This window comes from Dama dama, chromosome 20, assembly GCF_033118175.1.
Source record: "Dama dama isolate Ldn47 chromosome 20, ASM3311817v1, whole genome shotgun sequence".
Classification (NCBI taxonomy): Eukaryota; Metazoa; Chordata; class Mammalia; order Artiodactyla; family Cervidae; genus Dama; species Dama dama.
The window spans coordinates 23,068,261-23,207,875 of record NC_083700.1 but is presented as its reverse complement, the minus strand read 5'-3'; the positions used below and the strand labels follow the sequence as shown (position 1 = coordinate 23,207,875).

At 42.9% G+C, this 139,615-nt stretch overlaps 2 protein-coding genes across 8 annotated transcripts; both read left to right on the top strand.

Moving 5' to 3' along the window:
* The first annotated feature begins 30,033 nt into the window (after positions 1-30,033).
* Positions 30,034-109,600, top strand: LOC133040822 (uncharacterized). 4 transcript variants are annotated; one of them, XM_061121004.1, is made up of 4 exons: positions 30,034-30,214; positions 102,814-102,933; positions 104,820-104,911; positions 109,289-109,600. In XM_061121004.1, exon 4 carries the CDS (start codon positions 109,301-109,303, stop codon positions 109,505-109,507), a length of 207 nt encoding a protein of 68 aa, XP_060976987.1. In that variant the 5' UTR covers positions 30,034-30,214; positions 102,814-102,933; positions 104,820-104,911; positions 109,289-109,300; the 3' UTR covers positions 109,508-109,600. The 4 variants fall into 4 exon arrangements, with proteins under 4 accessions (XP_060976987.1, XP_060976991.1, XP_060976988.1 ...); XM_061121005.1 differs by lacking the exon at positions 30,034-30,214 and adding an exon at positions 98,931-99,061; XM_061121006.1 differs by lacking the exon at positions 30,034-30,214 and adding an exon at positions 102,384-102,404.
* On the top strand, positions 109,471-125,093 carry BCL9 (BCL9 transcription coactivator). Of its 4 annotated transcripts, none has more exons than XM_061121001.1 (7): positions 109,471-109,601; positions 110,557-110,870; positions 112,304-112,493; positions 113,440-113,539; positions 117,394-119,635; positions 120,865-121,125; positions 122,726-125,093. In XM_061121001.1, exons 1-7 carry the CDS (start codon positions 109,549-109,551, stop codon positions 123,841-123,843), a joined length of 4,278 nt encoding a protein of 1,425 aa, XP_060976984.1. In that variant the 5' UTR covers positions 109,471-109,548; the 3' UTR covers positions 123,844-125,093. The 4 variants fall into 4 exon arrangements, with proteins under 4 accessions (XP_060976984.1, XP_060976986.1, XP_060976985.1 ...); XM_061121003.1 differs by having other exon boundaries at positions 109,474-109,601; positions 110,554-110,648; XM_061121002.1 differs by having other exon boundaries at positions 109,474-109,601; positions 110,554-110,870; positions 122,762-125,093.
* The last annotated feature ends 14,522 nt before the right edge of the window (positions 125,094-139,615 follow it).

The window sequence follows — 139,615 nt, the reverse complement described above, 5'->3', positions numbered from 1 at the left end:
AACCATTTTATACACATTAGATCTTGAATCTGCCTGCAAAGCAGGAGAGCCAGGTTTGATTCCTGAGTTGGGAAGATACCCTGGAGAAGGAAATGGCAACCCACTCCAGTGTTCTCGCATGAAGAATCTCATGGACAGAGGAGCCTGGCAGGCTACAGTCTATGGGGTCGCAAATGACTTAGTGACTAAACCACCATCATGAGAAATATGAACGAGCCTGTGAAATCTAAACATCAAGTAATATGTCCATTCATTTGGCATGAAATGAAGTAAATGAAAGGTATGGACCTGAGGTATAAAAACTTCACCATTCAAGGATTTGACATAACTAGTCATGACTATTCATGAGCAGCCCTTAAAGTGGAGGACATGGATTGATTTGTAATTTATTCAGACACCAGAATGACTTATGCTGGGCAATGATTCTTTTAGCTTTTGAGAGAAAATTGTTTACTGCCCACTGTCTACATCTCAGTACAACTTGGTTGTTCTAACATGTTTCATTGAGTTTGTCATCATTCTTTTGGAACAATGCTTAACTGCATTTTATGGGGGATAGTATCAACTATTATTTTAACTGAGAGCTTGAAGACTTGCAAGGATCTTAAGAAGTATACTTCACAAAGGCAAAACAGTTTCTGATTTTTGAAGAGATGAGGAAATACCCCACTGATATAGGTAAATTCTCCAATGTCTTTTCATAATATTATCTAGTTTTAGGTTAGGATAGTGGTGGAGACAGAAGGGCATGTATCTGCAGTTATTTTAGAGATGCTGCTTCAGCAGCCCTGCGCCTCTTCAGTCTCCTGGGGAGTAACATCACAGGATTATTCAGAGTTTGGAATGGAGAATTATAAAATGTATCTTGAATGGGTCAATTTTTCTTTCAAAGGACAACTAGCTTCATCCTCCCATTCCCGGCTGTGCTGAGGGAAGCAGCCCTGGCTGGGCCTTGAATGAGGGTGGCCATGTTCCCTAACACTAGAACCTTCTCTCTGCCCTTGGATCAAATGCATAGTTGACTCCTGATATAAAGGCAGGCGATCTGAATTTTGTCAAGTAACCCCAATAGTACACAAAGTTTTGCAGCAACAAGAGTGATGATTCAATAGGGCAATAAAGTTCTTTCAGGAATTTGGACTGAGAAACTCACAAAAAATATCTGTACTATGAGATGCAGCAGATGAACACGGAATGAACACAGAAGAACGGCTGGAGAGAACAGACTGGTCGTGCTTGTGATGAACAGTACTGAGATGAAGGACCACCTCTGAGGTTAGTCCTCCCACTACCCATATGGCATTTCACTTACTGTGAGGCCACTGTTCCAGATGGTATGACGTGTCTCTCTTCGTATTGCCACAGGTATGCCTCAGTAATCTCCCACTGACTGAGGTAAGCTAAGGGAGTACTGGTTCCTGGGGTGGGGGGCGGAATTCCAAGACTGTCAGAGGCGGTTAGGGATCATCTAGTCAGTGCTACTCAAAGTGTGGTCCAAGGACCAGTGGAATCCACCACCATTCCAGTGTGTGGGAACTAGGAATGGAAACTGGGTAAGCATTTGAGAATTTTAACAGGAATTTGACCTTGCCCCAACATCCAATTTTATGTCTGTTGAATCTAATAATAAAAAATTTGAGCTTGCATTTTGTAAATTTGTGGGGATTTTTTTTTCCAGTTCATTTTTCTAGTAATTTATTTTTATTATTTTACAAAATTATGAGGAACAGTTGACCTTTGAACAACATGAGTTCGAATTGTATAGATCCACTTTCAGGCTAATTTTTTTTTCAGTAAATATGACCACAGTTCTACATGATCTGGTTAGTTGAATCCTCAGATGCAGAACCACAGATATTAAGTTATACCTGAATTTCAACTGCAGTGAGTTGGCACCTTTAATCTGAACATTGTTCAAGGGTCAGTTGTACATGAAGAATTGGAAATTGTGAAAAAAAAAAAAATTCAAAATGGGTCTTTCTCAAGAGATAGTTTGAGGACCACTGATCTAATCCCCGGCTTTCAAACTGTGAATCCTTGATCCATGAGTGGGTTCAGTTCAGTTCAGTTCAGCTGCTCAGTTGTGTCTGACTCTTTACGACCCGATGAATCGCCGCACACCAGGCCTCCCTGTCCATCACCAACTCCCAGAGTCCACCCAAACCCATGTCCATCGAGTCAGTGATGCCATCCAACCATCTCATCCTCTGTCGTGCCCTTCTCCTCCTGCCCTCAATCTTTCCCAGCATCAAGGTCTTTTCAAATGAGTCAGTTCTTCGCATCAGGTGGCCAAAGTATTGGAGTTTCAGCTTCAACATCAGCCCTTCCAATGAACATCCAGGACTGATCTCCTTTAGGATGGACTGGTTGGATCTCCTTGCAGTCCAAGGGACTCTCAAGAGTCTTCTCCAACACCCATTGATCGGTCATGAAATTAATATGTGTAGGTACCAGCATTAAGATGAGAATAGAAAGTATCAGGGTGCATTGCATGTGATAAGGCTAAGTACTGTTTCATAAAACTTTTATTTTTAAAAGTGTATGCACACAGGTGCATGTATTTGTATATATGCCAACAAAGAAAGGAACCCAGAAATCCCATGTTTGTTTGTCAGATATCTCTGCTTTCCTTGTAGGTGTAGGAAAAAATTTTCTCATCACTGGAAAACTATGTGTTGTCTATAGCATACCATTTTGCATTATCTGATTTTGATTCGATGGGAGCTGTACATTATACAACTCTGTACGTTAGAGATAACTGATATCATTGCAAAAACACTTCTTGTCTATAGACATGTGAATTTCCATCCCTTCTGGTAGAGGCTCGATTGACTCTCATGTCCCTTAAGAAAGAAGCCAGTTTTTCAGCTTTTTGCACATTTATATCAACATTCCTAATCTAGAAATGGGTCTGTTTTCTTTTGAATTCTTGTTTGAATCAGTTGTGGCATCTACCTTGTTCCCTCACTGACTGAATTAAAACCTCTAATGAGTGTTCATTCTAAATCTGTGAGAGTCATGATTTTACCTTTTCTTGAGAACAATCTTTTCACCGAGGTCACAGTAGACCTTTGTTACACCATCAGGTTGTGGTGTTTGTTCAAACTTAGACCATTTCTAATGAAATGGGATCCCTTAACAGGAAGTAATGCCTGGGTCCCCAGCAAGACTGACAGGCTTGCTCCTGAGTTAAGTTTCTACTACTGTCCTGATAGGAATCTCAGCTGTGAAAGGTCTTTTCTTGTGAAAGACCATGTGCCATCAATGATCTTGATTGCTATTCCATAAAATTATCCCTCCCATGCCTTATACCTGCGATATTTTAAAGTATACATCTCTTTTCCTACAGTTCAGAAAAATTTGAAAATACAGTAGAATGTGGACTGGGCACATTAGAAGTTCAGTTCAGTTGCTCAGTCGTGTCCAGTTCTTTGCGACCCCATGAACTGCAGCACGCCAGGCCTCCCTGTCCATCACCAACTCCCAGAGTCCATTGAGTCAGTGATGCCATCCAACCATCTCATCCTCTGTCGTCCCCTTCTCCTCCTGCCCTCAATCTTTCCCAGCATTAGGGTTTTTAAAATGAGTCAGGTCTTCACATCAGGTGGCCAAAGTATTGGAGTTACAAGGTCTCAGATACAGCAAGAAACAACACTAGCTTGAGAGCCAAAAATCTAGATTCTAGGCCCAGCTTGACCCCTAATTAGCTGTATACCTGAGTGAGTGCATGCGTGCTAAGTCTTCAGTTGTGTCTGAGTCTGTGTGACCTATGGACTCTATAGTCTGCCAGGCTCCTCTGTCCATGGGATCCTTCAAGGCAAAAATACTGGAGTAGGTTGCCGTGCCCTCCTCCAGGGGACCTTCCCAACCTAGGGCTGGAACCCCATGCCTCTTACATCTCCTGCACAGCCAAACAGGCTCTTTATCACTAGTACCACCTGGGAAGCCCAGTTAGCTGTATAATCTTAAACAAACTGCTTAACCTCTATGGTCAGATTCTTAATCTGTCCATTGACCCAAGTCAATAGCTTTATGCTTTTATGTTTGTTTAGTACAACAGCTCTTTTCCACAAAAAGCTTGCACACAGCCCCCAAATCCCAATTTCCAAAACAACAACAGACACTCTGATGAACAGTGGGCGTCTGTTTGGTTTCAGCTTCCCACTCTGTGGTGGTCTCGCTTACAGGGGCCACTCAGAACTCTGAGGATTCCACTGTAGCACAGCCCAAGAGGCACAGAACTTAAGAGCACTAAAGCTCTTCCTGATACTATGATGATGTTACAGTCCATTATTTTGTCCCAGAGTTAGCATATTAAAAAAAAAAAAAAATACTTTCTAAGCTGTTCCACCCTTCCTTCCTTGACCCACCCCCACCCCACTCCTTTAACTGCCTCCAATTTTAGTTCTGACCTTTGGAGTCCTCAACCCATCCTCAGTTCCTTCAACCCCTGGGATCCGCCCCCCATAGCTTCAGTTCAAAAACATATCCATTGTATTGTAGTAATGTTTAATTATCTGCTTCCCCCACCAGACTGTGAGTTCCCTGAGCTGCAAGGCATGTCTTCTCACCTTTGTTCCCCGGTTCAGTACAGTGCCTGACCCTCTCCTCTGTCCTCAGCACACACTCCACCCACTGCGTCTCCTGTTCAGAGTTCTCTCCTGAACTCCAGGTCACAGAGACAACAACTTGCCAGACATTTCCACTTTTGTGTGTTCCCTAAGCTCTTCAAAAGCAGCATGCTCAGAAATGGCCATAGCTTCCATTCAGAATCCTCACCTCCTCCTGAAAAGTCCCATCTCTATGAGGGGTACTGCAGTCTACCTGCTGCCCAAACCAGAAATCTTCAACACCTCTCTTAACTTCATTTCCACATCCAACCAGTTACACGTCCCTTCAGTTCCTCCTCCCCCAATTCTTAACTCCATCTGCTTCTCTCAATTCTCACTGCTACTGCTCTAGTTCAGACCACATGGATAATAATTGATAGTTTTGATGGTATTTTCATGGTACTAAAGTGGTATAAAAAATTAATAATAAAATCCTCTTCATACATTAGATCTTCCAGTGTTTATGCCTACTCTGAGAGTTTTAGTGCTGTTAATAGTCCCATTTTACAGTCAAGGCAATTGAAGCTCAGAGAGAATAAATTTGGGTGGGTTTGTTATTGGAACTTAAATCCCTGTCTCTCTAATGCTGATGCTCTAGCCCATAACCATTGCATTAAAACTGAAATATTGACTGCTGTTGTTTCCTACCATTAACCTTGCCCTTTTAAGTCCTTTCACCATTCTACTACCCAGGAATTCTTTTTAGAAGAGAAGCCTTATCATGTATCCTCTGCTTAAAACCCCTCATTGTTTTTCCTTTGCCTGGACACAGTACAAGCTTGCTAATAGGTCACTAGGCCCTTCATAATCTGGACCATCTTAACCTCTCTGGTCTCTTTCCTTGCCATTGTTACCTGCGGCTTCAGTCTTACTGAACCCTTCACAGTCTTGAGGATGTATCTTGCTGTGTCTCCCATTCTTATCTCTGTGCCTTTTTCTTCTGCCTGGCAAACTTTTGCCCCCACCTTCTTACCCAGCCAACTCTGAGTCACATTCCAATTCTCGGCTCAGAAATTTTCAACTCTAAGAACCTCTCTATGAGCACCTGTGTTCCCAGAGCACCGTGTATTTTCTGACAATATCACCATGACTCTACACTGGAAGTACCTGTTTATGTGTCAGTATCTTCGACCAAAAACGAGCTTCTGGATGGTGGAGACTGCTGTGATGTTGCTCTTTGCTGTAAGTTGGGTTCCTTAGACGCACAGCCTAAGATGAAAGTTCTTATCATGTGATTCATTGAGAGCATACTTTCAGGTGAGACCTGTGGAATGAGGGAAACAGAATAAGGTAAGATGAGATCAGCTGTGGGCTCAGCCTAAGTCTGAGGCTGGGGGAGGAGCTCTAGTTCTTGAATGACAACACAGAGTTGTTCCACCTTGAGGCTAGGGGTTGAGTTTTCACCACCCCCCCAAATATCAGTCATCTCATTTTCTGCAGGCTGGCCCCTGAGTATGTGTGTATGGGTGGGGATAAGAGGGGCACAACTTCCCAGGTATCCCTGTGGGGAGTGATATCCGCCTACAAGCTCCGGTAAAGGTTTCAGCTGAGAGTCCTCAGGGGCTGAGATGGGTATGCCCTCCAGGTAATGAGGATCTACCACCTCCCCTAGGGGCTAGACCTTTCCTGCCACCATCACACTCAATAAATGTCAAAGGAGTAAATGACATGACTTTTTTCATTCATCTTCAATTTTTTCATTTATTCCTGGCTGGTGATTTTTCTAATGAATTAAATCCCCTAACCTCCCCAATCTTGATTTGTTTTAAAGGTCTCCAGTATTTTTGGTCAACTTTTTCTGAACTCTAATTCCAGGGTTCCCAAACTTGGGTAACTAGTTTCCCACTCAGTATGTTTTGTTCCATAATAGCCAAACATGTTCATGAGGGCGTATTTCTACAACTTAATTAGTTGTGAAAGATCTGACTGGTCCCTAGTCAGAATGTACACATCTTCTCAAATCAAGTAGGATTTGTGGGGAGAAGGTTTCTCTCATACCAGTAAATTTGATTTTTAAGCCATTTCCCTAGAATGACTTGCTCTGGAATATCTATACATATCCTAAGTGGTGTGCGTGCTAAGTTGCTTCAGTCATGTCTGCCTCTTTTCGATCCTATGGACCACCAGGCCCCTCTGTCAATGGGATTCTCCAGGCAAGAATACTGGAGTGGGTTGCCATTTCCTTCTCCAGGGGGCCTTCCCAACCCAGGGATCAAACCCAGGTCTCTTATGTCTCCCACGTTGGCAGGCAGGTTCTTTATCACCAGTGCCACCTTGGAAGTCCTGTCTAATTTGGGGGCCTACCCAAATGTATCTGTCAGTTCTGCATAATTTACATATGCATTATCCAGGCATGGGGGCTCTCGCCTAGTGGTGACCTAACATGGCTAGGAAGCTAGAGAGACCCCGATAGAGGGAAGAATTATTCCCAAAAGAAAGTTTGCTTCTGCTCAAATGGGCTGGGGCCTGACTTTGTTCCTCAAGGACATTTTTCTCTCTGGGAGAAATTTAGCCCCACCAGACTCAGCCAAAAATGTAAGAGCCCTAAAGGTAGAGACTGGGTCTTGTTCATCTTTACATAAATACAAATAATACTTCAGACTCAACTGTTTAAAAGTACTTTCACACATATCTCATCTGATTCTTGCAAAAATCCCAATAAGCAAAAAATTAGTGTTTCCATTCTACCCATGAGGACCCTAAGATATTTGGAGGTCAAAGGACTCACCTAAGGGCACATAGATATTAAGTGGTAGAACTGCCATTCAAACCTAGGATTTCTAATACCAAATATGGTGGTCTTTCCAGAGCAGCTTCCTATATAACACAGACCTGGCAGGCCATACGGCCTCACTAGCTGTTTGTTGAATTACCTGTGGTTTCTGTTATTCATGTCCAGGGCTCCCCTCCTTTAATATAGATAGTGCATCATGGGCTAGCCTGTGTCAGCTAAAGCATTGTGCCAATAAGGTCAAGGTCATTGGTTCAATTCTCAAAAGACCAGTAGTTACATTTTCATCAAGACAATAACAATCTTAGTTCCAGTGATACAGACCACTCCCCTAATCACCCATTTTGCCATGTGTGCCATGGTCAACAGCAAGGGATAGACAAAAGAATATGAACAGAGCAGAGCAAATCCTTCACTAATTCTAACTCTAGAGAACATGGGGAAGAAAATCTGATTATTTTTATTTTTTTTCCCAGGAGAAAGGACAGAAACCTGGAGTTATCCTTAGAAGTTTCTAGGTCAACATTCAGTGACTTGAGTGGATCTAGCCCCAAAAGGCTTTACAAAGGAGAGGGTGAGGCAGGCTGAAGTGACAGCAAGGGCACAGGAAGAAATGACCAGCTGGGTCATTCAGTCCAACACATGTCATGTTTTCAAAGAGAAGGTCACAGGGTACATTTTCTGCTAGAGATAGCTTAAAGACTTTGTAGGAAAGCATAATGGTTCCAGTGGCTAAATTTATCATCTAGAGCCCTAAACAAAACCTTCACCCACATTCACCTCTTCCATCTCTATAGCTTAGTCTATGATGCCAACAAAAAGCAAACGCTTTCAAACAGATGCTTGAAAACTGCAGAGCTCTTATTGCTAATAATGTTTATACCATTCAATTACATGAACACTGATTGACAGGCCTGTTTTACATCTACAACTCTGAAGGCCCTAGGAGTGCGGTGAATTAAGTCTCTGCCTTCAAGTCATCATCCAAAGAGTGAGACCATTATAATATATAACATAAATCAAGCAAAAAATAAATGCTAATTAAGTGACTGTCCTCTAGGAGTTGAGAAAAGTTGACTATGACCAGATTCCTTTGGAAAAACCTCATGGGAGAGGACTGAACTGAACTTGGAAGGATCTGGTGAATCTGAATCAGAAGACAGGTTGTGGAAAGAGCATTCCTCCTCTGAATTCAGTACACCACCTCCATTTCTGGGCCCACCTTACCATTTCAGCCATGGAGGCAGCAATGAGCTATAAGCCAGAGAAATCTGACAATGTTGTAACTTCAGGTGCCCTGAGCAGCAATGGCTTTCTCTTTCTGTCTTCTCTGCCCTCCCTGCCTGCAGACTTCTACAGCCATTCCAATACACATGCAAACCTGGAAGTGTATGGATGTTAACACCCAAGGAACCACACTTGATCAATGGGGAGCAGAAGCTGGCAGACTAATACTTCCCTCATCCATCCTTTGGGCTCCTAACACTGAGGCATTGTACAAGGGCTCTTCAGAGGGTCCTAGGTAGGACTGAGTTCTGGTTTCCCGCAATGATAATCGGATAACAAAAGTCATCATGGATTGGCTTCTCTTTCTTCCCTGATTTAGTCTTCACAGGCACTCCCCCTCCATCTGCGCCGCCCCCCCCCCCCACTATATTATTCCTTGCATCACTTCCCCCAGTTAATCACCTGCACACAAGCCCTTGTCTTGGAGAATCTGGACTAAGAGTAAACTTGTTTTTTCTATACATCCCTGAAAAATAGCTGTTCCAGACACAGGAGTAAGTCACACAGTATGACACAGTGAGGGAGTGTAAATTCTCTCCACCACCCCTCTCACGCCTCTGACCATCTCGCTCTTGGGTTTGTCCTATGGGGCTTAAGAGTCATAAGAGGTCTTCAGAGAGCTCCCGGAGGCCTGAGTGATGGGGAATCCCACATCTGTGGGGCACAGGACACTTCACTGAGGGCAAAGCAGTCAGGCACTGTGCCCTCCCCTCTCCCCAGATGGCTGTGAAAGCTAAAAGGTTCTTGTGTTCCCAGGGTTGCGGGAAGGAGTAAAGCCCAACCTCAGCCTGCCTGCAGCACCCTTGTTGGCACTCCTGTCCATCGTTCCCTCACTCTCCAAGTCCCTAAATTTCAGCACTCAGGAAGGAAGACTGGGATCATCCCAGGATCCCCAGCCCATCCTCAGATCAGCACTTGCTTGCGTTACACAGCCAGGCTCCCCACACTACTCAGCCATATATATCATCCTCACCAGAAAGTGTGCTCAGGGAAGGGCCAGCAGTCTGATTTCCTCTGCTCTCAGCAATAGACCTGATTCTTCCGGAATGTACACCACGTTGTCTTTTGTGCCTCACAAGTGAAGCATGATAATAATAACTGGGGGAGGATGTCATAGGGATATGAGTTTGAGAAACAGACCTAGGCTGAATGCTGAGTGAAAAGGAAAGACGTACAAGGACACCAATGTCCCAATGACTCAGACAGACTGACTCAGACTGGAGGAATGGGACAGCATATGAGAGACTGAGTTCAGATGGAACTTCTTCCTTGTAAGGGCCGTGAAGTTCTTGAAATTTGGTGGGGAGGTGGCAGGGGGGTCGGGGGAAGATTGTCATCAGGGAGACTGAAGAGAGGAGGATTATTAAATAGTGTTTCTGTTAGTGATCATGTTAATAGAAGAAACAGGACCAGAGATGAGTCATTTGTTGTTCAGGTGCTAAATCATGTCCCACTCTTTTGCAACCCCATGGACTGTAGCCTCCCAGGCTTCTCTGTCCATGGAATTCTCCAGGCAAGAAAACTGGAGTGGGTTGCCATTTCCTTCTCCAGGGCATCTTCCTGACCCAGGGACTGAACCTAGGTCTCTTACATCTCCTGCACTGGCAGGCAGATTCTTTACCTCTGAGCCACCAGGGAGTGAAGCAATGCCCAAGGCAGCAGTGTGGCCGGGCTTCTCAGCAATCTCTCTGGCTCTGAGTGCCTCCATCAGAGTGAATTCTGCCTTTGTGGTAGCTGCAGGGACATCTCAGTGTCACCATCCCTTGACACCTCCAGTAATCCTTAACAGGTCCTCCAGGGTCTTTGATACAGAATTTGTTCAGAAAAGTCATATGGCCTAAGGTTAGGATCATTGGCCTTAAAGTCAGACCCAAAAGTCCCAGCGCTATTGTATTCAGCCTGAACAGCAGTACTCAATTACTTCCCAGCCTCAGTTTCCCCATCTAGATTGGAAGCCCCATGAAGACAGGGACTTGGCCTTATTCACTATAATATCCCTAGAGGCTCCTTGGACACCTGGCAATACGTATTTGTTGAATGAATAAATAAACTTATAAAGTGAGAGTAACATTAGCACTACTCCATAGGCAATAAAATGGGCTTCTCAGGTGGCGTTAGTTGTAAAGAACCCACCTGCCAATAAATTCCATCCTGGGGTTAGGAAGATCCCCTGGAGGAGGGCATGACAATCCACTCCAGTATTTTTGCCTGGAGAATCCCATGGATAGAGGAGCCTGGCAGGCTTTAGTTCATAGGGTCACAAAAGAGTCAGACACAACTGAAGCGACTTAGCATGCACACATAGGCAATAAAACATAGTAATATAGACAGTAGAACCAGACTTCCTTAATCTGAATTCAAACTCAGCCACTTCCACCACTGTAACTTCAGCAAGCTAGTAAATCTCTCTATGCCTCTCTGTCCCCAATTTCCTCATCTGTGAAGTGGTGATAAGAACAAGAAGTCTACCTCAACAGATTATGGTGCAACTTAAAATAAGTTAATATATGTGAAGTGTACAAAACAGTGCCTATTTATTAGTTAGCTATCATTATTGTTCAGAGAATTAATTAATAAAATCCAGGAAAAAATGCTCAGCATTTGAGTTTTTAATTTAAAAATTTTTTAATTGAAGTAAAGTTGACTTGCTGCTGCTGCTGCTAAGTCGCTTCAGTCGTGTCCAACTCTGTGTGATCCTGTAGACAGCAGCCCACCAGGGCTCCCCCGTCCCTGGGATTCTCCAGGCAAGAACACTGGAGTGGGTTGCCATTTCCTTCTCCAAAAGTTGACTTACAATGTTGTTTTAGTTTTTGGTGTACAGCAAAGTGATTCTGTAATACATATAAATATATATATACATACCCTTTTTCAGATTTTTTTTTCCATTATAGTTTATTACAAGATATTGAATACAGTTCCTTGTGCAGTAGGACCTTGTTGTTTAGCATTTGATGTTTTATTCCATATACTTCTAAACTATGTAACTCTTATGATGAAATATAATCAGATATTATTACTAATATTTTTAAATATAAAAATATTTTAAGCAGTTAGCTCATCACCTGCCATATCACAAGCTCTCACTAAGTGGTAGCTATTCTTATTGTTGTTGCTGCTGTTTTTGTTATAAGAAAATCATTCTGATCTCACCAGGCCTGCAGGCTGACAATAAGTCCACAGGTTCATCTTCAGGGTTGACTTTGAATAGGAACAGGCAATGGCAGGCATTAACTGAGGAAGGATCCCCAGGAAAACTGCTATTGGCATTGAATACAGTGAGAGTAGTGAGAACTGAGCTGGTTGTAACGTTTAGCCGCAGGCTAGAGAAACAAACTTGAACAAGAGTGGAAAAGGAGAAAAACAGTGACTGAAGAAGTGCAACGCTGGGTAGAACGTGTTGTAATACACCAGACCGATTTCTCCTTCTGTACAGTCTGTTACTTCCATTACTAGTCAGAGGCTGAGTCGATTCCTCAAGAAGTACTTACAAAACCTGCACCATTTTTTCCAGCATTGTGATCAGGGTTATGGGAAATAGAAAAGCAGTATGAGTCTTGAGCTTACAATCTCTTGCAGTGAGAACATACAGACAAAAAACCAAGATCATACATGAATATATCCCCAAGTGTGTCAAAACAGGTAACTGCTACAGAAAGTTAAGACAGGGAGACTTAATTCATTTGTTCCTTCTTCCATACATTCTTTTACTCACTCATTATTTAAGAGACACTGAACACCCTCTGTATTGAAGGCCATGAAGGAGAAGGAGCTCAGGAAAGCTAAATGCTGCCCTCAGAGAACTTATACTTTAATAAGGAACTGGTGCTGATTGGAGAAGGAAACGGCAACCCACTCCAGTATTCTTGCCTGGAGAATTCCTTGGACAGAGGAGTCCAGTGGGCTACAGTCCATGGGGTCACAAAGAGTCGGACATGACTGAGTGACTAGCACTGGTGCTGGTCTGTGTGGGCATGGCTCCAGGATAGGGCAGAACATGGTCATGTCCAAGAGGCCTGCTTGATATTATCCAAGGTGTCCAGTTGGGGCTTCCCAGGTGGCGCTAGTGGTAAAGAATCCAGCTGCCAATGCAGCAGATGCAAGAGACATGGGTTAGATCCCTGGGTGGGGAAAATCCTCTGCAGTAGGAAATGGTACCCCACTCCAGTATTCTTGCCTGGAAAATTCCATGGGCAGAGGAGCCTGGCAGGCTACAGTCCATAGGGTTGCAAAGAGTCAGACACGACTGAGCACACATACACACACACAAGGGGTCCATCTGAGTTGTCTCATTATGAGGATGGTGGGCCTTGATTTGATGTGAAGGTTTGGTATCATCTAAACAAATGAGGGTACAGAGTGGCATGCCAAGTAGGAAGTCACTGGGGGGTAACTCCCAGAAGCAGGGATGAACATAGTTTTTATTGATTGATTCATTAATGCACTGAATGAAATTTTTTGGAAATATCTATTATAGGCCTGAAAGATGAGTAGGACATCATTCCTTCCCTCAAGCAGTTTGTAGTCTAATGGGGGAGGTAGACACATAAAGAAAAACGTATATTAGAGTGTGATGAGTATAACAACAGAGGCCTGTGTAAAGTAGCATGCAGAAAGTGTCATCTTCCTGGGGAATGAGGAGGGGCTCAGTGGGTTACAAGGGAGCCAAGGCTCTGCAGTCACAAGGGACAGCATGCCAAGGCTCTTTAGGAAGGACACAGGAGGCCAGTGTAGAGGGCAGATGATGATTGATGGGAAATAAGGCAGTTAGATGGTCTAGAGATCAGATCTCAAAGGCATTTAAAGGACATTCTATGGAATCTGGACTCTATTCAGAGGATGAGGCAATCAGAAAAGATTTCAGGGGAGATGACATACCACATTTGCATTTTGGAAAGATAAGCATAACAGTGTCTCACATTATTTAGGGCCAACCGCAGTTTGTAAACCTTAACCTCACAATCTTTATCAGTTCCAGAGAGAGGTACAAACTTGCCCAAGATGATGCCAACAGAAGGAGCAGGAAGAGGATTTTTGGGTTTCAAGACCAGACTCTTCACCCCTACATTCTGTTACCTCTTTGACTGGAGAGTTGGAAGGCTGGGGAGGGGAGGGAAGTGGTGGCGGACAGAAGGCGTCAGAGTCATGGTCAGAATAAAAGATAATGAGGCCAGAACTGAAGTGGTGGGACTGAGAACGGATAGAAAGAGATGGGGTTCAAAACCATTTAGGAAATAGGCCCTACTGGGTGTTGTGATTGATCTGATGTGTAGATTAAAGGGGAGGGAGGACCAGCAGGACTCCAGAGCTCTACTCCCATAGCGCAGTTCTTTCTTGCGGGGCCGTCAGCAGTGAGAACCACAGGAAGTAAAGGGTGTGTTTGTGAGATAATGCACTGAGGACCCTCCCTACTGGGTGGTGGGTTAGACCCAGCCAGAGCTCAGGACCAGGTCTGGGCTGGAAGAAGAGACTGGGGAATCTGACAGACTGGCTAGGATGAGTGGAGGGCTGATTAGACAGTAGAGAGCTTAGGTGACAGGATGACATATGGACTTGAGTGTGAAGAGTAAGAAGTCACTGACGCCCTTTGATTAGGGAAACAACACAGTCAGCAACAGCTTTTTAAATGTCAAGCATCAAACTAAAATAGTCAAGAACCAAAACAGAACTTGATTTCCAGCCCCCATTCCACCCTGTGGTGAAAACCACACCTCAGCAAGGGTGGGCCAGCCCTGCCATGCTCAGCGTGGAGACCAGGTTCCATGAGGCTTAGCAAGCCCTGGGGACGGGAGTTGTCATGCTCCATGCTGAGGTCCCTGAGATGTCTCTGCTCCTGAGGTGTGCAGGCTCACTCCACCAGGGGCCCAGCCCCTTGTCAAGGCTGCGATGTGTCTCCCAGTTTGGAAGTGGTGAAAGGTTGGAGGAGCTCCAGCCTGTCGCTCTTTTTCTTGTTCCTCATACGACTTTAGTGACTGAAAGATAAAAGATGAAAAGAATTGTTGGGAGATGAGATGGAATGGGAGAGGATAATATCCTGCAGTATTATCCTGCCACATAATAAAAATCATATTTGGGGAAAGCCAGTTCACAACATGGGACAGGATCTAATGGAGTGTGGAGAGGGTGGAGGAACACAGGAACTGATTCAAAGGCCATCCCAGAAGTGGAGCCGGCCGGGGTCGTTTCTGATGGACACTTACCTCTCATTTGATCTGCACAGCAGCTCTGTCAGGTTGTGTTCATTATCCCTGTTTTACAAATAAGGCAACCAAGAGAAGATAAACAAATTAGACCAAATCACCTGGTGGTTCAGATGGTAAGGAATCTGCCTGCAATGCCAGAGACCTGAGTTTGATCCTGGGTCAGGAAGATCCCCTGGAGAAGGAAATGGCAACCCACTCCAGTGTTCTCTCCTGTGGAATTCCATGGATGGAGAGGGATGGCGGGCTACCGTCCATGGGGTCACAAAGAGTTGAACAAGACTGAGCAGATAAGACTGAGTGACTAACACTTTCCCTTTCTCCTGGCTAGCAAACAGAAGAGCTCAAGCTTAAAAACCTCAGTCTTCTGAGAATTCCCTGATGGTCCACTGGTAAGGACTCTGCACTTTCCCTGCGGAGGGCAGGTGTGTTCAAAAACAACAACAACCAAAAAAGCAAAGCAAACAAAAAACTTCGGCCCTATCATGAAAACTTTTAAGAGGGAATCCGTTGTGCTTTCATCACCCACTGCTGCACATCCTGCAACATCAAGTTGCCTCTCCAGGTGCTCTAAACAGTAGAGCAGCCTAAAGGTGCCTTTGGAGGCTCTATCTTGAGAGAAGGTCCCTCTAGGAAACAAGGTCACCCAGCATTCCTCCGCGCTTGGAAACGGACTTTCAACCGAGAGCTGCTTCCAACCGCAGCGCGCATCAGCCTTCCGCGAGGGTCCCCAGTGGAACTGCGAGGCGCAGTGAAAAGCCGGCTCTGACAACCGACCTCTGATTCACGCTGAATGAGTCCCTGGTACACACTGTCAGAATCTAAGAGGCAGGTGTAGCTCCCCTGACGCTTTCAATAGGAACTTGTTCATATCATGTAGCCTCTCTAGGAACATTTATTTCAAAGGAGTGGTTTATAATTTCTCATCTGTAGCAGGAGCGAGGGGGTGGATGAGGAGGAGGAAGGAGGAAGTACTGATGGGGGAGGCAGGGAAAAAGACACGATTCTCAATCAGAGCAGCGAAGATCAAAGGAGAGGGGTGATCCTCGCTTCTGGAGATGAGAGGCTGCGAGAGAATGCCAGCCAAGGTAAAGGAGAGTAAGAAATGAGATGTGGGAGATGGAGCCTTTGCTATGGAGAGAACCTGAAGAGGTTTCTATTTCCCCAAAGGATAGCTGTGTTTAAGGCTCACTGTCTCCTCCCTCCTCCTCTGCAGGGACCTCGCCTTCCTCCAGGGTAGGGCTCCGGGTCCCCACCTTCCTCATCCACCATACCCTCTCCCGCCAGCCTTTCTGTTGTTTGTGTATTCCAACCCCAAAACATTCACTCACCAGGTTCATCCTTCCCGGATCGCCCTCTACCCTTCGCTCTGTCTCATTGAATCAAATTTAAGTGCCGAATACCCTGTAAGTCTGACCAAACCCTCCAGCCCCACTGGTCCCACTTGCCCACACCCCTGTTCTGTAGACTCTGAATCAGGATCACCTGGAGGGCATTTTATTTATTATTTATTTGTTTATGTTTTTCTTTCTGTAGCCTGTTGCTAACAGAACCAACTTTGGCTTACGCTCATGTCCAACTTACTATCAGATAAAATTCAAGCTATCCCACCCCAATCCTTGTGTGCCTGTGTCACACACTAGTTTATAAATATTGTTATTAGTAACGATCAAGTTTCCAATTCACTTCAGATCCTTCCTGTTCTTCAACCAGCAGAGAAGTACAATTATATTTGGAAATGATCTGAAAATGTCTATTGTTTTACTCAAGGGTGGGCTTCCCTTGTGGCTCAGATGGTAAAGAATCGGCCTGCAATGCGGGAGACCTGGCTTCCATCCCTGGGTTGGGAAGATCCCCTGGAGGAGGGCATGACAGCCCACTACAGTATTCTTGCCTGGAGAATCCCTGTGGACAGAGGAGCCTAGAGGGCTACAGTCCATGGGGTCGCAGAGTTGGACACAACTGAGTGACTAAGCACAGCACAGTACATGCTAGCCTTGCTTACTCAAGGGCATTTTAAAACACACACAGGTTTCTGGGACCCCTCAGTCTCTGATCCAGTAGGGTTGAGGTGAAGTGAAGTGAAGTCGCTCAGTCATGTCCGATTCTTTGCGACCCCATGGACTGTAGCCTGCCAGGATCCTCAGTCCATGGGATTTTCCAGGCAAGAATACTGGAATGGGTTGCCCTTTCCTTCTCCAGGGGATCTTCCCAACCCAGGGATCGAACCCAGGTCTCCCACATTGTAGGCAGACGCTTTACCGTCTGAGCTACCAGGGAAGCAGGGAATTTACACTGCTAACAAATTCCAAAGTGATGCTGATGCTATGTTCTGAGGACCACGAAATCTGTATCATTCATTTAGCCTTAATCATGCACTGCCTGTATTGATATCTTCATTGAGTGTGTGTATTCTGCCCCCCAGATGAAACTGTGAAGAAGTCAAAGGCAGTGATGTGGTAGGTCCTAGACTGTATCCCCCACAGTACCTTGGTGGCATACTCAGAGAGGGTACCCAAACCAATATAAATTATTAGTTGGTGTGAAGGGTTAGTATTGATTTTAGGTAAAAGTATGGAATAGGTAGTTTGGCCATAGGAACCTCCCACTTCCTCAGCCTTTTTCTGTGCCACTTACTTGTCTCCCTCTAGACTGTATCAGGCCCCCAAAACGTATGCCTATCCTAAAAACCTGGAGTTCTCTGGCCTCCCCTTAGAGTTTATAGGCAATTCTCATAAGAAGTTTGGCTGAGAAGGAAAGAAATGAGGCAAGGCAGTAGCTCAAGAGGGGTATGAGACCCAAGAGGCTTTTTATTTCATTTTATTTTTTTTTAAATGAGGGAGACTTGAGCTTATTTAAATACTGATGGAAAGAAGCCAGCAGAGCAGGGGAGGTGGTGGTATGGAAAAGGGAGGTATAATGGATAAAGGGAGGTCTCTGAGAAGGAGGGTGGGTGGGATCCAGAGTATGGGGAGAAGGATTAGCTTAGACAGGAGCTGGGATATCTCTCCCATTGTGGATGGAAATAGGAAAGAATGGGTCAAGTGGTAGAAACAACGAGGCTTTAGACTCTAGCTTGTTCCTAGCTCTAACATCTTACAATTCCATGAAATTAAATCGCTATGGTGTCAGTGGCTTAATGTGCCACCTCTCCTTGGCAAAGCTTTAACCCAAAGAAATAAATCTTTCATGAGAGACTCTCAGACTATGGGAGGCCTGCCAGTAGGGCAGCAGGGCCTTCCTAGCATCCTCGAACACCTAACATCCTGCTATACAAGGGGGAATTGGAAAAATGGGGCAAATATGCCCAACTGTGACAATGTAAGACCTTGCATAAGATCACAGAGCTGAAAAATAAATAATGGAATCAGACTAGAATCATTGGACGCAGCAGCTTAATGGGAATGGCCACTTAATGGGAATGAATAAGAATAGACATGGAAGTAGAAGTATTAAGAACAGCTTCTCCTTAATCCTTGGAATGAAGGCTTGTGAGGTCATACTCCATCCCAGATCCACCCATCCCTAGCCCGTCTCTGGAGCTCTGAGGAACATCTGATGGTTATAGGAATAACAAGTTACCAAATACCTCCTCTATTAAATTAGCAAAGTGCCTGCTACGTTATACTAGAACCTGGATCACAGGAAGAGGTCAATAAATGTAAGTTGTCATCGTCATCTTTCTCCTTCTTATCATCATTATCAACAACAATCACTATGTGCCAGGGCACCATGCTATGTGCTAACATATTTATTTGTTTTTTAAGATGTTTCTTTATTTGTCTGCACCAGGTCTTAGTTACCACACATGGAATCTTCTATCTTCCTTGTGGCATGTAGAATCTTCCTTGTTGTTGTGGCATGCAACTCTTAGTTGCAGCATGTGGGATCTAGTTCCCTGACCTGGCTTGGGAACACGGAGTCTTACCATTGGACTGCCAGGGAAGTCCCTACATATTTACCTATAAAGTATGTGTTTTTCCTAATTATAAAAGTAAAAGGTTGTCAGTGTTAAAAAGCTCTAACAAGAAATACATAAGAATTGAAAGAGTGGTGTGCTGCAAAGCAGGAAAGTACTGAATTCAGACCGCCTGCGTTTACGTTCTGACTTTACTGATACTAGCTAGGTGATCTGGGATGTCTTACTTTTCTGTGCCTCTGTTTCTTTATTTGTTTAGGGCAATAATACTTCTCATATCATAGGATTCCTGAGAAATTTAAATAAGATGTTATAAAGCACTGAGCACAGTGCCTGGCATACAGTGAACAGTCACTATAACTTGGTTATTATTGATATTATTAAGGTTGCTGTTTTTAAATAAGTTCAGTTCAGTCACTCAGTCATGTCTGACTCATTGCATCTCCATGGACTGCAGAACGCCAGGCTTCCCTGTCCATCACCAACTCCCAGAGCTAACTCAAACTCATGTCCATTGAGTAGGTGATGCCATACAACCATCTCATTCTCTGCCATCCCCTTCTCCTCCCACCTTCAATCACTCCCAGCATCAGGGTCTTTTCCAATGAGTCAGTTCTTTGCATCAGGTGGCCAAAGTATTGGAGCTTCAGCTTCAGCATCAGTCCTTCCAATGAATATTCAAGACTGATTTCCTTTAGGATGGACTGGTTAGATCTCCTTGCTGTCCAAGTTTTTAAATAAAGTTCTCCATAATTCACATCTCAGAAGTAACTACTACCTATAGCTCTTTGCATATTTCTTCAGATTTTTTCTACCTATATCAATGTCTTTATATCTGTGTCTGTATATAATATGGGGTCCAAAATATGTAAATAATTCCACGTCTCTTTGTTTGACAAATATTATAGATGATTTTCAAAACAACCCTACAAATTACATATTGATACATCATTGTGTCTATAAATGGATATCTGATGTAACCTCTCTGAAGGTTGCAACTTCATATTCCAAATGTTCAAAGGAAACTGTTGGAGGCTGAAGTATAGGGCATGGGTCCACAGCCTTTTTCTGCAAAGTGTTGGATACAAATAGTTTAGACATTTTAGGCCATGTAGTTTCTGTTGCAACTAGTTAACTCCAAGGTTGCAGTGTGAAAGCAACTGTACACAATATGTGGAGGAAAAAGGGTGGCTGTGATCCAATAAAACTTTATTAATAAAGAACAGAATTTGAATTTCATGTTATTTTCACATGTCATGAACGATTACTCTTCTTTTGATTTTTTCCCAGACCAGACATTATTTTAAAATGTAAAAGTTATCCTTAGATTGCAGGCTGTACTGCACAAAAACGCAATGGTTTGGATGTGGCCTATGGATCACAGGGAACAAACCAGCTTGTCATTCTGAAGCCTGGTTGAAAATTAGAGAGGCAGTGAAGTGTAGAAGTAATATCTTAATATAACCTTCCTACCTTCTCAGTAGGAAGTACCCTTTCCTCTGCTTGAAATGCATTATCCCACCAAATCCACTAAAATCCCACTCAAGGTTTAGATCGCATGCCGCCTCCTTGGTGAAATCTTCCCAAAATTCCCCTGAAGAAATCAATGCTGTTCCCCTCTCAGATTCTTAAAGCACTTCCTTTATAGTATGATGCACTGTACGTTTTCCCCCTACCAGAATCCCTACTAGGCCTCAAAGTCCTGTGAGTTCAGTTTATTTGATGAACATCTGGAACTAGTACAGTGCTTGGCAACTGAGAAGGATTGAACCAAATTACTGAGCTTCACACTCCCTCTATTCGGTGCAAGAAAAAGGAACTCATTAACACTAGTTTAGGAGGAGGGAGAGGGCCTTCCCTGTGACTCGCAGTAAAGAATCTGCCTGGAATGCAAGGGACACAGGAGACTGGGTTCCATCCCTGGGTCAGGAAGATCTCCTGGAGGAGGGCATGACAACCCACTGCAGTATTCTTACCTGGAGAATCCCATGTCCCACAGACAGAGGAGTCTAGCAGGCTACAGTCCCTATGATCTTGAAGAGTTGGACGTGACTGAGCACGCATGCAGTGGGAGGGAGGGGAGTGATTTAGAATCAGGAACATTTAAAGAACTTAAACTGAGGAAGCCACCATCAGAGCTAAAACCACGGTTTCCTAAGCTGACAACCAGGGATCTTCTCTCTCTCTCTCAGGCCACATGGACTCCCATCTCTACCTCTTTGACTAGGCTGATTTCATTACTTTTCTTTTTGGGGCAGTCCTCTCAATTCAATAGCTCACAGATCAGCTAGCTTCTGAGAGTTCTAATTTTAAATTTCTGGGACAGAGAATCTTATTGGCTGGGAGCACTGGATGCATGTTATAAACAAAGTGCCGAAGATTTGCGTGGGTAGTCTAGGAGTCACTGGCCAAGAATGGAGGGAATGTGTTGGGCAGACACCTCAAAATGCCTGTGATACTTGCTGGCTTCATTTGTCTCATGATGGCTTGTGTTGTGGTTACTTGTATGCATGTCTGTCTTTTCCACTATCTAGACAGCGTGCTCCTTTAGAACAGGGACAGAGCCTCACTCATTTTCGTGTCCCCCATTTCAATACAATGTTTTGCACCCAGCATGTATTAGCAACTGCTTATTGAATTGAAAACATCACCTTCTAGTCAATCTTAAAGCATCTTTCACCTTTATGAAAGATACACATTCCATTGCTAGGTAAAAGACATGTGGCATAAAAGATAAATTTTCTTTTCCTGGCTTCTTTTTTTTTTTAATTTTGTTAAATTGTCTTTAGCTCAGATAATTGCATTATTTCCATTCCAGGTTTTCAGAGGTCAAACAACCTCAGGTCCAGATGTACTATGAATGCAACTATAATAGCTTCAGAGCAATTATCTCCTTCCAGCTCCACAGGGAGAAGCAACTCGAACTCTGGAGCCAGACTAGCAAAAATCCTTTCATAGAGTCAGCCCAAAGTGAAGTCTAGGCCAGTGTGAGCAGAGAATTACTTAGCTGTGGCTAGTGGCCTAGGTATGTGCTGTGCTTACCAGGCAAAGTCAGTTGTGTCTGACTCTTTGTGACCCCGTGGACTGTAGCCCACCAGGCTCCTCTGTCTATGGGGATTCTCCAGTCAAGAGTACTGGGGTGGTTGCCATGTCCTCCTCCAGGGGATCTTCCCAACCCAGGGATCGAACCCAGGTCTCCAGCATTTGCAGACAGATTCTCTACTGTCTGAGCTACCAGGGAAGCCCTAGGTATAACTGCTGCCTATGCTGGCTTCTACACAGGTCCAAGAGCAGCTGAGTGCCCCAAATCATACCTGAATCCTTCTGCCCTTTTATCAAGGCCAGGAAAGCTCAGCCTCTGCATCTGCCAAGGTCAGTCAGGAGAGGCGGCCCTTTCCTGGCTGTCTTGTAACTGCTGGAGAGTTTCTCTCCATCGTTTATTATTTCTCCTCTGATCTGCTCTCTTGAGGGAGAAATTGCCTCATTGTTTACCAAAACCAGTTGCTCCCACCGGTAGCTCTGCTGCCTCTCTCTGCTCTGATGAGCTGCAAGCTTCAGGCAGAAGTAGATCTCAGGGAAGAGGCGTTTCAGACAGTGCACGGCAGATGTACCCTGTGCTGGCTTCTGCCGTTCTTGGCTCAGCTGACATCGATTCCTAAGGCCCTTGTCAGGGTCTTCTGTGCTCCCTTCTATATCCTGGTTAGAAGGGAGAAGACTCAAGACAAAATGGCCCATCCATCCCACTAAAATACCAGTTTTATTATTACATACATACTCTGTTCATACCAGACACTCTAAGACTTTCATTGTTGGGGTGCTTAATGTAGTTCAAGGCTGATCTTTCTCCCAAGAGGATGGTATGTGGGTGTGCACATACATGGTGTCACATCTCATGAAATGCATAGAACTCCAATTTATTATTTAACCCCACTTAAATAACAATTATAAAAATCAAATACTTTGAACTCAAGCAAATCTCTGACTAGCCTTGATCACCTAATCAGACTCCTTTAAAAGCACCCACAGGTCTTTGGCAAGAATTAGAGGTTTTTCGGAAGTTTGCCTGGAGAAAGAAAAAAAATAAAATAATTGAGCTTTAAAAAGTAGTGTTAAGATCTTCAGTTCAGTCATTCAGTCATGTCCGACTTTTTGCATCTCCATGGACTGTAACACACCAGGCTTCCCTGTCCATCACCAACTCCCAGAGCTTGCTGAAACTTATGTCCATCAAGTCGGTGATGCCATCCAACCATCTAATCCTCTGTCATCCCCTTCTCCTGCCTTCAATCTTTCCCAGCATCAGGGTCTTTTCCAATGAATCAGTTCTTCCAATCAAGTGGCCAAAGTATTGGAGCTTCAGTTTCAGGATCAGTCCTTCCAATGAATATTCAGGACTGATTTCCTTTAGGATTAACTGATTTTATTTTTTTGATTTCCTTTAGAATTGGGGGCATTTAATCTGTTGGCCACTTCCAAAATGGTTATCCTCTCAGCCTACCCACCTGTAAGTCCATTCTCCTAATTTATTGCGGTTTCAAAAGAATGAAGAAGCTGTATTCATTTGTTCTGAAGGAGCAAGGAATTTCTATTTCTCACTACAATAATGGTGTATTTTTGCCTGCCGTCTCTCACCAGAGTTAAGTAATGTGAATCTCTTGTTAATACATGTATTTTAACTTTGTTGTTTAAACTAAGTTCTTTAAACATTTTTTTGGCCTGTAAAAACTGTAGTTCGCAATTTTCTGCTGCTGCTAAGTCACTTCAGTCATGTCCAACTCTGTGTGACCCCACAGACAGCAGCCCACCAGGCTCCTCTGTCCCTGGGATTCTCCAGGCAAGAATACTAGAGTGGGTTGCCATTTCCTTCTCCAATGCATGCATGCATGCTAAGTCGCTTCAGTTGTGTCTGACTCTGTGCGACCCCATGGACAGCAGCCCACCAGCCTCCTCCGTCCACAGGATTCTCTAGGCAAGAGTACTGGAGTGGGTTGCCATTTCCTTCTTCATCACAATTTTCTACCCATCTCTTAAAGCTTGAGGGGAAGCATCTTATAGTTTGTGGGTTACCTGGATGCCTTATTCTTCTTTCTTCTAATCTGTAGCTTTTGACCACTGAGTGCTCTATATTGACCTGAAGCTTAACTACGAAAAGAAGATGAGGGAATTCCCTGGCGGTCCAGTAGTTAGGACTCCGTACGTCAATGCCAAGAGACTGGGTTCAATCTCTGATCAGGGAACAAAGATTCCACAAGGTGTGCAGCATGGCAAAAAAAAAAAAAGAGAGAGAGAGAGAGAGATGAAATTTAAACTAATAATTTTTCATTTCTAAAACAAGAGTTTGTCACAGTGCTTTTCTGAGATGCTTGAACTATGTTGAGGGATCTTTTCAAATAGTATTTTTAAGTAATAGTATTACTTTCTAAGATGCTCTGTATGGAAATATTTTCCCTGAGTGCTTATGCTTGCAGACTAATAGTTCAAGTGGGAAGCTAATAAAGGTAAAACAAATGATGATGCAGTTACTATGTCCTTTCAATTATCTGTGGTTCAGGAAAATCAGTGGCAAGATAGACAATATAAAAGAACAGTAAAGAGCAAGAGCTTTGGATCAAACAGAACCGGGTTTTGGGCCCCTTATGTTTATAAGCTGTATGACCTTGGGCAAAACATTTAATCTCAGCAGTCTGTAAAATGAGAACTAATATAACATCTAACATTTGTTGATTACTTTTTATGTGCTGGGCACTGGGCTAATTATGTCACGTGCATTCATTATCTTATTTCCTCCTCAAAATAATCCTATGAGGAAGATGCTATTAATATGCTCATTTACAAATGAAGAAACTGAAACTCAGAAAGGTTGAGTAATTTTTACAGAATCACAGAGTGGCAGGGTTTGTAACTCAATGCCATGTCTGGCTCTAGAGGCCAAGTACATAAACCATACTATGTTGTGTCCCTGTAGTACAACTCTTCTCATAAGGTGAGTTATGAGGATTAAATGAGGTAATGCATGAGAAGAGCATGCCTGGTCATAGTTAGTACTCTTATATTCATATTACATATTACTGCATATTAGCAACTAAAATTTGTATTTGTTTTTGTTGTTTAGCTGCTAAGTTGTGTCCGACACTTTGGCGACCCCATGGATTGTAGCCCACCAGGCTCCTCTGTCCATGGGATTTTCCAGGCAAGAACACTGGAGTGGGCTGCCATTTCCTTCTCCAGGGGATCTTCCCAACCCAGGGATTTAACACTATCTCCTACATTGGCAAGCATATTCTTTACCATTGAGTCACCCCTCTTTATTAAGCTCACTGATATTGTAGCTCATTACTTCATGATGCCAAGTGAAGGATCATAAAACTGTGGCTCAGAAAGGTTAAAAGACTTGGCCAAGTTCATTTAGCTTATAAGCACACTGAAACACGAACTCAGATCTTTTCATTCCAGAACACAGAAACCTCACTGTCTTTTAATCATGGAGGGGGGTATATTTTTATATAATTAATTTAAATTATTATTAGAAGAGGTGGCTATTTCCAGATTGAGTTCTAAGCTTTCCTGCCTCTAAATTGCTGCTTTATCTTGGTAAATCTTGAAAATTCCTCTGTTTCTTACACTTTATGCCATCTTTTGTTGTTGTTCAGTTGCTAAACTGTGTCCGACTCTTTGCAACCCCATGGACTGAAGCATGCCATGCCTCCCTATCCCTCACCATCTCCCAGAGTTTGCCCAAGTTCATGTCCATTGCCATCTTTTAGTGCCCCTTTATCTTCTCTTGCTCTGAGCGACCTCCAGATCAGGCCTTCCATACATTAAGGAGTCCTCTAAATTCTAAAACTATCTACCTGCTCCCCTCTCATCTTTCCACTTCATCCTCTAATCTAAATGGCTATTGGGAGCTTCCCTGGTGTTCCGTGGTTAAGAATCCACCTTACAATGCAGGGGAGACAGGTTCGATCCCTGGTCCAGGAGGATCCCACATGCCTTGGAGCAACTAAGCCTGAGTGCCACAACAACTGAAGCCCACACACTCTAGAGCCCATGCTTAGCAACAAGAGAAGCCACTCTAATGAGAAGCCCGCATACCGCAATGAAGAGCAGCCACTGCTAGCTGCAACTAGAGAAAGCCTGCATAAAGCAAAAAACACCCAACACAGCCAAACAGTAAAATAAATAAATATTAAGCAAAGACCCAACACAGCCAAACAATAAAAAAAATAAATATTAAGCAGCTATTGGATATGAACTAAGGGTTTGGAGGAAAGCAGATTAATAAAATAATTCACACTGAAGTATAAGAAGTTGACTTCCCTTATCCCTGCTAGAGGTTTGCTTTTTTAAAAGATTATTAGTTTTAGAGTCACAGACATAGAGATCAGACTTGTGGTTGTCAAGGAAGAAGAGGGGAGGGAGATGGATGGACTGGGAATTTGGGGTTGGTAGATGCAAACTATTACATTTAGAATGGATAAACAACAAGGAACTACTGTATAGCACAGGGAACTATAATCTCCTGGGATAAACAGTAATAGAAAAAAGTATATTTAAAAAAGAATGTATACATGTGTAAAACTGAGTCACCTTGCGGAACAACACTGTAAATCAACACTTCAATTTTTTAAAAATATTATTAGTTGTGCATGTACATTCATCTTGCAGTGAAACAAAATAAAGTGAAAATAGCTGCTATGTAGAAGGTAGTTTGGAAGTGATGTGCCATAATACGGAGAGACCAAGCCAACAAGTGTCTTTCTTGCCCAATCCTTTCATGCCACCAACCTCTCCAGTACACATATATACACACGCATCCAGACACACATCATATCAGCTACCTTGGCTGCTAATCTTTTCCTCATCAAATGGACGGTTATTAGAATGATGGCATTTCAGCACTGGAGAGGGGTGTAAAGCTAATGTCATTAGTTCATTATATAATTGAGGAAACCAAGCTCAGATACAAGGGCCTGGTGGGTGGTAGAAGAGGCACTAGGTCTTCTACCCAAAAGTCTAGGGTATTTTCTTCTACAATCCATGCTTAGCATTCAGAAGTCTCGCAAAATAAACTCAGGAACACTCATTGACCTTGTTCACTTATCCACTTGGATTGTCTTTTCTTTCTTTGGACTTGGTAGGTAGAAGTCATCACTGCTGGAGGCAAGATAATCTGACCTGCTCTTCCTGCCAACATGTTCTGACCCAGAGGCTGGAGAGTCTCTGTCCTCTACCAAGAGGGGCTGTGGAGGAATTCGAAAACTGGGGCTGTCTGGGGGTCCTGGTACATGCTTTTTGCTTCTTTAGCTACTCATGGAGATCATAGGATTATTACTGCCTCTCTCCCCTTTCTATCACTGAGCAGTTAGATTTTTCACTCTCATTATTGAAACTACTCTTTTCACTTCTTCAGCAGTATCAGCAGAGTGGGGGAGAGCATGGTCTCTGGGGAGGCAGGCTGCCTGGGGCCATAGCTCAGCTAGCACTTTCTGACTGAGTGAACTCAGCCTGTTACTGAACCTTTGTGCCTCAGCTTCTTCATCTGGAAAACGGGAACAATAATAGTGTATACCTTATGGGGTTGTGTAATATGTACCTGCTCATTACATGTTACCAATTGTCACCGTCAATATTACCATCAACAACTTGTGGATGTTTTCAGTTTGCTTTGTACATTTTTTAAGAAAGGGAAGCCTTTCTGGTCTTAGCTGCCTTTCTCTGTTGCCTGGCAATCAGTAAATCATACAGTCATTAAAGGTCAAGCTGACCCTTTATGCAATTCTTGCCTAGAAGGCCTCATTGTATATAGTGAGTCACCACCGCTTAGACGTGGATGGTGAGTCAGTAGTCTCTTAAGGAGAGGTCAGAAGGTCTCCTGGCTCAAAGTGAGAGGATCCAAACTTAGCTCTGGGGTGCAGAAAGAAACAGGGCACTTTTATGGCTGAGTGGACTTGGGGTACCATGGAGAACATGTGTTACCCAGATCAGAGGATATAAATTGATGGGTAAATGCTGGAGCTTTAAAACCACACAGACCTGAGTCTGATTTCAGCTCCATCTCTATTTTGCTGTGTGACTTCCAGCAAGTTATTTAGCCTCTCTGTGCTTCATTTTTTGTCATCTGTAAATAGAGATGGTCTTAATAGAACTGACTTCATGGTATGAATGCTTGGAAAATGCTGAGAATCAAGTAAATACTCAATCCAAAGGAATTATTTTCATTATCATCATGAATGTGAATCAGAACAGACAGTTAAAAGGATCTGCCATAACGGAGAAAGGGAAAAGGTAGTAGGAACAAGGATGTGTCTGATGTGGTGAGTTTTACGTAGTGACAAGCCATTTAGCTAGTTTTTTAAAAATATATATTTATTTATTTATTGGCTGTGCTGGGACTTCTTTTGCTGGGTGGGCTTTTCTCTACTTGTGGTAAGCAAGGGCTAGTCTCTAGATGTGGTGTGCTGGCTTCTCATTGCGGTGGCTTCCCTTGTTGTGGAGCACCGGCTCTAGGGCTTGCAGGCTTCAGTAGTTTCTGCCTGTGGGCTCCGTAGTTGCGACTCCCCAGCTCTACAACGTAGCTCAATAGTTGTGGTGCACAGTTGCTCCAAGGATCAGAGGTCGAACCCGTGTTTCCTGCATTGGCAGGCGGATTCTTTACCTCTGAGCCACCAGGGAAGCCTTTAGCTAGTTTTAAATGTAAAAAGTCATAACTTAGCCCTTATTGCACCCCAGCAAAGGAATGAGTGATGTGTTTTCACATAATTTGCATGTTGTAGAGGAGGAGTCAGAGGACTAGAGTATAAGCGACCTTTCTGCAAAACCACAGATCTGGCAGCTCCAGTTAGGAGCTGAGCTCCCATTCAGATCCTGCCTGTAGAAGGGTAACCATCCCAGCTCTAGCAAAGAAGACCTTATCAGGTTCATAACTCCACAAGAGGCTAAAAATACGAATGTCACATAATCATCCTGTCCTTCTTGATCTCAACTGGCTCTCCTGATTTCATGCCATCTGCAAATTTGCACATCCTTTGTGCTTCTTTTTGCTCACATTTTATGCCTTCTTTTGCCATCTCATTTACTCGGCATGTTTCAATCTCTGGGTTTCCATTTTTCTTCTTCCTTTCTCATGCACTGTTTTTTTTTTTCTCCCTCCTCTCTTTCTCTTCCCTCCTTTACACCCCCACCTTCCTCCTCCCTCCACACCAATCAAATTCCTGCTTGCTTCTTGCCATATTCATTATTCTACCTCATTCCCCCTTCATTCCTCGAAAACAGCTCACAGAGACTCACCCTTCCCCCCTCCAACTCGCAATGCCCACCCTCCATAAATTCCAGCAGCCTGGCAATCAGTAACTTTCGCATCACACTTCACAGCTCTCAGAGTTTACACTACTTGTTACTATTCTCCTTGCTACTGCTCTCTAGGGTTTCTGCAAAAAAAAAAAAAAAAATCCACTTAAAAATATCTTAGGTACAAGTTGAACCCACAGTTAAGTTTACTCGCACATTTACACATTTCCTGGTTTTATTTTAACTAGTGGTTCAGGTTTAGGCTCCATTATGCAGTGAAGAAAGACTAGCTCCATAGGGAACACTTTTTTTTTTTTCCTACTATGAAGAAGAAAACCATCTAAACATTTCAACAGAAACCCCAGCCCTGGGTCCACCCACTCTTATCTCCCCACTCCCCCAAGCTGCAGCTGATGGGCCGTGGCTTGTTCCTTTGTGGAGTCATTGATTTCACTGTTTCTGGAGCTCAGACTGCCTCCCAGTGTGTGTCTGTGTGCACACGTGTGTGGCCACTGCTGTTTTTGCAGGGGGCTCACCTCTCTTCTGCCATTTTACCAGGACACAGGAGGCGGCTCTCCGTCTCTCTCTCTTTCTCTCCCTGCCCCCAACTCAGCCTAGGCTTTTTCCTGTCTCTTAACTCCACCAGTGCAGCAGCAACTAGCTGAGCTGCTTGCGTGAGAGAGCGAGAGAGACAGAGTGTGTGTGTGTGTGTGTGTGTGTGTGTGTGTGTGTCTGCCTGCGCAGCTAGGCCAAGCCTGCGAGCCTGCCTGTCACTGGAGAGTTTTAGTTTGCATTCAGAAGAAAGGAGGAGGGGAGGCAAGGAGGGGGGAGGAAAAGGTGGAGGGGGGAGGAGTGGGGGGGCACTGAGAAGGGAGGGAGAATGTCTTGTTTGTGGCTTGTCAGCAATTGCTTGAGACAAGCTTCCATGTGTGAAAGCTACTTGGCATGAATGCCTGGGCCGTACCAAGTGTCACCGCAGCAAGAGGGGGAGTCAGAAGAAAAACAGATCAGACCAGAGCAGACAATAGGCCCCTAAAGTGTTCCCCCTAAGTTGCTTTGATGTTGTCCTAGTGTCTTGATACCAGGAGGCCAGGGATTGCAGGAAAAGGGTCTTTTTTGTCTTCATTCACTTTCCCCCCTCAGTTTCTGAAATGATTCTCCAGAATTTCTCCTCATAAAAAAGGTAAGAGCCCTAACAATTCCTTCTTCTGTGGCAGGCTGGTTCGCCCGTGCCTGGAAGTGGGGGTCTCATTCCTGCGCTGCTCAGGAGGAGCGCTGGGAGCCTGCGATTGGAGCTCTAGCCTTGCCCCTGGAAGTCTTTGCAGGCGCTCCGGGCTGGGGATGGCCCCCTCTTTCTAGGGAACCCCAGTAACACGATCTGCGCCTCTGGGTTGATGGGGGAGAAGGGGTGGATGGAGAGGAATGGGAGGAGGGTGTGAGGTTGGAGGGCGTGAGGGGGGAAAAAAGAGAGAGCAGCCTGAAAGAGAGGCAGAGAAGGGCAGAGCCCTCGTTCAGAGCAGCCCCAGCCAGGAGCCCAAGGAGGGCCTCCTTGCAAGCTTGCGCTGTGCATTCTCAGGCTGAGCAGGGGCCGGCGGGGGCTCCGCCGAGTGCCTGCAGAGATTACACGAGCTTTGTGTGTGTGCGACTGTGCCTGTGTGCGTGTGCGTGTGTGTGCACTTCCCACACCCTGCCCTGGCGTGCCTCGTCGTGAAGGGGAGGTACCCCCATCCTTACCACCCCAGCCCAGACTCTCCGGGAGGAAGAGCGGCATGGCAGGCAAGCAGGGAGGCTGAGAGAACTCTGTCGCAAGACGATCCAGAAACTTTTCCCGTCTCAGGGATCTCTCTGGTGGTAGAGACCGTGAAGGAGTTGTGGGCGGCCCCATGCCTCAGTTTCCCCAGCTGTAAAATCCAGAGAGCCGCCTGGGGATGCTGCCCGCCTCTCTGGGATCCGATAAAAACGGAACAGATACCCTTCTGTCTCAAACGCGTTGACAAATCTTCGAGCTAGCAATGCTGTGGCATCACAAAGTAGAAGTGTTATCATTGTTCTCGATCGTCATCATCATGATAATAAAACCATCATTAAGACACCCTGAGACAAATAGACCGGGGAACACAGATCAAGTGTCTGAGCATTTCTAAGGAAACAAAAAGCCTTTTTCCACCTGTTGGCTTCTGTCCTTTTCTCTTGTGTCTTTTCCTTAGATTTATTGGCCGATTTGTACAGAGAATGGGGTGGGAGGGGTTGGGTTTTCCCCTTTTCTCCTCCCTGGTACATATTTTTTTTTTAAAAAGAAGGTCAATGTAAGATGCTTGAGAGAGAAAATGTGTCTCCCGTTATAGGAGTTTTTTCAAGACCTTGTGTTTTCTGGCTCTAGCAGGGCATGCAGACACATCTGTAAACTCTACCTTGGAGGTTTAAGATTTTTATTGTGGCTTCTAGAGATTAAATGAGATTTATTTACAAATGCTGTTTATCAGAGAGTGAATATCTTCCTGTGTGTGTGTGAGGGTAAGAATGTGAAGGTTGTTTGCTCACTGGTGTTTTTGTGGATAAAACCTTTGCTTTTTAAAGTGACATCTTGAGAGATGGGACTAGAGGACTAAAATCAATGCCTAATATTAATTTAAAAATTTTTTAAGGAAAAAATATGTCTGCTTATTTTCTCAAATTATGGGTTTCCTTTCTTCTGTTCTTACACAGTGATTGTTTCAAGGCTCTCAATTGTTGCTCTCTCTGAATTCTCTGGGGGAATTTCTCTTTCTTACCTAATTCTAGGTTTTCTGTGACTCTCCTACTTGTCCATAAAAAAAAAATCTGTAAAAGTCTGAGAGGCTGTGCTTCCTTCCATTCTAACTGCAAATGTTTATCAGACCGACTCCCTGTGATAGCTAGAGATTGAAGCTCTGGTTGAGATTATTTATGTTCTTCCCATTGAGGCCTAGAGAACCTGACTTCTGGGTTTGGAAAAGGATGAAGAGAAGGTATTAACTGGCTTGAATCTGGCAAGAAGTCACCCCCCACCCCAATAACATTTCATTGAACCAGAACTGAACTTCATATTTTAGAAATTGTTTTCAACTTTGTAAGCAGAAGGTCTTACCATGGTTTGTCTCTGGCAAGATTTCAAGGTCCAGAAATCTTCCTAAAAGGTTAGAATTTCAGAACTGCAAGGGAAAAGAATGATTATTCCTCAAGTTTTAAATGAGGACACAAAAGCCCAGAGAAGATCATCAGTGATCTGAAGGGGCTCAATACAAGTGTGGTTGCATCTGAATCATACCCTGGGGTTCAGAGTGCCCTGCAGGTCAGTTGTTATGCCAGCCATCCTTTCCTGGCCTCCACATTTGATTTTGTCTGCCCTAGCATTGAGCCAGCCAAAGATGGGCACCTTTTGGAGTTTTGCCTGCTGTACTGAGTTATGGCAGCACACTCAGCCCTGCTCATGGCACAGACGTGGCAAATATGCGTCACAACATGAATTTGCATGAATTCATATGTGTATTCATTTGTTTATTCAACTAATATTCAGGGGCACTTGCTATGTGCTGAGCATCTTGCTGAAAACTGAGGATGTGGGAAAGAACAAGGCAGATGCACCTACACTTCTCTCAAAAAACTTGCAGTCTTATTGGTGTAATCAACATGAACCACACAAAGTAGTAATTATAATATTGATAATATACATTGAACGGCTTGCAGATGCTCTAATGCAGGGCATAAAGTTGTATAAGTCATTGACCTGAAGTTTGTAATTAAACATAAACTAACTCTCTTTTTGGCTTTGTGGCTAGGTTATTACCCCTGGCCAACTTCCATTCCCTGGTAGCATTTCTACTCACATAGAGTCCAGTGTTTGTAAAGACAGCAGAAAATTCCCTCTTTCTCATTCCCTCCACCCTCCTCCACACAATACAAAAGAGTCACAAATATGTCTGCTAACCCTTTACACATGTACTATTAAATAACTTCATACTTATTGTGAGCCAGCCTATTTAACAGTCATTATCTGGGTGATTCGTATTAGCTATAGCCTCTGTGCGCAGTTAAACCAAATAGGCATTGGAGGGGACATGTGTTTAGGGAGACTCTTGTCTCATTGCACTTGTTCCACAGTTCTTCCAGTTGATAACTAAACACTTAGCTGCAGGACACGCCACCATTATCACTGTCATCTTAGAATTCCAAAGACATTTGTGTACAAAATGACTTTTCCCATTCCTACCAACAAGCATACATATCTAAAAAGAGGGCGGGGGGAGGGGGGATTAAAGCCTCTTCAATGGGTCCACTTTTGGCTGGTTTGTTAAAATCTCACTGGTTTTATGAAGTCAAAGGTAGGAGAATTCCCCCCACCCCCACGTTTATGGTCTTGTTTGGAGAGAATATTTTGTTGAAATGCCAGTCATTTCCTTGGAGGCAGATCTGTTAATGCTTATACCACCATTTTCTACATTGTGTCTTTTTCTGGTACTCACAGGTGTTAAGTCTTCAATGTTGTCAATCCATCCTTTTTTAGATTAATTTAGTAGTTTAAAAGGAAGACAGATATGCCCACCCACACATAAATCATAGGTTTGGTGCCTATCCTCTGGGAACCCACACAGGTTCTATGGTCAAGCCATGTGAATAAGAGGCATTTCTATGTACCCATTGTTGCTAGGCAGTGAGGTAGTCGACACACGTTGTAGTAACTACCCTCTCCAGAGCTTTGGTAGTCGGCTGCATTTGGCACCTGTGGCCATTGCCTTCTGTGAGCTGTATGACTTCATTTGCAAGTCTTTGATCACTTCTGAGACACTCCCCCCCCAACTCCGTGTTACTCACTGGGGAGCTGCCTCTGGGGGAGGCAGGCTGAGTTGCCTCCGAAGAGTAATCCAAAGAGAGGAGTAATCTGAGTGGGGAGTTAACAGTGAATAAAACAAGAATCTGGTTGGGGAAAACATTTAACAGAGCTAGGGAGCCAGACAACAGTGATCCTGGTCATCCTTAACTCTAGAGAAACAAGAATGAAGATTGTGATGATATTTTAAAAAGGTACAGTGGTTGGATACTTGCATAAATAAAAGTGCTAGAGCCTCTAGTCCTGATGAAAGAAAAGAAAGTGAAGTCGTTCAGTCATATCCGACTCTTTGCGACCCCATGGACAGTAGCCTGCACCAGGCTCCTCCATCCATGGGATTTTCTAGGGAAGAGCACTGGAGTGGGGTGCCATTTCCTTCTCCAGGGAATCTTCCTGACCCAGGGATCGAACCCAGGTCTCCCACATTGTAGACAGACGCTTTATCATCTGAGCCACCCGGGAAGACTTGCTGAAGGTAAAACCAATACAACATGCAAGACATTCCTCAAAAGCCTTAGATACAAATACTGCTTTTGCATGTAGTTTTATTGAAGGGAATTTTGTGTCCTCCCAACACCCAAGAGACATACATATAAGATGTAAAATGGAAATTTTCCTCATTTCTTTTAAGTCTTGACATTTTGATGCAGTTTAAAATGATATCTGCTTAGTCCTGTCTTGTAATTTTTTTTTTCTATTTTTGATCACACCATGTGGCATTTGGTATCTTAGTTCCCCACCAGGCGTCGAACCTGTGCCTGCTGCAGTGGAAGCATGGTGTCTTAATCACTAGACCACCAGGGAAGTCCCAGACTTCTCTTTTATTAATAATATTGTTTAGTTAAGTACTCTTGTTGTCCTTATGTTATATTTGAGTAAGGTTATGTAGCTCACCTAAAGACGCACAAGAAAATAAGGGGCAAGATGGCCATCTGATTAAATCTCCCCGTTAGACTAAATCTCTTCAAGAGTTGAGAAGCAAAGAAGTGAGGCAGTCACCATGCTATTCAGGTCAAAGGTACTGTGTTGACCGGATATTAAGATAGCTGCCTTAGTTTTTTAAATATATTTATTTAATTTTTGACTGTGTTGAGTCTTGGTTGTATCATGAGGGCTCTCTTGTTGAGGTACAGGGACTCAGTTTCCCCATGGTAAGTGGGATCTTAGTTCCCCAACCAGGGATTGAATCCACATCCCCTGCATTGAAAGACAGATTTTTAACCACTGGACCAGCAGGAAAGATCCTGATTGCCTTAGTTTTGGCCCCTTTTTAAAAGACTAAGATTTAGAATGTTGATCGAAAGAGAGGAATTCCCCAATTCTAATTTAATAATTGGGCTTCCCTGGTGGCTCAGATGGTAAAGAAACAACCTGCAATGCAGGAGACCTGGGAACGATCCCTGGGTTGGGAAGATCCCTTGGAGGAGGGCATGGCAACCCACTCTAGTACTCTTGCCTGGAGAATCCCCATGGACAGAGGAGCTTGGCAGGCTTCAGTCCACGGGGTCGTAAAGAGTTGGACACAACTGAGCGACTAAGCACACAATTTAATAATTACTTTTTTTTTTTTACAAAGTACATTGGACCAGTTTCTGGTGTTGGTTTTGCCAATCTATTTCTCTGGACCTCTTATAGAATGAAGTTCTGTGCAGTACTAAATCACTTCAGTCATGTCTGACTTTTAGCCACCCCCTGGAAAACCCCTGTAGAATGAAGGGGTTGGACTAAATCCTCTCTAAATTCCCTTTCAGCTCTGTTATTCAGTATTTCTGACTCTGTGAATAGGATCTTCCATGAGTCTGGTTTTTTAGTCACCTTACACAAGGCCCAATTCAAGAATTATGTTTACCAAAAGGGGAAATGTGAATTTTGTGGGTGTATGAGATTTATTCCTGTACATCCAAACTATGTTGACATTTTGAAGTGGAAAGCACAATAAGGAAAAGTAGGGTTTTAACTTATGAATTTCAAGAGAATTTGCCAGTCAGCATGCAGACTCATGTGGAAGGAGACGTAAGAACCATTTTCAAAAGAGATGCATTTTGACTATGTCTTTCTGTATAATAAGTATGAATTTAAAATGGCTGGACACTGGGTACATCTCCTAGCTTCACCATTCTCATGCTTTTTCATAGAAATTGTGCTATTCCTTTCTGCATTATGTTTACATGTTGTTTTGAGGATGCAAGGGACCAATTTAAGCAATTACAGTGTTTATGATACATGCTGTGTGTTTAATGTTATGCTTTGGGGGATGACAGGACTGTTGATGATCTTTATGATATGCAACTCCTGACGGATATTGCTGAAGACTTGCTGATGTGATGACAAATACATAAATAAATGTATGTGTGCATATATATATATATATATATGTATGTATATATATGATATGTTTAGAATGTGAGTAATAAATTGCTTCTAAAGTGAGCCCAAGAGTGGGACAAAAAACGAGAGTAAATGGCATTTTTATTAATCATGTTTTCTATGAGTAATTCCATGCACTGTTCTTTTGAAATTGGTTAAAGGTTTGGAAAGATATAATTGGAAAATTTCACATAACAGCTTTTAATGCAATTTTTAGAACCCCAGAGTAAGTTCTTCTGCCATATTTTAGAAATATCATCTTGGCTTGTTGCAAGAGTGACCAGTTCAAGGCTGCTTTGACAATTAGTAAATCACTGACTCTCTTTGAATTGGTCTTATTTTCTATCTGAAAAAAAAAATAGTGTATAAGATATAATTACTTTATAATTGGAGAAGAGAGTTTTGAAAACAACATATAGTAATTTTTTCACTTATATTGTTCTTTTATTTTTGGTTGCTTAAAATTTCTAATTTGGGGTATTTTGCTTAATCTTACATGTCAACCCTTAGAAGTAGATATATAAGAGAAAGGCATTATTGACTTTAAAGATGGAAAAACAGAAATAGGTTTGTGGAATAGTATAATGGCATGCCTTTTAGAATATAAGAATATACTCTGTAGAAATACGTGAAATGTTTGATTATTGGTAAGTGTTAAACTATTATGGGAAATAATATTCTACATATTATTGTGGTCAACTAATTTTTAATAATATAAATGATTATCAAAAGTATTTTTATGCTATTCACTTGAAGATTCAAAATGCCTCTAATGTAAAGTTTTGGAAAACTTTAGTGATTTCCATGAAATCCAGAATCACTGTTTTTCTTGAAAAATAAATGCACCAATTCAAAATTAACAATAATGTAATGACAGTTGAAAGAAGCCAAGCCATCATTTGCTCAGAAGAGAAACTTGTGAATCTTGAGGTAGCTTTATCTTGCCTAACACTAGATCTATTGGACTGTCTATTATCCTTGGGGCTTGTGTAGTTAGTACATGTTTGAGGAGGAAAACTTTGCAGAGGGTCTGTGGACAAGGGACTTTTTGAATGTAGGTCCAAGACACACTAACCCTAAGGATGCCTGGAGTGGTGAATTATTGTATAGAAATCCATGAAATACTGGGCTGTTTAAGACAACCATACTCTAAAGAATGCAGAATTTTAGTTCTTGTACCAGTTCCCAGGTCTTCTGCCTTGTCTTTTCCAAGCCAACTGCCGCTGCTCCTTCAAGATCATCCTGGCCATTTCTTCTGGAAAGTTCCTTAGTGTCTGAGGAACACAGCACCCTACCTCCTTTCCTGGGCTGGTCATGTACTTATGTGGCCCTCCTCACACTGCACTGGAATGATCTGGCTTCTACTCTGGGCTGTGGTTCCCATCAGGGACTGGGGCAGTCTTTGGTTTTTGTACCCCTAATGCCTAACTTAGGGTGAAACAGCAGATGATCCGTAAATGTTGTTGAATGGATAAACGTTTTTACTGTATACAGAAAGAATGACAGGTAAAAAGCTTAGATTGTATAATCTTATGTCTCAAGTTTAAAATACAGGAAATTTCTTATATTAGAGTATTCACTCTTCTTCTTGTTTGCAAGTAAATTACACATTCATAATGAAGTATTTTTCTACCCTTGAACGTTCCTATTTCTTATGTCCAGTTTTTCTCCCCTAAAGCTTTTTTGTCATGTTTCCGACCCCTGAACCTTGTGCTTACCTTACTTAAGAGTTTATTTTTTATATCAAAGAATGTGTGCTCAGTCACTTCAGTCGTGCGACGCTATGGACTGTAGCCTGACAGTCTCCTCTGTCCTTGGGATTCTCCAGGCAAGAATACTAGAGTGGGATATCCTGCCTTTCTCCAGGGGATCTTCCCAACTCAGGGATCGAACCTGCGTCTCCTGCATTGCAGGTGGATTCTTTACCCACTGAGCCACCTGGGAAGCCCTTATGTCAAAGAATCCCTTATGACAAATGAGTTGGTGAAGTTTGTCTTGATAGTAGTAGCTGAAGAGAAGCTTATTCTGCCTCAGTACACGGAAAATAGAGAGATATTTGGGGAAGTCAGGACAATCAGAGGATAGTGAGGTAAATGACTGTCTTCCAGGAAACTGTAGTTGTGACCCATCTGAAACAAAGAAGGGGAATAGTACAATCTTAACTTTTCTAAAAAGGTTTTTAAGTGCTGAACCCTCTAACAAAGTCATACTGGTTGCAAAGAACTGGACCACTGAAATTTCCTCGAGAAAAGGGATTTTCATTGTGAGGATGCTCACAGGTGGAACCTGGAATTAGAACTGGAAATCCCTGAGCTACTGAAGAAACTCTAGGCACCACCTTCTGTCTTCCATCAGTCCTATCCTCTCAGGGTGTGTTTGCTTTCCTTAAGCTCCGTTTGTTGCCTTCCTTGAGCTCCTTTTGCTGCCTGCTGGTTTGGTCTTCTAACGTTATTCTGAATAATCACTCTCAATCTCATAGCTTTTGTTTACACCCAATTGTTGCTTCTTTAACTTGCCAAGGACCCCCCATGTCGAGAACCCTACACCCTTTCTCCCTTACTTCCTTCATGGCTTCTTCCCCAGGGCTTCTGTCCTTATATTCTTTCATTTGTAGTGTTCCCTGTGAATTGCTTCATTCTCTCAGAATTCCCTAATTTAGATTCCCAAGAAAGAATCCACCTGAGCCTTTCGTTGCCCTGTCTTATAGGACTCTAGCCAGTTTAGGATTGGAGTTGCCCACAGATCAGGAGTGCACCTTTAGTTCAGGATGCTGTGGCAGAGGGTAGTGGGTAGAAACAGGTGGGCTGTCAGTCAGTATAAAACTGGATTGCCTTTTAGTAGGAATTAAGGAATGCTCAAACTACCGCACAATTGCACTCATCTCACACGCTAGTAAAGTAATGCTCAAAATTCTCCAAGCCAGGCTTCAGCAATACGTGAACCGTGAACTTCCAGATGTTCAAGCTGGTTTTAGAAAAGGCAGAGGAACCAGAGATCAAATTGCCAATATCCGCTGGATCATCGAAAAAGCAAGAGAGTTCCAGAAAAACATCTATTTCTGCTTTATTGACTATGCCAAAGCCTTCGACTGTGTGGATCACAATAAACTGTGGAAGATTCTGAAAGAGATGGGAATACCAGACCACCTGACCTGCCTCTTGAGAAACCTGTATGCAGGTCAGGAAGCAACAGTTAGAACTGGACATGGAACAACAGACTGGTTCCAAATAGGAAAAGGAGTACGTCAAGGCTGTATATTGTCACCCTGGTTATTTAACTTCTATGCAGAGTACATCATGAGAAATGCTGGGCTGGATGAAGCACAAGCTGGAATCCCTGTAGAAATATCAATAACCTCAGATATGAGATGACACCACCCTTATGGCAGAAAGTGAAGAGGAACTAAAAAGCCTCTTGATGAAAGTGAAGGAGGAGAGTGAAAAAGTTGGCTTAAAGCTCAACATTCAGAAAACTAAGATCATTGCATCTAGTCCCATCACTTCATGGCAAATAGATGGGGAAACAGTGGAAGCAGTGTCAGACTTTATTGTTTTGGGCTCCAAAATCACTGCAGATGATGATTGCAGCCATGAAATTAAAAGATGCTTACTCCTTGGAAGGAAAGTTATGACCAACCTAGATAGCATATTAAAAAGCAGAGATGTTGCTTTGCCAACAAAAGTCTGTCTAGTCAAGGTTATGGTTTTTCCAGTGGTCATATATGGATGTGAAAGTTAGACTGTGAGGAAAGCTGAGTGCCGAAAAATTGATGCTTTTGTGCTATGGTGTTGGAGAAGACTCTTGAGAGTCCCTTGGACTGCAGGGAGATCCAACCAGTCCATCCTAAAACAGATCAGTCCTGGGTGTTCATTGGAAGGACTGATGCTGAAGCTGAAACTCCAATACTTTGGCCACCTCATGAGAAGAGTTGATTCATTGGAAAACACCCTGATGCTGGGAGGGATTGGGGGCAGGAGGAGAAGGGGACGACAGAGGATGAGATGGCTGGATGGCATCACCGACTCAATGGGCATGAGTTTGAGTAAACTCTGGGAGTTGGTGATGGACAGGGAGGCCTGGCATACTGCGATTCATGGGGTCGCAAAGAGTCGGACACGACTGAGTGACTGAACTGAACTGAACTGAAGGAAGGGCCATCTTCCCTTCCATATAGCTCACAACAAATGTACTTGACATATCTATTATGAGGCCATTAGGGAAGTCTGAGAAATTAAGGATAACCAGATTATTAAAAATTAAAATGTTTCATGGATGACGATTAGTATAACTGAGATAAGAAGATGGTGGGAACAAATAGCAACTTTATAACCAGGAAAGAAATTGGGAGAGTGAAGTGTATTAGAGTTAGTTCTTAGATGAGTGGCACCATTTCATACATTTATTAAAGAATGAATGTAGATAAATAGTGAAAGTGAGACTATATTGACATGAATCCCAGAGGCTAGTTTAAAAAGCAAGCATAAGCCTGGAATTGAGGCCCAGAATGAGAATAAATAGGAATACTAAGCTTTTTAGGGAGTTTCTGCCTATCCTTTCTTCCTGTATTTTATACCTCTTCTTCTCTGTTCTGTACTTGATCCCTCTTAACTTTAGCTTCTGGAACCATCTGTCATGAATTAGTGATGTGACCTTGGGCTGGTTATTTATTGTCTCTCAAACTCAATTTATTCATCTGTAAAATAGGGCTAATGATTATTATTTCAATAGCTTATTATATGAATTAAATTAGATGGCATAATATATTTAAAGTGACTGGTACACATTACTTAGAATGTCATAGGTGCTCAGTCAATTGTAGCAATTATTCTAGCACAAAGGAAGGAAAGAATTGACTAAACAATGTTCTAAGCAAAATTTTGCTTGTCATATCATTTATTCCTTGTAACAATCCCACAGGACTTGTATTATTTCTACTTTTTCTTTTATTGAGGTACAAGTACAGTAGTATATAGTTCATGTGTTATTTCTACTTTATGAGTGAGAATACACTAATAATATTTAATTGGTATTTGCTATGAGAAAAGCACTGAGCTAAACCCTTTCTTGTGTTGTCATATTTGAACCAAGATAGATACTGTTCGTGTCTTCATCTCCTAGATGAGGAAACTGAGGTCTAGATAGTTCAACTTGCCCCAAATCATACGTCTAGGAGGTGATAATCAGAGCTTGGGTGTAAGTCCATCTGAACCTAGGCCAGTCTGACCGAAGTTTTCCAAAGTCACAGAATCGCCGAATGTGAGTATGACTGAGTCAAGACTGAGGTCTTGGTTAGGGCAGTAATTCTGTAGTTCACCACCAGAGCCACACGCTGATGAAGAATAGTGGTCACTGTACACACACTTGTGCTGCCTCTGAATCTGAGTGCCATGACTGGACTGCAAGGGCAAACTTTGGAAAGGGTACAAAGGGAAATTTTTTTTTAATAATTGAAATATGTTAAAATAAGTTCTCTCAGACCTGCTGAAATGATTTAACAAACATGTGTTGGAAATGTCTATTGTGTGTCAGGCAATGAAAAATAGGCTTGGCATTGTGGAAATGCAAGATGAGGAAGGCTGACTCCCTGCTTTCGTTCTGTTGGATGGAGATAGATACTCACCCAGCCGCTGATAAAGCAGAGGACAACAGATGAAAGAACTGTGGAGTTAAGAGAGAACATTAATTTGGTGGTGAAGGGTATGTTGGTGGAAGGAACTTGGGAAGTCTTCATGATGAAGATGGCATTTGCAATGGTTTTTGAGGGGACAAATATGGAAGTACTGTCTTCTATAGTTTTCTTTTTCTTCACACCAAGGATTTCATAAAGGGTGGTATAAAGAAGATAACTACTGTGGTAATATATGGCTAGATAATAGGATTTCAAAGAGTAAATTCTTTGACTAAAAGTAGAGAAATATCTACTCTGATTAATCATAGAGAATAAATAACAAGTTCCTATTGCATAGCACAGGGAACTAGATTCAATGTCCTGTGATAAATCAAAATGGGAAAGAATATAAAAAAGAACATATGGATGTATATGCCTGGATCAGTTTGCTGTGTAGCAGAAATTAACACAACGTTGTAAATCAACTATACTTCAATTAAAAATGATTTTAAAAATTAAAGGAAAAAATCATAGAGGTATATTGGCATTTTTCTGGTCTACAATTATGTATATTTTTATTGAAGGAATCAGAATGTGGAATCCTCTATTCTGTGCATCCTCAGTTGGGGATCTGTAGTTGTCCAGCCATCTAGCAAGAGCCTGCAAATCCCTCCAATGGCCAAATGGTACACTAGTAGCTGTTCTCAGCTATATTGAGTGGTATTAAGTAGGTATGAGCACATAGGTCATTTATCCATCTACACTTCGATTAGAGATTTTTTTCTGTAGCTGGAAATTCCCAGTTTTCCTTACATACATTATCAGGCTTTCTGAAATTTTTTTGGAGACAGTCCTAATTGAAAACGTTCTTGTCTTGTTTTCCATAAATTTACTTGTGATTGGTAGTCTGTTTCCGAATGTTCTTTCAGATTGTTAATTAGATGGAGTTTCCACATCTTAATCCTGTTTACAGAGGCCAAGTAAATGTCTTCCACTTATCCACTTGCAGTGAGAAAGTCCATACTTGTGTTTATGCTGTGAGGTAGAAAGCCAGCTTGGGGAAGGCAATGGCAACCCACTCCAGTACTCTTGCCTGGAAAATCCCATGGACGGAGGAGCCTGGTAGACTGTAGTCCATGGGGTCTTGAAAAGTCGGACATGACTGAGCGACTTCACTTTCACTTTTCACTTTCATGCATTGGAGAAGGAAATGGCAACCCACTCCAGTGTTCTTGCCTGGAGAATCCCAGGGATGGAGAAGCCTGGTGGGCTGCCATCTATAGAGTCACACAGAGTCGGACATGACTGAAGCGACTTAGCAGCAGCAGCAGAAACCCAGCTAAAAAGATCTGTCGTTTTGATTTATTTTGGTTCTTTGCTCAAGTCCCCTTTTCCCAAGCTCTGTCTTAATGCTCATCCTTTTTTTTCAAGGTCTGGCTCAAATGTCACCTTATGACAAAGTCTTTCTCAATTTCTAGAGCCCAGGAAATCTCTCCAACTCTATGGTATCCATGTTATCTTATTCTTTTCTTGGAATGGTCGTAATAGCTATATGTGTTTGCTATCTCAAATTTACTATCACAAATCCCTTAATAGGTAATAAACAAGAGGGCAGGGCCTTGAGTTCTAGTCATCTGTGTGTCCCTCAAAATACCTAACAGGGTCCCTGCTTTACAGTTGGTTGATGCTCAGAGGTGTTTATTGAACTGAACTTAATTGTATTCTTGGTTTTATTGGATTGGTTTTGGGTATGGTAACCTTGATATCTGAGCCCCAGTTCCCTTTTGGAAAAGAAATGTTGCTTTAAAAAAAAAAAGGCATCATCTTACTGATTTTAGGATGAAAGAAACCATGTAATATAAATAGTAATTATAATTACTATTAATAAGCATCATTAACATAGCATGGACTGATAGGATTATTTTCTTTACTTGCTTTTGCTGGCTGAGTGGGCAGACTTGGTAAACTAACTGGTCTTTTCCATCTCTAATATCTATGATTCCTTGAAATTTTATGTAGACAAGTGCAAGCTAATGTATACTGGAAGGAACAATTGAAACAGCTCATACTCACTGATGGGCTCTGAATTACTCTACTTGTAAGTGCTCAGGAAAAAGATCTTGGATTCATTGTGGATTGCTCAATGGGGACATCTGCTTGCTGTGTAGCAGCAGTCAGAAGAATGAATGAGATATAATAGGCTGTATTAACTTTGAGAATGGGATAAAGAATAATGCAGAAGATAATATAGTGCACATAATTTGGCATTGACTACTTCTGTAATTGCAATAAAACATTTTAATGATATACACTGATGTTATGACTTCACCTTAAAATCAGAATTTGGCATTGAGTCCTTTCATTTCCGAGAAAACAAAGCAGAAATATAAAGGATCGAGAGAAAAACAACAGACTGTCTCCAAGACATACAAGGGATTTGCCTGTAATGAGAAACTGAAATGACAAGGACATTTTAATTTGGATAAAGGGGGGAAAATGACATTGTATAAATTTATTTAAAATTAATGAAAGTTTCAGAAAATTGCTAGAGCTAGCTTCTGATTATCCTTGGTAATGGAGGTCAGAGATAGGCAGGATAATTGAAATCCCTGATAATCTCCAACCCTCATTTCAGATATTAGTTGTAGGATCCAGTCCTATGGAAAGTTTTAACAGATGAATAAATACAAGACATAGCAGCCCAGGGTTTGTGAACTAAATGGCTCATGAGAAAGACAGTGTGGGGTGTTGGGAAATGCACAGAATTTGGAATAAGGTGAACAGGGTTCTATTTTGTCATTTCTGTTTATCATCCATACAACCTTGAGTGATATGTTTAACTTCTATGAGATCCAGTTCCCTCATCTGCAAAGTGAAGGGTCTGTAAAATTATAGTTTGTTGGGAAAACTACATAAGTTCATTGGAAGTGGTTGGTGAGTGGTGATGTATGAATTTGAGAGCTGGTTGTCAAGAGCGCTGTCCACTTGATTGGCCAATCTCGAGAGCAGACATGGCTCCCAACACCAGGGAGGCAAGGGGGGCTCACACCACTCTTCCCTTCTCTTCAATCTGCTATCCCTAGTGCTCACAGTAGGGGGTTTTAGAAGAAGTATGCAACATTTCCTTCACCTCCAGAACCATCTGCAGCATGCCTACTCCCTTGCTTCCAGAAAACCTTAAGATAACTTTGCATATGTTTTTTATTAATGTGAGGTTATTTAAAGGTCATCTCCTGTGATTTTCTCAGTAGCCCTGTAAGGCTCATACTGCAATTATCCTCACCTTCCAGACTGCAGATACTGAAGCACAGACACCTTGCTTAGGGACACATAGTAATGGCAGAATACAGAGTCAAACCTATGCTCTCTTGCTTCTGGGTTGATTTTAAAAGTCTAAAAAATTGTCTCATGTGACAATATTGATCCCTTTCCTGGGGAGTGGCTGGGCTGGCGTTTCCTTATTTCCTTGGGAACTCCTACTCTATCCTTTGGCACACAGTTCAGGATTCATCACCAGAAGTCATCTTGTCTGCTTTCACACCCCTGTCTTGTAGCTCTTAACAGGTTATTATGTTAACAACAGTAGAAACCCTTTTACCCTGTTCAGTGAATAGTTGGTGACTTAGCTAAACAAGTTAGTTAAAGCAAGAGTCATACAAAGTGATGGAATCATCCCTTAAGCCTTTATTTCCACTTAAAACATCCCTCAAGTTTTTGATGTAGGGCCAAGGCCTGTCTTTTGAGTTTAGGGCCTCCCAGTAACACTCCTCATCCTATTTCTCATTTAAGCCACACCTCCAAGGCTTTCACAGTCATTTTGTCTCAGTTTCTTTAAAGTGGAGCTGGATCTTAAAGACATTCTGTGAGACAATCAGATTTTTCCAGATTTAATGTTGACTCTTCCCTAGTGGTTCAGTAGTAAAGAACCCGCCTGCCAATGCAGGGAATGAGAATTCAATCCCTGGGTTGGGAAGATCCCTCAGAGAAGGAGATGGCAACCCACTCCATTATTCTTACCTGGAGAATCCCATGGACAGAGGGGCCTGGCAGGCTATGGGGTTGCAAAAAGTCAGACATGCCTCAGCGGCTAAACAGCAAAAACCCCCACAACCTAAGTTGACAATGCATTTTTTAGTAACTCACCTTTAATATGCCTTTCCCAAACTTTCAACTTATTGATAGATATAGAAACAATCTTCTCTTGTGCACTCATATTTCATTATTTTAAGTAACTTTAATTAAATTGTGGAATTATGATAAGAAGAACTAGCATAAATAGTTTTCTCCACTGGTGAGAAAGCAGGCTGCGGGCCTCCTGGAGTAGCCACTCTTGGCTGTGATCAGGCAGCATGCCATGGGCCTGGTCTTTACATTTGCAGGAGGAATGGAGACCACAGATGAGTCTCAGTTAGGTGCTGGCCACTTAAGAGAGCCCTGACTCAGTATGGCTTCTGTTCCATGTCTGGCCTAGAAGACGAATACCTTGAAACTTTAGCTTTTATCTTTTTGGTTAGTCCCCAAACCCACTACAGTGATAGGTGTGTATATGTGCTCAGTCGCGTCCAACTCTTTACAACACCATGGGCTGTACCCCGCCAGGCTCCTATGTCCATGGAATTTTCCAGGCAAGAATACTGGAGTGAATTGCCGTTTCCTACTCCAGGAGATCTTCCCTACCTGGGAATTGAACCCGAATCTTTAGTATTGGCAGGTGGATTCTTTATCCCTGCACCACCTGGGAAGCCCAGTGGGTGCATAGTGGACCCTCAATTAACATTGATAAACTAGCTAACTGATTACACCAACAAAAGCAAAACTCAGCTTTGTTGCTGCACATCTTCTGGTGAGGGTCTTAAGCACCATCCTCTGTGCAGAAGTTGGATTAGAGAGAAAGAATTAGCAAAAGCATTCCCAATATTGCTGTAGGATAAGATGATATATACCATTAGAAGTTGAATGGAAGGCAACTACAAAGAAGTGAATTTTGTATAATATGTAATTAACCTGGATAACTCACTAGCACAAAATAATAGTGAGACAGTACACTTGATAACATCTTTAAAAGGATTAGATAATATTCTTACATGAGGAAAAATCCACACTTAACAACCACAGTATTTGACTATGAAGAGCCTCTCTGATGATTACTTTCAGGACCAGCTGGGTCAAGAAAAAATTTCCCTGACTGACATATCCTTGCAACGTTGAGTTTATGATATGCTTCTTGTGACAAACTAAATCATCTTGAATTGAGCACCAGAAGAGGAAAGAAGTCAGATCTGAAGGATATTAAACTTGATGGCAGATTTGGGAGTTGCAGGTAGAACGTTGGTGAGGGCAGGGATATCCTCTTTCCTAAGATAAAGAAGATCAACCCTCAATATTCATTGGAAGCACTGATGCTGAAGCTCCAATACTTTGGCCACCTGATGCAAAGAGCCGACTCATTGGAAAAGACCTTGATGCTGGGAAGGATTGAAGACAAAAGGAGAAAGGGGCAGCAGAGGATGAGATGGTTAGATGGCATCACCAATTCAATAGATCTGAGTTTGAGCAAACTCCAGGAGATAGTGAAGGCCAGGGGAGTATGGCCTGCTCCAATCCATGGAGTCACAGAGTTGGATATGACTTAGTGACTGGACAACAAGAAGACACAATGGGCAAAAACACTTAGCCTTATGCTCAAAAAATGTTTGAAACAAAATTAACGGAGCAAGCATAGTTGGAAAAGTACAGAAAGTTTCTATGATGAGTAAGTGGGATGAGAAAAAGTGTCAGTTCAGTTCAGAAGCTCATTCATGTCAACTCTTTGCAACCCCATGGACTGCAGCACGCCAGGCTTCCCTGTCCATCACCAACTCCTGGAGCTTGCTCGTATCCATTGTGTTGGTGATGCCATCCAACCATGTCATCCTCTGTCGTCTCCTTCTCTCGCCTTCAATCTTTCCCAGCATCAGGGTCTTTTCCAATGAGTCAGTTCTTTACATCAGGTGGCCAAAGTATTGGAGCTTCAGCATCAGTCCCTCCAATGAATATTCAGGTCTGATTTCTTTTAGGATTGACTGGTTTGATCTTCTTGCAGTCGAAGGGACTCTCAAGAGTCTTCTCCAACACCACAGTTCAAAAGCATCAATTCTTTAGCACTCAGCTTTCTTTATGATCCAACTCTCACATCCATACAAGACTACTGGAAAATACATATATATATGTATATATATATATTTCCATACTATATATATGTATTTACCTATTTGTGTATTTATATACACACACATATATTTGCTTATTATATGTATGTGTATATATATTCACAAATAAGTAAATATATATATAGTGTGTGTGTATGTGTGTATGTATACAGTAGAAATAACACTCCATAGGATCTGGTGTGAATCTTCTCATTAATTTTCCATATTGTGTACCTGTTGGCCAATTCCAATAATTAATTCTTGAGGACCCCCCCTATTCTTCAAGAGGTTATGAAGCAATTATCTAGAAAAGGAAGAATGGAATTAACATTGTATTGAGCACTCATTGTGTGCCAGTTATTAAGCTAAGTATTTAATATAGCTTAGCATATTCCTTTGAATATAAGTTGCAATTGATTTTTTAAGATCAACTTTACTTTATGTGCCACTATGAAAGAAAAAAACAAAAACTCCCAATTAACCATAGCACACCATCAATGTTAAAATACATCTTGATTTCAGAGCTTTTAAGTTGTGAAAAATATGCATCTTAGAGAATCAGTGAGATATAGTATCTCATTTAATCCTCCCAATGACCCTTACATTAAGCATTCGTATTGCCAGATGAAGAAAGTGAGGCTCAGAGAAGTCATTTGCCTAAAGTCAAGTAGCAGGTAACTGTTAGAACTGGAGTTGAACCCAAAGTAATCTGTCTCCAAATCCAGCGCCCTTTCCACAGTTCCTTAGTTCTATGCCATTTTCTTTTTTTTTTTTCCTATGCCCTTTTCATAGTTATAGAGTTCTATGGTGCTGATGGAAACCAGTGCTTGCCCAGGATTCAGAGATTTTAGAAAATAAATAATAAAAACAATGTATTCTACTAAAAGCACTCACCTTTGAACTTGTCTCCCCAAAACCTTTCCTCAGGGGTAAAACAGTGAGTGACGCTAGAGTCAGTAAGAGCCATGGAGTTCTAAGAGTAAAAGGGCAATTTGAGTTCCTCTGGTTCAGTCTATGTCTGGGGTTGAACGCTGATGATAACACTCCCCCAGGGAGCCCTGTGACCTATGAGAAGCACCAGAAGGGCGGGGCCCCTTGAGCAGCTCGGTGCACCTTTTGTGAGCTTTGCTTTCATCTCTTCACTGGTCCCGTTCTGTGTGTGGAGAGTCTAGAGTTGGCCTCACTGTCTTGGCACCACATGGCCCTTCCCATATTTGAGAACAAGTATGAGGGCCCCTCCAAGACTTGTCTTCTCTAAGGTGAATCTTCTGAGTTCCTTACAGGACATGGTATAGAAGTCTCTCTGGTTGCTATTCTGTTGTCTGTATTCCTTTGAAAAAAGAGGCGTTCAGAAGGGTTTCCCAAGTGGCTCAGTGGTAAAAGAACCTGCCTGCCAGCCCAGGAGTCATAGGAGACACTGGTTCAATCCTTGAATCGGGAAGATCCCCTGGAGAAAGGCATGCAACCCACTCCAGTATTCTTGCCTGGAGAATCCCATGGACAGGAGAGACTGGCGGGCTACAGTCCATGGGCTCACAAAGAGTTGGACATGACTGAGCAGGCATACTCAGTCATTTTGTTTCGTATGGGATAGAGATCTGTCACCTCCCGAATCTGCCTGCAATGCGGGAGACCTGGATTAAATTCCCGGGTTGGGAAGATCCCCTGGAGGAGGACATGGCAACCCACTCCAGTATTCTTGCCTGGAGAATCCCCATGGACAGAGGAGCCTGGTAGGCTACAGTCCATGGGGTCGCAAAGAATCTGACACGACAGAGAGACTAAGCGCAGCACAGCACATCTCCTGGCACAAGCTGTGGGTACATTTGATGTGTGCAGAACCTCATCACAGAAGTATAGACTCCTTCCTTCTCTCTCCACCCCTCCCCCCTGCCCTTTTCTTAACACCTACTGCTATGGAGGCCATCTGAACTTTAAAATGTATTTCATTAGAATTGATTAAAGATTTTTTACTTTGGGCATATGCTTGTTTTGTTTTGTTGATTTTTTTTTTTTTTTTGGCATTTGATACTCATCTCCCCCAGTTTTATAACATCCACAAGTGAGATTTTTTTTAAAAAGGTTTTTCAGAGCATTAATAAAAACATTGCGGCAAAAATTGAGCTGGGTAGGGACAAAGACAGAGCTGGCTGGGAGGTCATAGAAAATCTTTTAGTTGTTCAGTTACCAGTCCATTATATTCTTCTGTCCTATCTTTCTATGCCCTGGATTTCCCTATCTTGTTTATAAGAATATCAGGGGCTTTACACATGCCACCTCATTTTACCCAGGCAAAATGTCCGTAACACGATATGACTGTCCCTGTTTTCAGTTCAGTTCAGTTGCTCAGTCGTGTCTGACTCTTTGCGACCCCATGGACTGCAGCATGCCAGGCTTCCCTGTCCATCACCAACTCCCATAGTTTTCTCACACTCATGTCCATTGAGTCAGTGATGCCATCCAACCATGTCATCCTCTGTCGTCTCCTTCTCCCGCCTTCAATCTTTACCAGCATCAGGGTCTTTTCCAATGAGTCAGTTCTTCACATCAGGTGGCCAAAGTATTGGAGCTTCAGCATCAGTCCTTCCAATGAATATTCAGAACTGATTTCCTTTAGGATTGACTGGTTTGATCTTCTTGCAGTCCAAGGGACTCTCAAGAGTCTTCTCCAACACCATAGTTCAAAAGCATCAATTCTTCGGCGATCAGCTTTCTGTATAGTCCAACCCTCACATCCATACATGACTACTAGAAAAACCATAGCCTTGACTAGACGGTTCTTGTTTTACAGTTAGGTAAACTGAGCCTCAGGCAGGTGAAGGAGCTCTCCCAGGAGTGTTTGTTAGAAGCAGAAACAGGATTTGCAACCGTGTTTTCACATTCCTTCTCCTCTACTGTGGACGTACCCATTGCAAATTTTTTTTTTGCTGAAATTCAGAAATGGTATTTCTACCTCATTTTCCTGAACTACTGGAGAGCATTTCTGACCTCAAGGAGCCAGATGTCATAAAAGAAGTGCCCTCTCTTCCTCCTTCCCCAGAGAACCTCAGGCAGGAGACTGGACAGCTCGCTTCTCTCTAAGGATGGGAAGTTCTCGCACCCTTTCCTTTCCGTTGACTTCTCTTAGAAACAGGCACAAAAACAGTGTTTGAACAAGAAGATTCTTTCCTGAACACGAAAGGGCTATTGAGCAGTATTTGGACTTAGAGAAAACAGAAATTTTAAGAAACTGGTAAAAGCCAGTTACCTAAACTCTTGGTAATAAAGTCGCCAGAGTTATAAAGCCTCGCTTTCTCTTCGTCCCTCAGCACATGCCATGATGACTTCATATTTCAAAATAAATTACAGTTGTAAAGTTAAAAACTAAAGAGAAAGAAAACAACATAAATGATTCAGGGAAGATGCAGAGAACCAGCCCTACTGCTCAGTCCAAGGTGGGTGAGCATGGATGAGATACATATGGGGTTGCCAGTCCAGGGGGAGATGAATCGTATGCTGAGGTGTTGACTGCCACGCTGCTCTCTAGCTAAGGGACTGGCCTTTGGTGGATTCCTTAAAACCTTCTGGGAGGAGTCTTTTAAACCATAAAATAGTAATAAAAACAGGGCACTATAGTTCATGGGAGCATCCTTTTTTATATGTAGATGATCTCAAATCCTTTTTGAATAATTTTCTTTATTTTGGCTGTGCTGGGCCTTTGTTGCGTGGGTGTTTCTCTAGCTGTGGCGAGCTGAGACTACTCTCTAGTTGCGGTGCTAGGGCTTCTCATTGCAGTGGCTTCTTTTGTTGGGGAACATGGGCTCTAGGGTGTGCCAGCTTCAGTAGTTTCGGCTTCCAGGTTCTAGAGCACACACTTCAATAGTTGTGATGCACCAGCTTAGTTGCTCCGCAGCATGTGGAATCTTCCTGGACCAGGAATCGAACCCATATCTCCTGTACTGGCAGGTGAATTCTTTACCACCGAGCCACCAGGGAAGCCCCATAGGAGCATCTTGATTCTTAAACACAATTAATAATAGATACAGTGTGTTAGTCGCTCAGTTGTATCTGACTCTGCGACCCCATGGGCTGTAGCCTGCCAGGCTCCTCTGTCCATGGAATTCTCTAGGCAAGAAGACTGGAGCGGGCTGCCATTTCCTCCTCCAGTAATAATAGATGGTTTACAACTAAGCACTATACTAACAATATGTCTAATTTAAATAACACTGGGGACATGCAGTTATCCTCCTTCATAAAGAGAGTCAAGGTCTGTGCATGAAGCAAAAGAAAGGGAATGAGGAAAGGTCACCTTGTTGCTTCCCAAACAAATTTGTGCCCGTTTTCTACGTAAATAGAAGTCTTTGCTCCGTGAGGAGGTTCATTCAGTACCTTTCTTCCAAAGCAAAGTCGCTGAAGATAAATGAACTCACCCACACAATTGATTGAGGTAAACCCCAACACACTAATTCAGTCTTTCTGGAATGCTAATACAGTACAGTGAAGAATTAGGGAATTAGCTGAAACTTTTATCTTTTTTTCTAAAAAGGAGCTACTCAACTCAAAATTAATTGCGAAGGGAAATGGTTCTACATTATTTCCCATAAACCTATCTTGGGGATTGAAGGACTGTGGGTAGTGGGAGCCACAGACATGAAATCTGTGTCCTAAGGCACTGTTAACACAGTGTATGATATTCAGCAACTCCCAAGTGACTTTTTCCTCACATCCATTCCACGTAAAACAATGGAAACCTATTTCCATGCTTATTTGTGTTTCCCAGGAGTCCTTAAGTGCCATGTGAAGATTAAAGGGCTAGGCCCTTCTTATTCCCTCTCATGATTATTCATAATTTTCTAAAATCATCTTATTGAACTGCACGACCTAAAGATGAATTTTAGGTCTAGTGCTCTGTTTGTTCATTTGTTCATTCAACTAATATTTATCAAGGTCCTCATCCCACTCCAGTATTCTTGCCTGGAGAATCCCATGGACAGAGGAGCCTGGCAGGCTTCAGTCCTTGGGGTCGCAGAGAGTCAGACACGACTGAGCAACTGACACTTTCACTTTCCTGTACACTATGTTCTCTGCTTGGGACTAACAAGCATAAAAAAAAAATGAATAAGGTTCAGTCATCATCCTTAAGGAGCTATTAATTTAGTAGAGGAGTAAGACATGTACACAGATAACTGTAATACAGAGAACAAGTTAATAAATGCTTTAAAAAGAGTCAGACCAAATCCCATGGGAGGTTCACATCTAGGTAGAAAGAGCAGAGAAAGCCTCAGGAAGATGGTATCATTTGACTCCAGGGATTGAACAGTAAAAAACATCTTACATATAACTGGAGGAAGCATCAATTCAGACCCAGGAAATGGCACGAATAAAAGCCAGCCATGAGCTGAGAAGAGTAAGTAGACCATTTGACCAAAGCATAGGTCAGATGTAGGTAATCATGGAGAGACAGCAGCTCGGGAGACATGGTGGAGGATCTTAAATTTTGGGTTAGAGAATTGTAATTGAGTTTCTTGGGCAGTGGAGAGCCATTGAAAATCCTTGAACAGAAACAGTGACATAAGCAGATTTTACTTTTGGAAGATTTATCTGGCAATGGTATGTGGCGTGGAAGAGTTTTTCAAGAGTCTGAAAGACCAGTTAGGAAGCTATTAAGACTAGAGTAGTTCCGGTGAGAAGTGGTGAGACCTTGAATTAGGGTGAGGCAATGGGAATGCAACGGAGCAGTAACTTCAGAAACAGAGGGGCCGAGAACTTCAGAGAGGCCAAGTTGATAGGATTTGGCAACAGCTTAAGTGGGGGTGGGGAGAGACTCACCCATGACAGATAACTGGCAAAATGATGATGCTTTTAAGAGAAACTGGATGTGTGCACTTAAGTACTCAACATTTATGTATTTGGGTGAGGGGATAGCAGGATTAGAAATAATCTTTTTAAAAGGCAAAATCAGATCCTATTGTCCCCTGCTTAATAATATCCAAATGACCTTCTACTGCATTTTAGAATGAAATCCAAACTCCTTACCATAAACTTGTGTAAGGTCTCCATGATCTGGCCCTTATGATTTACTCTAACCTCATCTCTTGGTACTCTCTCCAGTGCTTCAGCTTTAGCCACACCGTTTACCTTTCAGTCCCTTAAATGCACCAACTTTATTCCTGCCTCAGGGTCTTCGCATTGCTGTACCCCTGTGCCCAGAACACTCTGCCCTCACATAACTCGCCTTTCTTGTCAGTCAGGCCTCAGCTTCAGTGTTATCTCCTCAGAGAAGACTTTCCTAACTAATTAGTTACCGTACCCATCACCCACAGCCACTCTTTCTCACATCATCCTGCTTTTATTCTTTATAGCTCCTACCATAATCTGATATGATCTTATTTGTTATGTTGTATCTGTTCCCTTCTAACAAAAGTCAGCTCTAAGACCATGTCTATATCATAACTGTATCCCAGTTATTAAAATCAAGTCTAGCACATAAGAGGTGCTTCACAAAAGTTGCTGAATGAATGAATGAATTCTCTTTGGAGAATGTTGGCTTTTTATTCAGGTGTCACATTCATGTGGACTTCCCTGATGGCTCAGATGGTAGAGAATCTGCCTGCAATGAGGAGACCCGGGTTCAATCCCTGGGTCGGGAAGATTCCCTGGAAAAGGGAATGGCAACCCACTACAGTATTGTTGCCTGGAGAATTCCATGGACAGAGGAGCCTGGTGGGCTTACAGTCCATGAGGTCGCAAAGAGTCAGACACAACTGAGTGGCTAACACTTTCATTTTTTCACTTTCATGTTCAGGTAGAGACAGGCAACAAATACTTGGATATATGGGATTAGAGCTCAGGAAAAGGCCAGGTTTGACATCTGTCTTCTAGGAGATGAAAAGTCAGGAAATATATTACAACTCCTGGGCCTTTTTGAGCAAAGGCATCACTTTAGTGTTTCTGCCTCAATAACTAATCTTAAACCTTAAATCTCCAACTTAACCTCTGTTATCCAACTGAGTGTCTTCTGTCCTCCAGAGACTCTCTACTTGGTAAACTTTAGCAAAACGGCTACTGTGTCAGACATAATTTTGGAATCCCTATTTTAGAGTTGCCCACAGAGTCACCAGCACCTTAAAAATAATGCAAAATATTAATAACTTCCTTCACTGAGCTCTTGTGCCAGGTAGTATACCAAATGTTTTCACGTGTTATCTCATTTAATCCACTTTAAAACCTTGTAAGGTAGGCAAAAAGAATCCCCAGTTTTGCAGTGGAGGAAACTGAGACTCAGAAGTATAAATCCCTTGAACCTTGTCAGATCTGAAGTTCACATTTAGTCTGAGTGACTCCAAAGCCTAAGCGTGCTCTGCGGTGAAGTGGGGAGCGGGGCGGTAGAGTTTGTGGGAGGGTGAGAAGGCAGTGAGAATCTTTCTTTTCCTTTGAACGCACATGTGACTTCTAGAAACATACAGGAGCTGTAGAACAGAATCCCAGTTGTGCCACTCAATGAGTAGGTAATCTCAGACTAATAACTTTATCAACAATAAAATGCTGCTGAGAATGCTGTCTCATAGAATTTGTTCTGTCAAGTACCATCTGCAAAACGCTTGGCACACAGTGGGACTTAATTTTTCTATTTTTTTTTTTCTCGAAAGAGACACACTACTAACTCTTGATTCTCTCTGGGTTGGATGATCTTAGTTGGTGGACTGTTGAGTTCCTTGCTTTTTCCTTGCTTTCTTATTATCATATTGTGTTGTATTGTTTAATCTGTAACAACTTCTACAATGAAGTCAGGATTGGAGGTTGTACTGTCTGTTAAAGGAACTAAAGAAATGAAGTCAGAAGTGATTGATTTAAATTACTGCTTCATTTACTGTTTGACCCTGGGCAAGTATCCAGGTCTCAATTTGCTCATCTGTAAAATGAGATAGTATTACCTGTCTTCTACATCACAGGGTTTTGGTGAGGACCAAATTATAGTCATGAAAGAACTTTGGAGAGCATAAAGTCATATATAATTGTGTGTGTGTGAGTGCTAAGCTGCTTCATTTGTGTCAGATTCTTTGTGACCCTACAGACTGTAGCCCATCAGCCTCCTCTATCATGGGATTTTCTAGGCAAGAATACTGGAGTGGGTTGCTATTTCCATTTCCAGGGGATCTTCCAAACCCAGGGATTGAACCTGGTCTCCTGCTTTGGCAGATGATTTCTTTACCACTGAGCCGCCAGGAAAGTCCCATATGATAGAATATCAAAGATCAAAAGAATGTTGGCCATCATCTATTCCAACTTCCTAATTTTATTTGTTTATTTTTATCCATGCCAAGTGGCTTGTGGGATCTTAGTTACCCGACCAGGGATTGAACCTACACTTCCTGCATTGGAAGTTCAGTCTTAACCACTGGATTGCCAGGGAGGTCCCCAAACTTCCTAATTTTATTAACCCCAAGGAACTGAGATCGCTTGCTTGAGCTCATACAACTCTTCAATGGATTTCCGCCGCTCTTTGCACAGTATAATTGTGAACACACAAGTAATAGGGTAGCATTATTTTCCTCCTGCAGGGTGGCTGATATCATCCATCTTAGAAGAAAATATATCTGAGACAGAATTTACAGGTTGCTTGCTATTGCCATTCAGCAGCCTTCTCCTGTCTGGCCTAGTGCTACTGGTGAGCCCTCGCTAAGTCATAGTGAAGACATGGTAAAAGATGGGGGACACACCTCACCCTTCCACCACTGCCTCTGTTGAGTTACAAGGGCCCTAGAAGGCTGGCTTCCTTGAGAACCAGAGTATTCTGTGGTTGAGAATTTGAATAAATTCCCCAGATCAGGTCAAATTCCTTGAGATTGGCCTTACTTCCTCTTTACACTCATCTGAATCATGATATTTTGGATCTTTAAGCAAACTGCTAGGGAATTAAAATGGGGATTGCTGTTCCCAGGGTTATATGTAATATGGATGTAAAATGGTAAACAGCTCTTGATATATGGTAGGTGTCCTATAGACATTTAATTCCCTTCCCTCCAGCTCTATCCACTTCCACTACCATCCTCTTACCAGCTGCCAGCCCTTTCCGAGATAAACAATATAACACTTATAATTCCCAAGTTGCCAGAACCCCAAACTCCTGTTTTTGTTGTTGTTTTTGTTTGGTTTTGCTTTTAATTCTTATCTCTTTGGTCAACCTTTTTTGAGAGTCTACAATCAAGGGCCCTGTGTATGAACAGTTGTAGAGGTATGGGAGCAGGGGAGATAGTTCAAGATTTTTATCATCAAGACAAAGGATCTGATTGGTATAAAAGCATTTCTAGAGACAACAGAAGTAGAAAGTGACCCAGAAATCTGCACTGTGTGGTTGCTCTGTCCCTCCATACCTGTGTGTGAATTAACAGTGGGGTTCGTTCTTCACATGAAATGGCCATTGGAGCCTTATTGGAAAAGGGGTTAGCTGGGTACTTGAGAACAAAATATATGTATAGGCAGAGGTGGGTCCAGGTTTGGGGGAGCTGGAAGTTTATTCAGTTTGTGGGACCCTCCTGAAGAAAAGATTATTCAAAATTAATTAGGTTCAGGACCCTGCAGGTGGTCTGTGAAAGTGAGGTTAAAGCTTCATTGTCTTGTTCATAAGTTTAGGTCTAACTAAGAGGGGTTTCTTCATGTTTACCATGTCCCATGGAGTGGGGTGGGGGTGTAGTAGGATGCTGGGTGAAAGCTAATCAGAGAAGGATTCTGGTTATGAGAGGTTATTTATCAGGCATCTCTTCTTAACTAACCTTGTACTGAAGTTAGAAGATAAAGTTTGAATTGGACCCTGTGGGAAATAGAGTCTGGATGGGTAGGAAGCCAAAGAGTGGGCCAAGAACCTCTTCCAATGAAGGGAAGGGACAAATACTAACATTATCTGTTTGTAGTTGTATTATAGTGTTACAGTACTATATCTGTATCTGTAGTATCTATAGTATTACGATAGAAATATCACCAGTAAGTTTAGGAAGAGAATTCTAGTCTGGCCTACTTTTCACCATCATAGATGACTTATTTCCAAAATATTCTAATTGAGTTGACATTTCACACATACTTGATATATGCCTAAGGGAAATTTAGGAGGGAAAACCAAAATGGAACCCATTCATTTTTTTTTTTTTTCCATTTATTTCTGAGTCCACTAAGAGCAAGAAAAAAAATACTTTATTTTAAAAACCAGATATGTTCAACAGTTAGTAGTACAAAAATCCATCAAACTTGGCTTATAACTGACACTTAGTTATAACTCTGTTAAAGGGAAATATGTGAGGAAATAATGAGAATCTAAGAGGTGAAAGCAAGCAGTGTTCCTGCATAATGAAACCTAAATCTGTTCCTGTCCTAAGACCCCCACCCCCACCCCAGTCTCAGGAACCAATCTCTCCCGCCTCCTAATGCAGAGATCCCCTTATCTACTTTGAGGGTGACATTGCTAGTGACCTAGCAGGTCTGACTGCCTTTCTGCTCAACTGCTGTCTATCTATTTCAAATTTTATCTTTCAGCTCTAATGGTTTTGCACTTTCTTTTCTTTTTTTTTTTTTTTTGGTTTTGCACTTTCAAACTGCATGCATTTAACTCTGAAACTCACTTGCACACACAAACACTAGCAAACCCCATCCAGTTTCCTTAACAAAGCCTGCTGTCTTCTTTCTTTTGGAAGGCCTTGCATCTCACGCTTTAGATATGCTAATAATCTCACTGATCCCTGTAGCCAGTGCCTTATCTTTTCAGAACTCCAAATGACCCACTCATCCCAAGAAAGTTCTAGTCATGTTACTTCTCCCAATAGGGCTCTGTTTGGGGATTTAGGTGCTTGAGGGCAGAACTGTGGTCAAACGATCTCATAAAAGGTGAGTTCCACAGCCTTGAGAGGTTTTATAATCTAACAGCGCAAAGTCTTAACAAATATCCTGTTGATCATTCAAACTAGAATGCTGTACTTCATGGAATCACAAAATTTCAGAGTTGTAGGATCCAACATCTCACTGAATGCTTAAATCCCCTCTCCCATTAAATTTCATACCTGGGCACGTTGATCCAGAAAAGTTGCCGTAAAAAGCTAAAACCAGGTCAGTTTCTTTGTCATTTTACTTGGTTCCAAACAGAACACAAAATAACAGCCTGTGATTTCTAGAAACCTATCTGAATGGAAATCTTTTACTTCTTTTTTTTCAAATAGAGAAACATGGATCAGATGAAATGGGAGGGCAAATTCAAGAGGACTTTGAGCAAACTTCTTTTGCCTACTTCCTTGTTCCCCACAGTCTTTTTTGGTGTGTGTGTCCTATTTCTTCCATCATTTTTGAACATAGATGCAAAAGTCCTCAACAAAATGCTAGCCATTCATATCCAACAATACATTAAAAAGATCATACACCATGATCAAGTGGGATTCATCCCAAGGATGCCACAATTTTTCAACATCCGCAAATTGGTCAATGTGATACACCACATCAACAAACTGAAGAATAAAAACAACGATCATCTCAATAGATGCGGAAAAAGCTTTTGACAAAATTCAGCACCCATTTATGATAAAAGAAATTCAGAAAGTGGGCATAGAGGGTACACACCTCAACATAATAAAGGCCATATACAACAAACCCACAGCTAACGTCATACTCGATGATGAAAAGCTGAAAGCATTCCCTCTAAGATCAGGAACAAGACAAGGATGTCCACTCTTGTCACTTTTATTCAACATAGTTTTGGAAGTCCTAGCTACTGCAATCAGAGAAGAAAAAGAAGTAAAGGGAATCTAAACTGGAAAAGAAGTTAAACTATCACTGTTTGCAGATGACATGATACTATACACAGAAGAACCTAAAGATACTACCAGAAAACTGCTAGAGCTCAGCAATGAATTTGGTAAAGTTGCAGGTTACAAAATTAATACACAGAAGTCTGTTTCATTTCTTTTTCTCCCATCATATTCTTTTTTTTTTAATTCTTTTAAAAAAAAAATTAATGAATATATTTTGCTGTACCAGGTCTTAGTTGTGGCATATGGGATCTTAGTTCCCTGACCAGGGATTGAACCCAGCACCCTGCATTGGGAGCATGGAGTCTTAAGCCAATAGGCCACCAGGGAAGTCCCCTCCCGTCATTTTCATCCATTCATTCATTTATTCAGTCATACCACTGTTCCAGGTGCTAGGGATCCCTAGGAATCATAGATAAATGCCTTCCCTTCAGGGAGCATACTGCATGGGGTAGTGATGAATAAATAGACCAATATTAATACAAAGTGATTAAGATGATATATAGAAGCCTGGACCTGGGAAGGTGACCTCCGGGCAGGTGGGATAAGCATGGGAAGAAGAAAACCCTTAGACTGAGCTTTTCAGGTTTAGAGGAGTCTTCTGGGTGAACAAATAGGGAACCGAGGCAAGTGGAGGAAAAGCGTCCAGTAAGGGGGCAACAGAATGTGCAAAGTCACAGAGCCATTCCAGAACCAAGCCGTCTTAGTAAATAACTATTTTCTTGAAATGGATTATTTTTGGAGAGAGTAGAAGGAAGTGAACAAGAGCCAGGAGAGAAAGGATCTGTCCTACGACAAGGACTTTGAACTTTATCCTGTAAGATCATTTTGACAGTACTTTGGAGCAGGGCAGGAGTCGGACACGACTGAGTGGCTGACCATGCACACAAGACTAGAGTCAGAGAGATTAAATAGCAGGCTGTCAGAGTGAAATAGGAGCGGGTGGAGGGTCATTGGCAGTGAGAACAAGGAGGAAGGGGTGTATTTTAAACATTTTGGAGGTAGAATCTGAAAGGCAATGTGGTAGTGAGACAGTAGAGGCTGCGATGACTCTAAACTCTGGTTATTAAAAGTGTGGTTTTCTTAACACAATGTAACAGTTTTTTATTTATTTTTTTCTTTTTTTTTTTTGATAGGTTAATGGATTTTATTTTATTTATTTATTTATTTATTTTTATAAAATAATGCATTTGCTTTTTTTTTTTTTTCCCCAGTGGGTTTTGTCATACATTGACATGAATCAGCAATAGATTTACACGTATTTCCCCATCCCGATCCCCCCTCCCACCTCCCTCTCCACCCGATTCTAAAAGTGGCATTATAGAAATGCCACATTATAGAAAATTTGGGGAACTGCAATAAAAGGAAAAGCAGGGAAAAAAATGAAAAAAAAAAAAAAAGTGTGGTTTTCTGAAGGGAAAAAAGAAAGAGAGAGAGAGAGAGAGAATAGGGGTTAAAAAGGACGATCAGCCATAGCAAAAGATTACGTCTGTCGAACCTGAAGACTCTACAGGATGTCCTGATACCTTTTTTAAAAAGATATTTATTTATTTATTTATTTGGCTGCGCCAGGTCTTAGTTGTGGCAGGTGAGATCTTTTGTTGCAGCACGTGGGACCTAATTCCCTGACCAGAGATTGAACCTGGGCCCCCTGCATTGGGAGCACTGAGTCTTAAACACTGGACCACCAGGGAAGTCCCTGTCCTAGAGTCTTAATGGAGCTTGTGGTTGAGAAAAGTCTGGCTAGAGCTTAGTTAGTTTCAGCAGACAAATGTTGATTGTGACTTGCTATATGCCAACTATTGTGTTCAGCAGGATGTCCGGGCTATAGATAATTGGCTTGAGAACTATCTCCTTGTCAGTGGCAACTGAAGCTATAGGATATCACCCAGGAAGAGTGGGTTGAGTGAAAAGAGAAGTCTTGGGATGGAAGTAAAAGAAAGTTGGGAAAAAGTGAGAAGTGAGAGGAGAATTAGAAAACTGGCATCACAGAAGCAATGGGGAGACAAAAGGCCTTGAGGAGATAAGTGTGTGAATCCTGCAAAGCCAGGCAAGATATAGAGTGGAAAGTGCCATCTGCAGTTGACAACTTGAAACTGTTTGTAACTTACATGAAAGCAATCTTTATTTTTATGAAGTGGGGTAGGCAAGAGCTTTGCATCATCTTCTTTGGAGCAGGGATCACGTTTTCAATTTCTTATATACTTATACTCTAAATTTTGTCCCTTTTCCTCATCCTATCCCTTTGTACCCCCCTCCCCAAACACAATGTTGTTGTCTGATTTCTCCCCTAAATTCTAGACACGTTTACAGCTACCCAGGGATACCATGAGCAAAACAAAATGCATGCACTTTTATCTAAAAATCCGGAATCTCTTCCTGCATTTCGTTACCTAGTTAAATAATCCCACCTTTCATCTGGTCTCTTAAGCTAGAAATCTTGGGTCATTGAATTCTTTCTCTTCCTTACCTTCTACATCCAAACAGTCATGAGAATCTATTGACTCTATCTTTAAAAAGTCTTCAAATTCAGTATTTACTTTCTCCACCTAATACTTCTGGGACTTAATTCATTTCATCATAATGTTGTGTATGTTTGTGTTTCCTCCTCTAAATCCCGAGATCCTTGAAAATAAGGCCATCCATTTATTTAATCTTATAACTCTGTCCTTGGTGTAGTGGCAGGCATTCAGTAGATGCTCAGCACATGTTTGTTGAATGAATGAATGACAAGACCTTTTCATACTTGACATTTGCTTGGCTGGCCAGAAGCTTATGGAACCCTTTCTCTGCCTGTGGTCTGCCCTTTCTGCTCTCTGATCTGCCTGCCAACCTCCTTCCTTCACTTTAGCTCCAGTTGGGTGATGTGACCTTTGCATGAAGATGATCAGATGCATTAAGCAAACCAGTTATAAATTTGCCCTCTTCACCTCTCCAACAGAGGAAAACATTTCTCAGATAAGAAGAGTGATATATAACCTAGTCTTCAGAGGTGTGGTGAAGTCACTCAGTTGTGTCTGACTCTTTGCAATCCTATGCACTGTAGCCCTTCAGGCTCATCCAGGATTTTTTAGGTAGTAGTACTGGAGTGGGTTGCATTTTCCAGACCCAGAGATCAAACTCAGGTCTCCCACATTGCAGTCAGACTCTACCATCTGAACCACCAGTTACTCTGGAGAGTAATTACCTCTCCATGGCAAGGATTCTGTCGTCCCAAGTGTTAGCTGCTCAGTCGTGTCAGACTCTTTGCAACACCATGGACTGTAGCCTGCCAGGCTCTTCTGTCCATGGGATTCTCCAGGCAAGAGTACTGGAGTAAGGACTTCCCTGGTGGCTCAGGTGGTAAAACATCTGCCTACAATGTGGGAGACCTGGGTTCGATCCTTGGGTCGGGAAGATCTCCTGGAGAAGGGAATGGCAACTCACTCCAGTATTTTTGCCACCCCCACCCCTCCACCCAAAAAGAGTACTGGAGTGGTAGCCATTCCCTTCTCCAGGGAATCTTCCCAACTGAGGGGTCGAACCCAGATCTCCTGCATTGTAGGCAGATTCTTTACCCTCAGAGCCACCAGGGAAGCCCCCTATCTTCCCAAAGTTACCCTATTTTGTGGCTCAGAATAGAGTCCAGAGACTTCCCTGGTGGTCCAGTGGCTAAAACTCTGCACTCCCAATGCAGGGAGCCTGGATTTAAACTCTGATCAGGGAATTAAACCCCATGCTGTAACTCAGAGTTTGTTCTCATGCTGCAAATAAAAATCCTGCATGCTGCAATGAAGATTGAAGACCCCATGTGCCACAATTGAGATCTGGCGCAGCCAAATAAAGAAATATTTAAAAAGAAAAAAAAGAAAGAAAGAAAAGAAACCCAGTAAGTGCCAGTTGGACTAGTGCATAAATGAATGAGCCAAAGCTTAAAGGCAGAGAAATGTCAATTAGACCCCCAACCTCAAAGAACCACTTTCTTTCTACCAGGGAAGATTAACTGTAAGGACTTTTGGGGACGACCCATTTTAGAGTTTGGCCTCATGATGAGGTTCTTACTAGGGAGACTCTAGCCCTTCAGCCCTTCTAACGGATACTTGAAGCAATAGTGTCTCATATTTTCAGGGACAGGCATACTCCTTAAAGAGGAATGGATGGACCTTCATAGTCCTGAAGATACCAGCCCCATTTGGGGCTTTTACTGGCTAAATGGAGTGAAAGGACAGGATATTGTCTCCCTGATACCTCTGCCTCAGGGGACTTCCCAGTACCTCTGTCATTAGTAGGAACTGGTCTTGGATTGCTCAGAGTCCCATATTTACTGGGTCATTTCTCCTACACCTTTAAATGGAAGGACTTGTTTTTTGGCAACTTATTGGTTTTTTTTTTTTCCTCCTGTAGCAACAAATGTAAAACATTTTTGTTTCTCTTTTGCTTCAGATGAGGAAAGCTGGTATAGTTTTCTCAGGCAAACATCCCAACATGCTGTCTTCAGAGGGGCATAGTCCTTTGGACTTGGGTTCATCATGTGACCTTTCCGCACCACAGTTTTCTCTGTTGCCAAATGAAGGGTCTGGTTGACTTACCCAAGTTCTCCCTTAGACCTGCTATGCTGTGATTTGGGGGTTCAGAATATTTCCCTCACCACCCTAGTCACAGAGGCCCCTGGCTTTCTGTCTGGCATGCCCTACATAGCACAGATCGCTGAGTTATGGACACAAAAATGATACATTGAAACTGTATTCACACAAAAGACAAAATGAGAATCAGGAGAATGGCACAACCATTCTTCTTATAGGTTTCTTCATTTTACCCCAATATTTATTTATTCATTAATATATTTATTCATTTTTTATCCTCTTAAATTAATCATCTGTTGTTTTAAAAAACATTTTAATTAAAGTATAATTAATTTGCCATGTTGTACCAGTCTCTTTTGTACAGCGTAGTGACTCAGTTATACACATAAACACTTTCTTTTTTTCCTATTCTTTTCCATTATGGTTTATCATAGGATACTGAATTTAGTGCCCTGTGCCATACAGTAAGTAGCACCTGTTGTTTACCCATTCTAAATGTAACAGTTTGCATCTCCCAACCCCAAACTCCCAGTCTATGCCTCTCCTTCCCCCATCCTCCTTGACAACCACAAGTCTATTCTCTGTCTGTGAGTCTATTTCTGTTTTGTGGATAGGTTCATCTGTGCTATATTTTAGATTGCACATGTAAGAGTCACCTATTATATTTTAAGGCCTGTGCTAATTCCTGTTCCTTTTCAGGATTCCTTAAAATTTTGTTCTTCTCATATGTCAGACTGGAGTCTCGGTAACCAAGGGCCTTTCTCTTCAATCCCTCACTTGCCTGGGTTGCCCATGCTCTTAGGAAATGGTAAGGAACCAATACTTGTGACCAGTGGAAAATAAGGAAGAAGTTCTTAACTCCCATATGTCTTCATCCATAAAAATCCATCTCCAGCAAAGAAATGGAGGCCAGGAATACCATATGAGTGTTATCTGCTTCTTAGGTGTGAATCTCTGGAGCCACCCTGCCAGATGAGCAGCCAAACCAATCTCTGGCAAAGACAGACTTATGCTTGATCTCAGGGAACCTGCATTCCACCAGCTGTACACCGTGGGGCCCACCCAGGCATCCCTGAGGACACTGTGGGTCACAGACGTTCCTAGTCAGGTCCCATTACAATTAGATACAATTAATTAATGGGCAAGAGGTGGTAATTCACCGTTACATGATGTTTGCATGTGCAATCAGCTGTGGCATTTACTATCCCTTTTGATTCTTATAACTCTGGGTAGGGGTGAGGGGTGGGAGAAGGATGGCTCTTACCCTCATTTTACTCTGGAAGAACACACACTGGTGGCTCAAGCGGTAAAGAATCCACCTGCAATGCAGGAGAGGCAGGAAATGCAGGTTTGACCCCTGGGTTGGGAAAATCCCCTGAGGGAGGAAATGGCAACCCACTCCAGTATTCTTGCCCGGAGAATCTCATGGACAGAGGACCCTGGTGGGCTACAGTCCATGGGGTCAAAAAGAGTTGGACATGACTGAAGTGACTTAGGACACACCCTGGAAGGAAGTTAAGCTGCCCAGCTTGAGACTTGAGTTTCCTGGTCCCAAATCTATTGTTTCTTCCTTCTCTTTGTGCTTTCTGACCAACCATCACTGAGGCTCTCACCTCGCAGGTGTGGAACCAACTTGACATCACCCCTGGGCAGTCTATTTCAAACTGAGGCAAGGATAGTTTTCCAAGTTAAGTGTTTTCCAATCTTCTGAGAGTTGGCTGCAGACAGACCCTCTTTTCCATCGAAGCCAAGCTCCTGGGTTGGGAAATGCTTAGTGTTCTGGGCATTCAGGCAGGGTCTACCACCAGCCCTTCTTCAGAGTGATATTGAGGTCCTTGGATTCTTCCTCAACAAATGAAAAAGCAACCTCTTCCCTCATCCCGTACCTTTTCCTCCACAGAGAGACTCTGGGGTGAGGGAATCACCACAGGATGTGGCTGTGGGCAGCCCTCCAGACAGAGGAGTCAAAGAACAGACCACACTACTCAGGGTTACCACCTGAGGAGATGCCAGAGGAAGCATGCACCAAAGGACGGAAGATGTACTTTCCCAGACTTCCACATGTCTGAAAAGGTGTAGAAGCTTCTTTGGTTTTTGCCCCAAACTCCTGTACTGGAACCCAGTACTCTAGTCACTTGCTCCTTTATTGTGCTCAGTCATGTCCGGCTCTTTGAGACCTCATGGTCTGCAGCCCACCAGGTTCCTTTGTGCATGGGATTACCCCAGCAAGAATACTAGAATGGGTTGCCATTTCCTTCTCCAGGGGATCCTGCGTCTCCGGCATTGACAGACAGATTCTTTACCATGGAGCCACCTGGAAAGCCCTAGTCATTTGCTCCACATACATTTATTGAACATCTGCTATATACTAGGCTCTGTTCTGGGTACTGGAGAAGAAACACGATACAAACCAATTCTGTCCTCCTGGAGTTTAGGTTCTAACGGGGTATAGACTGGAGGCCAGCTTTAGAGCAGGCTTTTGCTGCCAAGGCCCCTAAGAGTCAGGTGACCAATGTGTCACATTCATCTTCTCCTACAACAACAGAAATTCCTCCTAGGATAGAGTGCAGGAAGTTCTTGGTCTGAGCTGACCATAGTGGACCAGCCAGCATTGCATTTTTGATCCCCTTAACACTTCTCTAGAAGAAAATGTGGAAGGTTTCGATTCTCTCTGAATGTTTAAGAACAGAGTTTGGGGCTTTGCTTATGGTTTTTGTGTCACCCAGTAGAACAATCTGGCAAAGAATATCTGTGTATAAGTACCCAATATTTCTGGAGGCTCTAATTAGACTCTGACAGTAATAGAGAACCAGAGTCCCTAGAACTTTTTTCTCTGAGAAAAAAATGTACAAGTGCTAGAGCCTGAAGAAGATAGCATATGTAAGGATTTTCTCCAAGACTGAAGTTAGTTTCATTGTTGTGAAAAGAGTTAAAATATGTAATTCTGACGGGGCAAGCATTTGTCAAAGCACAGGGACTCTAAGGCAGGTAGTCTAATAATGAAGTTCTTGGGGTGTTTGTGTTGGGGAGGAGGCATCTTATTCTCCTGAGAATGCAGCATATATTAGACACACAATAAAGACTTCATAATTGATTAGTATTGCTGGCTAAGAGTAAGGTTGAGGGACTTCCCTGGTGGTCCAGTGGTTAAGACTTCACAGTTCAGGTGGTGTGGGTTCAATTCCTAATTGGGGAGCTAAGATCCCACATACCTTGTGGCCAAACAACCAAAACACAAAACAGAAGCAATATTGTAACAAATTCAATAAAGACTTTAAAAACTGTCCACATCAAAAAAAAAAAAAACCTCAAAAAAATATATATATGTATGTATATATATATATATATATATATAAAAGAGGGCTCACCCCATAGGACAGAACCACAGATTGTCAGAGCCAAGAGAGATCTTGGAGATACCTTCTCCAGTTCCTTCAGTTATAAATGGGAAGGGGAAAAAAAGCAATTCAGCATAACAGTGATTAAGAGGGTAGGCTCTGGAGTGAGATGTAGGTTCAATTTCTGACGTAGTCCTATAATAACAGTGACAGATTTTGGCTTTTTTTTTTTTGAAAATTATTTACTTAGGTCTGAGACTCCTCGTCTCTAAAATGAAGAGTATTGCTAGAAAGGTGAAGTCAGAAAATTCACATAAAACAGTCAGTACTGGACCTGGCTCAGTACATGCACCAAATGTTATTTTCCAGGAAGGACAAGTGACTTGCTGAAGTCACACGGCTAGTTAGAGATAAACCTGAAAATAACTATGTTTCCTAACTCCCTGTCATGTGTTTTTCCCACCACCACTGCACTATGCCAGAAAAGAGTAGCAGGACAGGTAACATGAGGACTTAGAAGTGAGTATGATGGTGACTTAAAGGGAAAAAAAAGTCCTATTACTTATTGAGGGCTACTATGTGCCAAGTGGGGCTTCCCAGGTGGCTCAGCGGATAAAGAATCCACCTGCAATGCAGGAGACACCACTCGATTCCTGGGTTGGGAAGACCCCCTGGAGAAAGAAATGGCAACCCACTCCAGTATTCTTGCCTGGAGACTACCGTAGAGAGAGGAGCCTGGTGGGTTACAGTCCATGGGGTCACAAAAGATTCGGACACATCTGAAGCGATTTAGCACACATGCACCTGTGTGCCAAGTACGACCTGCATTCCATATGTGTTCCCTTATTAATCCTCACAGAAATGCTGCATTATTCTTATCCCTGCACTAGCGATATAAAACTGAGAACTGGGTAGAATAAATAATTTACCCAAACGCAGGTCTGCCTGCCTGGCCCCCCAACCCGACGCTTTACTCTACACTCTGACTGTGGTAAGACTGGAGGAATATGACATTAAGTGTATAGCAGAAAGGACTTTAAACAAGACTGTGCATAGTCACCCTTTACTGCTGTCACTGACCTCAGTGGCTGCCCCTTCAAGGGGCTATGACAGTCGTCCCTGGAAGGACACAGTGATTTGAGTGGACAGTGTTTTTACGGTATTTGTTTCTCTGTGGAGGAGAATCTGTGTAGGGAGATGAAGAACCTGCTGCCATCTGGGACCAGAATTCCAGAAGAGTAAACTTATCTGCTCACCTTGGTGGCAGGGGATGGTGCTTTATTTCCAGTGTGAAATGCCAAATAGTCCAAGAATGATAAAATCACCCTAGTTTTTCTTATGAACTCCTAGAAGTCATCTTTGTTGGTATAAATGAGATCATTTAGCCTAATTAGTTCCAAGCTTAATTAGCAGTAATTATCCCAACATGGGAGTAATATCCGAGCAGGAAGTGCCGAGTCCTCGATTAGATAGATCTCTAATTGGTGTTACAATATTGTAATTAAAGCGTGTTTGTACGCCTCTGCCGCAGCACGCGATTTGTTTCATGTCTGATTAAACAGGGAGACCCAGAAGCCTTTGAGAGAGCCAGGACGTTAGATCTGACTCATACATGTTAACCCTGTGACAAAAAAAGATTTGGGGCCCCCGCCTCCCTGCCATGGCGAGTGTGCTGCCCTGAGCCTGAGGGTGTTCCTGCCAAGAGGACGTGTACTTGGCTTGCTGATCCCATCCCCTCCTGTGCAGCACGTGCAGGAGAACCTAAGTGTTTGGCTGAAGGTTCACTTGGTGAGTTTTATACTTTTGAGGGCCGCCTCATCTATAAACTGGAGAAGGCTGTACAGAGTGAACAAAGAATCATAGCCATCGTTTACTGAGCACTTACTATATGCCAGAAGCTACACAAAATGGTTTATTTCTTAAAATACTTGTGTATTTATTTGGCTGTGCTGCATGTGGGATCTTAGTTCCCAGAACCGGGGGTTGAACCCATGTCCCTTGCATTGTTAAGCGAATTCTTTTTTTTTTTTTTTTTAGTTCTACCACTTTATTGCTACCAACCCATCTCCCTCCACCCTCGTGCACACATGCTCAGTCATGTAACCCCATGGACTGCAGCCCGCCAGGCTCCTCTGTCCATGGACTTTTCCAGGCAAGAATACTGGAGTGGGTTGCCATTTCCTTCTCCTAAGCGAATTCTTAACCACTGGGCCACCAGGGAAGTCCCAATAATAGCTATTAAACAATAGCTAGACAGTAATAGCTATTGTTTATTGGGTGTGTGGTCTTCCCAGGTGTTCAGTGGTAGAGAATCTGCCTGCCAATGCAGGAGATGCAGGTTTGATCCCTGGGCAGATACCCTGGAGTAGGAACTGGCAGCCCACTCCAGTATTTTTGCCAGGAAAATTCCATGGATAGATGAGTATGGTGGGCTACAGTCCTTGAGGTCGCAAAGAGTCGGACTTGATTGACTGACTGAGCGTGCACCCATTGAGCATGTCCTATGTTCTAGATGCTACACCAAACGCTTTCGATGTCAAAATGCATTAAATCTTTAGAGAAAACCTCTGAGATATAATAGCAGCCATAATCCCTATTTTTACAGACAAGGACCTGAAGATGAGGGAGTTGCTTCACTTGCCAACTCCAGGTCATCCTTCCAGTCTTACCTTGAGCATCACTCCTCCAGAAGGCCACCTCTGACCCCTAGACTAGGTTAGCTCCTTGTCAGTTTCCCTCACAAACTTTACTATAATTTAATTGTCTGTCTTCCCCACCAAATGATAAACTAACTCATTTCTCCTTTGTTCTCTACTCTGTGCTGAGTGCCTAGCACCCAGAGAAGTACCTGCAGTGTAGCAGGTATTTGACAAATAAGAGCTAAATGAATTGTCAAAGACACCCGACTAATAAGACGGGTGATTCAAACTTAGCTACGTGTGGTTCTGTGGTCTGTGTGTTTTCCATTGCATCATGCTTCCTTTTTTTAGTTTTTGAAATTCCAAGCTTAAGTCTCTTGGTAGTACAAGTACAATGAATATGCATTGGAGGGGAGGGATAGGGGAATAGATTTTCTTTTCTCTCATTTTAAAATGCTGTATTACAATTTTGCAGTAGGTCCCTTAAGGATTCATCATATTTATCTATTCAATGCTTCAGCCTTATCTTACAATTTAGAGATTTTTGTCCATATTCAAATAATTGGTGCTGTGTTCTAAGTCGCTTCAGTCATATCTGACGCTTTGCAACCCTATGGAACGTAGCCGCCAGGTTCCTTTGTCCATGGGATTCACCAGGCAAGAATACTGCAGTAGGTTGTCATTTCCTTCTCTAGGGGATCTTCCCAACCCAGGGATCAAACCTGAGTCTCTTATGTCTCCTGCCCTGGCAGGTGGGTTCTTTACCACTAGTGCCACGAGTTCCCTCGTGGGATGCCCCAAATAATAGGTGATTGAATCTAATAAACCCAAGAGAGTTGGAGTAAACCAGATAAAATTCATGTGCATTTATGTGTCATTGGATTCTGTAAATTTTTTAAAATGTAACTAGCACTCTTAGTATCTGTATTTCATTGATTCCTGGCTGTAGTTTTGGCACACTCCAAGAATGTCCAGTTATTTTGAACAGTGACGCACGATTCTTGACAATTTTTTTCTCATAACTTTGCTGGATGTTTAAAAGGCACTAGGAAACGGCTGAAGTGACTTTGCATGCACGCACATGGCACAAGAAACATTGTGGAGTAATAAGAGGCAGGCTAGACCAGAACGAAGTCGACGCCTTTAAAACTTTGAAAATCAACTGCTATTTATTCTTGGTCACTGCTGCAACATATTTCGGGATTAAGAAGCTCGATGAGAATATTTGTTTATTCATTAGCATTTTTAAACATATTCTTTAAACAAGTAGACGACACACAAAGTAATGTAAAATTCACAGAAAGATAAAAATGAAAAGGCCCCCTTTCACCTTTTCCCATCCCCTAGCCACTTTAGAGATAACCAGTTTTGCATATGTCTATGCATAGAGATAGTCTATGAATAAGCAAACATATGCTTTTTAAAAGATATTATTTCTTGAAAGAACACCACAGTACAGACTGAATCATAAAAGTGAATTAGCTCACTTCCTAGTCTAGGCAAAGACAGGAAGTGAGAGGGAGGAATTCAATATATAGAACCCAAAAGCACAAAGCTCTTTAAGTCTACTTTCTTAGAAACTACTACTGAACATCATGGCTATTGAAATTTGAAACATGGTCCTAATGGATGAGAAATGCTGCGTGACTTAGGACAGTAATGACTTCATCAAGCGTGAGTCCTGAATCAGCCTAGGTGTTCTGTTCTAGCTCTCAGAATGATGGTTCTATACATCTCTTTGTTCAGTATCAGCATGACGAGGCAAAAGCTGTGGGTTCCAGTTACTGTTAGCAACTTAACTTACTGCTGATCTGTCTCTAGAGGAGTTAGGTGAGAAAGTGAGTATGAATTCATGTAAATCTATTAACCATCAAAAGAGAAACGTCTACATAAAGGACATCACCATTATATATTAGTTATCGTGGACAGGGCTTGATGCTTATCTTGGATGACTATTTTAGTGCAAGAATAACCCACAAATCTTCTGACAGTTATTACATAAATATTGGGGAATTTTAATTTTAACTTTTGAATAGCCAGAAATGATCTAACCATGATATTAAAATAATTGGATTTGTATTTGTACAAGTAACAGATAAACCAGGTTAAAATTGCTATGAGTATCTTATGATGCTCAAGGAGTGCCCTGGCCAAGGTCATCATCAGCTTACTCTAGTTTATATTTAGAATTTATTGAGCCCTGCGCATGTTAGGCTTTGTAGAAAATCTGGTGCCTGGATACTGAGACTCTTATGTTATTTATCATCTCATTTTGTTTATGAAGAACTTGCCTGTAGTCCCTCTAGCATTTCTTTTCACCAAGGCTCACCTTGGGTGGTGGTAGACTCTGATGCTTCTATTATGACGGTGGAAGGTTCTCATGACTCTGAGTAGGCTATGATTACCTTCTGAAATATGACTTTGGCAAACAGAAGGACCAACATGGTGGAATGCTCTGGAAGCATCATCAAGGGCATCATCAAGGACCACAGTAAACTTTTATTTTTATTTTAAATGTTCTGCTCCATTAGGCCTATCAGTGCTCTTGTATTTTGTGTCCCAATTTTTGGCTTAGAAAATATAAACACTAGAGCTAGAACAAAGTGGCTCTAGTTTGGGGCCTGATCCTTTTTTACTTTCCTTAGTGAAAAGGTAAGTTTTTGCTTTGTTTCTCTGGACCTTAATCTTTCCATTTCTAGTGAGATGTTGGACCAAGTGATCTTGAAGGGCGCTTTTGTTTTTAACATTTTAACAGTATGAGCTTTAGAGTAGTGCTTTCAAAGTTTTCTACCTACTGTCTCTCTTTTAAAAATTTTATTTACTTACTTTTGGTTGCACTGCGTCTTCATTGCTGTAAGCAGGCTTTCTCTAGTTGGAGCAAGAAGGGGCTACTTTTCATGGTGGTAGTTGGGATTCTCATTGCAGTGGCTTCTCTTGTTATATAGTACAGGCTCTTGGCATGCGGCCTTCAGTTGCTGCAGCTCAAGGGCTTAATTGCTCCACAGCATGTGGAATCTTCCCAGACCAGGGATCAAACCCCCGTCCCCTGCATTGGTCAGTGGATTCTTAGCCACCACACCACCAGGGGAAGTCCCTACCTATTGTGTGTGTGTGTGTGTGTGTGTGTGTGTGTGTGTGTGTGTGTGTGTGTTTTAAATAAGCCTTCATGGTGTCAATCTCTGAGTGAATTTGGCTACAGTCGTATGATGTATCAAGACATTATGTCAAAAACAAAAAGAAATAAAAAGACTATGTCTGTAGGGACAAACTCCAAAAATCTTTGAAATGTAAGTTAATTGATTATTTCCCTTTTTACCCAGCTTATATTTAGAAGCTCCCCCCTACCCCCCCATCCCCGGTAAAATGTTAATACAATCTATATCCTCCCTCTCACTGTATATTTCCTGGCCAGCTTTTCTTTGCCATCACAATATTTCCAAGAATCTGCCTTTTCCTCCTGTTGGCTTATAACTGTCTGTGTAACTTACTTCAGTCATGCCCTTCTCGTCATTAATAAATTTAATTTGTGATGCTTGTATGATGTTCATCTTTTGGGGCTTCCTATTCTCTATGCCTAGTGCTTTGTACACATTCGGCACTTGGAAAATGGCTGTTGAATTAAACTGAATTTCTGACAATTCCTACCCAGCACATTGCTTCAGACCTTCCTCCAAAGAAACCTTTCTGGACAAAATCAGACTTTGCATTCCCTTAATTTGTCTTTCACAGTACTTCAGTACACATGGTTTGTATCATATTAACCTGTTTAGTTATTTGTTCAAGTTGTTCCTTTTGAAGTATGAGTGAACCATAAAGGAACAGTACCCAGACTTGGAGTTCTGAAATGTTGATTTTAACTCTGCTGATTTGCTAGTTGAGCAATGGAGGACAGTCAGTCACCCTCCCTAGGTCTCAGTGTTATTGTTTTTGTTTAACATAAAAGATGGAGGGAGGGAAAAGTTGCTACAGGATCAAATGATTCTAGCCTTAGAATTCTGAAATTTGGCATATTGGTTCCTTAACAAGATTATGGGCATTTCTCGTGGGTCAGGTGGTAAAAGAATCTGCTTGCAATTCAGGAGACATGGGCTCAATCCCTGAGTTGGGAAGCTCCCCTGGAAAAGCGAATAGCAACCCACTCCAGTATTCTTGCCTGGAGAATCCCATGGACAGAGGAGCCTGGCGGGCTACAGTCCATGGGGTCATAAAGAGTCAAACATGACTGAGGGTCTAACACAAAATGATAGTTCTCAAAGGCAAAGAATTTCCTTTTTCTACATTATGCTATAGATACACTGCCTGACATAGATGGTGCTTAATAGATTCTTCCTTAGAAAATGACTGCTATTCTACTCCTTCTAGCAAGAAAGTTAAACCTGAGGGTGCCCCTCTCATATCACAGCCCATGACCTGAAAGGGTCCTCGAATCTGCTCTGGGAAATGCTACTCCAGACTCAGACCTTGGCAGCGAAGACCAGCACACTGTATTAGTCATGAAGTTAAAGGCTTCGCCTTTTTAAGTGAGTGTGTTTATGGTTTGTGCTGCTTTCCTTGGGAAGATCATTTCCTTACAAGTAATGAGAGCTGTGTGTGATACGGTTGCAATCTCGTCCCTCAGCTGGGATGGAGCGCTCACGTGATGCTGAGCAGCGCCCGTTTTCCCACTGGCACGCCCAGGAATGCTAAGTCTGGCAAATATTAACTCAGGAACCACAGCAGCAGTTAGGAGACAGCAGTCTGCCCACCTTCCTGAATCTATCACTACTTTTAGGGTATTTTCTTTTACTTGGTTTGAGCATTGTGCTTTTTCCCCCTTTCATTCATTCTCCTTTCCTCCTTTTTTTTTTAAAAAAAAAAAGCAAAAACAAAATAAGACATTATATTTCCTCCATGTATCCCCAGCTGAAAGCCCTGATGTTCTCATTCATCTCAGAGCAAGTCTTTTCCTCTTTTGCCTAAGTGATGTACAGCTCAGATGGTACAGCTCAGATGGTAAAGAATCCGCCTGCAACGCAGGAGACCCAGGTTCAATCCCTGGGTTGGGAAGATCCCCCTGGAGAAGGGAACAGCTACTCACTCCAGTATTCTTGCCTGGAGAATTCCCTAAACAGAGGAGCCTGGCAGGCTACAGTCCTTGGGGTCACAAAGATCAGACACAACTGAGCGACTGAGCACACAACACATACACAGTACATGCATTCATCCTCCCTGCTTCCAAGCCAAGGGCCTGGGCGTTGGAAGAACTCTGGAATCTTCCAGAGGTCTCTAGGAGCAGACACTCAAGCAGCCAGCTCTGGATAGAATAGATGGGTTGTGAGATCGCCTCAAAACCGTTCCTGTGTGCTGGAGGAGCTTTCCCAGGAGGGAGAGAAACATATGCAATTTTTCCATATGGCAGGGAAGGGAATGACATATTAGGTGGAAGAAAGCTAACACACATCTGAATGTATGTAAAGAAAAGACATGACTAGAAGGGAGGAGCTGTGGTTTAGGTTAAAACCACAAAGGAAGTGAAGGACGTTACCACCTTCCTCCTTGTGGGCAGAAGAGTCTCCTTTGGCTCATCTCATGGGCTCTGTGAGACTGCGTCTTCCTATAGGAATACATTTATGGCTCCTACCCTTCTAGAAAAGCACCATACACAGTGGTTTGTGGTCTTACAGAGTTTAGACTTGATTTTTAAAGCATAAACATGCTATAAAGTACTTCCATTTCCAAACTTGTCCCAAACAGTCTTCCCTTATCTGAAATAGAAAAGCAAAGACTTAAAGCTGTCTGGGAAATAAAGGGAAGGAAAAGCCTTTTCCCAAGTTACCTTAGCAATTTCCCTCCTTTAACTCTCCTTTGTTTTCCTAGAAGAGACCTTCTGATTAAGTTTTAGCTTAGTGAAGGAAATGAGCAGTAGTTGTGTTCTCCTAATAGCAGTCATTCACTGAGCAGTTACAATATGCTGGCTATTTTCTTTATACTGTCTCTGAATTTCCAAAAGTTTTGAGAGAGAGACTTTAGTATCCCCTATTTTTGTAGGTGGGAAAACTGAGGATAAGAAAAATCAACTCATACCATGATCTTGAACCTTGAACTCAAGTGGGCTTGATGATAACATTTGACCTCTACCCTGCCTTTCCTTAAAATATGGCTTGAGAAACATTTCAGCCACTGATGCCACAAACTTCAAAATAAGATTTGAAACCAGGCTTTACCTAGATGACCCTGGGCAAATTATTTGACCCCTCACAAAGAGTCGGACACGACTGAGCGACTGAACTGAACTGAACTGAAGGTCTTACTTATCTGGTAGGTCTTGACTGGTATGACACTTGCTTAGATCAGGGGTCCCCAGCCTCCAGGATCTAATGCTTGATGATCTGAGGGGGAGCTGATGTAATAATAATAGAAATGAAGTGCACAAAAAATGTGATGTGCTTGAATCATCCCCAAACCACCACCCACCCCTAATCTCCCTCCAACAAGTCTGTGGAAAAATTGTCTTCCACAAAACCAGTTCCTGGTTCCAAAAAGGTTGGGGACTGCTGATTTAGATAGTGTTGAGGAAAGTCCTCTTTATTGGCCTCCTTGTAGAACTAAAAGAAGCAACCCAGATAAAGAGGTAGCAAATGGACTGGCAAACAGTAAATTCCCCAAAAGATAGCCATTTACTCATTGTGTGTAAGTCAGCTTCTGGACCAAACTGAAAGAGCTGAAGTTTGTTTAAGGGAACCTTCCATTTCCTGAAACTGCCCTAGCTTCTCTCCCTCTTTGCAGCAAAAGATGCATCCAAGTGTAAATGGGTAGTTAACACTTGGAAGAGAGAAGCCATCCCTCTGCAAAAATAAAACAAAAGAAGCAAGCTTTCCTTGTAGAATTCTGTCTTTCTAAAACTTGAGACAACAGTTGTTTGGAGTTTATTTTGGGGGAGTGGGGTTGTTGGCAGAGAAGGAAAAAGAAGCATCTGAATGCCCCTAGCCACACTGTGCACAAGGATAGGTCCTTTAATCTCATGCTTTTCAAGTTATGTTCGGTAGAGGGTCAATTGTAGATTCCAGGTCTCAGCTGCTTTTGATCAGAACTTTTTTTTTTACTTTGGTGGTGCTTGAGTTTTAGACCCAGTCAACTGAAACTTTCCTGGCTGAGTCTGTTTTTCATTGCAAATTTTGTCAAGATTTTACATCTAGGTTGCATTGGACAGGTTTTCTTTCTTTTCTTTTTTTTTTTTTTTTTGCCTTCTCTGACTGTTCTGTGTAAACTAGTTTCTGGATTTTTTTTTTTCAGTTATTTTAAATATAATATTAGAGTATCTTCCTAATTACGAGGGTAATAACTACTTACTGTAGAGAACTGTTAGAACAAAAGAATAAAGAAATATAAAATCACTCATGAACTCAGCATCCAGGGCACTATTCACGTTTTATTGTATTTCCTCCAGTCTTTTCTCAATATACATATATATGTATATTAACATGAACATAACCAAGGTTGTTTATTTAACCATTCCCCTTCTACTGGATGTTTAGCTGCTTCTCTGTATATATAGCTGTCTGAGTTTCCTTATTTTGTTTTTCCTTATAAATAATTCTTAGAAAGGGAATTACATGACAATTAGGGAAAACAGTACAAACTTCCCATTTTTTATTTTAAAAATTATTTGTACCAGATTATTTTGATACTGGCAAGCCTGGGTATGGTCTTTTTTTAGACTCTTGATATATAGTGCCAAACTGATTGCCAGAAATGCTGCTCTAGGACAGGGCAAACTACTATCCATAAGCCAAATCTGTCCCATGGTCTGTTTGTGTCTTGAGCTCAGAATGGTTTTTACATGTTTCAGTGGTTGGGGGAAAATCAAAAGAAGTATAATATTTCATGACACAATTAAAATTATACGGAATTCTCATTTCAGTTCCATAAATAGCATATTTTTGGAACACAGTCATGTTAATTCATTTACATATTGTCTCTGGCTGTTTTCAGCCTACAACAGCAGAGCCCAGTAGTTGCACAAGACTATACAGCTTGCTTTCGCACTACAAAGGAAACTATAAGTAAGGTGAAAAGACAGCCCTCAGATTGGGAGAAAATAATAGCAAATGAAGAAACAGACAAAGGATTAATCTCAAAAATATACAAGCAACTCCTGCAGCTCAATTCCAGAAAAATAAATGACCCAATCAAAAAATGGGCCAAAGAACTAAACAGACATTTCTCCAAAGAAGACATACAGATGGCTAACAAACACATGAAAAGATGCTCAACATCACTCATTATTAGAGAAATGCAAATCAAAACCACCATGAGGTACCATTACACGCCAGTCAGGATGGCTGCTATCCAAAAGTCTACAAGCAATAAATGCTGGAGAGGGTGTGGAGAAAAGGGAACCCTCTTACACTGTTGGTGGGAATGCAAACTAGTACAGCCGCTATGGAAAACAGTGTGGAGATTTCTTAAAAAACTGGAAATAGAACTGCCATATGACCCAGCAATCCCACTTCTGGGCATACACACTGAGGAAACCAGATCTGAAAGAGACACGTGCACCCCAATGTTCATCGCAGCACTGTTTATAATAGCCAGGACATGGAAGCAACCTAGATGCCCATCAGCAGATGAATGGATAAGGAAGCTGTGGTACATATACACCATGGAATATTACTCAGCCGTTAAAAAGAATTCATTTGAACCAGTCCTAATGAGATGGATGAAGCTGGAGCCCCTTATACAGAGTGAAGTAAGCCAGACAGATAAAGAACATTACAGCATACTATCACATATATATGGAATTTAGAAAGATGGTAATGATAACCCTATATGCAAAACAGAAAAAGAGACACAGAAATACAGAACAGACTTTTGAACTCTGTGGGAGAATGTGAGGGTGGGATATTTCAAAAGAACAGCATGTATACTATCTATGGTGAAACAGATCACCAGCCCAGGTGGGATGCATGAGACAAGTGCTCCAGCCTGGTGCACTGGGAGGACTCGGGGGAATCGGGTGGAGAGGGAGGTGGGAGCGGGGATCGGGATGGGGAATACGTGTAAATCCATGGCTGATTCATATCAATGTATGACAAAACCCAGTGAAATGTTGTGAAGTGATTGGCCTCCAACTAATAAAAAAAAAAAAGATTAAAAAAAATAAATAAATAAAATTCAACAGCTTGAAAAAATAAATAAATAAATAAAGAGTTCAGAAATAGACACATTAAAAAAAAAAAAAAAAGACTATACAGCTTGCAAACCCTCAATATATACTGCCTGCTCTTTACAGAAGCAGTTTGCTGACCCCTGCTTTCATATGTAATCCTACAAGTTGCATGTTAGAGCACTCATTTGATCACATCCTGAACATTGGGATTTTCTTATTTTTTGTTAATTTGAACAAGTCAATGAGTATTTACCAAATGTTTATCATGTGCCAGGTCTGCATAGAAAATATGATTTATTTATTATATTACTTCTTTGAATACAAGTTAGAATGAATTTTTTCATAAGTTCAAGTGATTTTTTTTCTGTTAATTTTCTATGTATATGAAGTGTTCAGCTTCAACTCAGGTATTTACATTTTGCATATTGCTTTGTATGAGCTCTTTATATGCTAAGAACATAAACTTCTTTCAGTCATATTTGTTGAAATCTTATTTGTTGGAAATATTTTTTTCATTAGGCTGTTTGTCTTTTAGTTTTATGATTTTTTAAACATACAGAATTTTACATTTTTATGTAGTCACATCTATTGAATTATTTATTTTTTTCCTTTGATTTTATTCTAAGAATATCTTTGCCTATCCCCAAGGTCTGATAAATATTTATCTATGTTTTCTTCTAGTTTTTTAAAAAAAAACGATTCATTTTTATGTTTATCACTTTAATCCCACTGGAATTTTTTATTATATGATGTGAGATAAGAATGTGAATTTTTTTCCAAAGAGTAGGACAATTATTTCAGTATTTCTTGAGCAATTCTTCCTTTTTCTACTTATCTGTGATGTCACCTTTACTGATTCTTATGTATCCTGAGATGTGTTTCTGGTGATTATTCCAATTATCTTTAAGAATGTGTGTGTGTGTGTATTCCTTGTGGATGTCCACTTTGTTGTTCCTGATTAGTTCTGTACAATGTATATATCCTGGTTGGAGTTTCAAGCTTTACATTTTTTTGTTCCTCAGGTATTTTACTCCTTTACCACTGTAAATTTCAGTAGCATCTCCCCTTCTTGCGGTCAGTTTGTCAGGAATGTGGTATAAGCTTATGCCCTGAAAGTACACAAATGGTAAGAAAACTTCATACCAAACCAGAGATAGAGGCTAAAGCCAGACCTTGCACATATATGACTTGAAAACTGTAGTACTCATTTATAACCACTCTGGGTGACAAACGCTTTCGCATTTGTAACCTAGGAGGTTGCAGGTTTTCTGGCAGAGTAGTATCAGCTGGCATAAAAGGAGCAAGTCTCTGGAAGAGCTTCCCAGAAGAGCTGTTACATGATGTGCAGCCCCTAACCTTCTGTTAACGGCTCACCCCAACCCGACCTTGGTTCACAGTGGAGTTATTTCATTTACCAGGTGTGAAAATTGGATTTTACCACAGAGGAGGGAGTTATTGCCTCTCAGGTCTGCTCTTTAGGGGAGCAGAGATTGTGGTGGGATTTATTAAGAGATTTGCTATGCATGGAACATATAATTAGAGATGTGGTCCTTTTAAATGGATTTGCTATCTTTGTCATTTTAGGAGAGCTGTTTTTTTTTTTTCCCCCGACAGCCTTCTTTCCCGTGTAGGTTGCACACATCCTACCTAGGATCTGAATATTTTATATGGCACCATTCTGCCAAGAGAGGGACCTCAGGGGTGTGACAGGGAGTACAGCTCAGGGGGATGGTGGAGACTGCCTGTAGTTTGGATGGTAGTCACACATTGATACTAAGAATGGGAGGGAGGATGATAAGGTAATTTTCATGTTTATTAATTGCTATCTGGTCCAGGGCCCAGCTTGATAGAGATATTAGGGTCATTCTGAGACTCTCTGATGAAGGAATTCTTGAAAATCAAGAGTTCAGACTTAATTACCTGTTGTTAGAGGCTGTGTCTGTTGTTAGAGATGGTTTCAATTTTAGGATCTGGTTAAGCACATCTTCTTTATAGGAAGATACCTTGTTTACTATGATGATGGAGGAGGTGGATGAATTTATTATTGTTTAGCAGTTCTAGCACACTTTGTTCTTGTTGAGTGCCTTCAACTTATTTATATATGTATATTGGTTGCCCTCCGCAGCACTCCCATGAGATGAGTGGGTGATAAGTTTTATTTTCACCTGCTTTTCCATCAAGAAGGAGAATGGGAGCTCCTGGGTTTATAGCTCAGAGTGCCTGTCACCTTGTTAGGGGATCCTCAGCAAAGTGGTGATGAAGGCAGCCCTTGCAGCCTTCCTCCAGCCCAGCTCCCTGTTGGTCTGCGAGCTGCTCTCATCCTGTACCCTGCTAGCCAGGGGCTGCTCCCTTAAAATAAAAATTATCACTATTCTTGGCCTCTGACTCTGTGGCACCACTTTACACCTAAACACCTCGCTTCCTCACCTGCTTTACAGTAAGGGCGCCTTCTCTCCTGCTTTGCTTTTAAAGGCCTTACTGTTTTCCTCACTGCCCAGCTCAAATCCCTCGAGTCACTGGTGACTCAGCCGCTCCACTCACCTCAGCTGCCCAGTGAGCCATGGAGATTCTGTCACCTGCATGTCTTTGCATTTGTCACGTCCCTCCTCTTCCCCCTGCCACTGCCCCAAATCATAATATCCCTACTTGGAGTACTGCAGTAGCCCTTACATGGGCCCCCACTTTCCATCCTCAGCTTGCCTGTCTTCCTAAGAACAGCCTTGATAAATACCACTCTCTCTCTGCCTCCATTCTCCAGAGCTCCCCACTGTCTTCCGATTTAAGTGCAGATTCTTACCCTGCCCTGGTGGCTGAGATGGTAGAGAATCTGCCTGCAATGCAAGAGACCTGGGTTCAATCCCTGAGTCAGGAAGGCGCCATGAAGAAGAGAATGGCTACCCACTTCAGTATTCTTGCCTGGAGAATTCCGTGGACAGAGAGGCCTGGCGGGCTGCAGTCCATGAGGTCACAAAGAGTCAGACAGGTCCTAGAGACTAACACTTCTTACCCTGTTCTCAAACCCTACCTTCCTTTTAGCCTTCTCTCCTAAACGGCTTTTACTGCTCCTCAGGACAGAGGAGCTTGATAACCAGGCGCCTGCGGGGAGAGGTCCTGAGTCGGCAGGTCTGCTGGCCGGCCCAGAACTCGCGCTGTTGGCAAGCATCCCCCCAAATCCCCCTTCCCCCACGCCCACCACGGCCAGGTGCACCCAGTGCGTGCCGCGCGCTCTGGACCACGCACGGCTCGGGCACTGTTCTCACCAGGGCACATGCTCTCAGCCCCTGGGCCTGGCTATGCTGTTCTTTTCGCCTGAAACACTCCCCACCCTGCCCCATCTCCACCTGTTGAAATTTTTCTCATGCTTTCAGGCCCAGCTCAAATATCTCCTCCTTTAAGATTGTTCCAAAAGGAGAGGATGCAAACTTCCCAGCATTAAATGTAAGGTCCGTTCACACCGAACAGCCCCGCTATACAATTCCAGTCCCGACTCCTGCCCAGGTTCCTCCGCTATCCCTAAACTCCCACTGAAAATGCATTCTCAGAACAGACTCTTTTACACATACCTCTGCCAGGAATGCGGTGCCCCTCCCCCCTCTTCCTCCCTTCCCCCATCTCTCTCTCGGTCTCCCTTTAAAAAAAAAAAAAAAAACTTATCCTACTAGGCTCAGCTCATATGTCACTTCCTCCGTGCCACATTCATCACAACCAAGTCTCACTAGGCTCTCCCCGCCCCCGCCGGCACGAAGGCACTCCCTCCCCTGTGCTTCCTCGGCCTCCTACACCTCCTAGAGAATTCCATGCCAGTAGCTTACTTCGTGTTTTACCCCTTTAGCTTAATCCTAGGCAGTGACCTTGACTAAGGTGGTATTCCGCGGCCCTGGCACCGAGTGGACACTCATCACTCCTTCTGGAATGCGAGCACGAGACAGTCTCTTTTCTCCTGAGCATCCCTCCCCCAGGACGATCTTTGATCTTTGCCCTCTCCCCTTAGCATTGCTCTTCCCTTGTCTTTTCTGCACTTGTCTTTTGCCTCCTGCTATATTGCAGGCACCCTTGAGGGAAGAAGCCTTGCAGGGTTTCCCTCCCCGTCCCCCAGCCTGGCTCCTTTGCCCGTGGCGGGAGCTCGATAAATGCTTGCTTAATTGAATTGTAGGGCGTTGTGCTCAGCTAGCTGCTAAACAACCCCATTTAAGGGGTTAACTAATAACGCTTGGAGAAGTTCTTCTCCTCTGGGGGTATTTGCAATTTAATGGAAATCTTAAAAACCCAAAGGAAATGTTCACTAATGGTGGGACTGCAGGCACCCAGGGAAGCTCACTTTTGGTGGCGGTGAATGAGGACTGGGAGTGGTTTCCAGCCTGGGAGTCCTTCACCTTTTTAGTGACATGGACCCCCTTGAGCAGTCTGGTGAAGCATATGGACAGAATCATGATTTTAAAGGTGTAAAATAAAATACATAGTGATACAAAAATAGTGCATAATGAAATAATTTCAATAATGAAATATCAAAAATATTCAAAGCCTCTAATTTGTAATATAGTAATTTATGTGCTTCTTTATTAGGGCATTAATTAAAAAAAAAGTCTATTGGCAGGTCTAATAACTACTGTAATTTTGTCATAGTGATGAGTGTAAACAATATTTAGAATATCTGCCACAACTGTAAGATGATGTGAAAATGTCTGTGATTCTATTGGTAAAAAGTCATGGGTTGCTCTGCCTTGATCTATTGCCTATCTTCATCATTGAAGGAAATGATAAATTTCAGATAGAAGTTAGTGAAATTTAAGTTTTATTCCCCCCACCCAATCTAAATTCTATCTCGGTCCACCTTGGACCCAGGATTTGGAACTCGTTGCTTAGCGGTGTGGGTGGTGGGTGGTCCTGAAGCCACTGTGGTTTCAATCTTGGGCTTCCTTTTCTATCTTGAGCTTCATGAGTCTTTGAAATTTTTTTTTTCCTTTACTTTCACAGCCAAGGACTGTAGTCTAATTTTGCTTCATTTACACCAACCAGAAATGTGAAAGAAGGAGAAACAAAGAATTGTCAGACCTTAGGGGAGGGAAGGGGTCTTTAGTCCCTAGCCTGGGAGGGTCTCCTCCCCAAAGCTCTAAGCTTTGGTTAGGGATGGAGTCGGGGCAAGAGGAGGAAGGGTCCACGAATTCTGAGGTGGAAAAGCAGTTGTAGTTTATCTGAAAATCTCTGCTGCCTCCTTCTAAATTAAGAAGGCAATATTGGGGCCAAAGAGCCTGATTCCAGGGGTGGTCCAGCACAGTATCCATCCTTCTTGGTTGCTAGTGACTAAGTGAAATATCATTGCCCTTGAAAACTGCACTCCCTAATGCTGATGTTATTTCTAATTTGGGTAAAAATGTTTGTGCAGTTCTTTTTAGCACCAAAATACAAGGTACATATTCAGTCCATTCCCAGTTATCCTTGTGTATTTTAGTCACTTTGAGGCAATTTTGCCCCAAGTAGATTTACCCCACTCTTTGCCATGCTGTGTGGCACATACCTTTGCTGTTAGTGGGTGTATGCTTAGACAATACAAGTAAATTTGAATATTAGCTGGATATGTTGCTACCAGGATGAACACCATGTCAGCCCAGGTAAACTATTATCCCTGCCCCTAAATGGTAGTTACACCAAAGGTTTGCCAGTGGCATCTTCCTTTCTTCCTTTCCTCTTGTGTGTGTCTGTTTGTGTGTGTGTGTGTGTGTATGAGCTCATCCATTTTTATTCCTTCCACTTTCACCTCTGCACCTGCACCTCTTAGCTGGTGGGACATCTCCATTTTAGTGTCCAGCGGTCACCTATGATTCCAAAACTTAACTCTCTTCCTTCACAAACTAGCTTCACCTTTCTAAAGAACATCTTTATTGAGATGTAACTTGCATACCCTAAATTCACTCATTTTAAGTGTATATATGACTCAATGATTTTTTTTTTTTTGGTAAATTTACAGTATTGTGCAATGATCACCAAAACCCATTTTTATAACCTTTGCTTCACCCCAAAAAGATCCCTCATACTCATCTGCAGTTGATTCCCATTTCCAGTCCCACTAATCTGCTCTCTTTTATAGCTTTGTTTTGTTTGGACATTTCATGTAAATAACATTATACAATATTATAGTCTTTTGTATCTGGCATCTTCCCTGGTGGCTCAACCTGTAAAGAAACCATCTGCAAATGCAAGAGACTTGGGTTCAATCCCTGGGTCGGGAAGAACTGCTGGCGAGGGAAATGGCAACCCACTCTAGTATTTCTGCCTGGAGAATCCCATGGACAGAGGAGTACAGTCTATGGGGTCCCAAAGAGTCCAACATGACTGAGTGACTAACATTTTCGCTTTTCTTTTCTTTCACTTAGCAAGTGATTTTGAGGTGCATCCATGTTATAGTGTGTATCAGTACTTGATTTCTTTATTGTTCAATATATTCTACAGTATTGTTATGTGTGTGCATACATGCTAAGTCACTTTAGTCATGTCTGACTCTTTTCAACTCTATGGACCGTAGCCTGCCAGGCTTCTATGGGATTCTCCCAGCAAGAATACTGGAGTGGATTGCCATGCCCTCCTCATACCACATTTTATTTATCCATTTATCAGTTGATGGACGTTTAGATTGTTTTCACCTTTTGGCTATTGAGATAATGTTGCTGTAGGACATTCACACACAAGTCTTTGTGGACATGTAGGAGTGGAATTGCTGGGTTGTTTGGTAAACTTTTTAAGAAACTATGGGACTGTTTTCAAAGGTGGCTGTGCCATTTTACCATCCCACCAGCAGTGTATGAGAATTACAGCATCTCTTCATTCACACAACACTTGTTATTGCCTGACTTTTCAAAACTGTATCCCTAGTTGGTATGTAGTGTTATTTCACTGTGGGCCAGTGCCATTTTCAAACCACTCCTATTTCTGACCACAGTGTCCCTCTTTTCACAGGTTTTATGGCTAGAAGCCAAACTTATGCTATTTTTCCTTCCTCTTGTATTTTCATGCTGCAGAAGTGAGCTACCATAATCTTTCTCAGATAGCCCCTGGCCTGGCCACCTTTTCATCCCCCCCCACACTATCCTACCTGGCTCTGCATCATCTCACATTTACTACACATTAGTCTTCCAGCTGCTCTCCTTGCTGGTTGTAGCTCTCTCTTCAAATTGTCCTTCCTGTAGCTGCAGATTCATTGTTAGTATCATAACATGAAAAGGATATTTCATGGATGTGGAATTGGGGGATCTGTGCTCCAGTCCAGGAATCACACTCGTTATCACATGACCTTGAATTAGTTCTGTAACTTATCTGAGCCCAGTCTCCTTCCTTAAGTTACTTAACCTCTCTTGACACCAGTTAGGAGAGTCCCCATTTCCTCATGGGCAAAGTAAGGATAGTAATAGAGCCTATCTTACAGAGTTGTTGTGAACCAACCATGTAGTCCATTTAAAGACCTTAGCACAGTGCCAGGTGTATAGAACACTCAGTCTGTGCTGACTAAGACTACTATTTTAATGATAACTATAACTACTATTATTATTCACTATGATGGAGGTATCTTCTGAACCTTATCACGTGGTTATCGTAAGAGTTGGCTGTTGCTATGAATATGAAAACGCTTTGAAAGACACAATGTAAACTGCAGTGGTGTTATTTTTACACAATTTTTCCCTTGCTCAGGAGAGAGGTTGTGTAGGTTAGTAGCGAGGGCACAGGTGTTGCCACCAGCCTAGCATTCAAATCTGGAATGTGCTGTTTAAGTATTGTGAGGCTTGGGCAGTCATTTAACCTCTGCATTTGGGTTTTCTTGTCTATAAAATGGGTGTAATTATAAATCACATTCAGGATGATGCTGTAAGGAAGGTGCCTGTTCCATAAGCAGTGTTCAGTACACTGTGACTTTTTCATTAATAAAGATATATAATTCTGGTTATTTAGGTATATAAACACATATATACATCAGTGGTAAAGAATTCGCCTGCCAATGCAGGAGACACTGGTTCGATCCCTAGATCAGGAAGATACCCTGGAGAAGGAAATGACAACCTATGTCAGCACTCTTGCTTGAGAAATCCCATGGACAGAGAAGCCTGGCGGGCTACAGTCCTTAGAGTCACAAAAGAATCAGACACGACTTAGCAAATAAACAACAATGGCGACATGCATACTTTGGTTCTGTTTTGATAAATACAGACATCTAATGCAATATTTGTTAGTATTTTCAGATACCAATATTTTTGTTAAATGGCTACTAGTAAATAACATTATAAAATTATTCATCAAAAAGTTGTAAATTTTTAAGCATGTTACCTTTTTTTTATAATATTGTTTTATTTAGAATGAACAGTCTTTTAGTTGAAAGTTACTAATAGACATGAAGAAAAAGTAAGCATGTTATTTTTTAATACTAAGGTCTTGGTTACTCTTTTTATTGAAGTATAGTTGCTGTATAATATTTCATAAGTTACAGGTATACAACATAGTGATTCATAATTATTAAGTTTACATATATTCCATTTCTGGAGAAGGCAATGGCAACCCACTCCAGTATTCTTGCCTAGAGAATTCCATGGACAGACCATGAGCTCGCAAAGAGTTGGACACAACTGAGGGACTAACACTTTCTTTTTCTATATTCCGTTTATAGTTATTTTATAATATTGGCTATATTCCCCATGTTGTACAATATATCCTCGTAGCTTATTTTATCTGGCCTTTTTAAAAACTTACCGTGTATCCTTCTTGTATGCTTTCTCTAAATTATATTTTGTGTAATGAATTCCCAACTTATTTAACCAATCATATGCCCCATTGCTTCCTAACACCCGTGCTGAAGAGAGGCTGTAGTGTGGGCTGGTTAAGAGCTTTCACCTCAGGCTGACTTGGGTTTTAAACTCAGCTCCCACTTAGCTGCATGATTTAGGACAGTTACTTACTCCTTGAAGCATCTGGCGCCTCAACTGTAAAATGAGAATAACAGTTCGTATCTCATGACGTTATTATGTGTATCAAATGAGACAATATAAATGTAGTGTTTAGTGCCTGGCACATGCAAATACTAAATGCTCAATAAATGACAGCTGTCATCATGGTTGTTGGTAATGACCTTTACTGTTATCATTTTCTGTCCACACATGTGCTGTGCTTCTTTTAGTATGTGGCTTGCTCCTTGTCTCTCTTCCCTTGAGGTCATCAGCCCCTCTTGGAACTGCCCAAAACCTCTTCTTCAAGGCCCCGTTCAATTTAATCCTTCAGATTATTGCTTGCTACTCCAAACTCTACTCATTGCTTTTTTTTTTTCCCTACAAGTCTAGAGTTTTGTGTCATACTGTTATACAATTTAGGAGTTAGTTGTTATTAATTTTTATGCTTCCTCATTTGGACTATATGGTGCCTGAGAGGGACTATTTCTTCAGCCTCTAATGAAATTCTCACTCTCCTTAATTTGGCATTAAGACAGATAGTAGGTGTTTTATTAGTTTTTGATAACACAGAAAGCAAACATGTAAAAGTCGTTATGAAAATTTAAAACCAGGGGTTTCTTGATCACCTGTATGGTCTCCTTCATTAATATGAATGAAGATTTGTCCTGAGAAAAATTATTTATTGTAAAACACAGCACAGAGAGGAGAAAGGCGTGGTGCCTGAAGAGTTCCAGAGTGAAGATCAGCACTGTTTGTTGTTAACGTCTTTACTGACATGAATGACCTTCTTTTTGCTTTCCTCATCACTTCTTGGTCTCCCTCTGCTGTCTCACCTCTTTTTCCAATCCGAAAGGACCTGCTGTCCTCGGGAAGCCCTCAGAGTATCTCCTTCTAGCTTGAGTTTCTGAGGAAAAACTTTCTCCAAGCTTCAGCATTAGCCTTTTCTTTCTTCTCCATATTTCCTCAGTATTGTTGGCAGTTAAGAAGGACAGAGGTCTGGCCAGATAAAATTTTAAAGTGAAAAAGGGCTGACCCCTTATTATGTCCCTTCCCAAGGTATTGGGAAAGTGACATCTCAAATCCAAAGGTATGAATGTCTAATGACAGAATTTAAAGGACTGTATTAGGAGAGTTGAAGAGATACCAGTGAGTGAGATGTGATGTGACAATAAGTGAAGTATTGAGGAGATGGTCTTTTCAGTGCTCCTAAAATCTCTCTTAAGGCCAACCCCATTATGGATAATCCAGAGATGCACAAATGTAATAATAATAACCATCAAAAAATAATAATACTAATAACCAACATTTATTGGGTACCTACAGTGTGCCAGGCACTCTTCCTACATGTCTATATGCAGTCATTCATTTGTTCCATACACTATCATTACTCCATTTTACGGAAGAAAAAACTCAACCCTAGAGAAGTTAAGTAATTTTTCTAAAGTCACACAGCCCTCTAATGGAAAGCTGGGATTCAAGCCAGGCAGTCTGACTGAGAGGCTCTCCACCCAGAAATGCTTTTTTGATTCATGATTCTCCCCTTGTAAACTAGTCTGGGAAAAGGCAACTTCATGATAAAAACCTAGATATCACCACCATCATCATAATCATCGCCATCATCACAGCAAATAGGGACCTATGCCACTATGTACAGGGCACAGCACAGAATGCTCAGAAGACAAAGAGGCATCGGCCCCACTGCACGTCTGAACTTGACCCCTTAACCCTTCAGATTGCTTCAAATGCCTCCACTACCACACAGCAGTTTCTGCTCACCTCACCCAGCTCCCAAGAATGTACTTCCTCTTGACTGCCACTTTTTGCCTCTGCTCTGCCACTTATTTATTACTTTCTATCTTGTATTGCAGTTATTTATATACATTCTCATACAGCCAAGCCTTTGCTCATTGCTGAGTCTTTTGCCTGGTTGACTGCTACACATTTTTTAAGACTCTGCTCAGGTCTTATTGCATCCCCTGACTCTCCTGTCTGAATTAGATATGCCTCCTCTGTGTGCCCCAAATGCCTGGTATGTATCCATATCCTAGCATTTACTATGTGCTGTGCTGTGCTTAGTCACTCAGTCATGTCTGACTCTTTGATACCCCGTAGACTGTAGCCCACCAGGCTCCTCTGTCCATGGCAATTCTCCAGGCAAGAATACTGGAGTGGGTTGCCATGCCCTGCTTCAGAGGATCTTTCCAACCCAGGGATTGAACCAGTATTTACTATACTTGATTATAAATGTTTGCTTATCAGTATCCCTAACTGGATAGATCCCAGATTCAAATGTCAGGGAACATGTCCTCTTCTTATTTGAATCTTCGGTACTTTGCAAAGTACCTGGCAAATTAGACACTTTTTCTTCCCCGCCCCCCCAGATGAATGAATCTTCCACATAAGTCTGATTATACTTTGAAGACAAAACGGTGTGCCTGATTCATTTTTTGTTCCCCTCAAGATGCCCTGCATCTAGCAGATACTCAATAAATGTAGCAATAACGCAACGACTTTGAAACACAAAGAGGTGTAAGATTCTGCTCTCAGGACATAGGGAAGGACTGGCAACTACAACAAAAGGTAGATGATATTATTATTGGGCTTCCCTGGTGGCTCAGCAGTAAAAAATCCTCCTGCAATGCAGGAGCTGCAGGAGACATAAGTTCGATCCCTGGGTCTGGATGATCCCCTGGAGGAGGGCATGACAACCCCCTCCAGTATTCTTGCCTGGAGAATTCCATGGACAGAGGTGCCTGGTAGGCTACAGTTCATAGGGTCAGAGAGTTGGACAGGACTGAAGTGACTTAGCACGCATGTACACACGCTATTAATATTAAACACTTGCATATCTAAGCTGTGTTCTAAAACAGGCGATATAAACAACTACTACTGAACTTAATGATAAATAACATTTTTTTTCTATGAAGTTTGAAGTAAAATACAGTCTGATATTCAAATCCAGGTCCTGGTAACTCTAAAGCCACTGTTTTTCCTGCTATACTATATTGTGGAGATGTTAGGATAGTTGGGCCCAGAAGAACAAGTAGGGCTTAAATAACTAGAGAGAAATTAGCACTGCACAAATGATTATACACACACACACGTATGTACATGTATGTACACACACAAATCTTTCGGGAAGATCTATTTAGGAAGAACGTGGAGAATTGACTGAGAGGAGAAGCTGGAGGCAGGAATGTCTATTTAGAAACTATTACAACAGTCCCACCTTGGGAACAGAAAACAAGAAACTGATTTAAGGAGGAATTTGTGGACACTGATGGTTGAGTAAAATACATAGCAGCTAGAAATTTTGAGTCAGGATTACTCCAAAATTTCGAGCCTAAGTGAGAGACAGTGTATAATTTTGAAAGATGGTGAGTTTGTTTTTTGATGTGTTAAACTGACTCCTACATGGGCAAGCTGAGTGGATAGAAATGCAGGATTTAAGCTCAAGAGAGGCCTGTGTTAGACCTGCAAATGTGTTGATCAACTGCAAAGAGGTAATAGCTAAAGTTAGGAGAGCACGAGAGAGAAATCCTAGGGAGAAGTGGAGAAACAAAAGATCAAAACACCAAGGAGTTTAAGGAACATTCAAGAAATGTTCAAGTAAAGGAAGTATTTAAGTCAATAAAGAAGACAGACCTCTAGGTATCCATTAGAAGGAAATGAAATCATGATCTTGAAGTGATATCTGCACCCCCATGTTGACAGCAGCACTGTTTAGCTGCTGTATAGCCAAGTATCCATCAACAGATGAATGGATAAAGAAAATATGCTATATACATACAGTGAAATATTACTCAACCACAGAAATGAAGTTATGCCATTTGCCATTACTTGGATGAAACTTGAGGGCATTATCCTGAGTGAAGTAAGGTAGACAGAGAAAGACAAATACTGTGTGATCTCACTTATATGTGAAATCAAAAAACCCCAAACTCACAAAAACGGAGAACAGACTAGTGATTACCGGAGGCAGAGGGTAGAGGGTTGGGGGAAAGGTATGAAGGTATTCAAAAGGTGGCTCAGTGATAAAGAATCCGCCTGCCAATGCAGGAGATGCAGGAGAAGTGGGTTCAATCCCTGGGTCCAGAAGATTCCTTTGAGTAGGGAATGGCAGCCCACTCCAGTGTTCTGGCCTAGAAAATTCCATGGACAGAGGAGCCTGGCTGGTCAGACATGACTGAGCACGCACACACACACATGCATTCAAAAGATATAAAGTTAAAAAAAAAAAAAAAGGGTATAAAATTCCAGTTATAAGATAAATAGGATGTGGGGGTGTAATGTACAGCATGGTGACTATAACCAACAATACTATAGTGTATATTTGAAAGTTGCTAGGAGAGTAGGTCTTAAAAGTTCTCATCACACATACACAAATCGTAACTATGTGAGGTGATGGATGTTAACTAAAGTTAAGTGGTAATCATTTCACAATATATACATATATTGAATCATTATGTGCATACCTTAAACTTAATGTTGTATGTCAATTATATCTCAATAAAATTGGGGGGTGAGGGCTAGACAAAACAAGAATATCATTGTATCTTGGAGTTCAGACTGTAAGAGAGTAAAAAAAGGATATTCATTGGATGGATTTGGTGATTAGGTTTGGCCATATTGGAGAAAGGATTTTGGTTAAATGGTTGGGTTAATTACAGAGGAAGAAAAGAAATTGTGATGGGAGAGAATGTAGGTTACCCTTTAGATAAACTGGGGATGAAAAGAAAGGGGGGAAAAGAGTATTTGTGTAAGAAAGATTTTACTAAAGATTCTAAAGAGTAAGTAAATGGAAGACAGACGGATAACTGAGCAAAACCCTTCCAAGCTGAGATGAGATGACAAGGTTGGTCTTGCAGTGTAGGAGAAGTAGGAGACAAAGTTTGGAGTAATTGCTGTAGGAAATGATATAGGAAGCAATAAGGATGCATAAAAGGATTGCCAAGTAAAATCCAATAAAGTTTGATTGAAGTTTCATCACCTGAAATTTGATTGAGATCCATTTTTTTTTTTTTTTTTTTTTTTGGTTTCATGGGGGATTTTTTTCTAGTAATGTCTGCCAGTCCAGGAGTGAAAACAAATGTGGGTACATCTCAGCCATAGGAATTTCAATTGCTGGAATGATAGGTGGTCAAGGATTCCAAAAGGCAATGTGGCTAGTAAGAGCAACCTGGACTCAAACCATGGAAGTGAGGTCAAAGCTGCAGTAGTTAGGTACCAACTCCAGAGAAGCTGGGAAGAGACTGATTGTGGGAAGTGGGAAGATTTTAGTAGTGAAGGCAGAACCCAGGAAAAATAAAATAGGTGTGTGTGTGTGATGGGCAAAATTCCTGGAGAAATGTCTAGCAGGAGAAAATGAAATTAAATAGTAGAAATACTTGCAGAGAATTATTCTTGGGAAAGAGGTTAAGAATTTTAAAAATGAAATAGTAAATTAGTGGAAACTGAAGAAGAAAGGAGACATGAGACTGTAAGGACAGATGTGAAGAACCACCTGAAGATCAAGAGATCTAGGGGAGAAATGGGTACAGCACGTGGAACATATAGGTTGTTTCTCATTGAGCCATGATGGACTATGGCTGGAAAGCTGGGGAAGGGGAATTGGCATTTCTATATCGATCAATTAGGGATTAGGAATTTGCAGGCTGGGTGTCACAAAGCTTGGCTTCCAGAAGGCAGGCAATGAGGGTAGGAGGCACAACCCTGTAGGTTTGAGTGTGGAAATAAACGAGAAACATCGGTGATACCTTCTAAAGGGAAATGAGTGTCACATGACAGATCTGTCAGAGCTTTTGCAGATCGAGTGCCTCTGATGCCCGGGTTGTAGAAAGCAGATATGTGGGGACATAGAACAAGACCCAAGCTCACATCAGAGTGCCAATGGCCCCAGGTGGAGCTGCAGGAAGGAAGGAGATGGGAATTTTGATTTCTTCCTTATGAAAGGGACAATTAGCCCTCAATATTCCTGGCAGGGATGAAGCTCTGGAACTTCTCATTGGCTTAAATGGACTGGTGAAATCTGCTTCATGGGCAGCCTAAACAAGAAATCCCTTCCTGACTATTTTACTACAGCACTGGGCAGTACCTATGCAAGTCAAGATGCTGTCCCATTCTAAACCCTCATTTTCAGTCATAAATGACTATCTTGGTAGTATTCCTCTGTCCATGGGATTCTCCAGACAAGAATACTGGAGTGGGTTGCCATACCCTCCTCCAGGGGATCTTCCCTACCCAGGGATCAAACCCACGGCTCTTACATCACAGGTGGATTCTTTACTGCTAAGCTACTGGGGAAGCCCAGATAAATTGGTAAGAAACAGTTTAAGAAGCAGGAAATCATGAACAAACTAAGGACTTTGACCAAGGCCAGGAATTTGTTAGGGCCTCTTATAACCCTTGCTGTCCTGGATGGCTCAGTGGTAAATGAGGATCTCCCGTTTGCAATGCAGGATACTCAGATTCGATCCCTGGGTTGGGAAGACCTCCTGGAGAAGGAAATGGCAATCCACTTCAGTGTTCTTGCCTGGGAAATCCCATGGACAGAGGAATCTGGTGGGCTGCAGTCCATGGGGTCACAAAAGAGTCGGACATGACTTCTGAACTAAATAGCAAGATGCTTCTAACCCTAGCACCAGCTGACTGAGTGGGTTCAGCCTTTCTGAGTCTTGATTTTATTACCTAATATTCTCTCCTACAATAGTAATATTGTTAGGAGTGAATAATCCTCGGAGGTTAGAACAGTGCTGTAGAGTGCTGGACTTAAATTCTAGTCCGTAAAAATGGGCATAATTTTGGCAAGTCGTGAAACTTCTATGTCTCAGAATTCTCATCTGTAAAATAGGATGTGGTTCTTTCCAACCCAGAAATATAGGTATATGTTTATCAAAAGCTGAGAGAACAAAAGCATTTCGAAGAGTCGGACATGACTGAGAGACTCTTTGTGACCCCATGGGCTGTAGCCTACCAGGCTCCTCAGTCCATGAGGTTTTCCAGGCAGGAACACTGGAGTGGGTTGCCATTTCCTTCTCCAGGGGATCTTCCCGACCCAAGGATCAAACCCAGGTCTCCCGCATTGTAGGCAGACGCTTTACCGTCTGAACTACCAGGGAAGTCCTAAAAAAAAAAAAAGACTAGTGACACACAAATAACAGGTGCGGTGATTAGTTAAAGAACTAAGCCAGACATACCATCCATGTTTGTATCACAGTGGGTGCTTATCATCATTGGGAGAAGTAAATTTCAGAAAGTAAAAAATCAAACCCAGATCTCTTCAGTGTTGAAAGTGTTTATTTTTAACCATATTACCATTTGGATTAAAAAAGAAAAAAGATTTCTCTTAGAATTTCTACAGTAAGATAAACAGTTTGAAGCTTTTATTTAAAGGATGCTTTTCACAATGATTTCATCATTATCAATTAGTATTTATGTATAAACAGTATGCTAGAGCCCTATCCAGTAAAATAGATAGAATTCTTTCTCAAGTGAGATGGAGATGCATGGAAGTTAGAAAATTCAGAGGAAAAAAACTAATAAAAATAGATAAACTATTTCATTACAGTAAATAATATTTTAAATGCATTTCTATCCCATGTGCAATGTAGCTAAATTACCATTACTATGGAGTCTCTAACCTTTGAATTTCATGACTTTCAGTTTGCTTAAATTCTCAGTATTATTGCTCTTTTAGCCTGGTGTTGCACATTTAATATTCATTTGCTTTTTTCCTCTGGTTCAGTAAATAATTCTAAGCTTTGACATATATAGTTAAGTGAGGGTGTTAAGGCCTTGTAAAATGGTTAAGACTTTTTTGCATGTGTATTATTGTTATAATGAGCTTGTTTTTTTTTTTTTTACCTTTCTGGGCAGAGGTGATCTGGTCTGGAACACCCTAGCCCAGAGTTTATTTTAGTAGTGGTTTTCTCTTACAGATAAGTCTGTGAATCCCTTCTTTCCATCTACCTTAGTAATTGCAAATGCCTCTTGCATATTTCTGGATTTAATTATCTTTTCATATGTCCAGACCTGACTTTCCTCCTACTTTTTTTTTTTTTTTTTACAGAGGTCCTTACTATGTTTCATCAAATATTCTATCACCAAAACTTGACGAAAAGCATTGTAATATTTTTCCATTAGGAATCCTTCAATTGATCTTAAATTTATATTTATACCTGCTTTTGCCTTTTTTATTTCTGCCTGCAATGCGAGAGACCTGGGTTCAATCCCTTGGTTGGGAAGATACCCTGGAGAAGGTCATGGCAACCCACTCAAGTATTCTTGCTAGAGAATCCTCGTGGACAGAAGAGCCTGGGGGGCTACAGTCCATGGGGTCGCAAAGAGAGAGTCAGACGCGACTGAGCAACTAAGCACAGAACAGCATGCTCAGTCAAAACATAAGACAAAGAGAAAACATCTGCTATGAAAAAAACAGTTTTTCATAGAATCTAAGCTGGGGAGCCATGGTATAGAAACTTACATGACCAGCCCAGAGTTTTAAAGTGTTTCAAAAGCTTTATCATTTAGGGCTCTCCTGTTATCATCCTTTTGGGCTTCCCTGGTGGCTAAAAGGTAAAGAACCTGCCTGCCAACGCAGGAGATGAGGGTTCAGTCTCTGGGTCGGGAAGATCCCCTGGAGAAGAAAATGGCAACCCACTCTAGTATTCTTGCCTGGGAAATCCCATGGATTGAGGAGCCTGGCGGGCTACAGTCCATGGGGTCACAAAGTGTCAGACACGACTAAGGATGTACCATCCTTTACCACTGTACCATTCGTTAAAAACTTGCCACAAGGAACGTTTCCTATTTTCTAGACAGGGAACCTAACATTTCTTCGAAATAAGTACCTGGTTAAAACTTGGTGATGGAAACAAATACAGAAGAAAATTTTATCTACTTCTCTTGGCCATGTTGCCTCCGTCTGTCTTCAGGGAGAATACGAAGTACAGTATAACACAGGCAGTCTTCACTTAACTGATGGAGAAAAGCTGTGGGGCCAGTGCACATAGTTACAGAAACATCTTAGATCAAGACTCTACACAGCACAAACACAGAGATTTAAACCGTGTGTTCTGGGGAGGGCTGTGGAGCAGACAGGTCTGTAATAGCAGCTGGGCACAGCAGCAACAAGGGCCACAAAGATAAAACAGGAGTAGTCGGAATCTGAGCTTTATTCAGCAACATGCGCTCACCATGATGCCGTCATTTTTCCTTCTGAGAAAAGTGCAATCTAATGGGTTACCCTCTCACTTCACAGGGGGCAGTGCCGGAATGCCTGGGGTTTGAGCTCTCCAAAGCACAGGCCTTCCAAACATCAGGGGAGTGATTTAAAAAGCGGTTATGAAGCGATTTTAGGATCTGGGCAGAGGTTCTCTACGGGCTCTAGATAGCGATGCGTGAGTGGGGTTGAGGCGGGCTCCATAAGGAAGAAGAGACCCTGCACTAACCAACGTGTCTGCAGGACATGGCTAGAACGTGCTTTGGAGAAGGTGGAAAAGAGTGCAACCCCGAAAGGGGCCTGCACTCTTTGGAGGGGAGAAAGCCGGCAACAGCGAAGGCAGTGCAGAGATTGAGGGGTGAAGACCAGGGACGGGAGAGGGGATGGGTTAGGGCGGAACCTCATCCTGGAGGGGGGGAGGGGTCTCCTTGAAGACTGAGGACTAGGCCGGGACCAGGACAGTAGGGAAGTGGGAGGGACGGACCCCTTCCTTTGGCAGCTCCCAATTTTTTTCGGTCAAAGATGGCCAAATTCCACATTGCCCTTCCCCCCTCCGCGCCCTTTCCACCGTGTGGCTCTCCGGTGCTGCAGGAGGCGGTGAGGAGGTCCGGTGAATGTGAACGTGAAAATAAAGGTGCAAGAAAGAAGAGCCCCTCCCTGGCCGCACCTCCCACCCCGCCGGCCCTTTGGGAGGTTCTTTTAGTTGAGAAGGGGGGGCTCTGCCGCTTTAAGGTGGGGAGTAGGCGTCACCTCTGGCCGGGTGACGAACTGGGGAGGGGACCTGGTAGGTGTGTCCATGCAAAGCAGGAGGTGGTGCCGACGGTGGGCGGTTCCATAGTAAAATATTGGAGGGAGGGGCGGGGTCGAGGAGGCGAGGCTACTTGGTGGGCGGGGCTCGGGAGGCGGTGCCTCTCCGGGAAGGCTGGGGAGGGGGAGGAGGAAGCGGCCGGGTTGGTACCATTACGCGCGTTCGGGAGGGGGACAAGTGACATTCCCTTGGAGGGGGGCGGGCCCTTCCCGGCGGCTGGGCCCTGCGCTGAGGTGGGGAGGGGCCGTTCCCTCTTCCCCCGCCGGGCTGGACGTCGGAGCAGCGGGGGAGGGGGCACTTCTCCGCTCGCGTCCGAGGCGGGGCCGGCGGTACCTTTCGTGGCGCGGTGCGGCTGGGGGAGGGCCGAGGGGAGGGGGAAGGGGCGGTACTGGGAGGGGGGTGCCGGAAAGGGGGAGGCGCCGGCGGACAATGGAGCCTATGTGTGCCTGCGGGAGTGGGCCGGCGCCGCCGCCGCCGCTGCCGCCGCCGGGGGGAGACGCTGCGCCGCCGCTGCCGCTGGCCCCGGCCCCAGCCCCCCGGGGCTGAAAGCCGCCCCGGACCGAAGCCCCCTCCCCTACATCGCTCCTCCTGTCCCCTCCCCCACTCCTGCCTCGGGGGTAAGTGGCACCTCAGGGGGCGGGGGAGGGGAAGGACCGGAGCCGGGGGTGGGGGGGGGCCGGGTCCGCGTCCGCGTGTTTTGAGAGGGTTTGAGGGCAGGGGTAGCCAAAGCCGCGGAGGGCTGGGGGCTGGGGTGAGGGGAGAAAAGGGGTGGGGGCCGAGGTTGTGAATTTAAGAGTTGAGTCTAGAGAAACCTGTGGGGAGAGGTTGGGGGGGCGTCCTCTGCCCACCAGCGGTGGGGAGAGACTGAGGCGTCTCTCAGCTTTTTAGAGGTTGTGTCCCAGGCAGCGCTTGGAGAGACTAAACGAGGACATGGGACAGTCCCAGGGTCCTGGGATGAAGGGACATCGTAGGGACGAGATGGAGAGCTGAATTCGAGTTGCGTTTGGTGGGGTCTGTTAGACCCAGGAGATGGATAGAGAGGTAAAGGGGAGTTTGCAGGCCAGTGACTTGTTGGAGGGTGGGGGAACCCGAAGCTAAGAGGAATGTTCCTGAAGTAAAGGGCTCCAGCAGGTGAGGTGGTGATGTCTAGGTCACTGAGTCACTGTGAGGGTCGTGGACACGCCAGTGATTTCCAGAATGGAGCTGTAGTCGTTGACCTTTGAAAAGTTGCAAAGACTATTAAAGGTGTCACTGGTTGGTGTTGGACCAGCCTGGTGAAATGGAGATATTCTACTACAACAAACAGCAGACTTGGTTATTATGTTCAGAGGGAAGGGCCGGAGGCCTGTAATAGTTTTTCTGGGGTCCTTATGTGAAGGCTCCCAAGCCTAAAGGAGGAGACCTGAAACATGTCTTCCAAAGCCCTGCCTGCCATAGAGAAGAGTGACTTGGAGCCTAGACTGCAACCCAGTTGGAGACTGATAAACTTATTAGACAAAGTAGAGAAATGGACGTAACTTTGTGTCAGTAGTGAGAGACTAAGGTGGGGTAGAATTGGTGCAAAGTTAAACTTTCCTTAGGGCAAACATATTCAGATCCCTGGGCAGTAACTTTAAAGGGAAAATGATTGAGTGGCCATGTAAAGAGTTACGTTTTGATCAGTGGTGTGTAATGGAGTGTTTGTTAGCATTTAATGTGTTCAAGAACTAAGTGTTCATTCTTGGGTCAGAGATTTGGGCTCTTGTCCACTGCGCTGGAAGTGATGAATCAGAATTAGCAGATAGGAAGGATAAGTAGTTGAGAGTAAGGGGTAGGGGGTGCAGATGGGTATTGGTAGGTAAGACTCCTGTGTAGGTTAACTTTTCACTGTTCATGGAGATTGTACAACATGATTGTTCTGTTGATTTTGGTTTTTGATTGGATGCTCGTGATTTGTAAAAAGGAGTTAAGTGTGAAAAACGTTACGGTCCTAAGTACAGATTTAAGAAGGATCTTGCTAACTGTTGAAAAAGACCCAATCTATAAAAAACAAAAATGGGTTAATAAAAGGAGCAGTTAGTTAGATGGCATAAGGATGCTTTGGGAAGTGAGGATTCCATTAATTGGTGGTTTGTGTGAAAAGAGGAAATTTAACGCAAAGTTGACATAGAGATGATCTTTCATAGTTTTAGAATCTAGGATCTGATTGTATTGAACCATTAGGATATTATTTTGTAATAACAGTGTCGAATATAAGATGATAATACTTCCTAAACCTGTGGTAGATGATATGGAGGTCATTGAGTAAAAGATGAAGAAACAATTTCCATACTGTTCTCTTCTTATAAGGCAAATTTTATGTAGTAACTTGGCTGTTGAGCTAAGGATTCCTGACCTGGATTCCTACATGACTAGTGTAAGTGAAAAAGCACTTACGTACATTGGAATTTATTCTATGGAATATTTTTCCCATAGCCTTCAGAAGTGTCTGGTCCTGTGAATCAAAAGAAAATGTTCTCTGGCTTGTGGGGGGTGGGGGAAGTACAGAGGTTTCACAAGCATTGTAATCAACTAAATATTTGATCATGGTGATTTGGTTGAGCCTTGAACTTAGTGTTGGAACACTGGCTTTCCCATTGACTTATATGTGACTTCAAACAAATCTCTCATATTTATTCTCCAGTTTTCCCTTTTATAAAGCGGGGTTACCACTGTTCTCATCACTCATAATGCATTGTGGCACCAAACAAGTTAATGATTATCTGCAAAGTGCCTTGGACACATCTGGGAATGAAAGTTTGTGTAGACCAACTTTTTCCTCACTTCTGAAAAACTATCATCTCAGGAACAGACCAAATTCAGCTTCTGAAACATGCCCTGTGATTGATCAGGAAACAAAAAGGAGTACCTTCTACATCTGCCTTGTTCTATTGTCTGGGTTTGGGTTTTACATGAGTTTTGAAAGGTGATACCTCTTCCCCATTTAGTGGTAAGACAGGAATAGTGATGACAGTTGTAGAAATGTAAGCAACAGTCCCCTTGGGAGAGTGGAACTATACATGCTGTGAGTGCTAACTTAAGCTGATGCTGACCCTAAATTTGTGTGACCTTGGACATGTTACTTGTCTTACTGGTGGTTTGCATACGTGCTAAGTTGCTTCACTTGTGTCGACTCTTTGCGACCCCATGGCCTATAGCCCGCCAGGCTCTTCTCTCCACGAGATTCTCCAAGCAAGAATACTGGAGTGGGTTGCCATGCCCTCCTCCAGGGATCTTCCCCACCCAGGGATTGAACCCGTATCTCTTACCTCTCCTGCATTGGCAGGCATGTTCTTCACCACTAGCGCCACCTGGGAAGTCTAGTGGTTTAATTTTCTTCAACTATGAAGTACTGTTGGTGGAATGACTTGTCTCTCTGCCTTGGTAACTATGTTGGGGTCTATAGAAACTATTTGCCCTAGATCAGAAGTTCTTAATCTTGTGTGCCACATGTTTTCCTTTGGCAATTTAATGAAGCATAGTACACCTTCTGAGAATCATGGTTTTTTTCATGTATAAAGTATATAAAATTACAAATGACACAGAACAGTTATCAAAATGTTAAAACAGTTGTGAAACAATAGTTTATATGTTTATAGCTCATTAAATAACAAAATGTAGCTGCAGATACTATAGTTTGGAAGTAGTAATGAGTGTAAATACTATGTTGTGAGATCTGCCATAACAGTAATGTGATATGAAGTGTCTCCTGGTTCCTCTTGGTGACATAGTCACAATACTGTGTGGGTTATTACCTGCATTCATTGTTGAAGGTGAAGGTGGTGCTAACTTTTACTTGGAGGTTAGTGAGTATGAAAATCAGAATATTCTCCAGCCAAGTTCACAGCTGCCTCCCCTCCTCTGAGTCTTTCTACAGACCACTTAGGAGGTCGTGGATCCCCAGATAAGAGCTCCTGCTATAGACCAGCTGATCTTTGAAAGGTCAGTTATCTTATGGCCACTTGCCTTATAAGCTTCAATATCTTCACCATGCTAAGAACAAGGGCATAGAGAAGATATGAAATAAAAGTCTATTTTGCAACCTGTGATAACTGTTCTTGGTTGAGGAGAAAGTTAAAGCCAATGACTAGAATGAGGCTTTTGTGTCTGATGGATTTTGCTTTTCTAGACTTCCCAGTGTTCAGTGGGATAGATGTGGGCCAGAGTGCTCCAGCTTCTTGCATTTTGAGTTTTAGTGGTTTTGCCTGCCTTCCCCATTTTTGACCTGATTTTTTTCTTACTATTCCTTCTTCCAGATATTGTTTTGGTCACGGAGCCTTGGGGAATGGGTGGTTTTCTTTGCTGTTGGTGTGATGGGGTATGAACTTTTCCATTCTTCTCATTCCTGTAGGACTGAATGTGGGACTAGCTGGTGTCACTCCACTTTGACCTAAAAATTCCTTTCTGTTTGGGAGGCACAGATCGCTGTGTCCCAATGTTAGAAGAGAGAGCAAGTTGGACATCTTGAAAGGTAAAGAGCCCAATTATGAACATGTCACTTCTGTTATTCAGTCAGTGTATTTTGGATTTTGTTTCTGCTTCCGTAGGGTCTCTTGTAAGTTAAAACTGTATTTGTTCATTATTGTAGCAGTTCCCAAGGCAGCGGTCATCAAGTTAAATGCAAGCCATAGCTGTAAGTGCAATTACCTTGTACTTTTCTGTGAACAGAGACTTCTGCAGTAACTTATTTCCTAGGAAAGGCAGATGGTGAGAAGTTGAATAAGTATTTATTGTGTCATCATTGCTATTTGGGGATGCAAAGCTGAAGTAGCAGTATACGAGCCCCCAGCTCATTACCACACACAGATCAACTAGCATTTATTAAGTTTCTTCTTTTGGGTGCTGAGATGATGACCCTTTCCTCAGGAGGTTCCCTGGCTGTACATAACAAGGATACAATTTTCAAAGTGTTTTAAAAGTGTCATGAATATAATGCTGTGGGGCCATGGAGGACATTCCTGGGAATGGTTTGGAATCAAGGAGAGTTTCACAAAGAAGGGACATTTGTGCTGAAGTTTTACTTTGGGTAGCCATTATTCTAAAGGGTGATAGATGATGTTCATTTTTTATTAGTTACATTTTATCAGAACCCTTGAGCTTGATACAAATTTATTTGCTTGCTTAAAGTCTGTTAGCTTGAAGGACAGTAGATGAGTTTTTACCCTTTGAGTATGAAAACATATCTTAGCATTTTGTTAGGACCAAGGTTTTCTACATAAGACTATAGTATAATGTTCTTTTCTCCACATATTTGGGAAAGATTGGTTCTTCCTATTGTGTATTCTTTCTGAGAAGGAAGCCTTTTAGTAGCTGGTATGCCAGAACTTAAGAATGAGCTCGGAATGGAATCCCAGGGCCTTTTAGTTCCACATTCTAAGTTTGATACTATGCCTTTTATGGCGTAGTGGTCATAGCATAGAAATGAAATTTGTTAAACATGACATACTTGTAATAAACTTGACTTCTTAGAGCAGGAGAGTGGGAAAGGATCATTGGAAAAGTTGAAATTGGAATTGTAGAGGTGATTCCGAGCTAAGTTAGACCAAGTTGTGGATTTATTGACAGCTTCATGGCAACCTTATAGAATCTCCTTTTAGAGATTCCTGAGAAATTTGGCCTTAGGACAGTCTGGAACTTGGTTTTTCCCTGCCATTTCAAAACTATAAATTCTGGGTGAAGGGGGAGGCTCAGCATTATCATTGTAGTTTGCAAGGACTAATGTTGGAAATAGTTCTGCCTGCTGAGTTACTTAGTCTTTTACCGATTTACCTAGCTCAACTTGGTATAGCATTTCACAAACAGTAGCTCTCAAGCAAAGGAGATCTTGTGGCCCTGTCATTCACTCATATGTTCTCCCGAAAGGGTGTGAAAATAAGTTTCCTTGCTGAATGCATGCTGTGTAAAGTTACAGTTGAGAGTAGGGAGGACCTGGGAATGGCATGCGCTTTGTGAATTCAAAAGTGTGTCTGGAATTTTGTCTCTTTCACCTCCACAGTCAGCTCTCAATTTTCTGTACTAATTAGGAATGGGAAGAAGCAAAAATGTGGAGATTTTTTTCCCTACTAACTGTTCAGAAAAGTAGACAAATCGATTTTCTTTGCCTTTAATATTTTTCCAGTCTCTGAAAAGAAAATATGCACTTGGGAAGGAGGGAAAGTTACAAGGGCCTTGAGGTATCTGCAGGTTGGATGATATACCCTGAAATAATTGGAAGCTGATGCTGTTTACATGGGAGACTTCCTCTTAAACTAATACCCTGTAGATAGGAAGCCAGGTCTTCAGATAGTAACTAAGTGGCACTGATGATTTTGTTTTCATTCCTTAGAAACTCTTCTTCTTTCCTTTATTCTCATTCAGGTGAGGGTCACCTCTGAGACAGGGGTTCCTGGACTCCACAAGCTCCCCACCTCCAGGATGAGCACTGCCTTATCGTGACCCTTGGGGTTTTGGTGAGTAGCCTGATGGATGGATAGGGGCCCTAGAAAGCAGGCCTGGCTTAGGAGATGATCTTCGGGGAAAACTTCAACTTTTATTCAACAAATGCTTTTTGAGCAGATGGCGTGTATCTGATACTATAGCAAGTACTAGGAATACAAGGATGAACAAATCAGTCTTGATCCTTTACGGATCCTCCTACCTTCATGGAGCCTAGCATGACAGATGAATGTTAATGCAAATGACCACATAATTATACAACATGAGAAATGTTGTGAAAGAAAAACATAGGATGCTATGAAAAGAATGTAATGGAGCATTTCATCTAGATTAGTGGCTTTACAGTATCCTTTATCTCTGAAGAAAAAACAGTGAAACTGAGATTTTCTTCACTCAGCAAAAATATTCAAACTTGACATGGGAAGGTTAGGGGTGAGGGGGAGAGGTGTCAAGGATGACTCCAAATTTCTGGCATGAGCAGCTGGGTGGATGAAGATGCCATTTACTAAAATGTAGAAAGCTGAAGGGGAAATACGTTGGGGAGGGAGGCTATATAGGGATGAAGAATTCATCTTTGACCTTGTTAGGTTTCAGACGTCTAGTGGGATGCCAAGTTGGCAGTTGTGTATACAGGTCAGCAGGGCAGAAGCTGAGCTGGATGGAAATTTGGGAGTTCTCGGCATGGAAAGAACTTAGAGAATGAGAAGAGAAGAGGACCCAGGGTAGAGCTGTGAGGAACTTGAAATTGTAGAGATTGGGTAGAGAAGGGGTCAGCAAAGGAAGCAGATGAAGAGTGACTTGAGAGGAAGGAGGAAGACTGGGAAAGTGTGGTATTATAGAAGCCAAGAGAGAGGAGTTTCAAGAAGGCATGTTCAACTGGCATAGTTTACGAGATGGAGTAAGATGAGGTTAGAAAAGCGGTCAGTGGTGACCTTAACAAGAGTCATGGTTTTTGTGATCTGTGGGTAGAAGTTGGTTTAAGATGGTTAAAGGGTGAATGGCAGGTAAGGAAATGAAGGCTGTGTCTTGTCAACTCTGTAAAGAAACTTGACTTCAAAGGGGAATAGAATGCCAGAGCCAGTTTTGTTTTGCCTTATCATTATTATTTCATCTGGAAGGTAGAATAACATGTCTGAAAGCTGATTGGAAATATCCAGGAGATGCAGGATGTAGAAGGGTGATCATGGAAGAGAGTGAGTACTCAGTCAGCTGAAAGGGATGGGGCTAGACCACCTATGGTAGGACTAACCTTTGGGGAAAAAGTGGGTTGTTTTTTTTTTTTTTGATTGCAATAATGGAGAAAAAAGAGGGGATAGGGAATGATAAAAAGAGATTTGAAGATTTGGTGGTAAGGAGTCCTCTCTGGTGACTTCTCTTCTCCCTGTTAAGTCCTGGGCAAGGCCATGCACTGGGAGAGGAAGATGATGGTTGGCAATGGTGAAGGTCTGAAATGCCATTGGGCAGGACAGGTGAGTGAGCTTGCTAGAGGATGGTAGAAGTCATGGTACTAGTTTACATAAATGCTTATGTTGTGCTGCTAAGCATTTTCTATGTGCTGGCTCACCTTGTCCACCAAGTCCATGCTTTTCACAAAGTACTGCAGTGATGAAGCGCAGCCTGAGTGTCTGGCTGACCTCCAGCTCCACCACTTAACTAGGGTGTGACCAACTTACTTGGGCAAATTACGTACTGTTCCAAGAGCCTCAGTTTCCTCGTCTCTTAAACAGAGATAGGATATATATATATGTATAACTGACTCACTTGGCTGTATACCTGAATCTAACACAGCGTAGTGAATCAGCTATACTGCAAAAAAAATCAAAAAGAAAAAGTAGTAAAATAAAATAGGGATAGTAATGGGACCTGCCTTCTGCAGTTGTTATGAATGAGTTAATATATATGGAGAGTGCTTATAAGAGTACCTGAATCACAGTTAGTAAATATTTTAAGTATTATTTACAGAGAAAAGAGAGAAACATTCTAAGCAGATCTTAAGAGTTAGAAGATTTAGTTATATTGGGGGAATATCTCTCTCTGGCTAAAATTAACCATTCTGAGGAAGATTTTCTCTTTTTTCAATCCTGAAAGGTAAACAGTTGAGCACTAACCTGAACACTCAGGAGCTGAAAGACTCGTATTTTATTCTTTAGGGTTATCTGATAAGATACTTGGCAGATTTCTTGCTCAGTTGTTTTTGGTGTCAGATAGGCTAAAGCCGGGGTGACCTATTTCAACAACTCCTTTGGATTAGGGGTTAAAACAGCTGGGTTTTATTCCTATCTCTAGTGAGCCCATGTACTTGTTTCAACTTTCTGTGCTGTTTCTCCACTCATAAAGTAATGGCAAGGAGATGGCTTTGAAGAAAGAGCAGGTCAGGGAGCACTGATTGGAAACCTGGGAGAAGGCATTCACGCCCCTGTGCTCCATCCATTCATCTATAAAATGCCATCGATCACAGTATAGTGAGTTTAAGAAACTGTGTGGAAATACTTTGAAAATGTTTTCTGTTCACATTATTATTATTTAGAAATAATCTTTGCTACCAGCTCGTCAGAAGTGCCTGGCAGACTGAGGTGATTTGGTACTTTTAATGTTTAGAGTTTCTTTAGAAGGAGTGTAACACAAGTGCCAGGCGTTTCTGCTCTGTAACTCACCTAGGGTCTAACCACATTCTTAGTACATTATATTGAGTACTATAGAAAAACCAAAGAAATTTAAAACAAGGTTCTTGTCTTCAAAGAGCATAGTCTTCACAGGGAGGTAAATCATGCACATGGGACTATTCAGTTTGACACATGATTGGAGTGCTCAAATGTGTGATACAGACAGAAAGTACGAGAAGAAATTACAGAAGGGACTATACAGGTGGTAACTTCTTTTCTTTTCCTGAGGTAAGTGTTTGCTGTTGGCTTTGTCCATGGAAGATTCATTGACTGCTTCTGTTTTACCAATGATTCCGGATGTTTAGTGAGAGGGACAGTATGGTTTATGATCATATATTATGTTGAACTTCACAGCCATAATCAGTTTTAGAATCTAAAGTGGGGGGAGGGAGCTAAAGGTGGTAGGGAATAAACATACAACCCTAAATATAATTGAGACTCAAATGTTTTTAGGATGCTTTTTCCTAAGATCAGTGTAGAAATATTCTATAGCATTTTACTCATTTTTTTTTCTTGCCTTCTTCATTTAAAAGAAAAAAACGTGATTGTGTACACTCAGAACATCCATAAATTCCTCTCATGCTCTCAGGTGAAATAGCTGGGACTATTTCTAAATGAGGAAATAGACATTTAATACTTGACAACGATCATACTCATTGCTGAGTCCTAGAATATAAGGGTTTCTCCCAATTTTAGTCCAGTTCTTGAACCTCTTGTAGTGTATGTAACACCAAAGTGACTTCTAACTCCTTTTGATTCTTTAGCCTTTAATCCTGCATCTAATATTCTCCTTCAGTCCTATACCTCATTAGTAAAGATGGCAGGAGGGAGGGAGGGGAGGGGACGATGGTTACCAAAAAAATCACATTGGAACTGCCCTGGAAGGAGCAGTGACTGAAAGTGTATCTTGGTTTTCCCTGAACCAGTTTAGATTTCTCTAAATAAAGGGCTTTCTCATTTGTTCTCTCATAGGTTGGGGAATGTTTTTTTGACCTTTATGCTTCAAATTAGCCTTGCAAATTGGCTCAAAAAATATCTTAGTCTTCAAAGATGTTCTTTCACCTCCGCATTATGGATCATTCCCTTGCTTACCCATGCCTACAGCTCCTGTCATTAAGCAGTGGGAACACAGGACACATACTCAGCATAATTTAATAGAAAGATCATAGAAATCAGGGGGCAGAACTGATTGTATTTGGTATTGGCTCAATAGTTGATTTCAGAAGAACCTCCTTTAATGTCTTCCCCACCCTGAGGCCCTGAGAATATAAACAGAGAGTAATTTGTTTCATGGTTTGAAATTGGGATGGGTTTGTTACATTTCAGTGCCATCAGAGGTGAAGCACCAGATAGTTGCTATGGATTTGGAGTACCCAGTGGTTTCAGAGCATTGTTTTGAAGAAAGAAAAACCCAAGTTTTTGAGGGTTTTGTATTTGGAAGTAGAGAAATGTAAGGGAGAATACACAGCTAAAGATAAAAATGTTTTTCTCATCTGCTTACAAATGCCTGGTATATGATGCTTGGGTGGGAGGCTTGTATGCCTGGCAGAAAGTCTTAGTCACTCTTCCGCTGCTTTAGCACCAGAGCCTTTTGGCCAGAATATGAACATCGCCCTTTGCTTTCACCCTGAGGGAAGCTGAGGAACAATCTGCCTCTGCACTGTTGAGGTGGGGCTTTAGCCTTGGTCCTGCTATAAGGGTGTTGGATGTCTCTGTTTCTGTTCCCAGTGTGCCCTGGAGATGCGAGATTTTCCTTTGGCAGCCGGAGGCACACACCCAGAGAATGCTGGAGCCGCAAGGGGACAGGACCCACTTCCACAGCGGAGAAAAACAAAGAGGAAAAAGGCGTGCAGGCAGCCAGCACTAAGGGACGCACCCGACACGCAGTGGGCCCCTGCCGCTGCCCCCAGCAGCTGTTCCCGCTGCAGCCCGAGAGGAACTCGGTGAGCCCGTCCCTGTTTGTGGCTGCGAGCTCAGGATTTCAATCAATGCATTCCAGTAACCCTAAAGTGAGGAACTCTCCATCAGGAAACACACAGAGGTGAGCCCCAGGGCCTGGCCTGACTGCCCCTTGGGGACATCATAGTGGACCCTGAACACTCACTGGTGGAACAGTATGTTGAATCATGAGACCCAAATGGGAAAAGAAAAAGACACAAGTAGACAATGATAGAATAGTGAGTCAAAGTTCAGGTTAGCGTTCTCCTCTTACTCATTTGTCCATCATTACCTGACTGCTCCTCATTACAACTTCCCTCCTCAACAAAACATTAAAAACCATCCAGTACAACATGCTAAACTTGGCAAAGGAGGAAACTGAGACCTGGAAAGTTGAGGAGGCCTAAGGTCCTAGAACTAAAACACCAGCCCCTGACCCCCACAGTGAAGCTTTTTCCTCTGTTCCACAAAATTGATACCTTAAAAGAATTTCTTCCTCCTCCCCTGGAGACAGTGGTTAGTGTGTCTGCTCTGGTGTGATACTTATTTGGTGATTAGTGTCCTGGAGGGTTTCCCTAACCTGCCAGTCACCAGCGGCTTTCCTCACACTCTCCCAGACCTGCTTGTATTTTCCAGCAGGGAAGCCAGTCTCTTGTTACAGCTGTTCCTTGTTCATCAGCCGAGGGGTGGGTAGTATTTTGATCTTAACGATGTCTGTTTGTTTACTCTGAGCTAGTCTTAGTGTGAGAGTCATTTCTCTATGTACATAGAAACCGTTGTCCTTTATTGACAGAAACCCTAGCGATGGGTTCCCATGTGACTCTAGGGTTCCTGAGACTAGACAGGCCACTCTGCCCAAATCCTTCTCTCTGTTGAGAGCTCTGAGATGAGAATGGGGAGAAGGCAACAAGCAAGCGGCTTAAGTGAAAGGTGGGGTGGTTGGTTACTTTAGCTGTTCAGGTCTCCCTGACGTGTGATAGAAATCAGACCTCTCTGATTTGTGCTGCCCAGTCTTGTCTGGTGTCTGATCTCCCTTTGTTATTTGTCTCTTCTAGTAGCCCTAAGTCAAAGCAGGAGGTGATGGTCCGTCCCCCTACAGTGATGTCCCCATCTGGAAACCCCCAGCTGGATTCCAAATTCTCCAATCAGGGTAAACAGGGGGGCTCAGCCAGCCAATCCCAGCCATCCCCCTGTGACTCCAAGAGTGGGGGCCATACCCCTAAAGCACTCCCTGGCCCAGGTGGGAGCATGGGGCTGAAGAATGGGGCTGGAAATGGTGCCAAGGGCAAGGGGAAAAGGGAGCGAAGTATTTCCGCCGACTCCTTTGATCAGAGAGATCCTGGGACTCCAAACGATGACTCTGACATGAAAGGTATGTCTATAAGATCTTTGAGACTCAGAGGGAAGTAGGTATTCCTGAGGGAGGGCCTCTGACATGGACGGATGCCGGAGAGCCTAATAGTAGCCAAGTGGGGAGAGTAGGAATCAGATCCAGGAGTTCTTGGAGTTTCAGATGGAACTCTTCCTGGTCATTTTCCTACGAACTGAAGAATAGTTTGGAACGACCTTGTTAAGTTCTTGCCCTTGAGGATGCAAGTGTTTGAGGATGTTGCACGACCCTAACCATGGACTTAGGGATGTTCCTGGTCTCCGTGCTTTTGTGTACTTGAGTGTCAGCCAATAACTCCAGTTTGTCTATGCCAGAGCCCACACTGGAGCAATTTTTCTGACAACTCCTCCTCTTCTCCATGAAATTAGTCCTTTAAGACTTGGGTTGCATGCACTCTGGCTGCCATTTTGCCAGTTGTAGGTACAAGAGGCCGCCCTGGCACAAGTGTAGATCGTCCCAGCCAGTTTCACCGTGGCGGGAACGAGGGGCTCCATGTGGTAGAGATCCTGTAGGCACCACAGTGGAGAGCGCCAGGAAGGGGACGGGACCGTGGCCGTGCCCTTAGGCTTTCCCTCACTTAGTGTAAGATGAACATCGTAACTGTGTAGGCCGGAATGTGAAACTGATATTCACGGAGCGGAACGGTGACTCCCCAACCCAAATTGGAAATGAGTACCTGGGTAATTGTTCCCCTGTCTTTCCTGTCTTCTTCAGGTTGTTTGTGGGGGGCCTCTTTTGAGCACCAGCACTATGCTGGGTGCTGGGGTGCCATGGTCAGCAAAACTGAAACAGTTGCTGTCCTCAAGGGTCTAAATGCACCTAGATAACAGATCATTTAAAAATTACAATAAAATTTGATAAATGCTGAAGTAAGGGAAGTTAGGGGGCTATGGGTCTAACTAGCAGGGACATCCAGCCGAGGAGGTTCCAAAAGGGTTTCCAGGAAGGAGGGACATTTATGCTAAAATCTAAACCCTGGTGGTTCAGACAGTAAAGAATCTGCCTGCAGTGCAGGAGACCTGGCTGGGTTCAATCCCTGGGTTGGGAATATCCCCTGGAGAAGAGAATGACTACCCACTCCAGTATTCTTGCCTGGAGAATTCCAGGGACAGAGGAGCCTGGCGGGCTACAGTCCACGGGGTCACAAAGAGTTGGATACGACTGAGCAACTAACACTTTCACACTTTTCAAAGAATGTGTAGTAGAGCAGTAAGGAGGTGGGGAAGAGCGCTTTGTACTTAGTCATTTAAATGGGAGAAGTGTACTTGTATTTTTACGAATAGAAGAATTTCCTCTTATCAAGGTACTTCCTCCTTGAAATTTTCAAGGTGTTTGCATTATGATGCTATAAATGCTGGCAGAAAAAAGAAAGCTTTATACTTTCTATAACATGAATCTTCTTTTTATTTTTTTAGAATGTAATTCTGCTGACCACATAAAGTCCCAGGATTCCCAGCACACACCACACTCGATGACCCCATCAAATGCTACAGTCCCCAGGTCTTCCACCCCCTCCCATGGCCAGACTACTGCCCCAGAGCCCACACCTGCCCAGAAGACTCCTGCCAAAGTGGTGTATGTGTTTTCTACTGAGATGGCTAATAAGTAAGTTAATGGCTGTGAATTCACTGATAGTCTTTTTTCCTTCCAGTTTTATTGAGATGTAGTTGATGGACAGCTGGTGTGGCTTGCGTGTTGGGGCATCTAAATTTTTATTCCCTTTGAAGATTGACCTTTTTTTGCCCACTTGTATTATTACTTAAGGTTAATACTACAGAAAGCGGTAAAATAAAATATAAAACCCCCACTCCCCGACTCCCAGAGGCAACCGTTGGTGGTAGTTCCTTGACTTTCCTTCCAGAAAAACTTTTGATGCTTATACAGATACACGTATATATACTTTTTTAAACAGGAAAAGGATCGATGGCCAGTACACACTTTTCTGCAACTCAGTATTCTTTTAAAATGGCATACATAAGTAATACATGTCCATTTTAGAATAATTAGAGACTGTAAATAAAAAGTCTCAAGAATTTATAGAGATAACTATTATGAATGTTTTGGTACATGTTTCTAGTAGACAGATGCATCATTGGATATTAGTTTATTTAAAATGTGAATATACACTACATAGTTTTCTGACTTTTCATCTAACATTTTTAAAATTAAGATATAGAGTGAATCTTGGCAACCTTAAATTATGATAAGGTGTGAGAATTCATTTTACTCTTCTTGGGTTGGGATTTTGAACTAGGATTCTCTATAAAACACCTACTAGAGTGATGGGTTTAAAGGGAAAAAACCCTGAGGGTTTTTAATGCCTCTTTTGAGATTTGCTAATGGCTATCTTTAAATTTCAGAAGAGTTTCAGTAAATGACAGACAAATAATGAAAACGTTTTTATCTTGATTTCTTCTCACTGAACTTTGCTGGTGGTTCTTTGTACTTCTTCCTCTCTCATACCAGTTCCGTCTGGGATTAAAATGCTTTAGAATTTCAGTTAGTGAAATAGAAACAAGTCCTAGTGTGTGCATCTCTTCTCTCTCTGCAGGGCTGCAGAAGCTGTGTTAAAGGGCCAGGTTGAAACTATCGTCTCTTTCCACATCCAGAACATCTCTAACAGCAAGACAGAGAGAAGCACAGCCCCTCTGGTATGTCATCTTAGAAGTGGAATAATGGTTTCAAGGTTATAAGGTGACTCTAAAGGTGGGAGATGGTGAATTCACTGACAGTCTTTTTTCCTTCTTCCAGTTTTATTGAGATGTAGTTGATGGACAGCACTGTATAAGTTGAAGTGTACAGCCAACTGTACTGTATACTTTAACTCACATACATTACGAAATGATTATCATCTCATATACATACAAAATTTAAGGCAAAAATTTTTTTTTGCCTTGTGATGAGAACTCTTAGGTGTACTTTCTTAAGTTTTACGTAGAACATACAGCAGCATTGATTATATTTATCATGTTATACATTACATTCCTACTACTTACTTACCCTATAACTAGAAGTTTATACCTTTTTGCTGCCCTCCTCTAATTCCTTCTCCCCAAGTCCCCCCACTTTTGGTAATCACAAATCTAATCTGTTTTTCTGTGAGCTTGTTTGTGAAGTTTAACTGACCTATACTGTGTTAGTTTGTGGTATACAACATAGTGAAATGATATTTCTATACATTTCAAAGTGATCACCATAAGTCTAGTCACCATGCATCACTGTACAAAGATATCACATAATTATTGACTATATCCCCCAGACTGTACATTTCACACCTATTACTCATTTATTTTGTAACTGAAAGACTGTACTCTCAATTTTGATCACCTGTTTATGTCCTCCTCCCATGGCCCCCCTCTTCTTTAAACTACCTGTTTGTTCTCTATATCTGTGACTCTGTTCCTGTTTAATTATGTTTAATCATTTGCTTTGTTTTTTCAGATTCCACATGTTTGTCTTTCTCTGACTTATTTCACTTAGCACAATACCCTCTAGGTCCATCCATGTTTTTGAAAATGGCAAAGTTTCATTCTTTCTTAATGGCTAAGTAATACTCCATTGTGTGTGTGTGTGTGTGTGTGTGTGTGTACACCATATAGTCTTTATTCATCTATTAATGGGCACTTAGGTTGCTTCCATATCTTGGCTATTGTAAATAATGCTGCAGTGAACAACATAAGGGTACAGATACCTTTTCTAATTGGTGTTTTTGTTTTCTTTAGATAAATAGCCAGGAATGAAATTGCTGGATTATATGTTAGTTGTATTTGTAATTTTTTGTGGAATCTCCCAGTGTTTTCCATAGTGCCTACACCAGTATACATCCCCACCAACAATCCACGAGGGTTCAGTAGGGAGATAATCTGGGTATCAGCTACATTTTGAGCCTTTAACCTAGTTGTGTAGTTTTAGGCACATCACACTGGCTTTTTCTGCTAGCATGCTGATATATTGATGAGTTACTAGAGGAGAAGAGGTGCAAAGTAAAAAAAGGAGACATATGGATATCTCAGGATTTCCTTAATGTGGCCATCTCTGGGAAATTCTGAATTCAGACCCTGCATTAAAAAAAATAACACATACTCTTGAGTTACTTAAGAACAGAGAAAAAACAACAGTTAAGGGTGGACACTGGTTTCCTATAGACTGTGACCGAAGAAACGGTTTACTACCACCCTACAGTATTGGAGTACATGCTGATAGTTCCATAATTAGAGTCTCAGTGACTTTTGGAATGATTCTTATTTGTTTCAGAGTGAGAGAACCACTGAATGTTTTTAATTGCTTGATATTTTCAAAATTATAGTTAATGTTAGTTTGTTTCCTCTTTGGAACTTAAGCACCTGCTGTAAACTACATTAGAACACACATGCAGTGGTTGTTTCAATATATGTAGTGTCTCAAATTGAACTGGAAGGTATTTCTTGTGTCTCAGATTGTCGAGGCATTGCACCCAGTGCTATGGGGACACTAGAGGTTCAAGACACAGTCCCTGATTTCAGGAAGCATAAACTATAAAACTGGAATGAGTCTTAAACCTGGGAAAAGTTAAATGACTGAAGTGACAGTTGAGTATAGAATAGATAACGTTTTGCCCATGTTGTATGAGAACTTAGGATACCTCCCCGTGACATAGCAGGGCTTGAGCTTTCCTAGACCAAGCAAAGGAATTTCCTGTCTCTCTGTATCTCCACTAATCAAGGGTAGAAGAAGAATATATATATAATATTTTAAATGTATATATTATATGTATCATATATAATATAATTATATATAAATGTATACTATTTTTAATTTATACTTTAAAAGTATTTATATTTTATATTGTTCTGGATATATAGGGCACATTGCAGCTCAGACTGATGTTTTATTGACTTAATGACAGATCTTCATACAGTTTTTACCTCCACCTCCTCTAGTACTAAAATGAAATCAGAAGAGGAGTTGACGAGGGTATTGGGAATAGTCCCATCACCATTGCTCCAAATCTAAAATAAAAAGAGTGGTACTAAACCATTTCTTCTGTCACAGTCACCCTTATAGGAAATGAGTATCCAACTTTAACACAAACACAGCCTGGCCAACAAAACCAAACGTAAACTGGCTCTGGAGAGAAAATTAAGGTGACCTCCAGACTCCATTTACGTAGTCAGAGACACCAAGGACACTGACGTCCAGAGTCATCTAGGTTCAGCCAGTCTGCCCCACCTCAGTCTGGGTCTGCAGGCAGAGATGCGTGGAGAATACCAGCATGTGGAGCATTTACGTACATGTCCACAGAATGTGAGCTGTTCGTATTCAGGGATACATGTAATGATTTCTGTACAAATTTGTACCTCGAGAAACATTCCAGAGAGTAGGTGGGGATGTAAGTAACAGCCTTAGGGGTTTGGAAATACAGACTGGATTAAGTGAACATGTAGAAGGAAGTGAACATCAAAAAGGGATCCTGCAGCTCTTGAGATCCATTGAGGATTGGCAGGCTGGGCCCTTCTGTTCTGTAGTACCGCCCTTCTCTAGTCCTTGAACTTCCAGCAGGGCCAAGGCATAGATGGAGAACATTTTATATCCCTCTTTCAAACACTGACAACATCCATGTCACCTCTTACAGGTGAGCCTGCCTTTACCCAGGACTTAAATGTGGCATTGGTACTTAATAAATAGTAATAAGATACTCATTCAGCCTGTAGAAAGGGCCATGTGCTGTCTATTGGAAAGAACAGATCAAGAGACACCACGAGCTAGCCTCAGATTTCTCCACAGATGTTTCTTGCCTACAGATTATCTTATGCAGTTAATGTGCAAGTTCTTATCAAAATATGGAATCAGTGATCACAGACTGAAAACAGAAATCAGAGCTGTCAGGCCCCCTGGAAACTAAAGGAGAGGAGTGCTTCACTAGTCACTGTGCCCGGGGAGACAGTGAAGTGGAGCAGCCTCACCTGCCGCCTGTGGCTGGTAGAGCACTGAGCTGGAAGTGACAAGGACTTTCTTTTTCAGTTTAAAACATCAGACTCTTTGATTGACAGTGAGAAGTCTACATACCCATTTATACTTTCAGGGAAAGAAAAAGGTGTTAGGTACAGCCTCCCACATACCAAGAAACTAATCTTTCCCTGAATCAGAAACACGTAGTAGACATGTGATATCAAACCTGTTCCTCGAAATAGATACTCAGATGTATTCACTCGAGCAGAGTGGCTTTCCCTTGGCATGCTCATAAAGTTATTGAAACCTAATCTTTAGCTTGGGAAAGAGGATACCATTTGACAGTAAAATGTGAGGAAAAAAATCAAAATGTCTTCATGTCCATGGGGTTTGGAAGGCAGCTATGCTCACCACTATAGCACCAACGCGTCCATGGGGTTTGTACATGAGCGGTTTCTACGGCAAGTGTCAGTATAGATTTATGTGGCTGGGACCAGTCCTTTATAACATATCATGCTCTTTTCATTGCCCTTCTGTTCAGTTTACCAATGATTTTTAAAATCTCGTTTATCTTCAGAACACACAGATATCTGCCCTTCGAAATGATCCGAAACCTCTCCCACAACAGCCCCCAGCTCCAGCCAACCAGGACCAGAATTCTTCCCAGAACACCAGGCTGCAGCCAACTCCCCCCATTCCGGCACCAGCACCCAAGCCTGCCGCCCCCCCGCGTCCCCTGGACCGAGACAGTCCTGGGGTAGAAAACAAACTGATCCCTTCTGTCGGCAGCCCTGCCGGCTCCACTCCACTGCCCCCAGACAGTACCGGGCCAAACTCAACGCCCAACAACCGAGCCGTGACCCCTGTCTCCCAGGGGAGCAATAGCTCTTCAGCAGATCCCAAAGCCCCCCCGCCTCCACCAGTGTCCAGTGGCGAGCCCCCCACACTGGGGGAGAACCCTGATGGACTCTCTCAGGAGCAGCTGGAGCACCGGGAGCGCTCCTTACAAACGCTCAGAGATATCCAGCGAATGCTTTTCCCCGATGAGAAGGAATTCCCAGGAGGACAGAGTGGGGGACCCCAGCAGAACACTGGGGTATTAGATGGACCTCAGAAAAAACCAGAAGGGCCTATACAGGCCATGATGGTTCAATCCCAAAGCCTAGGTAAGGGACCTGGGCCCCGGACAGACGTGGGGGCTCCATTTGGCCCTCAAGGACACAGAGATGTGCCCTTTCCTCCAGATGAAATGGTTCCACCCTCCATGAACTCCCAGTCTGGGCCCATCGGACCCGACCACCTGGATCACATGACCCCTGAGCAGATAGCGTGGCTGAAACTGCAGCAGGAGTTCTATGAAGAGAAGAGGAGGAAGCAGGAGCAGGTGGCCGTGCAGCAGTGCTCCCTCCAGGACATGATGGTCCATCAGCACGGGCCGCGGGCAGTGGTCCGCGGGCCGCCCCCTCCGTACCAGATGACCCCTGGTGAGGCCTGGGGGCCTGGGGGCGCAGAGCCCTTTGCCGACGGGATCAACATGCCGCATTCTCTGCCCCCGAGAGCCATGGCTCCCCACCCCAACATGCCAGGGAGCCAAATGCGCCTCCCTGGATTTGCGGGAATGATGAATTCTGAGATGGAGGGGCCCAATGTCCCCAACCCGGCATCGCGACCAGGTCTTTCTGCAGTCAGTTGGCCAGACGATGTGCCAAAAATCCCAGACGGTCGAAACTTCCCGCCTGGCCAGGGCGTCTTCAGTGGTCCTGGCCGAGGGGAGCGCTTCCCAAACCCCCAAGGATTGTCTGAAGAGATGTTTCAACAGCAGCTGGCAGAGAAGCAGCTGGGACTGCCCCCGGGGATGAGCGTGGAAGGCATCAGGCCCGGAATGGAGATGAACAGGATGATCCCAGGCTCCCAGCGCCACGTGGAGCCAGGGAATAATCCCATCTTCCCGCGAATACCAGTGGAGGGCCCACTGAGCCCTTCCAGGGGTGACTTTCCGAAAGGAATGCCCCCACAGCTGGGCCCCGGCCGGGAACTCGAGTTTGGGATGGTTCCCAGTGGGATGAAGGGAGATGTCAGTCTAAATGTCAGCATGGGATCCAACTCTCAGATGATACCTCAGAAGATGAGAGAGGCTGGGGCGGGGCCCGAGGAGATGCTGAAGCTCCGTGCGGCTGGTGCGGACATGCTGCCTGCTCAGCAGAAGATGGTGCCCCTGCCGTTCGGCGAGCACCCGCAGCAAGAGTATGGCATGGGCCCCAGGCCGTTCCTCCCCATGTCTCAGGGTCCAGGCAGCAACAGTGGCTTGCGGAATCTCAGAGAACCCATGGGGCCTGACCAAAGGACTAACAGCCGGCTCAGTCATATGCCACCACTACCTCTCAACCCTTCCAATAACCCCACTAGCCTCAACACAGCTCCTCCCGTTCAGCGCGGCCTGGGGCGGAAGCCCGTGGAGATATCTGTGGCAGGCAGCCAGGTGCATTCCCCAGGCATCAACCCTCTGAAATCCCCCACGATGCGCCAAGTCCAGTCACCAATGCTGGGCTCACCCTCGGGGAACCTCAAGTCCCCCCAGACTCCATCGCAGCTGGCAGGCATGCTGGCGGGCCCAGCTGCCGCTGCTTCCATTAAGTCCCCGCCCGTCTTGGGGTCTGCTGCTGCTTCGCCTGTTCACCTCAAGTCTCCATCACTTCCCGCCCCATCACCTGGATGGACCTCGTCTCCAAAACCTCCCCTTCAGAGTCCTGGGATCCCTCCAAACCACAAAGCACCCCTCACCATGGCCTCCCCAGCCATGCTGGCAAGTGTAGAGTCAGGTCAGTATATTCTCACCTTCACAGTTGCACCTATAGCCAGAGATTGTGAAAGCCTGGTTTACATACTTTAAGAAAACTGGTGTCCTGATTATGCAGCCAGAGGAGGGGGCTTTTGCCAAGATGGATGTATTTGCAGCAAGGTGCAGAGTCGGTACTCCCATGGGGTTATGCTCAAGTGTCCAATCCTGGTGAAGATTCATGGGCTTTAGTGCAAAATATGTTTATGAAATAGGACTGGGAGGATAATGGGAAATGCATATCATTTCACTGAACGATTTACATTTGCACAGGGAACTCACATTGGTGGAATAAAATGTCTTAACAGTGGATAAATGTGTTTCCTTTAAACACCAGCCCCACTCACTTCAGAGGTCTGGCTTCATGTTAAAGAGAGTGTGAGGGTCATCCCAAGCAAAGAGGGGAGACCGCTGAGAGACTTGAGTGGTTCTCGTAAATATGTGTTGACCATCGAAACAGTTTCCAAAACCTTCTCCTTGGTAGACTGCTGTTCTCACAGATCAGCTGCAATTTGTTAGTATTTTCTTCCTGGGGGAAGTTCTCACTGATGATGGTGGTTTTGTGAACAGGACCAGAGGCAGTCAGTAGATGAGCACCTAGTGTAAATACTAGGTCTGTGCTGTCTCCACTTGAGAAAGACTAGAATCAGAATGAGATAGGAGATTTATCCTACCAGGTTAAAGTGTGTCTCTCCGTTGGGTAGCTGTTCTCTATAAAGCAGTCCAGTGGAGCGGCCCCCTCAGACCTTTTGAATGCAGACATCTTGGTGGCAGAAATCAATCAGGAGCATGTGTAGGGTGCTTTGGTCAGTACCTGGGGTGGGATGGCTCATCTGGCTTCCAAGCACACTAACGCCAGAGGCGAATTCTGAATTGTGGTTGGCAAGGGTAAGAGATCCACTTATTTCCCATTGTTTTCAGTGAAGGAGTTGTTTGTGAGACGTGGTTTTCCCAAGTTTAGCTAATATTTCTCACGCATCCTTGGTGCGTTGTCCTCCCATCTGCTGAGCTGTCACCTCCATTGCACGCTGCTATCTCCCTCTGCACACATACGGAGCTTGACTAGATGACTGATGATTCATGTCCTGGGTCTAATAACACTGTCCCATTCATCTGTCTCATTCCTGGCCCTGCTAGTTCATAATCACAGGCCCAAGAACCTTCAGGAGAATCTAATTCCCTGCCCTGTTTTATTTTGCTTTCTTATCCTAGGTGGCCCCCCACCTCCTACAGCCAGCCAGTCTGCCTCTGTGAGTATCCCGGGAAGTCTTCCCTCTAGTACACCTTACACCATGCCTCCAGAGCCGACCCTTTCCCAGAACCCACTGTCTATTATGATGTCTCGAATGTCCAAGTTTGCAATGCCCAGTTCTACCCCGTTATACCACGACGCCATCAAGACTGTGGCCAGCTCAGATGATGACTCCCCTCCAGCTCGTTCTCCCAACTTGCCATCAATGAATAATATGCCAGGTAAGAAATCAGGAAGATAGGATATGGCCCTATTGCTGTTGACAAAAGAAAAACGTCTTGAGGTATTTTCTTGATATCTGTAGACCTCAATAAGCTTGATGTTCAGCAGGTTGAAAAAGTATACCACCTGAGTTAGTTTCAGTAAAACTAAAATGTGTTGTCTAGAGGAAGAGAATAACACTTTTTTGGATTTGCTTATTTAATTCTGTGTTTGTGGATAAGAAAGCAAGTTTTTTTAGAGTTCTTGTCATTTTCTTACAGAAGTTCTGATGCTTCTGTGTACCTCAGTGTGCTTATTTTTAGGGGGTGGCTCCTTCTGGAGCAAAACTGAAAGCAGTATCTTTTTAATATGCTGATAGGAATGTTTTAGGGCTTCCCTGGTAGCTCAGACGGTAAAGCGTCTGCCTACAATGAGGGAGACCCAGGTTCGATCCCTGGGTCGGGAAGATCCCCTGGAGAAGGAAATGGCAACCCACTCCAGTATTCATGCTCAGAAAATCCCATGGACTGAGGAGCCTGGGGGGGCTACAGTCCATGGGGTTGCAAAGAGTCAGACACGACTGAGCAACTTCAGCTCAGCTCAGCTCAGCTAGGAATGTCTTGAGTCCTCAACTATTTTCCTGAAAGGGCAAGCAGCCACAGGATTTCTGACAATGGAAAACCCCTATTTCCTAGAGAAGCACTTTCTTTAGGCCTACAGAGAAAATAAAATTCCTCCCTTCCCTCCTCATTTTGTTCTCCTTCACTCTTATACCTCCCATCTCCCCAAATCTCACTAACAGGAAATGATGTGGGAGGGCAAATGTGGTCAACAAAGAGACCATAACTTCAGCCATGGGTTTCTGGTTCCAGTTCCATTCTGATTTGTTAAGAATGCTTTTTATCATCAATCAGGTTAGGGCATGCTCCATGGATTGGACAAGCATTCTTACCATACTCGGTGGTTAACTTCATGGAAAGACCAAATATTTAAATGTCCTAGAGGCCATGGTAGAACCTCTGTATTTTCCTTTTCCATTAAAAGTTAGCTTTTCGTCACCATTTTATATAATCTAGAGTTTGAAGTGCTTTTCTTCACCATTTTATATAATCTAGAGTTTGAAATGCTCTCCCTGTAAGGCAGTATAAAATAGTGATGCCACGTTATCAGTTCAAAGAGGCCTATTTGGTTTCTTCATTGCTGTTACTTCTGATTCTTGGACTTGTAGGACTGATGAATCCTCTTTCTCCAAAAAGGACTGTACTACAGGTCATCTAGGCACATTGTTTTCTTCTGAATTAAATACCTCCAGTGAAGAAGTCTGTACTCATTTGTGTATTAACTTGTAACTTTTCACTCAGGAGACTTTCTAGCTGTCTTCGATATACGTATATGTCATACAGTTTAAAGCTCAGTAATACATTTCTTGTGGAGTTGTTGGTTTGTGTGCCCCAAAATGCGTTATAACCTTCCTGAGGGTAGATTGTGCATTGTGTATTTTCTCAGCCGAGTCCCATGCACATTTGATGCATGGTCACTTTTTTTGTTAATTTGACTTATGATAGTTTTTCTGAGTTACTTTTGGTGAAATTGATTCATTTGATATCTTTATTTTTCTAGGAATGGGCATTAATACACAGAATCCTCGAATTTCAGGTCCAAACCCCGTGGTTCCAATGCCAACCCTCAGCCCAATGGGAATGACCCAGCCACTTTCTCACTCCAATCAGATGCCCTCTCCGAACGCCATGGGACCCAACATACCTCCTCATGGAGTCCCTATGGGGCCTGGTTTGATGTCACACAATCCTATCATGGGGCATGGGTCCCAGGAGCCTCCAATGGTACCTCAAGGACGCATGGGTTTTCCCCAGGGTTTCCCTCCAGTTCAGTCTCCTCCACAGCAGGTTCCGTTTCCTCACAATGGCCCCAGTGGGGGGCAGGGCAACTTCCCAGGAGGGATGGGTTTCCCAGGAGAAGGGCCTCTTGGCCGCCCCAGCAACCTGCCCCAAAGTTCAGCAGATGCAGCACTTTGCAAGCCTGGAGGCCCGGGAGGTCCTGACTCCTTCGCTGTCCTGGGAAACAGCATGCCTTCAGTGTTTACAGACCCAGATCTACAGGAGGTCATCCGACCTGGAGCCACCGGAATACCTGAGTTTGACCTGTCTCGCATTATCCCATCTGAGAAGCCCAGCCAGACACTGCAATATTTCCCTCGAGGGGAAGTCCCAGGCCGTAAACAGCCCCAGGGTCCTGGACCTGGGTTTTCGCACATGCAGGGGATGATGGGCGAACAAGCCCCCAGAATGGGACTAGCATTACCTGGCATGGGAGGTCCAGGGCCCGTGGGAACTCCAGACATCCCTCTTGGGACAGCTCCGTCCATGGCAGGCCACAACCCTATGAGACCACCAGCCTTTCTCCAGCAAGGCATGATGGGACCTCACCATCGGATGATGTCACCAGCACAATCTACAATGCCCGGCCAGCCCACCCTGATGAGCAATCCCGCTGCTGCCGTGGGCATGATTCCTGGCAAGGATCGAGGGCCTGCCGGGCTCTACACTCACCCTGGGCCTGTGGGCTCTCCAGGCATGATGATGTCCATGCAGGGCATGATGGGACCCCAACAGAACATCATGATCCCCCCACAGATGAGGCCCCGGGGCATGGCCGCTGACGTGGGCATGGGTGGATTCAGCCAAGGACCTGGCAACCCAGGAAACATGATGTTTTAAGCTGCTAAGACTGGATGTGCCCATCCTTGTTGAGATGAGATTCCAGGTCCTGAGAGCTGCTATGAGGGCGTTCCAGGAGCACTGTCGGTCATGCAATAGGAGAACAGAGACCCAAGGGCTGCTTTGGGGGCGGGGGGAACTCGAGAATGTATGGATTTATCTGAAAACAAATTATTCATTTAATCAACAGGTGTGTTTTTTTTAAGATTTATTTTTTAAAAATTATTTTTGTGGACTTGGGTATCCCGTGATGGCACCTCCTTTTGGGAATCTGTAGCCGTGCTTTGAGAATCGCCATGGGTCACGTGTTGCACCGTTCTCTGTATGTTTACGTCCTTTGGACTTGGCTTCTCCCAGGATTCTTTTCTGGTTTTGTTTTTGCTTGGGGCTTTATTTTTTTGTGTACTGTACTATATTGTAAAAGGGATTTTAGCAGAGACTTTAGTCTTTGGGACAAGAGGAGAACAGGAATGCTGGGCTGTTTACTTTAGGTGGAGAATCCATCTTCAGACCTTTGGACTATTTTCTTTCAACTCCAGTGTATAGAAAAACCAAACTACAACCTCAGAGCAGAGTATTAATGAAAAGCACAAAAAAAGGAACTAAGTTCAGCAAGGGGTGGGGGGAGGGGGAGATTTTTCTTTTTAAAAATAATGACGCTTAGGACATTTGTTTTTCAGTTTAAGTGCTCTTCAGCACTGTCTGCCTCTCCCAGCCGACAGACCCACCTGCACATTTTTCTCTCATTTTCCCTCCCCTCTCCTTCCCCATCTCTTGGTTGAGTGAGTTTCCCCCTGTTGTGTCCCTCACTGGTGACCCCCTGCTTCCCTCCTCTCTTTCCCTTTGGCAGCTGCAATACACGGTGATACTTTGGGGAAATAAATCTAAGCAAGCCTCACCTTCCATGCCGAGCATCGTCCCGGCTCCAGGAGGGAAAGGTCTGTCTTTGGGATGCTCGACGGTCTTCTTTGCCCTTCGTCTTTTTTTCCCCATCCTACCCCTTCCCTGCCCACCTTGTTTTCTGTTCTCCTTTTATTAGGAATTCCCAAGTGAATTTTATTAATGTGGGAGTGGAACAGATGCTAAAAGCTATCCAGGATTTTGTTTTTCTGTTTTTAATTTTGTGGGTCCTTCCCTTTCCTCCCCCTCCCATGCGTAAAACGTTCTGTGTAACCTCCATTAAATTTGGTACAAAACCACTCACCAGAGCTGTGGTGTCAGAAAAATAAAATATATTGTTTCTTACAAAATTGGATTGCCTTTTTTTTGTCCATTTGGATTCCTGTTTGCTGAGTATTAGGCATAGTGGTTGCCATGTGACCCAGAAACGTAGCACCATTGTATCAGACTTGATCGACAGGGTGAAAGTTAGGGAAAGTATAGGAAAGTGCTTTTGCAGACGAAGCGTATTGCTTGCTGTTGAGGAGTAACTACTCTTGTAGGTTGATCCAGTGCTGTTCCTGTCTCAGGCATGAAATCTTAGCTGTAGGCAGAAGAACAGCCCTGGTCCCCAGGGCCTCATCTCTGGAGGCAGCTCATGGCCTTTACTAGGAATTTTTGTGAGGGCCTGTGTAATGGTGTGAAGTATTTAAGAAGGCCAAAGTTATAGTCATTTGAAAAGCTACGAAATGTCCGTGGAGCTTGTTAAAGTAAAGTATTATTACTGTGTGTGCAAATGTGGTTTCTGTGGTCCGTTCTGCCTTCCCCCTTCCCTGCCTATCCACGGTCCCCTTCTGCCAGCCCTGCTCAGGCTACACAGCTCACTTCGACGGGCACACCTTCAGCGCCTCAGTGTGAGTCCTGCAAGGTGAGTGTCTAAGGGGCCGGCCGTTTGTGTTTTCTGCGCAGTTAGGTTTCTTCTGGTGTATGTATTTCTTCTGAGTTACAGGCATCTTCAGCTGAGCAAGTGGGCGTCTGTGTGCGTGTTTCTTCCCAGGTGAGGGAATCTAAGTGAGGAGCAGCAGGTGCAGTCGTCTGCAGACAGACTTGTACAGATTGGGCTCTGCCAGAGACCCACAGTCTGAGTTTGACCTATGAACGTTTCTCTCCCGTGAAATGTTTTTGAGAGTCACTTTCTCTTCTACCCTCAGCAATCCTGTCTTCTCAGTAACACAAGAACCCCAGACCACAAAAGTGAGATTTGATTTGAGCACCTCCTCTACCAGTCACCTCCACCCCACATGCATTCTCTTGCGAACTTTTGAAGGGCCGTAGGAAGCAGGTAGTAAATCATCTCATCTGGAGACGAGAATACTGAGCTCATTGATTTAAGAATTCTGACACAATCAGATCTTTACAGATGAACCTAAGCAGTGAAAATTTTACATTGTGGAGAAATTAGAGTACAAGGATTTTGTTTCAAGGATTAAGCCCTATCCCTAGGTCCTCTAGGCTTTGAACTAGTAAAAAAGAACAGGGAAACAGCTAAGCGTGGGGCACGCGAGATGAGAGCCCTGAAAGGAAGGCTGGGACCTGGTGTTGGTCCACTGGTCTGGCTTCATGGGCAGTCCCACTCTTTGTTGCATCTCATAGTGCTGTGGTCACCGATGCTGTGTGGTCCCTTTGCTTCTGTCCCAAGGAGGGAGACAAAGGCAGGTAGGAGCTTTGTAGACCCCCACTGGGAGAGGCTGGATATGTGGCACTCTGCTTGTCGTCCCCTGCTGGAGAACTTGCAGCAATGCAAATCAACTTAACCATTTCAAAGTAGTTGGGTTTTGAAAAGACCATAAATCTTCATTCATTTACCTTAGCCATATACATTTCATCATGATCCATCTGATATGATAAACTTCATTTAGGGTTTAAATGTCACAATTTCCAATTTGCTAATCTTGCTATGAAATAAAGTCACGTTTGGCAGATTGGATGCTTTTGCATGAAGAATAAATGATGCAAGGTTTTTTCAAAAAATCCACAAAAGGGTGATAAAAATATTTTATGTTAACATAATCCCATGAAAGCCAAGCCAGCCTCTCCCACCCCCTGCCCCTCCTGAAATTTTGGGATTAAATGAAGGAAGTGCAATAATGTGTTGCTTCATTCCAGGCTAAGTGGTAAGGTTGTGGATCATAGCATTTCTTAGGAACTAAAGAAGCATATGTGGTATTTTCCTTAAAATAATGTGAAACAAAGTGATTTACTTTTTAAAAGAATCTGCACTTGTAAATGAAAACAAGCAAACAAAACTGGAGACGCCTTATGAAGGGGCAAGAAAGATAAGTTTTTAAAACAATTTTATATATTTTAAAGCTATTCTTTAAAAAATTGATCCAAAATTTCTCCTATCCTCCCTACTCTCCTGTACTCCTGGATGCTGTGATCATGACACAGCTTCTGTCACTGGGGCAGCTGCACAGGCCCCAGAGTGGTTTAATGCTCTGCTGTCACGTGTTGACTTTCTTAATAATCTTTGAGCAGGGGCCCCATATTTCCATTTTTATACTGGGCCCCACAAATGCAGCAGCTGGCCCTGTTAGCAATAAGAGAATTCTCCGCAGCTCCAGAGCAGTGCTGGGATCCGGGTCTCTCTTCGTCCTCTCTCCATCCCAGTGGCCAGGGGTGACCCCAGACAGGGTGGGTGCTGTGTTCCGCTTAAACCGCCTACCCTTTAGTCACTTCCTTTTCCTTTTCTGAGTACCTTCAAAGTGCTCAGGGGAGAGGAAAGCTGTATTTAACCCAAGGATTCATTTGTTAGCAACCATTTAGACAGTGTCCATTGTGTGTCAAGAAGTGCGCTAAGACAGGGGCCAGGAAACGCATGTTGTAAATCAACATTCCATACTCTGATCGCTACCACAGGGAAAGTGCCAGCTGAGTGCCACTGACCAGAGAGGAAGGGCCAGGGAAACCGCCATGAAAGGTGGTTTTGAACTTAACTCTTGAAGGAGGAAGCACTTCCCAGTGGAGGGTGGTGGTGGGCTTTTAAACAGGACATTGGGGCAGCAAAGGCCTACTTGTTGCAATGGGGGTGCTCTTTAAGGGAGGGAGGTGGAGAGAAGAAATGAGCTCAGAGAGAGCAGGTCATGGGAGAACCCAGGATGGCCCAGGGAGTTTGAACTTCACAGCTTTAAGCAAGGGAATCTGGGGATCAGATAGGTTCTGTGGAAAGATTACTGCGCTGGGTGTGGAGGACAGGGTGGGGATGGCGTAAGAGAACCATAGGAAGATTTTGCAAAAACTTTTTTATTCTACAAAATCTTTAAACTCACAGACTCATCTCTCTTGCTTTAAAAAAACATCAAATTGGATCATATTTCCTCTGCTGCTTAATAACTTGAGCCTATTGCCACTTTCTTTTCTCTAACCCAGACCACTCATATTTTTCAAAGTCACAAACACAATATTTAAGAAAAGTCAAGGGAGCTTAATTTGGTGGTAAAATTTTAATGACACATTTAAAGCAAACAGTTTATAGAGCACAGAAACCAGTTTGTGGCCCAATATTTTATATTGGAAGGAGTTAAATAATAATAAACTAAGTTAAAAAGAAGATACGCTCTAAGGGTTGTATAAATAACAAAGCCTCTGACATGGCTCCTCATCTGGGTTACTGTAACAGACGGGATCTGTTTTCTACCTGTAGGTAACCACACTTCAACTGTTAACTTTCTGGCCCAGTGTTTAGTTGTGCCTGGCAACCAATACTGCCTGGGGAAGAGGGTAAGTAGATGATCACAGAAAGAAGATAAAGAGAAGGTTCAGAAATGTGTGCCTCACACATATTTAAAGCATGAAAAAAATCCAGTTATTTCATCAAACATACAAGAACTCAGGCTTCCCTTGCAAAACCCCACCTCAGAGCCCGAAGCAATTATGAGGGACCCTGGGGTTCCAAAGAACAGGTTTAAAAGCACAATCCAGCCCTAAGCAAGTTCAGGTCTGCCCTGTGGCCGAGGGAGGACAGGACAGGACATGATGCGTGATTCTGGGAAGTCTGGTTCTTCATACTGTATAGCCTGCCCACAGCTCTGTGCTAGCCTCCCTCTTCCTTTGTCCTGTGGCTGGAGCTAGGGTCAAAAGTGAAAGGGACTTAGAAATCTTAATGGTATTTAGTGTCCCATTAATTAGTGTTGGGGCTTCCCTGGTGGCTCAGAAGTAAAGAATCCACCTGCAAATGCAGAAGATGCGGGTTCCATCCCAGTTCGATCCCTGGGTAGGAAAGATTCCCTGGAGGAGGAAATGGCAACCCACTCCAGTATTCTTGCTCGGAAAATCCCATGAACAGAGGAGCCTGGCGGGCTACAGTCTATGAGGTTGCAAAAAATTGGACCCAATTTAGCAACTAAACAAAAACAAAATTACTGTCCAGGGTGGATTTAACTTTTCAAGATTATTTTTTTTTCCACAGCTTAAGTTCTGTTGAAGACTCTTGAGAGCCTGTTTCTCCTCTTTGCCAGTCTTTCGGAGCTTTCATCTTCCCCATTCCCCACATAGAAACCCCACAGCTCGACATGCATTTCTTCTCCTGGAGCTCCCACCCACCCCCTTGAGTCAGTCTGATCTAAGCACATGCTGTTTGGATGTGCTTTATGAGCTCCGGGGCGCTAGCCTCTGGCTGCCCAGTTCCCAGCACCAAACACTGTCTGGCCAGGCCCAGCACCTTGCTAGACACTGAGTCATCACCAGTGCGTTCACTCAAAATGTATTTGGTTACAGGGAATCATGGATTACTGTGATTTATTTTGTTCTCCAAACAGCAGGAGGTCTCCCAAGCTTTGGTGAAGTTCTCTATTCTAGCTGTCAGTAGTTGAGCTATTAAAAATTTTTATACACACGCACACAGATTTACTTATACAAATGTATACATACTTTTAATATACTAGAGTATGTAAATAATTAAATGCCAGTTTTGAAATGTCAGTATGCTGTTGTAAAAGATGAGTTGGTTTTTTCCTTGTCAAGGAAGCTACACAGTCCCTGGGATCTCTTTATTTCTCTTATGCTTAGTGTCTGCAAGAGCTTTAAAATATAACCATTAGGATTTAAATGTAATAATAACAATAAGGAAAAACAGGGATTGCAGCCATACGAAGTATGAAGCAGGCATCGCTTGGCCTAGGAAAGAAACAGTCTTTAGCATTATGTACCAGGATCCGTGGTTTCAGCAAGGGCCTTACAAGAAGCACTGAGCATTTATCTTCTATCCTGCACTGTGCTGGGCACAGTGGGGTAAAAGGAAAGTATAACAGCTGCCTACAAGGAACCTACAGCTAACTGAAGAGACATACACTAGCAATAATGGGAAAATAGGACCACATTCTATTCTCAACATCGCCATATTTCATGTTCATAGTCCATATTGAAATAATTACTAAGTTAGCTAATAAAGACAGACTGGAACCACCAGGGAAGCCCCTAAACAACAAAACAAGGGCCATGTAGAATGCAGTTACTGGTCTCATGATCATGCCTCTGACCCCCTTCCTGCATTATTAACCTCTCCCCTTCCTTTAGATTATTCCCATCAGTATACAAACATGCCCTGGGCTCGGCCCTGGGCCTTCTGCTTACTTTTCTAATCCATCCAATCACAAGTCACTAAATACCATCTGTATAATTGTAAGTCTAGAATTTCTATCTCCCTCTCAGCCTATCCGTAGGCATTCTAGACACAGTCAACTGGCATTTTCAACACTGCCTCATGTCTTGCTGGCACCTCAAACTTAAGTCCTAAACTTTTGCATTTCCCCCAAATCTAATCTCCATACCCTATTTCCCTTTCCCCACCACAGTAAATGATATATATCCATCCATCCAGTTATCATGTCAGTCACACAGGAGTCATCTTTCATCCTTTACTCCTCATGTAAAACCATAAGCAAATCCTTTTACGTCTATTGCCAAGAAATATCTTAAATCTATCTACTTCTCTCCATCCCTCCAGATGAAGTCACCATCTTTCACATGGTCCATTGCATTCAGCTCTTAACTGCTACTTCCACTCTTGCTCTCCTTCAATCTGTTCTCTGCACAGAGTAGCCTGAGTCATCCTAAAAAGTGTCTAAATCATATACATCAGTTCCTTCCTTAAAACCCTGCAATGGCTTTCCAATATAATTCATATAAAATCCAAGATCTTTAACAATGCCCTCCAGGCCCCAGGCATTCTCCAGTTTCACCTCATGCCCTTCTCTTCGCACTCACTATGCTCCAGTCAAACCACTCTAATTCCAGTACCTCCGATGTGCCACACTCTTCCTGCCCCAGGACTCGTAATTATACACACTGGTTTTTTGTACTGGCATGCTCTTGACTCTGGCCGTCCCCTTTCCCAGTGGCTGACTCCTTCACATCCTCAAGGTCTCAGCTCCTCAGAAAGGCCTTTTCTGATTACCCCAACAAAATAGTACTCCCCCATCCCCAACACACACACACCATCATTTTGTAGTACAACATCCTACTTGTGTCCTTTATGGCAATTATTTATTCTATCTCACCTACTCCACGAAGTCAAGAACCAAAGGAAGGATCAATGTGAGTTTGGGTGGCCAGGGAAGATTTTGTATGATCCTTCCTTCCTTTCATTCAACAAATATTTACTGATTGCTTTCAGAATGCAAGTACTAAGCCAGGTGCTGGTGAACAAGTGATAAACAAGAAAAATTCAGTTTGACAGATGAATGGATACAGAAGCTGTGATAGGTTCATCAGTACCATCTTTCTAGAGTCCATAAATATGCATTAATATGATATTTGTTTTTCTCTTTCTGACTTCACTCTATATAATAGGTAGTGGACACTTGGTTACTTCCACCTTTTGGCTGTTGGGAATACGGCTGCTATAAACATAGGTATACAAATATTTGTTTGAATCCCTGCTTTAACTTCCTTTCCCTTTAGCTTTTTTTCTTTAGTCTTCAATGTAAGTCAACTTCATTAACTTACAGAAGTGTAACTGCTGGATCATATGGTAATTCTAAACTTGATTTTTTGAGGAATTGCCATAGTTCTGCACAGTGGCTGTACTATTTTACATTCCCACCAAGAATGTACCAATTTTCTCTGCATCTTTGTCAATACTACTTATTTTCTGTTTGTTTTTTACAATAATAGCCATCCTAATGGGTATGAAGTGGTTTGGGTTTGCATCTCCCTGATAACTAGTGATGTTGAGCATTGTTTCATGTGTTTATGGCCATTTGTATATTTTCTTTAGAGAAATGTCTATACAGGTCCTTTTTCCATTTTTGAATTGGATTGTTTGTGTCTGTTGGGTTGTAGGAGTTCTTTATATATTTTAGGTATCAATTCCTTATCCAGTACATGATTGTATCTCCCACTCCATAGGCTACGTTTTTGCTGTAGATAGTTTTCTTTGAAGCACAAAATTTTGATCATGTCCAACTTACCTATGTTTTCTTTTCTTGCCTATGCTTTTGGTGTTATATCCAATAAATCATTGCCAAAGCCCAAGTCATGATGCTTTCTCCCTATGTTTTCTTTTAAGAGTTTTACAGTCAGAGCTAATCTTTAGACTGACATCAATTCAGTAATTCATTAGTATTTTAAGCATACTTTCATAATCCCAAGTCTACTATCATCCAGCTCATACTTTCCATCTTCCTATTAAGCAATTAGTTTGTCTTATCTATTCCTTTAACGAGTACCTACAAAGCTAAGAACTATGGATACAACAGTGAAGTGGTCAGAAATGGCCCCACCCTGCTCTCACCAAGTTCATAGTCTATTGATTGAAGAAGTCAGACACTGAACAGGCGATTACAAACACAGGTATAAGATGAAAGAAGAAAAGGAAGCTGCCAATATGCAAGACTGAGAAACATAAAGTAACCCCAAAGATTTTATCAATTTCTTGGGAATCTTTGACTTACTGGTTTATGAACCTAAATAAAAGAAATAGTTTAGCTAACTACTGATTCCTAATGGTAATTATGGCTTTCTTCCCTAAGTGCTCACAGACTTCTACTTAAGAATCCATTCTAGGCTCTACTGGGGGCCAAGGAGCTCTTGTTTTTCAGATTGTAGAGTCTAACATTTCACGCATTTTAATACAAGGACCACATTTGCCTTTGTGTTTTGGCTCTCTGAGACTAAAAATCTGAGGGTATCTTGGGACTTCCCTGGTTATCCAGTGGTTAGGAGTTGGTCTGACAATGCAGGGGACATGGGTTTCATGTCTGATCTGGGAACTAGGATCCCATATGCCGTGGGGCAATTGAGCCCACACACCACAACTACTGAAGCCCATGTGCCCTAGAGCCAATGCTCTGCGACGAGAGAAGCCACCACAAAGAGAAGCCGACACAGTGCAATCAGAGTAGCCCCCGCTTTCTGCAACTAGAGAATGCCCGTGCACAGCAACAAAGAGCCCTGTGCACTGCAATGAAGACCCAATGCAGCCAAAAAAAAAAAAATCTGAGAGCATTTTAATTTATCATAGATAATTCTCTGAAGTAACATCTATAACTTCTTTATCTACCTTGGGATATTACTCAATGGATATCAATATCTGAAGTCATTAAAAGCAACTGGATGTTATATCCTCACCTCTTTCAGGTTTTGATTCCTCCTAACAATGTTTGGTAATTTTTGGCTTGAAGATTGGTTCTCCTTATAGGAGAGACTTGAAGCCTTCCCTGGTGGCTCAGACGGTAAAGAATCTATCTGCAATTCAGGAGACGAGGGTTTAATCCCTGGGTCAGGAAGATCCCCTGGAGAAGGGAATGGCAACTCAGTCCAGTATTCTTGCCTGGAGAATTCCATGGACAGAGGAGCCTGGAGGACTACAGTCCATGGGGTCACAAAGAGTCAGACACCACTAAATGAACTAAAAGTAAAAATAAGTAATTTCTTGTTGTCGTTCAGTTGCTAAGTTGTGTCCAAACTGTCTCGACCCCATGGTCTGCAGAAGCACACCAGTCACCATTTCTGACAGAATGTGATTCACTGGAGGAGGGAATGGCAAACCACTCCAGGACACTAGACGTGAGAATCTCATGAACTATGTAAAAAGGCAAAAATAAGTACTAGTTAAGACTTGGGAAGGAGAGCAGAATTTGGAGTTAAATGATTTTGCCTTGTCTCTCTCCATTATTAAATCTTTTCCCCCAGATGTTGGGGCCTATATTTGATATTTTCATTATATTCTCAAAATATAGTTTAAAAGCCTTAGATTCCCCTCCACACCCCACCTCACCCAAGCCTCAGATGTCATGGATTAAAAATTGCAGGAGTTGGGGAGAAGTGCTTGTTGGGGGTTGAGGAAGTGCTGAGTGTAAAGTGATGATGTGGCAGCTACATGTGGACAGTTGGAAATAAAGGCTGAGACGTTTAGACTCGTTATAAAGATGTGAATTCCTCTATGAGGAATTGAGATGAATATGGATTATCTCTCAATGGAAATGAGAGAAGAGAGTCACATGGAAGGCCAAGTCATGAAGGACTGGCACAATCAGAAGGGGGGAGAAGTTCCAGCAAAAGAAATGGAAATTCATTGATTAAGAAGAAATGATCTTCTTAGACCTTAGATCTAACTCCACCTCTCACATAACTGATGAGAAAATGGTTGTCCAGATAAAAAAGAATAAGTCACTGGAGTAGCCACAAAAGTATAGAGTTGCATAAATCCTGAAGGGGTGAGAAAGTGGCTTTTAAGCAGTAGGAAGTGGTCCACAGGGCCAAACAGTACTAAGGAATTGAAGAATGTGAGGGTACTAAGAATGGGTCTCAAAATTAATTAAATGATGCTTTGGTCTTCTAGCATAGTTTTGGTAAAGAAAAAAAAAGAAAGAAAAGGAAGCCAGACTGCAAGGTAAGTATCAGGGGAAAGGGTTTAAACGTGAAAGAGACAAGGAGATGGTGAGTTATATACACTCAGCTTGACAAGAGAAATAAGATGATAGCTAGAAAGAAAGAAGAAATAAAGTTTAAGATAATGGAAATATTACTATTTTAAGACAGAAAGGAAGGAATCAAATGAATGAGAGGGATGGAGGATACAAGAGAACTCCTGCCATCCTTGGCAGGAAGATCACAGAAGCAGAAAAGAAACCAGAGCACAGATGGAGGTAAGCTTTGGAGAAAGGAAGATACTGGAAAGTGAAAAGAGGAAGGTACCACAAGTGGTGAAGGAGACAAAGCAAAAGGAAAGCCATACCCCAGAGGACAGGTGTGGGGGAAAAGGGGAGAAAGCCAAGCTGACCTCAAGGTCAACGGTGGGAATCTCAGTCCAGCCTCTGCCTCTCCCTGGATCACTGACTTTGATCCCTCTGAGCCAGCAGCTTTACACGGGGATGTCACAGTCTTCCTATGAGGTGGGTATCAGTTAACACAGGTGTATATGCCCAGTACAACCTAAGTTATCAGGGCATTTATGAGATTCATCCCAGGACTCACAATGCAAAAGAGAAGGTCTGAAATGGCTGCTCCAGTGAGTAAATGCAAAAGCTCACAAGAGGTGTGCTGGCTGGGCAATGGGAAGGTTCTAGCTTGAAATTCCTTCTTTCAGAAGAGAGACCCAGGAAGCCCTCTTGTTGCTCTCCTGGGCTCTGAAAGGCAGCACATAAAAGCCTTAAAGAAAGAAGCACCAGAACGGAAATTTCAAGATGGGATGGTGGGAGCAGTAGCAAGAAGGTGTTTCTTTCTTTTTTTTTTTTTTTCTTCCATTTATTTTTATTAGTTGGAGGCTAATTACTTTACAATATTGTAGTGGTTTTTGCCATACATTGACATGAATCAGCCATGGATTTACATGTGCTTCCCATCTTGAACCCCCCTCCCACCAAGAAGGTGCTTTCAAGAGCTACTCATCCTTAAGAGTCTCCAAGCCCAAATGGCCCAAGGTGATGGTAGCAACACTCTTAACAGGGTTACACTGAGGTCACCGGATTCCCAAGCACTCCTCTCTTCTTCAAAAAGTTCAGAATCATCAAATTAGAGGACCAAACCCCAGCCCTGACCACATGAAAGACAAAAGGAGGCTTGCCTCTGACTCAGACTGTTCACAGGGAATGAAGGATGCTGTGGAATTATAGGACTGCAGGTTCTCAGAATGGGTAGACTTTACAGGTCATTTATTCCACCACTTGGCTGGTGTGTGGCCCTTTCCCATACTCTGGCTAAATGCCCGTGTAAGCTCAAAATCCTGCAGCGACAGGAATCCTCAGACATAGCCCAGTTCAGGCATGGAAGCTCTGACTATTTCATGGATTATCCTTATATTGCTCTGTATGTCCCTGTAGCTTACACACTGGCCTGAGTGTGATCCTTAAGACACACATAAATAAAAGCTTTGATGTGTCTGAGCCCTTCCATTCCTCCCCAAGATGGTCTTTCTCCAGTTGACCTGTTTGTCTGTCTCTTCTCTCTGAGCACAGCTCTCTGGGAGTGCTCTGAGCTGGGCAGGACAGGACCATCACCTCCTTCATCTCAGGGACCAGCACAGACACAGCACATTTAGAATTCTGAGGAATGCATCATATCATTGACCCATATTGAATAAAGTGCTCACTACAACATCTATCCTGTTGTGGGCAATTGATTATGAGATCAAGAACTCAGTATTTATCCCCAGTAAATTTCACTTTGCAATATTTGGCCCAGGATCCAAAAAAAAAAAAAGATATCAATATGGACATCTAACACACTTATGCTTTTAATAAATGTAATTAGCCTATACTCTATATATTTATTCAGTTGTGTTTTTTTTTTTTTTTGCAAATCATTGAAAAACATGTCTGAAAGGACAGGGCCCTACCACAAAACACACAACACCTCCTTGAAGAAGGACTGACTGCTGCATTAGTTGTTTTATTAATTCAGCAAATTCATTCAATTAATATGTGTCAACATAGTATGTGCCAAGGCATGATCTCTGTGCTGGAGAAACATAGAGAAGCAAACAAACCAGACAGAGGTCCTACTGATTATAGAGGGAGAGACAGAGGATAGCACGAATAGTACTACTAATACTAGCTAACATTTATTGAGCATTTCCAATGTCCCTAGCATTGCTCTAAACACTTTGCATGTTTATTCTTTACAAAATCTTATGAAGTAAATAAAGTACTATCATTATTCCCATCTTATTGAGTAGGTATACTGAGGCAAAGAAGAGTTAAGACACTTGCTCAGGACCACACAGATCCTAAAGGATGGAGCATCAGTGCAGGCAGTCTGGCTCCAGAGCCTGTCTGTCTAACCACTGAGTTTCTACTGTGTCTCTGCAAAAACAAACACTAAATCAAACATATATATAAACATGCAAGGAAATATCCTCATATGAAAAGGAGTCACATTTAAGCTGAGGTCTGAATGACAAGAAGGAGCCAACACATCAAGAACAGCAAGCCCTCAACAGGGATGAGGGCTTTCCTGGTGGCTCAGTGGTAAAGAATCAGGCTGGCAATGCAGGAGACACAGGTTCGATCTCTGGTCCAGGAAGATCCCACATGCCACAGAGCAACCAAGCAAGTGTGTCACAACTATTGAGCCTGTGCCCTAGAGCCTGTGTGCTGATACTACTGAAGCCTGCATGCCCGAGAGCCAGTGCTCCGCAACAAGAGAAGCCACCTCAATGAAAAGCCCATGCACCGCAACGAGAGAGCAGCCCCTGCTCACCACACCAGAGGAAAGTCCAAGCAGCAATGAAGACACAGCACAACCCCAAAAATTAGTAAGTTAAAAAAAAAAAAACGTAGGGGATGAGGCTGGAGAGGTGAGCAGAGGGCCTATTACAAGGGGTCTTGTGTACTAGGGCCTCCTAGGGATGTAGCTCTAGGAATTCAAGCAGTTATGAATATGCACAATTGCTTTAGTATCCAGCCTGCTGCTACTGCTGCTGCTAAGTCATTTCAGTCGTGTCCGACTCTGTGCAACCCCATAGACGGAAGCCCACCAGGCTCTCCCGTCCCTGGGATTCTCCAGGCAAAAACATTGGAGTGGGTTGCCATTTCCTTCTCCAATGCATGAAAGGAAAAGTGAAAGTGAAGTCGCTCAGTTGTGTCCGACTCTTAGTGACCCCATGGACTGCAGCCTACCAGGCTCCTCTGTCCTTGGGATTTTCCAGGCGAGAGTACTGGAGTGGGTTGCCATGCCCTCCTCCAGGGGACCTTCCCGACCCAAGGATCGAACCTGCATCTCTTACATCTCCTGCTTTGACAGGCAGGTTCTTTACCACCTGGTCTAGCACCACCTGGTCTACATGTGACCATTTTGTCCACGAATATGCCATGAAAGATTTCCTGTCCTATTCCCCATGCATGATCCAAGATGCCCCCTTTAAACCCTGGCAGCTCCTACCTAGCTCACTGGTGTACGTCAAGACACACTCTGGACCCACAGTCAGGATTTAGCATCCACTACATCTCCAGTATGCTGTGTGATCTGGCCACGTCACAGCCTCTCTGCTCTTCAGTTTCTGGGGATTTTTCCCATTGTTCCACAATGGGAACAGTGAGGAGTCGCCTCACTCCTTGTGCTAAGGTATTAAGCATCTGTGGACACTTAGATCTAAAGAGCAGCCACTGTTTCAACCCCTCCCCTTCCTGATCTCTTCCATTCTTCTCCCCACAAAGCCCAGGTAAGCTGTGTCTAACGTTATGCATCTGGCTTCCATTACTAACGGCTCCAGGGACTGCTCTCTCATCTCCCAGAAGCCCTGCTGGTTTGACCCCATCAAGTTCTACTTACCCAAGTGTTATACAACCCTCCCTTTAATTACACACTCAATCAGTTCCTCCGAGCTCAGCCATTTGTGGTCTCTGGGCATCCCCGGGCTGCTCTTCTAGAGGGAGCTCCCAGGCTGGGCCTTGGCAAGCCTCTGAAACACCGACTGGGTTTCTAAGGCCATGGTGCCCAGAGTTGAAAGCCTTTTTGCTATTTCACACTCTATTTCCTTCCAAATTAATTCTCTGATGAATACTGTCCTTTGCAGTGATTCAGTGCAGGCCATTTCCTTACATCTTTCCTTTTACCTTTGAGATTTTTAATCTCTCTCTCCAATCCAGATTTTCCTCTGCAGAAAGCCTGCCTCAGGGAAAAATGCCCTGCTTTCCAACCAACATAAACAGCCCTACCCCATGGCACACTTCCTTTACTGGTTTACCTAGGCCCTACCTTTGATTTCAAAGCCCACGCTTGCACTCTCTAAACATCCCTGCACCACAAGGAGCGACTCAGATTTTAGGGGCATACAGTGAGCTGTTGAATTCTAATTTAAGTCCCAGATACATGAAGATGAGGATTCAAAGGTTTGTACTTAGCAGTGACCACATTCCAGACCCTTATACATAGTTCATTTGCTTTACATTCTCTACCACTTGCCCCTTCCAACCCACACATAGCATCCTCATCCTCAATATACAAAGAAAGACTTGATCGTGTTGAGTGACTCAAGGTCACAGAGCCCAAGAAAATGGTAAAGCTGGAATTCAAGCCCCCGGCCCTTTACTCCAAGGTGGGTGCTCTCACCACCCCACAAGAGGCCTAAGCACCTCTAGAACAGTCACCAAGGGGACTTCTCTGGTGGTCCAGTGGTTAAGATGCTATACTTCCACTGCAGGGGGCATGGGTTCAGTCCCTGGTCAGGAAACTAAGATGCCATGCAGTGCAGCCAAAAAAATAAAGACTTCCCTGGTGGTCCAATGGTTAAGAATCTGCCTGCCAGTGCAGGGGACACAGGTTCAATCCCGTCTAGGAACTGAGATCCTACCTGCTGTGAGACATCTAAGCCTGTGTGCCACAACTACTGAGCCCACACGCTGCAACTGCTGAAACCCGAGCAGCCTGGAGCCCGCACTCTGCAACAGGAGAA

What these genes read in the sequence shown, in the direction of transcription:
- BCL9 (XM_061121000.1), top strand. Translation starts at nt 109,549, where the DNA reads ATGCATTCCAGTAACCCTAAAGTGAGGAACTCTCCATCAGGAAACACA. An exon ending in CGATGACTCTGACATGAAAG is followed by an intron (nt 110,871 to 112,303) that starts GTATGTCTATAA and finishes TTATTTTTTTAG; the next exon opens with AATGTAATTCTGCTGACCAC. An exon ending in AGAGAAGCACAGCCCCTCTG is followed by an intron (nt 113,540 to 117,393) that starts GTATGTCATCTT and finishes GTTTATCTTCAG; the next exon opens with AACACACAGATATCTGCCCT.
- LOC133040822 (XM_061121004.1), top strand. Translation starts at nt 109,301, where the DNA reads ATGCGAGATTTTCCTTTGGCAGCCGGAGGCACACACCCAGAGAATGCT.